The sequence below is a fragment of the Trichosurus vulpecula genome, chromosome 1 (genome assembly GCF_011100635.1).
Source record: "Trichosurus vulpecula isolate mTriVul1 chromosome 1, mTriVul1.pri, whole genome shotgun sequence".
NCBI classification, from domain to species: domain Eukaryota; kingdom Metazoa; phylum Chordata; class Mammalia; order Diprotodontia; family Phalangeridae; genus Trichosurus; species Trichosurus vulpecula.
Window position 1 is genome coordinate 2,131,114 of NC_050573.1, and position 107,246 is coordinate 2,238,359.

Here is a 107,246-nt window from a genome sequence, read left to right on the forward strand (position 1 = left end):
CTATATGGCACAGTATTCCACAAAGGGCCATCTTATTTTCTGTGACTGCGGTTATCTATGGCCTGATCCTTCTGTTTGGTTTGTGCAGATTTTTGGAAGAGGCAATCTCAAGAGCCTGGGAGAAATGGAATCAGGGCCAACTCACACCCTGGAGCTGGCTGGGTGACCTGGACCAGTTATCTTGCCTCAGGGCCCTGCTCTCAAGGGCAGCCCCCTTCTAGGCTTCAGAGAAGGTGCCAACCTGCATTGTGACCTGGAGTATCTTCATCTGACATTCCCCGGTCAATGAAATCACAGGTTTAGGCCCCTCTATTTCTTTAAATGTTCCTCTGTTTCTTTTTATTCTTTCATTTGTTGGCAAGTAACTGTGTTATAGTGGGAACAAGACACCGAGAAGGTGAGCTATGGCCTCACAGTCACCCCCATGGGAAATGTAACATGTGCCCCCCATGAGACCACGGGCCATCACTGGCACTGTGACTTCTTGGTTCTGTTTCTCTATAGTATCTGGCCTGGCCTGAGTGTGGCATGGAGATCTACCACTGTCCTGCTGCTCAGGATGGGCCTCGAGAATGAGTCCCCCCCGTAAAACCTATTCTCTACCAAGCTTGTATCTGTAACCTTTCTCATGACAGTGGGACTGTCCCTCTGCATGGTCTGCCCCCATACAGCCTTATGTACTCCCTTTAGGCTTGGTCTCCGGTTAGCCTCCTGTCTTCCCCAGCTGGAAGAAATGCAATTCCTAGCATCTTTGTGGCCAGCCCAAGCCTTACTGGAGGGATGTTACATAACAATACACTCATTTGTGTTATGATTTAAGGTTTGCAAAGCCCTTTGTATCAATTATCTAATTGGATCAGCGGCTGAATCCGTGGGAGCCAAAGAGGTTGCCAGAAGAGAGCCCAGAGAGAGAAGATGAGGGTGCCCACAGACAGGGCCTGAGCTCCATTCACAGTAATGGCAGGTCATTCATGATGAGCCTGCAGAGGACACTGGGACAGACCATGTAAGAACCAGGCAGCGAACCATGACTGAGCATGAAATGCCATGTGCAGAGAGCCTCCAGAGGAAGGATGGTCCACACTGTGAAGAGGATGACTAAGGAAAGACCATGTGGATCCCGTAGTGGAGACATGATTGGCACTACTCTTTCCTGAAGACAATTATTTAGAAGGTTTTAAAATGATAGACATCTCCTTCTTTTTCCTTAAAGCAAATTAACCCATAAACGCTGGAATTCATTAACTAAGTTGGTGGAAAATGTCCTCATTCTCAAAGTATTTATTCAGAATTCTTAGATATCACAAAGTTCATTAGTCAAAAAGGTGTTGTAATGGGGAGGACACTTGGTTTCTATAAATTACATATCCAATTAAATTAACCTTATCACAATAACAAAGTTTACCACGACTTTAAAAACTTACTTCATAGGAATTCCTCTACACAGAAAACTTTACACAAGATGGATAAGAATTCATGCTTGATGGTTCCAAAGGTCCTTGTTTCAGTTAACAACCTCAGTTTCTTAATTAGGCACAATTCTTAATCTAACAACATCTAGATTATAAGAGGAATTATTTTTCTAACAGCATAGGTAATGCAATGTTAACCAAGTTGCATAATATAACAAATTTAGAAATGTAAGTACACCACAAGCAATTATCATGTATTTAAAACTTGAAACAGAATCAATTAACTATCAGGTGACTATAACTTAGTTGGATGAGCAAATCAAATCTGGATTCATAATTACTAGTGGTAACATTTTAATTTCTAAGGCCCAATACTCTTAGCATTATAAAAGATTATTATTTATAAAATCACATTTTTTCTTCAATATTGCTGATACATCTGTTTGTCAAATTACACAATTTAGAAATGTAACAGCGCCCTAAACATAATTAAGCATTTTAAAACTTGAAACAACCCATTTATCAGTTTAGGTGAACACATTTCTAAATCTCCATGCACAGAGAGTCTTTCATCTCATCATTTGAAACTATAACTTTAAACCACCAGATATATTCTCATAATAGAAAAGTTTTCACATGGAAAGTCTGTTCTCATGGTTAAATATCAGTATTATTAATTATTTACTTGTTATAACCACATATAACAGTTCCAGGTTTTATCACATCCCTTTGAAAACCCAATTCACATATATCAAAATCAGATTAAAATCGCTATAATATCATTTCTTACCACACGATGGTCTTCTCAAAGTTCACAATCTAAGAGAATTTTAGAAGAACAATGCAATTTTAGAAATACAGAAACAATAATTTTCAGATGATATCAATTGCATTTCCAGATTGCCACATATAGAAATTATTCAACTTATTACTTTTCATATTTAAAAACCACTTCAAAAGTTAACAATTACATTAAATCAGAGAGAGATAATAATAATGTTGTATCTAACATATACCAGACTTTATGTTAAGCATCTTACAATCATGATCATTTTGATCCCATAACAACCATCATTATTATTTTTCCCTTTACAAATCAGGAAACAGGTCAAACAGATTAAAATACAGTTTTGCGATTGGAGCAAAGAAGTGTGAAGTTACCTAGAGCAGAAGCTAGTATCCCAGTGGTGACAATTCTGGGAGGCAGAAAATCCAAATCCATCTACCTCGCCCTTCCCCCACAACTGCAGAAGTTACTGAGCCTAGGGCGGTTTGCAGCTGCTGGGGACAGAGTGGGCAGAATGCATAGGACCTGGGTGACATTTCCAAGCTTTGCCAAATAGGATGGGCTACAAAGGTTCCCAGGGGCACAGGACTGTCAGGATACTGTCAGTCTGTGAATTTCTGTCCTTCTCCTCCTTTTGCCAGGTGGGGAAGGGTGATTTAAGTTTTCCCTACAGTTCTCCTGCATTATCTTCTCCTAATCTGATCTGGGAGGAAAGGAGTTTGTTTTAGCTGCTTTGACTTTTACTGCAGCCCTGGCTTGGTCAGAGACAAGACAATGGTGAAAGATCTCAATGATTGTAACTCAAGTAAACTTCACCTTTTGCTCACTTCTTAAAAACCTTTTTGCACTGTGAACCTGGATGTTGGTTAAAGGAAACAACAGACTAGATAATAGAAAGATTGTATTACTTATATTATTTCCCATAAGTATAGCAGACAGACATACATGTATGAGATTGAGCCAGAGAATGTCTGATCGACTTGTACAGAAACATGAACAGGTTTTATATTCTTTAGAACAATCAAATTCAGCATGTTACTTAAATTTATGATTCTCAGGTATGTTTGACCATAAGACAAGGATTTCCCTTAATGGAATAGAGTTGTAAAGGATGTTGACAAAAGTCAGTTGAAACTACAGCCCAGCGTCTCTGTCTCTCATTACATTCCATGACATAGTATATACCTGTAGAATATTAAGCAAGGTGATCTCTCTCGGGATTAGGGTCTCATCCTTGATGACTAACGAGGGTCAAGCCTAGTCTGGCTTTGTTGACAGAGATAAAGGTATTTCCTGAGCAAACTTTTAGAGAGAACAAAGAAGCCCAGGTCCTGGATCTTCATCCAGTTACTCATTCATTCAGGCTCTGGGTCTACTTGAAATTAAAAATGATATAAAATAGTATAATATTTTTCCACAGCACTTAAATCTAAGGGAAAAGATTCCCTCTTAATTTTGGGGAGGGAGTGGGGAATTGTTGGGGTGCCTTCCACCCCAAATCTTGTTGGGGTCCCTCTCACCCTAAATCCCAGCCTTTGTCCAGCAAAGGCCTGATCTCCCGGGCAATGAATGAAGCAGGAGGCAAGATGGTGAGCAACTCCGTTTATTCAGATTATTAGCAAAACCGTTATAGCCTCAGTTATGTAGGCACTAGGGCTGCCCTGGTTCCTCCTACTCTCCTCCCCTTTCCTTCTGGTGCTCTCTCCATGATTCCCTTGTGCTCAGGGAAGTCCAGACAAAGACCTGGAACTGCCAAGTTGCCAACAAGGGCGAGACCCTTCCTCCTGTCACCATCTTGTTCCACCCTTACCTCAGAGCCCTGAGTTTATCTCAGCAGGCCCTGGGTGCAGAGGTCCAAAGAGGGCGGGGTCGGCTCTAACTCACCCCGCTACAGGGAATGATAAGTTATCAGCATTGGGAGGAGGTGTTTCAGCAAGAGTGAGCTCCTGGAGTGATTTTACAATCTCAGGAGTTCTTTCTCCCCAAATTCAACTAACCAGTTTCCAAATTTTTAATGAATAATCCCAGAATCTGTTAAAATGTTTCAGCTCTATTTTTTCCCGCAAGTCCAGTTGGCCAGAACAGACATTACAAAAAAAAAGAGTCTCTGTTTCCCTAACTGCAGCCTTAGAATTCTCTGGCTGCCTGTGTTTTAGATTTTACACGGTATAGAGATAGAGCACATGCTCTCACACAGACAATTCACAAAACAAATACAGAACAAATACAGACTGAGCTCAGAGTTTAAACAACAGAGAATTAGAAGCTTTCAGGAGTTGGCTATTAGTACCCCTATGGTCTTTGGGGAAGTCTTGGCGTTCCTGATTTTTCTGACTCTCCATATCCTATCCCTTAGGAAGGGGGAAAGGGGAGATGGAGGAGGACTAGGGCAGGTAAGGGAAGACTAGGAGTAAGGATAAAATGCATTTATCCTCCCCATAATCAGAGCCTTTAAGGGAAGGAAGAAGGAATAGGGCAGAAGGCAAAAACAGAGCCCTTAAGGGAAGGGGAAAAGGAAGGGAGGAGAAGAGAGAGGAGGCAATGGTAGCAGAACAGTTACCCCTCTCCGGTTAGAGTAGGTACTGGGAGGCAGAGGGGGAGGGGGTAACAGCAAAGGGCAGTTTTTTTCCCCCGGATCCGGGCCTCAAAGGGAAGGAAGGGAGGGAGTGGAGGAATGGCTGGGCTTCTAATTCTAGTTTTTGATTGATCCATAGCTAATTTTCTAGATCAATCAGTGTTTCCAGGGGATCTATGTGTGTTTGACTACAGATCTGTGTTTTACCACAGATTTGATCCCTGCCCCCAGAGCTAGCTTAAAGGGAATTTTCAGACTTCAACCAACTTTGTGGGAGTCCTTTTTGGAAGCTGGGAAGAGAGACAACTTACTCCCACCTTGTCAAGGCCAAAATTCCAGGAAAAATTAATCCTGTGGTGCCTGAAGCGTTGGCAAGGTTGGGCTGCTTTGTCCTGTTTCCATAATTTCCATCCAAAGTTCACGGCACCATAACTGTTAAACCTCAAAGTTTGGTTGAAGGAGGCAAATAAGCTAGATGATAGAAAAATCCATGTTGTTTATTATTTTCCCTTAGAGCATAGCTAAGCTAGTTTACTTGTATGTACAAGGAGTCAGAGCATAAGCTCTGGATGTCTGAACAAAGCAATGAGAAAACTTATATATGTTATTTTAGCAGAGCTAGCAAGCCTGTATTACCTCATTTTTTATGACCCCCATGTATGTTTAACCATGATACAAGAAGAGGATTTTCCTTAATGGAAAAGGTTTGTAAAGACAAGAGTGTTGACAAAGGTCAGTTGAAGTATATACCCGTAGAATATTAAGCGAGGTGGTCTTCTTAATTAGTGTCTCATCCCTTAATGGCTAACAGGGGTGAGAATGTCCTTAGGTCAGTCTGATCTGGCCTTGTTAACAGAGGTAAGGGTATTTCCTGAGCAAACTCTAGAGAACAAAGAAGCCCAGGTCCTGGATCTTCTTCCAGTTACTCATGAATTCAGGCTCTGGGTCTGGTTGAAATTAAAAATGATATAAAATGGTATAAAATGTTGCACAGATCCTAACTTTACAGATGAGGAAACTGAGCCCACAGAGGTTAAGTGACTTGCCCTGGGTCACAAAGAGCTAGAAGGCATCTGAGTCAGGATTTGAATTCAGGTCTTCCTGGTTCCAGGTCCAGTCCTTACTGCACCACCGGCTCCTCCTAAGTGGGGATCATTCCATTGTGTACCTGTATTCCCAGTGCCTAGCATGGTGCCTGACACACAGTAGGCACTTGTTTAATCCTCTGCATTCTCTCTGGCCACGGCTTCTCCCACAACCTCCTCACTAGCACGGCCTCTCCATGCACATTGGAGACTGTACTTTCCTTCCCAAGCCGTTCTCCAATCCTGGAGCCACAAACCACTAGGAACTCAACTTTACCATTACCCTTGGCTGAGGTGTGTTCACGCGCTCCTCTCTGGCCCCACCCACCGCCCCATAACTGTCCAGACCAAAGCACCCCATGCCGCCACTCCCTACCTGTGTCTGCACCACAGCAGACTGTGCTCCGGACCTCCCAGTGAAGGCCAGCGAGGCCCTCGGGTCAGTGATGAGCCACGCCAGGACGGAGCACTTCGCTGGTGTGTGCCCAGTGCCCAGCACAGTGTGTGTCAATGCCAGGGATCAAAATCCAGTGATGAGCAGTTCTCAGAACCATTTAAAGTCCTTGAGAGCCTCACCCCATTGACACACACACAAACACACACACACATTTGCCGCACACACGTTTGGCTGAAGGAGAGCCAGCTACTCCCTTCCCCCGCCCCCCCCCCCCACTTTCGAGTCACTGCTCTTGGATTCCAGCGGGGAGCCTGGGGGGATGGGGTGGGTAGGGAGGAACAGAAGGATGTCTGAAACCTCCAATGAAATGAAGCGCTTCCTTACTTTAACAACCCTCCTTGTGCTACTTAGCACTGTTTTCTCTGGCTTTACCTAGGGATCGAGGGCACAAGGGGCTGGCTGCCCTTGGCGAGGAGAAGATCAGAAATTGTACGATCAGAAATTGGGGCAGGGGAGGAGACCGTGAGGGAGGGTGTCAAGAGAGATTCCAGACGAGAGGCGCGAGCTCAAAGCTTTTTCAGTAAGGGGCACGGTCCTCAGCTGAGAGGGAGGGGGTAGGGAGAGGAGTAACGACCCTGAGGAGATAAGAGAAAAGATGCTGGGTCTGGGGGCGGGCGGGGAGTGACATGATGAATGACTCAGGAAGACCCAAAGCACCGCCTGGCTGCAGCGAGATGCTTGGATTTACACGAATGTACCCGGTGCCGGTTCGGGGACTTCTCCAGCGCCATTTAGCCGCACCCGAATAGGAACGTCGCGCAATAACCCCTTCTCAGTCACCTGCTACGTACCAGGCCCTGGGGGTGCAAAGGAAGCTGAAGGGCAGGCCTTGCCCTCCAGGAGCTCCCAACCGTACCGAAACACCTATGTGCAGATGGGCGAGAGAAACCAGAGGCCAGGAGGGATCCAGAGGCGAGAGGGACCCAGGGCAGAGCCGGGGCAAGGGGGAGATCCTGGGGGGCGCAGAGGAAAAACAGCAAAGTGGGAGCAGGAGCTGGCCATCAGAGGTGCCGATGGAGGCACAGACTGGGTGAGGAGGGCCAAGTGGAAGGAGAGAAGCTCGCACTCACAGAAATGGCCGTTTTTGACAGAGAAAGGAACTGTCGTGGTTAATGGTGGCCATTCCCGTGTTGCTAAGGGGCAGGGGGGAGGTAAGTGATTTTGCCGTGGAGACTGAGGAGTTGGGAGTTTTAAGGAGCCTTAGCAGCAATGGGGAAGCCCCTAGTCTAAGGGTGGGAGTTGGGGAAGAGGGCAACTAAGTGAAGCAGGTGCTGTTGGGAGAAGTGGAAGGAGACAAGCATTTATACAGTGTTTGTTCTGGGCCAGGCACTGTGCTAAGCACTTCTGCAAATACTGTCTCATCTGATCCTCACGACCCTGAAACGTAGATGCTATGATTATCCCTACCCATTTTACAGCTGAGTCAACTGAGGCAAACAAGGTTAAGCGACTTGCCAAATGTCCCCTAGTACTGAGGCTGGATTTGAATTCGGGGCTTCCTGACTCCAGACCCAGTGTTCTGTCCACCGTGCCACCTAGTTGGTGTACAGTGGGCACCATAATTTGGAATGGGTAGATGTTTTACTAGAGCAAAGTTGAGATTGCTGAGTGAAGGTGGAAGAGAGCCTAGAAGTGGCCATGGGAAACAAGAGTGTGCCAGCCAGGACCAACGTGCCTGGCGATGAGTGGAGACACTGCCGACCAGCGCACCTAACAAAGCAGCATCCTCAGGGGAAGCTGGCTCCCACTGAGGGCAGGAAGAGAGGAGGAGTAGGAGAGAGAGGGGTCTGGGATGAAGAGAAGCCTGTTCTCTGTGGGACAGGAATTCCAGGGGACACAGTGGAAGGGGTGGGTGGGGTTGGAGGGGGACGCCAGTAAGGAAAGGCTGAGTAGGATGGGTTTGATAGAATGGGAAAGTGGGGCACTAGGGATGGCTTGTAAACTTAGCCAGTGATTGAATAATACATGCATAGAGAAAGAAGCAGGTGGTGGGAGTCTGTTAGCCATAAGGGTAGGAGTGGGTAGCTGATGAATTGTAATGCTCAAGCTCTCCACAGGACGGTGTGGTCAAGCAAGAGCTAAGGGTGTAGGACCTCAGCCACCTTTCCTGCTCCCTTGGGAGGGTACTAGGCAGGGTCTGAAAGGCCCAGCTGCTACTCCTCCAGGCTGGCCAGGCTGGGGTAAAGCCTTTGATCTTGTGAATTTTAAAATGTCAGGAGGATCAGTGTTCCAGAATCTGTCTGGGTTTGTAGTCAGCCTGGCATCAACGCCTCAAGGAGCGACCACCCTCAGAACCCTAGCCCAGCAGTAACTGAAACAACTCATCTGTTAAAGATGCCACCTTTGGACATGAACTTGGTGGGGCCAGTTCTAGATAGAAGCTGAGTTTGAGTGAGCCCCTCTCCCCAGACACTGAGGTTTACTTCCTCCAAGCCGTCCCACTGTGTGACTCATCTGTGTCCCCCACAAGTTGAGGCCCTTCTTCCTTCACCTGAAGAGCAAGCCAGCCCTCACTCTCCTCCTGGGACCAACGCATTGTCTTTTTCGATCACACATTTCTTTGATGATGTGCTAACTGGTTCCTCGTGTGTTATGTGTTATAGACTGTTCACATTTACTGTGGACCTCTTCATCATCCTATGAGGGATCCTCATTTTTAATTCTTCAGAGGTTGTGGTATTCTGCGCCATATAGTACCACCCATAGAATGTTGGTATTAAAAAATATGAGGCTTTGTTCCCAGGAAAGACTTGGGATCCTTAAAAACACTGTACACTTTCCCATAGTTCGTCTAGCCTACTCTTTTCCTCTTGTTTAATTTTAAGCCCAGCTCATTGTCCATTTACACTGTCTGCCCAAAATACATATGTACAGACAGCCATCTTCAATGAGGGTGAACACGTCATCAAGGTCAGCTACCACACTGATGGTAAATTCTTCACCTTGAAAAGGCTACAAGCCAAGACCAAAGTGGAGGGTTGGTGCAAGATGTTGTTTGCAGATGATTGTGCACTCAATGCAGCCTCTGAAGCTGAGATGCAACAAAGAATGGACTCACTGTAATTTTTTTTCTTGCATTTCCTAATGAGGATTTGGTCTGGTGTTTGCTAGATCTTTGTGGAGTAATTGTATTAAGAACTCATCTGTACTTCCTGCTACTTCACTATCTTGACTTGGCCCCTGTTTGAATATTTCTTGTTGTCTCAAGGAATCATTAACTTCTATTTGGTCCATTCTCATTTTTAAGGGGCCTGGTGTTTCAGTAATGTTTTGTACCTCTTGTGTTAAGCTGGTAATTCTCTTTCCAAGTCTTTTCTCCATAACTTTATTTTCCAGTTACTTCCTCTAGCATGCTCATTTCATTTACAAAACTATTAAAAACACTCTTGCTTTTTTTTTCTAGAAATTCTAATTGGAGTTGTGCCCAAACTATTTTTCTTTAAGGTTTTGCTTGAAGATGTTTTGGGGTCATTTGCCTCTTCTGAGCTTTTGTCTTGGGCATTCCTATCACTACCAAAGCTCTTTATAATGGCTAGAACATTGATATAACACTTTGAGGTTTTCCCAGTTTATTCTCACAAGCCTGAGAGGTAAATGCTATTATCCCCATTTTACAGATGAAGAAACTGAGGCAAACAGAGGTCAAGTGACATACCAAAGGTTACACAGCTAGCCAGGTGCCTGGGGCAGAATTTGAACTCAGATTTTACTGACTCCAGGTCTGGCATTCTATCCACTGCACCACCTAGCTGCTTCTAGGGTGAGTTTCCTTTTTGTTTATTTACTTTATTTTCCTTACTTTCCAAATTTGAACTTTGTGTTAGAGCCAAGCTCTGCATACTTTGGGAGGGAATGTCTGGGCCTTAACTGTCTATTCTGTATTCTTTTAGGTCTTGCTGCTGCTTTCTCTGGGTATTAAGTACTCTGTCCTTCATGAACCTCAAGGGCAGCTGAGGCTGGAGCCCAGCAAACTTTTAGTATGCCCAGAGTGGTTGGATCTGGGCTGAAGTCTGATCACTGTGTTCTTAGTCTGAACTTTGCAAGCTCCTTACCCAGGTATGAGTCTGAGTGACACAACTGTGGGCTTGCCCCTACTTGGATCTCCAGTGAATTGTTGCAGGACCCAACCACCATCAGCTAGCTGGATGGTTGTGCAAGTTCAGAATGAAGCTGCAGGCTCCCCATTAGTCTGAGGTGCCACCCTGCCCCCAATTGTTTCACTGCAGGCCTCAGACTAGTCTGGAGACTGAAAATTAAATGCTGGGTTTCCTAACCAAGGAATCAGTCTGGTGCACTCTCTAGGACTTTGTGGAGTAGTTACAGGGGACAGCTGGACTGTACTGTCTCCTCCACCATCTTGCCTGGTCCTCTCACCAGAGGATTTTTTTTGTTTTATTTACAATTTTAAATAGTTTTATGGATGTTTTCTGTTTCTTACATCATCATCCTACCCATGTACCCCTCCTGTTCCCACTCTCCCTCCCCAAGAGTCATCTCTTATGACCAATAGTAGGTTTTTTTCCTTTGAGAGGATAAAAATTCAGCATAAATGATCAACACATTGAGAAAGTTCAAAAACATGTACAATGTGTAACATCTGTGGACCTCCCGCCTCCACCACAGGGCTGGTTGGGGTTTCTTTGCACAGCTCTTCATTCCAGTCCCACTTGATTCCATTTGCTTTGGATTTTTTGAAGCATCATTCTTTCCAATTACATTATTGTATTTACCATTTGTATTGTCTTCTTTGATCTGACTTCATTCTGCTGCAGCTCATTTAGATCTTTCCATTCTCTGTATTTATCACATGTATAACTTCCTACAGTAGTATTGTTACATTATATTCACATACCACAGTTTGGCCATTCCCCAATCACTGGATGTTTAGTCTGTTTCCAAATCTTAGTTATCAGAAAAAGCACTGCTATAAATATTTTGGAGTATATGGGGACTTTTTTCTTATCAATCATTTCTTTAGAGTAAGAGTCCAATAATAGTCTCTAGTTCAAAGAGTATGGACAAGTTAGTCACTTTGCACAGTGATTCTAACATGGTTATATCATTTCACAGCTCTATCAGTGTCTTCACTCTGAGCCTGCTGGCACAGGCAGTTGAGTCTTCAGACGCTGGCGGTTCAGAGCTTTGCAGCATTGGTGGTTCTGAAATGCAGCACCCCTACAGGTTTTTGCCCCTGAAGGGTGGTTGTCAAGCCAGCTGTGAAGGCCTGAGAAAACTTCTACAGCCTAAAGCCAGGATCGCTATGGCACCAGAAAGAGGAAGGGAAGACCAGGGTGAGGGGTGAGTTTTGATGTAAGCCTATGTCATGTCTTTGGGTCTGCTACTGCTGCCTTTCTGTCATCAGCATGGAAGGTGGGGGAAGGGTCCTGAGTGAGCTCAGGGCCAGTGAGCATCAGTTCCTGGGCTTGGATTTTTTTTTCACGTTATTTTAGATTTTTGGTGTCCTGGACCATGGAAACAGCTGAAGCTCCTTTATCTTTGATACATAAATTATTGGGGGTAGGGTGGGGTGGAGAGGTCATGGGGATCAGAAAAATTGTCTAGTCCACCATCGTGTGGCTCATATTACCCAGAAGTCTCACCAGGAATATTTTTATTCACAAACAATAAAATTTTCATTTCCAAACAATAACATTTTCTGAGTTGTCAGGTCTTAGAATGCAGATCACTGGGCCAAAGTACATGAACAGTTTTCAATTCACTTCAACAAATTAAGCACCTACTATGTGCCAGGCACTAAACTAAGCATTTAGGAGGCAAAGACCAAATGGAAAACAGTCCCTGCCCTCAGATAGCCTACATTCCACTCAATAGATACACATGCACGGATCAGTAAGTACCGAGTAACTTGAGGAAAGAGTCCTAATAATTGGTGACATTGAGGAAGCTCTGCATAGAAGATGACACCTAAGCTTAGCCACAAAGGAAGACATGTTTTTAGAGGGTGAGGTGAGCAGGGACTGCATTCCAGGAATGGGGGACAGTCTAATTAAAGGCACAGAGGTGGGAGTTCAGGCAACAGCAAGAAGGCCAGTTTGGCTGAAACAAGCCATTATGTGAAGATGATTAAAGTAAATCTGTAAAATCAGGCAGGAGACAGAAGCGCTTTAAATGCTAGGCTGAGGAGTTTGTATGGTATCCTAGAAGCAATAGGGAGCACGTGAAGCTTCCTAAATAAGGGAGGCACATAGTCAGACCTCAGCTTTAGAAGGCTCTTATGGCAGCTAGAGGGACTGGAGAAGCCCCTGAAAGCAGGGGCTGAGTAGAAAACTGCAGCATTGATACAAGCAAGAGCTGATGAGCCCCTGATGTAGCTGAGAAGGGGATGCAAGAGGCTTATGGAGGCAGAATAGGGACCACGGCTACTAACTGGATATGGCAGGGGAGGCCTAAGGGATAAGGCCATGAATATAACTCAAGGGTCTGAGGACCTGGGTAACTAGAAGGATGACAGTAACGAGGAAATCTGGAGGGGCGGGCCTTTTTGGGGGAGATGGTGAGTTTGAGATGCCCATAGAACGTATGTGATGCAAGCCTGGAGCTCAGGAAAGAGAGGTAGGCTAGGCACATAAAGAAATAATCTGCATAGACAGAATTTAATCCATGGGCAGTGACATAAACTGAAAGAGGGTAGAGAGAAGAGGGTCCAGGACAGGAGTCTTCGGGAACATAGTTAGGAGGTGGGACAAAGATGACAGAGCAGAGGAGACCAAGAAAGACAGGTTGAAGGAAAATCAGGCAAGTATACTGATACAAAAGAAGCATCCAGGAGGAAGAGGCACCAAAAGCTGCAGAAAGGACTAGAAGGAAGAGACCCCTGCAATAAGGCCATTACATTAGAACGATGAATAAATCGTTGGTAACCTTGGGGAGAACAGGTTCAGTTAAGGGATGGAGTCATAAGGCTGCTTAAAGTAAGTGGGAGATAAGGAAATGAAGGCCCCAAGGGTTGAATGGTTTAACTTTGGCCAAGGGGAACAGACTTCCAGGACTAGAGCCTGTAGGTGTAGAGAGGACAAATGAAAGCTACAGGACATCTGGTTCCATCTATATAGAGTGAGAAGGAAGTCAAGAGATAAAAGGGGGATAAAGAGTGGGGGCAAGCTATTGGTGGAAGTGGGAGAACCACTGTGGTAATCCGTATTTCTCCAATTATGAGAGGATTGAACAGTCTTCCTAGTGGGTTATTGCTAATCTGTACTTAACTTTTTCTATCTTTTGACTACTTATCTATAGAGGAGGGAACTAACAGAAATGGGTGTTTATTCCCTCTATTTGTTGTAGGGCACATTTTCTACAGAATTGAAATGAAGATGTTCTGAGGAATCTCCCCCTCCCCATCAAGAACTCAAGCAGGGGCTAAGCAGCCACTTCTCTGACAAGGTCCCCCAGCTGATGGGGACCCCACCACTTTCCCATGGGGAAGGCGGTGAAGGGAAGGCACTGGAGTCTTAGGATGGGGCAGCCTGAATCTCAGGTTCAGGTAGGAAGCTGGAGAAAGAGGAAGAAGGGGATCACTGACAAAGTCCTCCCACCATGAGGAAGAGTGATCTTCTTACTGAGATGCCATCTAGCCCAGACTTTTCCTAAAGTACCCACCTCAATCTCCCTATATCCTCTCCAGGCCCTGTTCTTCTCCTGAAGCCTCAATTCCACAGTAATATTTCAAGCAGATGTCCAAGCATCTATGAAGTTTCCTTTTTCCTTTCCCCTCTCAAAGGTGACAAGCTTAAAATGGAAAAGGCCAAATGGAATGATTTGAGATCCAGACATCCAATAAATTGCCCACCTGACCCTGGGATTTTGCTAGAGATTTTAACAGAACAAAGAGAAAAATTATTTCCCTCTTACTGCTGGTGAGTTGAAAGGACCATTTAGTCCAACCTGTACCAGAATAATAACTCCCTCTATAACATTCCTGATGTAGTCAACCAGCCTTGGCATGAAGACCTTAAATAGAGAAACAATCCATTCCATTTTTGCATAGCTCTGTAATTACTGGGACATTTTTTTCTGGACATCATCCTAGATCTGCTTCTGCAACCCAGGCAGTCCTATTTCAGGTCTTTTGAGGCCAAGCTGAGTAAGTCTTAGTCCCTCTGCTCCTTATAACCCTTGAATAGATGACAGACTGGGTAAGTAGGTGGTGCTGCTGGGAGAAATGGTGGCACTCCTCTGATGCTCTGCAGTAAAGTGATGTCTGGAAATAAACGCTAATCCGCTTCACTAGAGGTGATACTTGCAACCTCAGAGAGAGATGAGATTCCTAAGATTATGGAGAGAAGAGAATAAGATCAAAGGTACAAGTATGGGGAACACATAGCCTATGGCTATGAGAAAAGGACAAGTGGCAGCAACGATGAAAGGGAACCAACACAGTAGAGCAGAAAGACGGCTGACCTTGGAGTCAAGAGAACAAGGCTTGAATTCTACATCTCACAATAACCAGCTATAAGACCATGGGCATGTCACTCAAGTGTCTCAGGTCCCAGTAACCTTATCTATAAAATGGTGATGATGATCCTTGTTCTGCCTCTGGGACTGTCGGGAGGAAAGCATAGGATGTAGTAAAGACAATGAGAAAGGAAGGTGTGGTCAACAGTGTCATATTCTTCATAGAGGATGAGGACTTAATGAGAGGCCATTGAACTTGGCTTTTAGAAGAACACTGCTGACTTCTGAGAGAACAATTTCAGTAGAGGAGTTATGACACAAGTCACACATTGTGGAAGATCTGGCCAGTGGTGATACATTGGAGGCAGGACACTCGTGTGACCACGGGCAACTCTCAACCTCTCTAAGCTTGGTTCCTCATCTATAAAGTGGCGATAATAATACTTGTATAAGTTATGCCACAAAGTCTTTGTGAGGAAGAAATCGGATAAGTCCACTGTAAACTTTTAGAAGGTATACAATTTTAAGCTCTTATTATTATTGGATGTAGGCAGCCTTTTTGAAAGTTTGACAGTGAAGGAGAGATGGGTGAATAGTTGGATGAGGGAGTGAGTTGAGGATAGGTTTGTGAGGGGGTTGTTTTGTGTGCCTGTGTGTGAGTTTATTAAATGAGGAGATCTGAGCAGGCAGCTGGAAAAGATCCAGCAAAGGATAGATTTAAGATTCTGGAGAGGCAAAGGATGTTTGCAAGAGAAGGGCCTTGGAATGAGCAGAAGAGGCAAAACTAAGGACACAGGAAAAGGACCAAAGAGATACAAGTTGAGAATTCCAAGTTGTGGTGAGCGGAGTTGAAAGAGACAATACCCACCAGTTGCCATCCTTAGTAAATTAAGAGTTTAAATCATCATCTGTGTGAGAGTTGGAGGAAGGAGGCTGGGGACTTAAAAGAGAGAAAGTTGGAACTTCCACTGTGGGAAATTTAACGGGGATTTGCTCCATCTATTTTGGGATTTCCTTTATGTTTGAATTTTCTGATTTCTTTTTGAAAAAAATCATGAATTGCGTTTTTACATCAGTCATATCTAGATATACACCCCTACCCAAGAACTGAACTCTCTTTTATAAAAAGCAACAGATAAAGTGATCAAATACAACATATACAACATTCTTCCCCTGTAACCCTTCACCTTTCTGCCAAGGGTAGGAAGTCATGTCTCATTATCTGTTCTCTAAGACCAAGCTTAGCCACTATAATTACTCAAATTTCAACTTCCTTGTAGTGATTCCATTTGTATCACGGTATTCACAGTGTATACTGGTCTTCTGGTTCTGCCTACTTCACTCTGAATCAGTTCATACCAGTCTTCTCAAGTTTCTCTGAATTCCTCACACACACATCATTTCTTAGTGTACAACAGTTCTCCACTGTACATACCAGCCATTCCCAAACAATTCACAGATGGTATGAATTCTCTAATTTCCAGGAAAGTGCACTTTAGCTGAATGCCTTCTGATTATTACAGTTATTAGATTTTCCCTTCATAAGGCTTTTCTCCATTGTGAATTCTGTAATGCTGAGTGAGGTGCTTACTCAGACGGAAAGCCCTCCCACATTTCTTACATTTATAAGGTTTCTCTCCTGTGTGAACTGTCAGATGTTCAGTAAGTCCTGTGCTTCGGCTGAAGGCCTTTCCACATTCATTGCATTCGTAACGTTTCTCTCCAGTATGAACTCTCTGATGACGAGTAAGTTCTGTGTTCCGGCGGAAGGTTTTCCCACATTCACTACATTCATAAGGTTTTTCTCCAGTATGAATTCTCTGGTGTAGATGTAGTCCTGTGCTCAGACGGAAAGCCTTCCCACATTCATTGCATTCATAAGGTTTTTCCCCAGTATGAACTGACTGATGTCGGGTAAGTTCTATGTTTCGGCGGAAGCACTTCCCACATGCAGAACACTCATAAGATTTCTCTTCGGTATGAATGATCTGATGTCGAGTAAGCAATGCACTCTGGTGGAAAGTCTTCCCACATTCATTACATTCAAAAAGTTTTTCTCTAGTGTGAACTCTCTGATGTACAGTAAGCTGTGTGCTCCAACAGAAGGTCTTCCCACATTCATTACATTCATAAGGTTTCTCTCCAGTATGAATTCTCTGATGTATAGCAAGTTGTGTACTCCGATTAAAGGCTTTCCCACATTCATCACATCCATAAGGTTTCTCTCCAGTATGAACTTTCTGATGTTCAGAAAGCTGTGAGCTCCTTCGAAAACCCTTCCCACATTCATTACATTTATGAGCTTTATCTCGAGTATGAATTATCTCATGCTGAGTAAGTCCCTTTCTCTGGTGGAAGGTCTTCCCACATCCATTACATTCATAAGGTTTCTTTCCACTATGAATTCTCTTATGTACAGTAAGCTGTGTGCTCCGGCGGAAGGCCTTCCCACATGCATTACATCCATAAGGTTTTTCTCCAGTGTGAATTCGACGATGTTCAGCAAGCTGTGAACTTCGACAGAAGGACTTCCCACAGTCGTTACATTCATATGGTTTTTCTCCAGTGTGAATTCTCTGGTGTACAGTAAGTTGGGTGTTCCATCGGAAGGCCTTCCCACATTCAATGCACTCATAAGGTTTCTCTCCTCTGTGAATTCTCTGGTGCCCAGTAAGACCTGAGCTCCCCTGGAAGGCTTTTCCACATTGATTACATTCATAAGATTTTGCTGCAGCATTACGTCTCTGGCACCAAATGAGGTCTGAATTGTAATTAGAGCATTTTCCCTGTTCGAGATACCTATAAATGACATTCTCTGCGTAGACTTGATGACTTTTTTTTCTGTTTGTATTCAGTCTAAAGCTCTTCCTAAGTTTATCACATTTATGGAGATTATTCTGCTTACTGCTCTTCTCTCTTTCCACCCTAGGATTTCGTTCCCAGACTTTTCCTGAATTGGAGAAACAAGGACTATCTTTTGGTAATCTCTGATTGGATACTGCCTCAGAAAGGCTCAGGTGGGGAGTTGACACCCTGGTTTCAGGCTTTATCTCTGAAACTGGAAAGAAGGGGAAAAAATGTAAATATTTCCTCCTTATTCCCTTTGCCATAATCATAAAGTTTTTTGGCTCCAAGGTCAGTCCACATTCTTTAAAAATTAAATAACCATGAGAAACTTAAGTTAATGAATTTCAATACATAAATATTAGAACTTTTTTCCCCAGTTACTTCTTCTAAATGTCCATCAAGACTCTTTGACCATTTATTTTCACTTTGTACCTTCACAATCACAGTATAAGGCGTCTGGAACCATTCCCACTCCCACTCACATTGGCAGACCAGGTCCCCAGAAGCTGACTACTGCACCCCTTCAGGTTCTAGGGGTTACTCTGAGGCACTAGGATATGTAGTATCATCATTCACAAGCCTCCCCTCAGTGTGTTTCCCACTGATAAGTAGCCAGTAGGCTCAACAGCAGGCACTCAACAAATGCTTCTTGATTTGATTCATACTAGAAATCTTTTTAGAACAATTCACAACCTGGGAGATTCATGTTCTTCCTTACCTCCAAAAACATAGTATCTGTATAAAAAACAGACATCATTTTATACAATTCTCACATTACAGGCTGTCTTAAGTGCCTTTCCCAACCCAAAGCTAATAATGAAAGAAAAAAAATAGAAAATTAAGCCTCTCACCCCTGGAGAGAGTCTGATCCCTACAGAGCTCCTAGACCATGGTGGGCTTTCCTCTCCATCGCCATGGACTAAGGCTGAAAGTCACCCATCACGCTCCAGTGAGGAATAAAGTTATCAGGGCTGAAAATTCCTCAGTGATTCCCTCAGCACAAAAGGGCCATCCAACTTGATGCTCAGAAAAAATGTCTCTAGGGGTCCCCCGTATACACAAGGCAATCTCATTGGAGGTTCAGAAACACAATCTCTTTGGGTCCCTTTGCCATTGGGCATCCGACATTTCCCCAAAGATCCCTATCAATGCACAGGACATCTGGATGTATGAGATGAGGGAGAATGAGGAGTTACAACAAGGTGGAGAACCTGGGAAACTGAAAGGACGATGGCACCCTCAATAAGAACAGGTGCAGTAGCAGGTTATAAAGAGCCCTGAATGCCAAACAGAGGATTTTCTATCAGATCCTGTGGGTGATAGGGAGCCACTGGAATTTATTGTGCAGTGTAACCAAGTGAGATAATATGTGTGAAGCTCTTAGCAAACCCCAAAGTGCTATATAAATGTTAGATACTCATATTATTTTCCAAAGGGAAACAATTCTGATGAGAAAGAAAATTGGGACTTGTTTGGTGTGACCAATGCAAGTACACAAGAACTCACCACCCTGTCTGGATTTCCAGAATATCCAAAGCAGGTGGGAGAAGATGGAAGTTAAGAGTGACAACAACGAAGCTCAAGATGAGCTGGAGCCATTGAGGGAGGCCAAGGACAATGACTCTGCTGTGAGAAATAGGAGGACCCAAGGGGAACAGGACCCCCATTCAGGGTGGATGTGATGGGGAGAATAGACAGCAGAAGGAAAGCAGAGCTGCCTGATGCTTTTTGGTTTTGTTTTCCCTGCCCAGCACCTTTGCCATGGAGATGAGCGCCAGCAGGGAGGAGAGGCCCAGAATGAGCAGAGAGAGACAGCAGGGAGCACAGAGCCCGGCCCGGGGGGGGGGGGTGCCCCAAGCGTCTCCCATGGAGAATGGAAGTGTCCCTACAGCTCTCCAGAGCGGCACACTGTGCTCCCAATGCTCAATAAAGGAAAAAAAAAATGAATCTGAAAAGCACAAGCCAATGGGATTAGAGTTGGTTCTTTGTATTTTTAAAGAGATAGGCACTGGACATCTGGAAAAGGAAAAAGTCATTCCTGAGACCCAGCCTGGCCTCATCCAGAACAGCTCAGACCAGACTGCCCTAATTAACTTGCCAACAAGGGTGGTGCTGTTCATAGAGTTTACCCAGATTTTGGCAAAGTTCTTGGACAAGTCTCTCCTGGATAATGGGGCAGATCTGGCCTAGACAACAGGGCAGTGACTTGGATTTAGAGCTGGCTGGTTGGCCACACCCCCAGAAGAGCAGCCAGTCATGGTTTTAACCCACTTGGCAGGAGGTCTCCAGGGGAGGGCCCCAGGAAATGGTGTTTGGCCTTGTGTTGTGTAACATTTTTATTAATGATTCAGATAGAGGCTTGGGTGGCAGATGACACAGAATTGAGAAGAGCTAATACACTCACTGGACAACACGGCCAAGATCCAGAAAGATCTCAACATGCTGGAGCATTGGGGTGAGTCGGACACTGTGAAATGTGGTAAGGATAAATGACAATTCTGATGTGATCTAAAAATTGACTTCATGAGTACCATGTGGGAGAGGGAGAGGCATGGTCAGCCCATGGCTGGTCTGAAAAAGATCTGGGGATCTCAGTGGACTACAAGCAGTGGGATGTGAGTGCCAGTCTCGGGCTGCAAATGTTAGGAGAGGCTAAACACACAAGAGGGAGGTGAAGATCTGGCTGGACAATGAGTTTCAGTTCTTAAAGCCAGCTGAGGAAAGCCACTGTTTTGTACAATGGAAGCGACTGTATCCAGAAGGAAGACTGGGGAGGGCTGCCATTACTAATTCTGCAAGAATCTGACATTCAAAATCTATACTGAATCAATGCAAATGTGTAAGACAGAACCATCCCTCAGGAAGTGGGGCATCAAAACTCACCCGCCAGCAGGTCTCCAAAGAGGAAATGAGCCCCTAGAAGGGTGTGTCTGCAGCCCTGCCCCCCAGACTGGGAGCTGCCCACCCCATGTCGGGATAGTGACCAGCCCCCCCTCCTCACCTGGGCCATGAGTTCCTGGGCTGTCTCTCTCCAGCATCCAAGGTGCTTCCCCTCTCTCCAGATGCTCAATCACATCTTGTGTAGATATGGCCAGTCCTGCTCATTGGAAACAGGAAAGATGAGGACAGAGGGCCAGCTCAAAATTTGGTTCTGACTCATTGGAAGGAAGAGCCTGAGGGTGTGCAAAGGTCTTCAGAGGCTTTTCTATTATGGTTCTAGGGGAGTGGGGGAAACGCATCATAGAGGCTCATGGGGGTGGGCTCCCCGCTTCTCTGGGGATCAGTCCTGGGACAGCAGGGGAGGAAGGGACCATCCCACAGACAAGGGTATGGACCTGTCAGGCCAAGTCTTCCTATGTGGGAGCTCTGGATCACTGGGCACCGAGATCTTCTCAGCATTTACTAAGAAGGGAGGAAGCAGATTCTCTCGGGCAGATCCTAGAGTCCTTACCCAGGCACACCAGGTTCCGGTAGTTCTCCAGCATCACCTCCTGGTAGAGTTCCTTCTGAGAAGGGGCGAGCTGTCCCCACTCCTCTTGGGTGAAGTCTACGGCCACATCCCTGAGGGTCACGGAGCCCTGAAACACCAGATCCATGTGTAGCCACCCTGAGAAGGAGGGGGGAAGGTGGAGCAGGGGAGGGCCGCAGGGGTCTAACATGTGCAGGATTCACTGGGTAACCATGACTAACCATAGTGCTCTGTTTCAACAATCTGGCTAGCAGCTGCTGCGGGGGTTAAAAACCAACACAAGCCCAACAACAAGAACGCTGCCAGCATAGGTTCTTTTGATCTGCTTTACTAAGGAAAGCAATGTTAAGGGGTTAACAGGCTTACTTTAATTCAGTATACAAATATCATTCACTTAGTTCAGGGGAAAAAGCCAGCACCCTGAACTTTAGAACAAATACAAAGAAATTACAAACATCAACAGACAGACCTCGTCTGATTCAAATCCCAATCCATAGCTACCAGAGTTTAACAAAGTCCCAACATCCAGGTCATGAGCTGGAGGGCTGTTAGCTACAGCTGCCTGGAGTCTCTGCATCAGCGAGCCACCAAGAGTGACAGCCCTAAGCAAATGGCTCTGTCTTCCCTTTTTTATACAGTTTCAGACATTATCAAACATCATCTGAGCAACCAGAACTTAGGCTCCTATGATTGGCTCTGGAGTTAGCACCTCTCCTTAGGACCCTGGGAGCTTCATACCCACATAGGCTTAGCACCTAGTAATTAGGGGTCTGGGGCAAGCTTAGGAGCAAAGATCTAATCAGGCCTCCCTTAGTTAGCCCCACCTAGGGCCCCCACCTTAGTCACCAATTCACACCCACATAGGTTTAGCACCTAATAAGGATTTGGGCCTCTGGCTTAGCACCTAGTAAGACTCAATCAAAGACACTTAATTAATCATTTAAAAACAGTAAGAAAGTCCCAACTTTATTGATATTACAGGCTCCTTCTCAGTCTCCTCTGCCGATCACCCGGGTCATGCCGCCGGCTCCCAGCGTCCCCCGAAGCTTCCATCGGCTCTCATGTATTCAACTGGCAAGTTTGCGCTGAAAGTTCTCAGCCCTAACCTCTGCCCTCACCTCCAGTTGCACCCACATCTCCAACTGCCTATTGGACAGCCCAGGGCTTGGCATATATCAGACAGAATCCATTCTCCCTTCTTTTGGGAGCAGCACCTGGAGCCAGGAAGCTGAGTTCCAGTCCAGCCTCAGACACTTACTATCTGTGGGACCTGTTTGCTTCAGTCTCCTCCCCCAGGGCTGCTATGAGGGTCACATGAAGGAATGACTGTAAAGTGCTTGGCACAGCACCCGCACACAGTAGTGCTACAGAAATTTTAGTCACTATCGCTGTTTTCCCCAGTCTCCCTCACTGCTGAGGCTGCCCTTGTTTCAATCCCCAGGCGTCGTTCCTGCCACCTCACACTCGGCCACCGCCCCCCCCCCTCCTTTCTGCCTCCCAGCAGGCCCTCCCTCCCACCCTGGTGCAGACCCTCGTCTCCTCACGAATGGCTTATGGCAGTGGCTGTCACAGGTTCGGGGAAGGTCTGCTTCCCTCCTCCATTCAGTCTACGGAACAGATCCAATCCCGTCCCTCCCCTACTCCACAACCTCCCGTGGCTCCCTAGGGCCTTTCCACGGCCCTTCCAATGCCGGCTATTGCCATTTGCTCTAATCTGCCCACAAAGTGAGACTTTCAAATTGGTTCGGTTTGCTTCTCTCCTCTCCTCCTTCTATGAGTGACGTGGTTCAATCTCTCATAGGACGGCTAAGGGTTGGCGACCGTTTTTGTGGTGCACTGTTCCTGTCTTCTGAGATGTCCGTCACGGCTCTGGGCTCTCTCGGGCTTCAGTACCAGAGATGTTGGAAGCAAACAATTTTCCCAGCTGACGGCTTTCTTTCCCTCACTGAGCTGATTTTGTTCATCTAAAAATTGTTACTTTTTCTTTTAAAAAGTTATTTCAATGCACATTAATTATGTCTAGCTCCCACTGCCCCTTCTCTAGTGAAAAATTCCAAATAAAACTCTCATAACAATATACTAGACAAGCAAAACCAGACCCTCTGTGGCCACCCCCCTCTGGCAGGGAGCGGTGGCTCGGCAGCCCAAAGCCTTTCCATTTCCTCATTCCACGGAAAATGCCTTTGTGAAGTCACCTTCTGTCCTTCCCCTCGGTGGGCTCGGAGTTCTCCTTTGGGCCCTGAGTGTGAATCTTGGTCACGGGGGCCTCCAGCTGCCCACTGCCACTACTGCTACTAAGAATATGACATTCCAGATTTTCCCAATGTATTGGTCATTTTCTGAACTTTTTCCCACTTTGCCCCCTTTAAAAACGTTCCTTGTTATGAGGGATGGCTCTCTGGGAAGGAGAAGGGTATGAGGGTATGAGGGGAATCTGGGCAATGAAACAAAAGAAATCTATTTTTAAGAAGAACCTGACACTAAGAATCTCTAAGGAACATCCTGCTGGCAATTCTCAGTGCCAAGGTGTAACAGGTGCCCCGGCTGGAGCCCTCTGCCCGAAGCCAAGACCCCTGGAAGGTGCCTCCTAAGCCTGGCACCGAAGTGGTTACTGAGCCTCGGACAGGCTGGGGCTCCGTGCCCTAACCAGGCAAGATCCTCCTCTTCCGTGTGTTCAACCTCTCTGGGGGCACCATGCCCCCCAAGTGTCAGGACCCCCAAGGGGGGGAGAAGTCAGCGTGCAGGTGGGGACCCCCACCCTAAAGCACCAGTGCTGACCCCCCAAGCCTCTGTCTGCACCCCCAAAGGGCAGGTCCTGGCCCAGCGGCTCGGGCCTCGGGGGCTTCCTGGCATACCTGTCTGCACAGGCAGCTCAGTACTGAGCCTGGGCTGGAGAAGACAGAGGACCCCAGGGAGCCCCAGCAGACACCTGGTTGTTCTGCCCCAGTCTCCCATCTGAGGCCCCAGAGGGGGCTGCTCACCTGGGGGAGCCCGGGGGCTATTCCTGCCTCCTCTTCCTCCTCCAGATGGGGCCAGCGTGGGCAGCTCTGGAGGCTAGACATAGATCTCAGGCTGTTGGCACATTCACGCCTTCCTTCATTCATGCATTCATTCATTCTGCAGCAGGCCTGGAAGACAAAAGAAGACCAGCCCACCTTCAAACAGTTGTGTTGGTAAGCAAAATAGGCTCTTAGCACTCAGTTCAACAAGTGCCTTTGGAGAATTTGGCTTTTGTTTCCTTTGAGTGATTCAGTGTATTTATTGAGTCTTACTAGGTGCTAAGCCCCAGGCTCTAACCCCTATTTGGGGCTAAGCCAATGTGGGTGTGAAGCTCCCAGGGTACTAAGGAGAGGTGCTAAGTCAAGAGCCAATCCTAGGAGTCTAAGGTCATTCGGATGATATATAAGAAGAGAGGAGGGAGCCATTTGTTTGCTCAGGGCTCTCACTCTTGGTGGCGGTGCACTGATGCACTCCAAGCAGCTGTAACCCAGATGCTGGGGCTTTGTTAAGCTCTGGTAACTATGTATCGGGATTTGACCCAGACAAGGTCTGTCTGTCCATGTTTGTAACTTATTGGTATTTGCTCTGAGGTTCAGGGTGCTGGCTTTTCCCCCTTGAACTAAGTGAGTGATGCTTGTGTGCTGGATTAAAGTAAGCTTGTCAACCCCTTCACCTTGCTTTCCTTAGCAAAGCAGATCAAAAGAACCTGGGCTTTGGCAGCGGCTTGGGGGGGGGGGGTTGGTCTTTCACCCCCTGGACAGCTGCTAGCCGGTGGCTGAAACAGTCAACCAACACACACCCAGATGGGGGAGGGGAAGCCACCTCAGACACAGGCTGGCGGACCACCCCCCCCCCTCTGGCCCGGCAGCTCAGAGGCTGGGGGGTGGGGGGGCCCCTCAGGGAGGGGCCACCTTCCTGGGAGGAGGGTGTTTCTGTGGAATGGATTCCCTGCTCTAGTGAAATCCCAGGTCTGGCGGGGGCCCTCCCCAGCCAAAGCAGAAGGAGGGGCCAGGGGCGGGGCCAGGCGGAGGTGGCCAAGGCAGGGAAGCTCAGAGCACCTGGGGAGGGGCAGGCCTCACCGAGGGGGCGGGGCCACACGAGGTGGGGGGGGGGAGGGGGCGGGCAGCCTGGGGGGCATATCCCGCCCTTGAGCAGGTGACAGAGCCAAGACTTAAACTGCTGCTGATTGGCTCCATGGCCCGCATCACACCCCCCCCCCCCACCGTGGTCCAACCAGTGGGCGCTTCCGCTCCCACGTTCTGGCCACCTCCCACACCACACCTCCTCCTGGCCCTTCCTCCGCCCCAGGAGGATCCGAACCCCCTGCCAGGGTCCAGCCCCCACTCACCTGGGTCCAGGACACACAGGCCTCGACACTGGAGGGGGCTCCCTGCGAAGTGACGTGCACGTGATTCCGCGCCGGAACCCCGCCCTGCTGGGAGAAAAGAGATGCATTTGCACGGCCTTCTGGGAATCGTAGTCTGCAGGCCGGAGCCACACGTGCGCATGTTTGGCACTTTCTCCTGGGCCAAAGCCTCGCCCCCACCACGTGCACAGAGCTGGGCCCCTCCCACACGTGCTCCTCTCGCACTCCCGCTCTTCCCTCCTCCCTGCTGGGCAGTGGCGGTTCAGAGGCCCAAGGGGAGGGTCCAGCGTTTGAGGGGGAGGGGGAAACCTGCCATCCTCAGGAGATCAGAGAGGGGGGACAGAGCTGGGGGATGGGGGACATTTTCTAGCTCCTACTTGGGGAGGGAAACTTGATTGATTAATGAGAGGCTTTTGCATCTTGATTTATTTATTCTTAATTTAGCAAAAGTAAATAAAATCATTATTCTGATCTACGAACTTGTTACTGTTGTCGAGTCGGACTCCCCCAACCCCATTTGGGGTTCTCTTAGCAAAAATACTGGAGGGGTTTGCCCTTTCCTTCTCCAGCTCATTTTATGGGTGAAGAAACTGAGGCAAACAGGGTTAAATGACTTGCCCAGGGTCATACAGATGGCGTCTGTGGTGGCATTCGAACTGGGGTCTCCCTGACTCCAGGGCTGGCTGCTATCCACAGCACCACTTAATTGCAAATCACTGCAAAAAAGAGAATTGTCTGTGAAACTGCAAATCTCTCCTGCTCGAAGCATCGGATAATTGCAGAGCTCCTGGCTTGCTTGTCCGCATCTCCTTCTGTTCTCTTTTCTCCTGTTATGGGACAAATGGCCTTTCTTTGGGTGCATGTGGCATGTTATTTCTGCCAGAAGGAATCTGCCACAATGCAGAAATTATCCAGGTGAGCTAAGCATTTATGTAATTATGAACTGGGGCAGGCATGCCGCGTTCTTTGAGCGCTCCCTGGAAGACCAGGCCTGGCAGCACATTTTAATAAGGTGCAGAAACATGGGGGAGGAGCGAAGTGGGGATGGATGGGGAAGGGGATGAAAAAAGGTGGGAAGGGGATGGGAAGGTGTAATATCAATTAAGTTGGGACTTTTTTACAGTTTTAGAATGATAAATTAAGTCTCTTTGAGCCTTATTAGGTGCAAAGTCCCAGGCCCAAACCCCTATCTACTAGGTGCTAAGCCTATGTGGGCATGAAGCCTTGAGGGTCCTAAAGGGTGTTGCTAAGACCAGAGTCAACAGTAGGAGCTTAAGTTCTGGTCGCTCAGATGACGTTTGATGATGGCTAAAGAGTGTATAAAAGGAGAGAACAGAGCTATTTGCTTGGGGCTCTGAGCCACGGGAGGAGTGGGCCAGCCATTGTTATGAGCTCCCGGGCTCCTGAACTCAGATGTTGGTTTCTTGGTAACTATGGATTGTATGTGGTCTGTTAATAATGTGTGTTTGTAATTTGTTTGTATTTGCTCCGAAGTTCAGGGTTCTGGCTCTTTCTCCTGAACCAAGTGAATGATATTTGTATGTTGGTTTGAAATAAGATTGTTAACCCCCTAACGCTACTTTCCTTAGTAAAGCAGATCAAAAGAACCTGTGCTGGCAGCGTCCTTGATGTTGGGCTTGTGTTGGTCTTTCACCACCCCACCCCCCAGCAGCTGCTAGCCACGTTGTTGCAACAGAAAGGGGTGGGGAAGGGGATGTGGAGGAGGGAGGCACAGAAACTCTCTTAGGTGACCATGGACTAGAGTTGGGAGCACTAGGCAGCCTGGACTCCATGGAGATGTAAGAGGCCTTGGGGTAGGAACAAGAGGCTGAGTCTCATTTTTATAGGGTTGGGTTTTGAGAAACAGACCAACTCCTCTAGGGCCACCTTGGGCTAGCTCATTAACATATTTGAGTCATCTAAAAGTTATCCATAAACTTCACAGTTACCGCACCCCCCCCCCCCCACACACACCCCTGCTATCCGCACCTTCCGGATGTTCTACTGCTGTGGAGCTGCAGAAGTCTGGATTGGGTCTGGGACTTAAGGATCACAGGACCTAAGCCTGGACCAGTGATGCCTAAAATGATCCTCTCATGCAGCGTGTATTACCAGGATGTCAACTTTGGTTAACGTCTGTTGCAATTTGTAACGTTCCTTTGAGGTTTGGGAAAGTTTGTATGCAACATCCAGGTTTCCTTTTGCTATTGTATTTCCTGCTAACACTGACTGATTTACAAGGGCACAGGGTAGTCAGGGACACCAAAACAAGACACACATTTAACAGTTTTGACCTAGGTTTTATTATACTTAAGCACAAATTCAGCATTTAAAAAAAATGAACAAAGATTAGGATTCTAAAGAGGCTTTTAAAGTCAAAATTATGTCTGGCAGAAAAATCATTCATTCACATATTGCAATCCATACATTCTTTCAGGCTATAGAAGTTGAAGAAAAGACATTCATAATCCCATGCTTTCCTCAATGGCATAAAAGCTGAAAAAACTTAGCTAAACACAATCAAAATCTCATAGGCCTCCTAAGGACACGAAGCCAGTTAAACATAATCTCTAGGTAAACTAGGTCAGATTAAAAATAAAACTACATTTACGGGTTTTACAATGAAAGGAAATTCCTGGCGCCTGCGGCCTGAGGCAGGAGAATATTTCTCAGATAAGTCACATTACTTTGGGAAACCTCGACCCCGTTTTTGGCTTCTTAAATGAGATATGTTTTACACCCACAGGGTAGATTTTAGCCAATGCAGTAAACTCCTAACTAGGAGAAATGGCCCTCACTTCCCCCCAAATAACTAAAATGGCTGAAGGAAATCCAAGATGCCTTTCTTCCTTCCTGTTGCTAGGATCCCTTTCTCTTCCCACATTCACCCCTCCCCTACTGAAGAGAAACAGCAGGTAGACATTTTTAACTTCCACCAGCCATTTCTAAAATCACACCTCCTGCTTCTGAGGTGCAGAGGGCCGGTTCTGAGAAAGTCCATTCTGGCATAAGATGCGGGCCAGGTTTTCCCTGTAGGCCTGTTTTTGCCCTTGGGCTGATGACTCCCTCCCCCGCCCCAGGTGGGCACACCTGCTAAACACCACCTGTGGGCTAACAGTGTTTACAGCAAAGGGGGAACGAGTCATGCCTCCCACGTGATCTGTGGGTTCTGCTGGCCCAAAATAAGGATGTAAGCCCTGTCCCTCGCTTTAATAAACGGAGCCCTGATTTCCTGTTCCACCTGGCCCAGGTTTTCTTTTCACTCTCTGCCGCACTCTTCCCACCTCCAGGGCCCCTCCCTCTGGCCCCAGCGAAGAAAGCACCAAGCATAAAACTGCTTGGCCTTCACAGCCCTGTACAACCTGCCCCTAGCCTTACAGGCCGTCTCACCCCTTACCAACTCACACATCCTCCTGGCTGCTCCAGATGCCAGGCCTTTGCCCTGGCTGTATCCCCATGCTCATCACCTCCCCTTTGCTGATTGCTTCTACTATCCCGTCTACGCCTACTTCGTACAGAGTTTCTTGCATGTTCTTCCTCCTCCCCGTTAGAATGTGAGCTCCGCCAGGTCGGGCACACAAAAGGTGCTTAACTGATGCTTGTGGAGATCCCTAGTCTTCCCGACCTCAGTTTCCCCTGCTCTACCCGCCCATTCTTCGCACAGGCACACACAGGCTCAGGGGCGGGGCTCAGAGTGAGGCTCTGGCTGGTTGGAGCCACCTCTTTCCTGCGTGCGCGGCCGACAGCCTACGTTTCCCAGAAGCCTTTTCGCGCGACGCCGATGCTCCCTAGGTCGGGACGGAGCAAGGCGGGGCGCGTGACGTAACTTCCGGTTCCTACCTCTCGCCGCGTCCTGAACGCGAGCTCTCGCGACCATCTCCGTTCCTTCCTCAGCCGTCGCCGCTGGGGTTCGAGCCCGCGTCCCAGGCCCGGGTGAGTGGGAGCCAGGGGCCGGGGACCCGGCGGCGACAGAAGCGCGCAAGGGGACGGGACGTCCCGCGCCGGGTGTCGGAGCCTCCCGGGTAGGGAGGACGCCCTAGGAGAGGAATGGAGCGTCTGGGGGAGGGGCTACGCCTGCGCACCTCTCAGGCCACGCCCATCCGCGGTCCTACTGGCTCCGACTTTTCTCTTGCCCCGCCCCTCCGTAGCTGGGCGGGACTAGGGCTTCTACCTCCAATGGGAGGCGGCCAGGGATTTTCCGGAGGGTGGGGGTGGGAGTGGTGCGTGAACCTGAGCAGGCCTCCTGTCCCTTTCCTGCTGGGGTTCCCCACTGCCCCGCCCCTTCCTGTCATGGAGAGGAAAGAAAGGGGTGGGGCGGTCACTGTCCCCACACCCACTGTGGCTCCCCCATACCAGCCGTGTTCCCCACCCTCTTGCCCCCACACCTGCAGTGCCCCCACCCTCTGAAACCACCCCCACCTGATGTGCCCCCCCCCCAAACGGCCTTCCCCCCCCCATGTGGCCCCCCCAGCTGTCCGCTCTCCGTGGCCTCCCCCACCTGCCATGCCCCCATTCTCTGTGACCCCCCCACCTGCCATGCCCTCATCTTCTGTAACACCCCTCTTCCCCTCCCATGTGTGGGCCCCCCCACCTGCAGTGCCGCCCCCATCTCCCCTCCCCACCCCCAGCCTGGGGCCTCCCCAGGGCACAGTGGGCAGACCCTCCTTTGGGAAGCCTGCCTTGATTCCTTCCCTGGTCCTGGGGGCCAGGCCTGCTTTGTGTCCCCTTTGTCCCTCCAGGAGGCTGCAGGTTCCCGGCCGTGCTCCCTGGGACTCGGACCCTGGAGGCAGCCAGCCCGTGACCTCCATCCAACCTCTGTCTGGGCAGGAGCTGAGAATGGCCCCTGTGCTCCTGATGCCCGGCGGCCCCCAGGTGAGCAAGACAGACGAGGAGCCTGTGGTCGTGGAGGCCCGCAAGCAGGAAAGATGTCCGGCCTCCGGCCCCTTCCCGGGGTCCAGGCCAGCTCCTGCTCATGTGTAGAATCAGGGTCTGCCCTGCCTCTAGGGGCTTGCCCTATTTTGCGGGTGAGGGAACGGTCAGAGAAGGGAGGACTCACTCAGAATCACCTGAGTGGGTAACCTTGGGCCAGTGTCCCTCTGTCTGCCTCAGTTTCTTTATCTGTAAGCTAGGGATGGTTCGCTAAGCCAAGTGAAGGGCTGAACTCGACTCAAGGGCCTTAGCAGTTGGGGAGAGGCTGGGGCATTGCTTCCAGGCTCCACACTTAATCAGGGAGGCCCAGATGATCAGTGGAATCCTGTTGGCTAAGGGCTTAGTATAGTGCCTGGTATACAGTAGGTGCTTAATCAGTGCTTATTTCAGGAGAAGGGTGAAGTGTGGTCAGGAACAGAGTGGTGCTGGTAGTGAGAGGTCTGTCTTGATAGAGAGCCCTGGAGCAGGGTAAATGAAGGAGGAAGGGGCAGATGGGCCACCCCCCACCCCTATTTGTCGCTCAATAGAAGGCGCACCTGGCCCACTGGCAGCCACCAAGCCCATGAGGGTGGATTCTCCCTGCCCCCAGTGAGTGCCCAGGAAAGGCTTTTTCCTTCCTCTTTGGTCAGAATTTGGTGCCATTTCTGCCCAGTCCATCTTTGTTGTGAGAAGCCCCCTCCTTGTGGCCTTTTGCGACCCCTGGGGGCAATGCTGATTCCCCACCCCTCAGTCACACTGGCGTAGACCCTATACTGTCTATACCATCCGCTGGCCGTGGGGACCGCGGATAGGGAGAGTTGCCCTTTATGCCTCTGGATCTGTACGTGGGCAGGTACCAGCATCTGTGGTCTTGCAGGGCTCCGTGACGTTCCAGGACGTGGCCGTGGACTTTACCGTGGAGGAGTGGGGGCGCCTGGCCCCCGCCCAGAAGGAGCTGTACCGGGAGGTGATGCTGGAGAACTACGGGAACCTGGTGTGCCTGGGTGAGGACCCCCAGGATCTGCCCCTTGGGGCAGGTCTGTTCCCTTCCTCAACTGATGAGGGGGCTATTAGCAGCTCCGAGAGATGGGGTTACGCCCCTTCCCCCAGTCCTCATCCTGGGGACCCGCAAGCTCCCTGCTTAGGCAGTAGGTGCGAGTAACACATTTCTTCTGAGCCCGAGTTTCCGCTGTCACCATTAGCTTTGGGCTTCTGTGTAACCCGAGAGCGAGGCTGCCTCAGCTTTGGGAGGCTGGGGGGCTTCCTGCATTCCCAACGGTCCCCGCATCTTTTCATCCTCACGAGCAGGACTTGCCGTGTCCAGTCCCGATGTGATCGGCCAGCTGGAGCGGGGGGAAGCGCCGTGGACGGCCAGAGACCCCCAGAGGAGGGGCCGCCTCGGTGAGTGAAAGAGCCTGGCACAGAAGCGCTGTGGCTGTAGGGGCCCTGAGCTGGGCAGCTGGGCCCCCCCAGGCCTGAGCCTCCCTGTCTGCCCCACTCCTGCCCCCTTCTCCCCCCTCCCCCTCTCTCTTCCTCTTCCCTCCCCTCCTCCCCCCCTTCCCCTTCCTCTTTTTCCCTCTTCCTCTTCTCCCTCCTCCTTCCCCTCTTCCTCCCCTCCCCTCCCTCCCTCCTTTCTTCCCCCTCCCCCCTCTTTCCCCCACTTCCTCCCTCCTCCTCCTCTCCCTTCTCTTCCCCTTCCCCTCTTCCATCTCCTGCACTTTGCAGTGGGTGGGCGGCCAGGCAGCATTCCTCCCCCCACCCCAGGGCACAGTCCCAGTAACTGCATCAGAGGCCACAGACAGTCCCTTGGCAGCTGCGTTTGGGAGGGATGGGGTTCCCCCAGCTCAGCTGATGAGGTGTTAACGGAGGAACAAAATTTAGCCCCCAACAGCCTGCAGAGCAGGGAGCACCTGCATCTTGTGGGATTCGGGGTGCTCCAGAGGCCCGGGAGTTGGTTCTCACCCCTTGTCAGCTGTGGCCTCCTGCAGTGTCACCCATGACAGTCAGAGAGGGGCCAAGGCCCCCTCAGAAAACACAGGTGCAGAATGGAGGCCGTCGGTGACCCCTGCAGGCTGAGGAGAAGGTGGGCTCTGGGCTCCCTGCGTCCCCGATGGGTATATCTGCCTTCGCTACCCCGTGGCCCAGGTGCGAGGCCATTCTTCCTGCTGACACCCAAGGCTGGGGGCGGCAGGGGGAGATGTTTGGTAGCCAGCGTCCTTCCTGGACCATCTTGGTAAATGACTTGGCTGAGAGGTCTTTGTGTCCTGAGAAGGCCCAGTAGGTGCAGCCCTCAAAGCGGGGACCCGCCTGCCTGGAGGTGGACAGCGAGCGTCCTGTCCTTTCTCTGGAGCTGTGGCTGGGGAGTGTCCTTGGGCGTGTCCAGCTGGTGGTTGCTGCCTGCTGCTCCCTGGGCCACTCCCTGTCGTCAGGAAAGCCCGCTGCGTGCCTCTGCCCACCCTCTCGGGGAGGGACGCTGGGCGCCTGCGTGGCTGCTTGGGGAGCAGGCCCTCGTCAGAGCTATTTGCTGCTAAGGTTTTTCCTTACAAAGTCTTTTTCGTTCTAATTTTAGCTCCATTGGATTTGTGCAAAACCTTTAAAATGTCGTGTAATTAAAACCGTTCCTTTTTTCTTGTGCGGACTTTTCTGTCCCTTGTTTAGTCACAAACTCTTCCCTTGTCTAGAGATTTGGAAGGAAAACTCTCCCTTGTTCCTCCAGTTTGTTTATTTATTTGAATCGGGGGAAGGCAGGGCAGTTGGGGTAAAATGACTCGCCCAAGGTCACACAGCTAGTAAGTGTGTCAAGTGTGAGGCTGGATTTGAACTCAGGTCCTCCTGACTCCAGGGCTGGTGCTCTGCTCACTGCCCTACCTAGCTGCTCCCCTCCAGTTTGTTTATATTGAGACTTTCTGCGTCTGAGTCACTGTAGGTATATAGTATGAGGTACTGTAAAACCCTGATTTCTGCCAGGTGGCGGTCCAGTTTTCCCAGCATTTTGTCCAGTAGTGAGTTCTTCCTCTAGTTTCTGGAGATCTGTGGTTTATCAGTCTCTAGGTTCCTGTGTCCACTTGCTTCTGTGTATTGTAGACTTAATCTGTTCCCCTGATTGAACTCTGTTTTTTAGCCCATCTCAAATCATTTTGATGATTACTTCTTTGTAGTGGGGTTTGAGATCTGGTCCTGCCAGGCCCCCACTTCTTTCCCATTTTTTCATGAATTTTTGTTTTTCCCCCAGCTCTATAAAATAATCCTTTGATAGTTGGATTGGTATAGTGCTAAATAAGTTAACGAATTAAAGTAGTACTGTCATTTTTATTATGTTGGCTCAGCCTACCCGTTATCAGTTAATATTCTTTATTATTTAGATCTTTGTTTACATAAAATATTTTATAATTGTATTAATACAGTTTTCACGTGTGTTGGCAGGTAGATTGCCAAGTATTTTAAGCATTCTGTCATTATGTTACCTGAAATATCTCTTTCTAACTTTACCTGCTGGGATTTGAGTTTTGGTTTTTTTTGGTTTCGTTTTGGTATTATGATGATGGTTTTGGCTGATGATGATTTTATAGCCTGCAACTTCACTAGGATTATTGTTCCAATAATTTTCAGTTAACTCTAAAGGTTCTCTTAAGTAAATCTTCATATCACCTGTAAAAAGCGACAGTTTTGTTTTCTTTGCCTATGATTATCACATCATTTCCTTTTTACTGTCTTGTTGCTGTAGGCAGCAACATATCAAATAATAATACTAGGCATCTTTGCTTTAGCCTTGACCATTTAGGAAGAGTCTCCAGTTTATCCCTATTATAGATAATGCTGACCTTTGGTTTTAGATAAATATGACTTAACCTGTGAAGGAAGATCTACTTATTCCCATTTTCAATTTTTAAAAGATTTGTTTTTAATGTGGCTTATTTTATTTTACTTTGTTCAATCAACAGGCATTGATTTTCTCTTCTATCTCTTCTCCCTGTGGAAAACAAAACAAAACTCTGGTAACACATAGGCATCGTCAAGCAAAATAAATTCTCTTGTTGGCCATGTCCCAGTCTGCACTTGAATCCTGGGAGGACCTTTGGAGTTGTGCTTGGTCCCTGGGTTGATGGGAATTCTGAAGTCTTTGCTTTGGCTAAAGCACATTGGCATTTTTTTTGTTGGTTTCTTCTTTCTGACTCTTTCCTCCCTCCTCAGTGAATTCATGCCATTCACATTCACAGTTAGGATCGTTGCTCAGTCCTTATGGGCTGCAGTCTTCCTTCTCTTCGTAAAGAAGGAGGTGTTGAGAAAGGGGCTCTCAGCCCCAGTGGCCTAAATTTTGATCAGTTTTCTTAACTGTAAGATTAATGATAATAATAGTGTGTACCTCAGAGGATTGTTTTGAGGATAAAATGAGATCATGTTTGTAAAATGCTTAACGGTGCCTAACAAATAGTAGATATTAATGCTTATTCCTTCTGCCCTTCCCTTTTCCCCTTCAGTAATTGACAGGTAGGTGGTGCAGTAGTTAGCGCACCAGGCCTGGAGTCAGGAAGACTTCCCGAGTTCAAATCCGGCCTCAGACACTTCCTAGCTGTGTGACCCTGGGCAAGTCACTTCATCCTGTTTGCCTCAGTTTCCTCATCTGTAAAAAGTGAGCTGGAGAAGGAAATGGCAAACCACTCCTGTATATCTGCCAAGAAAACCCCAAATAGTGTCATGACTGAAATGACTGAATTGTCATAGATCTCCTATATCTAACTTTTCTATAATTCTACTCCGGTGCTTAACTAATTGATTTTTTTATTAGATTTGTCTGGGGCTGAAAGGGGTGAATTTACATCCTTTATCCTTAGAGTTTTAGCCTTTTAAAGCAGTATTTAGATGGTATGCCACTTGGTGCATATGTTTAGTATTGATGTCAGTTGTCTTTCAGCCAGAGGGACTTTCCCTTTGACCTCTTTTAATCATCTGTCTTTGCCGTCACCTTGTCTTGTTCGTGATTGCCAGCCCTCCTTGATTTGAGTTCAGCTGAAGTGTTATGGATTGGCCGTGGGTCCTTATTTTTGTTCCTTATGAGCCATCATCTATCAGGCATTTTTTGTTGGCTTCTGCTTTCTAATACATCCTGCTGCCCTCTTGCATTTTAGGAGTGAATGTATTGCCTCCAGATTCACAGTTGTGATTGTTAGTTGCACGTTTCCCTCCATCCTGTTTTCTTAGACTTTCCCTCTCTTTGCCCCTTGTCTCTCTCTTTATAAAGGGAACGGATGGAATAAGAAATTTATATCGTGCCTAATGTGTACCAGCCACTGGCCTGAGTGCTCTTTGCAAACATTTTCTCATTTGATCCTCACGATGGTATTGTGAGGTAGGTGATGCTGTTATCCCTGTTTTCAGGTGAGGACGCTGGGGCAAACAGGGTTGGGTGACTTGCCCAGAGTCACACAGCTAGGAGGTATCTGAGGCCAGATTGGAATTCTGGAAGATGAGTTCCTGACTCCAGACCCTGCACTCTATGCCATGTGGTGCCCCCAGCTGCTGCTGAGACAAGAGGGTGCTCAGCCTGCCCCCTGGCCCTGACTCAAACACAGTTTATAGCCTTTTCTTATTGCAGGAAGTTTGCTTGTCACTGATGTTCTCCGACCTACCTCCCCACTCCCACCCCAAACCCCTCTTGTTTTCCTATTGAGTTAACCCTCTGGGAGGGTTCAGATGCTCTGCCTCCTTCTCTGCCCTTACTTGCTTTTCTTCCCTAGTCCGTTCCTCCCTTTCTCTTCTGGAGGTTGTCAGATCCTGACTAAGCCACTCTTGGGCTCTTTTTCTGTCTGTGCCCCGATGACTTTAGGGCTTGTCATCTCTTCTCCATGGAGTGTAAACACTTCATTTTGGTAGTTCACTCACTCATTCAGCATTTATTAAGGCCTACTATGTGGCAGGCGCTGGAGCTTTTGATGTTTTTCCTTATGCTTGTATTTCAAAGTTTCTACTCAGCTATAATGCTCTTATTTTCTAGTTCTTCCCTCAAGTATTGTCATTTATAAAATCATTTTAAATCTTTTTTTTTAAACAAAATAACACTAGTTTTATTTCTTTGAGGAATTTTAGTTGACCTGGTGCCTAAGTTGTGTTCTTCTTTAATACTTTGCTTCTTAGGGATGTTTTGGAACTTTTCTCTTTCTGGGTTTGTATCTTGGGGGTCTCTGGAACAACAATAGCTCTTAATGGTGGGAACGTTTTTTGTTTGCTCACTCTTCTGGCCTCATTCCTGAAATGAGACCTTATATGAGGTCTGGGCTTTGTGCATTTCTCGGGGGAATGTTAGTACTTTGCTTGGTCCTGTTTTGTGTTCTCATTGGCATTTCCACAGCTTTCTCTAGGTGTTTGGTGTTGGATTTTTCAGGGATCTCTGGGTGTCCCAGTTTGGGGACCCACAGATTTTTATTGTGCCCTAAGCAGTTTAATCTAGGGCAAAGTCTGATTGCTGTCCTCCTAATCTGAACTTTGCCTGCTCCTGAACTCAGTTTGGGTCTGGGCATCACAACTGCAGGCTTTCCCTTGGTTGGAGCTCCAGGAGTCTGTTGATGTTGTCATCCCCACCCCCTTCCCTGTCAGCCATCTGGAAGGCACCTCAGGTTCAGAGTCCCAGAGGGCCAGCTCACACTTGCCTGATCACTCAGTTACAGGCCCAGACCAGGCTTGGGACTGAATTTGGGTTGTCCCTTTGGAGTCAGAGCCACATAGCCCTAGATTGTACTTCTGGCCTAGAATAGTTTCAGGCCAGGTCTTTGCTGGATCCATGAGCCCCACTCTTACTGCTTATGTTGGCCTACAGCCGGTCCCCGGGTCAGCCTTTCACTGAATTCTAGGTTTTTGCCCAAGTCCATGAACAGAGTCAGAACCAGACAGCTGTAGGCTAGCTTCTGAGATAGCTCCCCACATGGTGTGTGACGGCCCCTTCAGGAACATGGCAGCCACCGCCCACCCCCCAAGTCCTCCTGCTCCTCCCTGGGGATGCTCCTGGGACTGCCTGATCACCATTTTGGTTGGGGGAAAGGGGGAACTGAGCTGTCCCATCACACACACACCTACCCACCCACCCCACCCCAAGTCCTCCTGCTCCTCCCTGGGGATGCTCCTGGGACTGCCTGATCACCATTTTGGATGGGGGTGGGGAGCTGAGCTGTCCCATCTCACCCACATGCACACACACATCATGTGCACAGGCACTCCCCAGGTCCTCCTCCTCCTCCTGGTTGCTGCTCACCTGGGGGCAGGGGCAGTGTAGCTGAGCTGTCCTGGCCAGTCTCTCAAGAACTTTCTCTTCCTCTTTTAGTGTCAGCTCCTTATGGCTTTTGAGCAGTCAGAATCTGGGGAGTGTCATATACTGCACAGAGCTCTGGACCTGAAGTCAGAAAGGCCTGGGTTCAAATCCCTTCTCAGATACTCACTCTCTGGGTGACTCTGGACAAGGCACTCCCCTCTCTGAGCCTCTGTGTCCTCTTCTATAAAATGGGGCTAATCAGAGCACTGGCTTTCTCAGTTTGTGAGGATGCCATGAGATCATATTTGTACAGCCCTTTATAAACCTTGAGCACTCTATCAGTGCTATCCATTATTATTGTCAGGGTTGGTTTTTTTAACCTTGGTTTTATTTGGGCTTGATTTTAACAAACGTGTGAGGGAGAAGACCACAAGGACGGCTATAGTCTCCAGGGACTGGGGTCCCTTCCAGGTGTCTGAGGAAGAGTCACTCACTCCTCCTGGCCCTTCTCCCACTTCAGAAATGTAGGGGAAGACACAGGCAGGTGGGAGAAGTGCCTGGTCTCTTTTTAGAGGAGGGGGTGTTCTTAGGTGTGGAGAGTATGATAGCTGGACAGGCTAGGAGCGAGAGGAGGTGGTCAGTCAGTCATTGAGCATTCATTAAGTGCCTGCCCCGGACCAGGTACTGGGCTACGCTCTGTCCTCAGGGATCTCAGTCTCAACGGAGGAGCCAACAAGCAAACAGGGCAAGCTCTGTGCCGAATCAATAGAAAATAATGAACGGAGGGAAGGTACTGGCATGAAGAGGGCTGGGGAGGGCTTCCTGGAGGAGGTGGGATTTTAGTTGGGCCTTAAAGGAAGCCTGGGAGGTCAGTAATTGGAGCAGAGGCCGTTCTAGGCAGGGAGATAGAGATGGAGGGCCTGGTTTGTGGGACAGCCTGGAGGCTGAGGGCACTGGATTGAAGAGGATGGAGGGGGCAGGTTAAGGAAGGCCTTTGAATCCTAGAGCAGCAGGGAGCCATTGGAGATTATTGAGGGAGGTGACCATGGTTGGAGGGTGGCCTGGAATGAAGAGAGACTGCCAGAATCCACATCTTTCTGCCTTCAGATTAAATAATAAACAAAAGAAAACAAGGAGCTCAAGGAGCACCCCCAGCCCACTCACCCACTACGGTTTTAAGGAGGAAGAGGGGAAGGTCCCGAGGTCCTACTCAAGCTCTGGCCAAAGGTATTGGGTTGGCAAGTGGTCAGATTAAATGGGAGAGATGCCCCCATTAGGTGGAAAAATATAGTATAAAATGTCAAAGAAATAGAGTGGGCATCCACCAGGGCAGGACCCAAAGCTGGCCAGACTGGGTGGGCAGGAGGTAGAGAGGGCAGGCCTCTTGGGCGCTGAATTGCTTCTCCTGCTGTTACTGCTTCTGCTACCACCCTTTCCCCCCTCCCCCTCTGCCATGCCTGCCCCTTGGTTGGGACAAGAAGCTGCCTCCTGTCATGGTGGGCAGCACTGTGGCCTCCCTGAGGGCAGAAACTGCCGTGTTTTCTGTTTGCATCCCCAGGCTTTGGCGCTGGGCATTGTCCAAGGACTGAGTGCTTAATCAGTGCTTTCTTCATTCCCTGTTCTCAGGGTCTTCTCCACAGTGATGCCTCTGCTTAACCTTCCAAGGTCACCCACAGGCAGACATAGGTCCTCTGTCCTCTCCTTGTGACTCCAAGCAGCTGCCATCCCCAATGCCAATCATCTGGGAGTCATTTATCATGGGTCAAAGGGCAGATAGCTTTATAAAGATTCCCACCTGATGAAGCTTGGCATGACCATGATTCCTAGTCTTGAGGGTGGACATATCAGCTACCGTACAGAGCTGGCCTTTGAGCAGGGCAAGGTAGAGCATGGGTCGGGGGGAGGGGGTCTCTGTCTGCCCCTTCTCAAAGCCCAGGCCATCTGCCATTTGGAGACACTTCTTTTGCCATGGCTGAACTACTCCTGCTGCCCGAATATCAGGTTTTTAGCAGATACGTCTAAAGCCGAGGAGTATTTTCCTCATTCTATGTCTTTCCAAAGAATCTGGTATTGATGCCTGCCCCTGTGAGGCTGAGGCTGGTGATCGCTGGAGCTGGGAAGTACTGGGCTGCAGCAAGCTCGGCCAGCTGAGCCCCTATGAGGTGAGGCCGCCAGAGGAGGAACAAGTGACCCTGGGGGGAGGGTCAGAAGACTCCTCCTAGAAGGAAGGCAGGCAGGCAGCCTGGACATGGAAAGGGGAAAGTCTGTGCTTCAAGAGATAGAGAAGTGCGGAAGACATTGAGAATTGCGACTGAATTTGTAGATGACACAGACATGGGATGGCAGAGCTGGGGCCTAGATTCAGGAAGACCTGAGTTCAGGTCCAGCCTCAGACACTATTTTCTGTGACCCTGAGCAAGTCACATCACCCCCATCTGCCTCGGCGTCCCTCAGCTGTCAAGTGGGGATAAGACCCATGCCTACCTGGTAGGGTTGTTGTGAGGATCAAGTGACATATTTGTAAAGTACTTCACACGATGCCTGGCACACAGTAGGTGCTTAATAAATGCTTCCTCCCCTCCTTGTCAGTCTAGACCATTGGGCCAAATGTGAACCCAGTAGAGGGCCTGGACACATAGTAGGCATTTAAGAAATGAGGACTCAATTGACTTCTCATTAACCCAGTAAACGTTTATCAGGCACCAACTATGTGCCTGGCACTGCCAGCACTTGAAGCACAAATAGACAGTAACACCGTCCCTGCCTTCGGGGAGCTTATATTCTACCCACGCTCGGCCCATGGCTTGACATAGTTTAGCAGCCAGGATGCCCGCGGTCTTTGAGGCTGTGCTCCTCCCAGATTCCTTAGAAGAACTGTGGAGAAGAGAAGACTTTGTGCAGGGCATAACTCAAAGCAGTTGGTATTAGACTTATTAATGCTTGACCTCAGAAGACAAACCAGGAGCAATGTTTGGAAGTTTCCAGAAGGAATGTTTAGGCTTGATGTAAATCAGCAATGTCTAACTATTAAAATGATGTCAAAGTGAAATTAGGCTGCTTTCAGAGATAGTTGGTCCTGCCTCCCTGGCAGTATTGGAGATCTGCTTTCGATAGGCTGAATTTGGTGTACCTGTGGGACATCCAGTCGCAGGTACTCCCAAGCAGTTGGCAGTGTGGGTGGTATTTTTTTAATTAGTTTAAAAAATTATTAATACCTAAAAATTTTGTCATTTAATCATCATTAATTCTGGAAATACTCCCTTTTCCATACTCTTAAAAAAAATTGACTCCTCTACTGTGTGTGAGGGTCTGTGTGACATTCCCAGTGCAAGGAAGGAGGCACATATCCTTAGCTTTTCTCTAGGGCCAAGATTAGTTGTTATAATTTCACACGATTCTCTTTTATTTGGTTGTTCTTTTCATTTACTTTGTTAGAGTTTTATATATTGTTTTCCTGGTTCTGTTCATTCTTAATTTATACAAGTCTTCTCATGTTTCTTTGTTAATTCTTAAGGTGGCATTCTATTATATTCACATACCACAATGGTTTCACTACTTGCCACATCATGGGTACCAGTTCTTGGCTAAGGCATGGAAGGCATTGCAGCGTGTGTTTTGGTATATATGGAACCACTCTGTGTTTGACTTCAGTGGTGGTATATATCCTGTAATGGGATGGCTGAGTGAGGGGACAGTTTAGTCACATTTGTTTTTTGGATCATTCTCATCTTTTAATTGCACCACTTATAAATTAGTCAACAAGTGTTTGTAAAGGACTTACTATGTGCCAGGCACTATAGGTATTAAAAAAGGACAAGATTACCTTCCAGCTCTAAGTCTGTGGCCCTGATTATAATCCAGAAATGCAGTGTGGGCAGCCTTGTCATTGGAAAGACCTGGGTTCAAGTCCTGGCCTGTGGCTTATTGCCTGTGAGTCTAGGCAAATTATGTGACCTCTCAGCATGTCCAGGCTATTCTCAGACTGTTCAGTGGACTGCACTTGCTCCTCTACATTGCTAAGGGAGTTTCCTTGCCTAGAGATCTGTACACTGATGAAGCATTGACCTTGCTGGGTTTCCTCAGTTTTTCTCTCTGTAAAATGAAAGGGTTGGACTAGGTGATCTCAGGATTCTCCACTGCCTTTAAATCTTTGACCCTAATTATCAAATATGCATTCTTCACCTTGAATTCAAGTGGTCTCCCTGGAGCTTTGGCCTCTTCTCCTGGGTCAGCCATTTGCAGGTGATAAGATTAGTCTCTGAGAGATCATTGTGGTCAGTGGGGATTGACAAAAGGATAGTGCTACTGGAGTCCAAAGATGTGGTTTTCACTTTAGTTTTGAAGTGTTATCATTGTAATGACTTGAGCAAGTCATTAAATCAGTCTGAGCTTGTTTCTTCTTTTGGTAAAAAGGAATAACACAAGATATGGTCACCTTGAATGTGAAAGCTTTTATAAGATAAGTGAATGATTGTGCATAGTGGTATATGTGGCTATAATAATCATTTTTGTATTTGCAGCTTGAAGATTTGTGAGAAATTTTTCTCATAACCACCCTAAAAGTAGTGTCATATTTTTATTATTTTTGTTACCTATAAAGTTTAATAATCATTTTTCTCAATGGATGAGTGCTTTTTTTCCTAGCACTTAACACAATTTCTGGCACATAGTAAATGCTGAAAAACAATTTTGTTAACCTGAGTTGGATGAGATAGAACCTGGAGAAAGGATGGGGAATATTTATATTTTGCATTTTCTTTCAGATGGTGACATTAGGACTGGAACCAGTGGGTCAGCTCCAAAGGTGGGCCTTTCTGTGGAAGAAGCATCCTTTGAACAACTCACAAAGGATGGTCCCTGTATTTCTAGTTTCAGAAAAGCTAGAGCATGTACTTCAAGGTTAGAGGGACAGCCAGACAATGAGGAACAAAATCTTCCTAAACGTGATACCCATAGAAAGAACTTCAGGCCGCAGCCAGGACGAAGAAGATATCACCGAATCTGCTTAAAGAAGATATTTTCCAAGTATAATGAATGTGGAAAACCCTTTGATTATAATTCAGGTCTTATCGACTACCGACTCATTCATGCTGCAGAGAAACCTTTCGAATGTAATGAATGTGGCAAAGGCTTCCGCTGGAGCACCGAACTTACTGTCCATCAAAGAATTCACACTGGAGAAAAACCTTATGAATGTAATGACTGTGGGAAGGCCTTCCGCCAGAGCTCGCAACTGACTATACATAAGAGAATTCACACTGGAGAGAAGCCTTATGAATGTCATGAATGTGGGAAAGCCTTTCATCAGAGTGCAGGACTTACACAGCATCAAGCAATCCATTCTGGAGAGAAACCTTTTGAATGTAATGAATGTGGGAAAACCTTCCGCCGGAGTTCACAGCTTACGGGACATCAGAGAATTCATACTGGAGAGAAACCATATAAATGTGGTGAATGTGGGAAAGACTTCCGACAAAGCTCACAGCTGACTATACATAAGAGAATTCACACTGGAGAGAAGCCTTATGAATGTCATGGATGTGGGAAGGCCTTCCACCAGAGTGCAGGACTTATGCAACATCAGAAAATTCATACGGGGGAGAAACCTTATGAATGTAATGAGTGTGGGAAGGCCTTCCATCAGAGCTCACAGCTTACTGTACATCAGAGAATTCATACTGGAGAGAAACCATATGTATGTAAGGAATGTGGGAAGGCCTTCCACTGGAGTTCACGGCTCACACAACACCAGAGAATCCATACTGGGGAGAAACCTTATGAATGTAATGACTGTGGAAAAGCCTTCCGCCAGAGCTCACAACTCCTTGTACACCAGAGAATCCATACAGGGGAGAAACCTTATGAATGTAAAGAATGTGGGAAGGCCTTTCATCGAAGCACAGGACTAACACAACATCAGAGAAGTCACACTGGAGAGAAACCTTATGAATGTAATGAATGTGGAAAAACATTCCTGCAAAAGTCTTGGCTTACTGTCCATCAGAGAATTCATACTGGAGAGAAACCTTATGGATGTAAGGAATGTGGAAAGGCCTTCCGTCGGAGCTCACAGCTGGCTCAACATCAGATAATTCATACCAGAGAAAAACCTTTTGAATGTCATGAATGTGGGAAGACTTTCCACCAGACATCTCAGCTTATTCGGCATCAGATAATTCATACTGGAGAGAAACCTTATATATGTAATCAGTGTGGGAAGGCTTTCCGACAGAGTAAACACCTTACTCGACATGAAATAATTCATACTGGAGAGAAACCCTATGAATGCAACGAATGTGGGAAGGCTTTCCGCCGGAGCATAGAACTTACCCGACATCAGACAATTCATAGTGGAGGGAAACCTTTTGAATGTAACAAATGTGGAAAAGCCTTCCGTCTGAGAACAAGACTTACTGAACATGTGAGAATTCACACTGAAGAGAAGCCTTATGAATGTAATGAGTGTGGGAAGGCCTTCCGCCAGAGTGCAGGACTTACACAGCATCAAAGAATTCACACTGGAGAGAAGCCTTATGGATGCAGCGTGTGTGGGAAGACCTTCCGCCAGAGCTCACAGCTTATTCGACATCAGAGAATTCACACTGGAGAGAAATCTTATGAATGCACCATCTGTGAGAATGCCCTCTGCCTGAATAAACACCTTACTCCACAGTACACTACACAAGTTGGAGAAAAGCATTAGGAAGGCCAAAACCATATGAATGTAATGGACATGAAGATTTCAGCCAGAGTACATATAATATTTTGTCGTAGAGAACTTATACCAAAGGAAATCTTATAGACAAAGCAAGTCAGTATCACATTTCCCATAGTAGCCATTCCAAACCATTTCTTTGCTCCAGTCTCAAGCCTTCCATTTCTTCCATTGTCTGTACTTACAGCAGATGACTTTGCCACACTTTCCCTCCAAAATTAAGTCTTGCTAAATTGAACTGATTTCTTAAATTCCGCATTTGTATAATTCTTATAAATGTCAGTTGCTTTCTCTTATGTCTTTTTAGTGACAAAGTCACAAAACCACGTAAGTAGAGACATGGCCCTCTGGTCATTTCATCCAATCTGTATGCTTAGAAAATCCTTAGCTAGAACATATGAAACAAGATGAAAATGCTTCCGCTATCAGAGAGTGCCAATGTTAGAGTTGTAAAGGACTTCAGAGGCCTCTAGTCCAACCTGTACCTAGACAAGAACACTCTCTACAACATACTTAATGGTTGGTCATTCATACTTTGCTGGAAGACCTCTTTTGGGCCTGGGAACCGTTCTGTCTTGATGCACTGCATTGCTGCACAACTTCCTCCTATTACTCGGTTTTGTCCTCTGGGGCCAAACAGAAAAAAGTCCATGTTATGGTCTTTACAAATACATGCCTATATCTGTCATGTTCCCCCATTGCTCAAATACTTGATAATGTTGAGCTTGTTTCCCTCTCCCCCAACCTGGTGTCCAGTGACTTGCCTGTGCTCTGCACAGTCTCCTGCTTATTGATGTCTTTACACTGAGTCCCCACCATCTAAACCAAACAGAGTTCTCCAGATGGTATCTGACAAAGGCAGAGTCTAGTGCCAGACAATATCATCAGATCCCTCCTCTAATCTTCCACTCCAATCCATGATATTCTGGCCCATCCAACACTGGCCCATCTCCCTTCTTTGTATCTCATGTTATCATCCCCAGAATCCTTCTGGTATTAGTATTCCCACTTCGTAGATGAGGAAATCAAGGCTTCGAGAAGCCATGACATCCATAGTAACGACATTGATGTTGTATCATAAGTAGGTGTCCCCCCCCCACCCCCCAGTGCCTTGCAGTCTCCTTTCTTTCCCAGCCATGTTGATCTCTCAAAGCTCACTAGGGAATTTCTTTATTGCTGTTCAGTCCAAATCCTCCTTTGCTTTTAGTAGATATTTCACAATGATGGTTGCCATTTTCTTTTTGCTAATCTCTTCTCGTCTTCAGAGACCAGCAGCTTAGCTCTCTTAGTTAACCAATGTTATAAATAAAGAGCATGGCTTGTAAAATTCCTTTCTAACAAACCTGTAAGGTAGGTGGTACAAATATCCCCATTTCATACATGAGGTTGGGGGAGGCATTGAAGGATTTGCCCGTGGTCCAGCAGCTAGTCGGTGCTAATGTGGAATTCAGATCCAGGTCTCCTGACTCTCAGCCTGGCATTCTTTTCACTATATCATGCTGGTATTCCTCCTTTGTCTCCTTTCCTGGGTCCTTGATCTTTTCCCAACTCCTAGAGGGAACGCTGAGTGCTCTCCAAGGGCCTACCCTTGAGTCTCTTCTTTTTGTGGTCACCTTAGTGTCAGAGGGCCAGGGACCAAGTCACCCCTTTGCACTTACTAGCTGGGACCTTGGGCAGGTTGGAGCCTGTTTCCTCTTCTGGAGATTCGGGTGGGGTGGACTAGAAGATCCCAAGTCTGGCCTCTAAACAGACAACCCTTTAAATTCAGCCCTGACTTGGCACTGTCATTTCTACCAGAAGGACCATGATTCTTCTGGTGTCATTTCTTCCTGAGAGCTGTCTCTCTAGTGTTTGAAAGGCCAGCATTTGGAAGCTCTAGGAGATTTTTATTCGGTCTTATGCCTGCCTGCTTCTCCTTTATCAGGTACTTAGCAGTGTTGTTCACCCTTTCCTTTGTGATCCTCTCATCCCTTGCCTTTAGAAACACCACACTCTGTTCTCTTTACATACTTCTTGGAGGGCAGAAATAGCAGGGGAAGTTGCAAGGAGGCCAGTTTCAGCTGGATATCAGGGAAATGTTCTAAATTAGAGTGCAGCCCAGAGGGGAATGGGCCACCATTCAAAGCAGCAGCAGCGATGAACCCCCAAGCTTAGCCACAGAAGCACTTGTCAGGCTTCTGTAAGGGGGCACAGGGGCTGGCCCAGGAGGCTGTGTGCCAGGCCCTGGTAATAAAGCCCCTGCCCTAGAAAGCTTTACTTACTGCTGGGGGATACAACCCATTCACAGAGAAACAAATGCAAGATCTCGTGTTGGAGAGGCACTTGCAATTGGGAAATGAGCAGGAAGTAGGCAGCAGTTGAGCTGAACCTTGGAGGGAGCCAGGGTTCAATGAGACAAGAGGTGAGGGAAGGGGAGATGGGAAGGTCATGTTCAAAGAACACTGAATAAACCAGTTTAGCTGGAGCATGGGTGGAGGGGGAGTTGTCATGTCATCTACTGGAAAAGTTGAGGGGAAGCCTTCCAGTGCCAAAGGGGACCTGGCATTTTGTCCTTTTGGGGAAAGGGAGCTGTGGAAGCTCTACCAGTGAGTGGTGAGTGACGTGGTCAGATAAGTACTTTAGGACTGGCTGCTTGGCAGCTCTGTGAAGGGTAGACTGGAGAGGGAAGAGCAATGGGATATGAGTGTCCCGGGACGGAGGGGATGGTTGAGCAAGTGGTGATCTGTGAAGGTGATGGGATATGATGGGACCAACAAAAATGATAAGAGCAAGACATGAAAATGCCCGGGAAGCAACGGAGTGAGGAAAGTAAAGGTGAAAGAGCAGCATCCACAATGGCTGAAAATATGCCAACAACCACCACAAAATCCAGAGAATCCCCAGAAGAAATGAAGTAAAGAGGATATTTTTGTTATGACTTTGTTAAAACTGGTGCACACTTAAAAAAAAAAAACCACTACATGATGGAAGTGTAGAGGACATGGTAAGACTGGGTTGTGTCTATCAGCCTTGTTAGGACCTTCATATGTCTTGTGCCAGTGACACCACCCCCAACCTCAAAGCATGGACTAATGCATGATGATTCTGGATGGCACTGGGGACCTCTGTGGGGCTGCCTAAACCAGCAGACCTTTGAGAAGCCTTGAGGTTCCCAGTTACTGGTTTGTGATGAATGTCCCACAATCGCTTCGTTTCCCATTCATTTGGACACACGTCAGCCCTGGTCCCTTCCTGCAATCTTCCTGAGGACTCAGGGAGAAGACAGCACCCAGAGAGCAGATTGGCCTGAAAGGCTGTGGGGAAGAAATGGGATCTGGGGAAGTAGTAGTAGAAAGAGGCAGGTTTAGGGTTACCCTCAGGAAAAACTTTCAAATGAGGAAAACTGCCCATGTTTTAAGAGGAGCGGGGACCATTGCATTTATGTGGCATAATCTCAACTGCACTTTTGGTGCTGCAACAACTCTACATCTCCCTAATTAGCTCACTAGCCCAAGCACGGCAGCAGATCTTCCCAACCTTTTCATCCCACAAATCTGCCATAGTCCCTGTTCTCAGCTGAGAATCTTATTTCATGTTGCACTGAAAAAAAAAACTTGGGCCATTTGCCAGCCTTCCACCTCACATTGCCAAGATGCTGTCTGCCACCATCTCCTCCACCCTTGTTTAATGAGAAAGCTAATCCTTGCCAGGGTGACTTCTTCGGTATGCACCCTTAACCCCATTCCAGCCTGTCTTCTCCAGCATATTTCATCCTTTGTCATTGCTACTCTCACTAGACTTTCTCTTGTCTACTGGCTGTTTCCCTACTGCCTACAAACATTCCCAAATCTGTTCCCAAAAAACTAATTTCCTCCATTCCCACTCACCACCATCCTATAGTCTTCCTTTTGTGGCTAAACTTACAAAGGCCAAATGCAGTAGGTACCTCTGCTTCTCATTGTTTAATGCTACAGTCCAGCTTCTGACCTCACCCTTCCATCAAAGCTGCTAATGCTTTCTTTATTGCCAAGTCCAGTGGCTCAGTCTTCATCCTTAACCTCTCTGCAGCCTTTGACCCTCTTCTTGATGCTGTCTTCTCCAAGTTTTTGTGACACTCTTCTTGATTCTCCTGCCTGTCTGACCCCTCCTCAGTCTGCTTTGCTATATTTTCATCCAGATCAAAACTGTTAACTGGGCCCTGTCCTGAGCCCTCTTCTCCCTCTATACTGTTTCACTTGGTGATCTCAACTCCCATGAATTCCATTATCTCTTTCAGATGATTCTTGGATTTACTTCTCCAGTCCTAACCCTACCCTTAATCTTCAGTCTCACATCTCCAAATGCCTATCCTACATCTTGAACTGAACGTCCCATAGACATCTTAAATTCAACCTGTCCAAAACTGAATTCATCTTTTCTTCTCTTACTGACTTCCCTGTTGCTGTTGAGGCCACAACAGTCCTTCCAGTGCCCCAGGATCATAACCTAGATGTCATCCTCAACTCCTTATTCTTAGTCCCGTGTCTGATCTGTTGCCAAGGCCTGTTGATTTCACTTCTAACATCTGTCATATACTCTCTCTTCTCTCTTCTGACACTGCCCACCCTGGTGCAGACCCTCATACCTGGACTATTCTGCCTGCCTCAAGTCTGCCCCCACTCTTGTCCACACTCCAGCCTCCAAAGTGATTTTCCTAGACCATGTCATTCCACCCCCACCCCCAAAACTCCAGTGACTTTCCATTGCCTCAAGGATCCAAGATAAAACCCTCTATTTGGCTTTTAAAGCTCTACATAATTCTTTGTTTTCATTACACCTTACTCTCCTCCATGTACTAATAGATCCAGTGACTTGGCCTCCTTGCTATTTCTCCTAACTGCATATTTACTGGCTGTCCACGCCCCGCCCCACCCCCCCTGCACCTTGGAATTCTACCCATCCTCATCTCCAGCTCCTTCCCTTGCTTCCTTCAAGACCCACCTAAAATCCCACCTCTTATAAGATTTTTTTCCAATTCCTCCTTAATGCTAGTGGCTTCCCTCTCCAACAAGTGGCAAACCCCTCCAGTATCTGCCAAGAAAACCCCAAATGGGGTCATGAAGAGTTGGACACAACTGAAGTGACTGAACAATAGCAACAACCTTGTCTATATCTTGTGTATAGTTGTTTGCATGCTTTCTCCATTAGACTGTGAGCTCCGTGAGGGCAGGCATTCATGTTTTTGCCTTTGTATCCCCAGTGCTTAGCCTGGTGCATACCAGGTGCTTAATAAATGATTATTGATTGGCTGATTCATTGTCCACACTGGCCGCTGTTGTCTCCTTCCTGTGCATGGTGAGAGTAAGTGAAATATTTGGCCTCATATTCATAAGAATCATGGAATTTTGGATTTGGAAGGGATATTGTTGAATATCTAGTCCAACCGAAAGAAGACTTCATTATAACACACTGATCCTGGAAGATCACTTCTGCCCTGGAACTTGCTTGGGAAGCACCCTCTGCTCCTGGGACCCCTTCATCTGATATGAGGGTGGAGGACTTGGGAACTCAAGCCAGCATTCCCTTCATTTCTCTCCAGGCTGCCCTTTTCTGGAGGATGTCTCCATTATTCCCCTATGTTGAGTATCTTTCCCACCTCTTTACAGCTTCCTTTTATGTTGTCTTCTCCATTAGATTACAAGCGTCTTGAAGGCAGAGACTTTTGCTTGTTAATGTTTTCCCAGTGTTTTAGCATGTGCCTTGCACACAGTAGGTGCTTAATAAATATTTCTTGACTGCCTTGGCCAACTAGACCCATTGTTGTAGCCTGGGGAGTATGGGACTAGGTAGGAGAATGATTTTTGAGTGTGGAGGGTAGCAAATTGGCCAGCCTGGTGGGACTGTAGTATGCATGCAGGAGACTCATGTAAGAAGGCTAGAAATATAGGAAGGGACCAATGTGCAAAGTTTTAAGTGCCCAGCAGTGGACTTAACATATGTTTGATCCCAGGGGTAGAAGGTGCCACTGGAGTTGATTGAGGTGGAGGTGACCTCTCCTTCAGGAAAATATTTTTTGCAGCTATATGGAGGATAGGTTCAAGTAAGGAAAGATGAAGCAAGGAGACCAGTTAGGAGGCTATTGCCACAGTCCAGAACGGAGGCAGTGGGCACCATGATTAGGATGGTGGCCATGTGTAATAGCAAGCACCCTGACACACCCAGGGTGGCCTGCTAGCACAGATTCTTTGATCTGCCTTTAAAGGAAAGATAGCTTTTAAAGGGGTCAACAATCTTACTTTAATTACACATATATGTTATTTACTAGTTCATGGGAAGGGTCAGCACCCTGAATATCAGAGAAAATACAATCAGAGAAATTACCATAAAGACCAACAGAGAGGGCTCTAACTGCCTGATCAAAGCAATATTGCTATACACTTTACATACATCACTGGACTTAGCCTTTACATCTGAGCAGTCAGGGAGCTCAGGACATATGGCTACTCAGAGTCTCGATCAGGAAATCAAAAGGTCCTCATAAGCGAGCCACCAAAGCAAAAGCTCACCTCTCAGAATATATATTTTTTCAGCTAATAGTCTCAGAGCCAGAATCATCATAATCCTCATGACTCAGTGCCTAATTAGCTTAGTTCCAAAAGGTTTGAAAGCCTTCCTACAAGGAAGCCTCCCCTAAGCAAGCTCCTCGTTAAGCAAGTCCCTGTCCCAATGGCTCTATGTGACTCAGGATGTATCACAGCTGGTCCAGAGCTTAAAGCAGTAAGACATCCTTCATTGAACACATGTGGTCACACAGGCCTATTAATGGATGGGGAAGATCTTCCTATTCCATTAACATTATACCATGTGAGTAGAGAATGTTACATGCATGGGAAAGGTGGTGTCAAAATAAGAACCACAAGATTTGGAAGTGGATTGGCTATGTGGGATGAATGAGAGTGAGGAAGCCATGATGACACCGAGGTTGGGAACTTGATCATCTGTGAGGATGGTGTCGTCGTTCATGGTATGGGAAGTTTAGGAGAAGGTGGGAGATGAGGGGAATGATTAATTCTGCTTTGGATGTGCTGAGTTTGAGATGCCTAGGAGGCATGCCTCTGACAGCCAGCTTGGGGCAGGAACAGAGGGCTAGTCTCAAAGCCAGAAAAATTTGAGTTCAAGTCCCACTTTTGACACTTACTGTGTCACCATGACCAAAGCAAGGCAAATCATTTCATTTCTCAGTCTACATACATGGTGAGAAGGTGCTAACCTGACTTGACAGAAGGAATTTCCTCACCTTGGAGTTCCTTCTATCAATGCAATCACAGATTGTATTAGCAAGGCAATAACTGCAATATAGACAATAATTGTAAATATGCCTGTGTAGTTCTGTATCTCAAAGTATGAGACTCTCCATGTAGAAGGTAGAGGTAAACCATTTATTCAGACACCAGAGGACCAGATCCCAAAACCAATAAGTCCAATCCATCATAGCAGCAAAGAAATTAATACACATTATCACAGCAGAGAACGACTCCATCTCAAAACCATTCCCATGACCTGCTGGGGCTTTGCCACCAACACGCACTCACAGCATAGCTAGCACACATCTGCTCTCTCCCTCAGCTCTAACTGCTCTGATATTTCCTGTTCCACCCTTTCCTGTTCCTTTCATTCAGCAAGCTCCTGCCACCACATGTGACTTAGGCTTCCTGTGACATAAGCAGGTCACGTGGGCCTATTAATGGGTGGGAAAGACCTTCAAATTTAAATTGACTTGATAGAAGGAATTTCCTCACCTTGGAGTTCCTTCTATTAATGCAATTGCAGGTCTAGTGCTTTCCTGCTTTCCTATAGGACATCTAGTTCAAGATGTCTAAAAGGCAGTTAGTAATGTGGGATTGCAGATCAGGAGAGATGGAGAGACTGGATATATAGATTCAGGAATCTGCATAGAGATGATACAACTCACACGAGCTGGGGAGATTACCAAGTAAGGCAGTATGGAGAAAAAAGGAGAGTCCAGGACTGAGTCTTGGGGGTATCTGGGGTTAATTGGTATAACTTGGATGAAGCTCTGTTGTGGTTCATCCTTCACTCTCAAAGAGGACCAATGACATCAGGGAGGTGATGCCATGACATGTAAGGGAATTGGATTTAAGTGAGGCAGGGCTATGCAAACTCATCAGCCTCACTCTCTCCTCCAGCATCATCAGAGTCTAGTGGCAAGACAGGTCAGGATGACTGGTGATGAAGGTCTAGCAAAGGAAACTGAGGAGGAGTGGCCAGACAGGGAGAGAACAAGTCATGAAAACCCAAAGAGAAGTGGAAAGGTGACCAAAAATATTGATCTGAGAGAGATCCCAAAAGATGAGGAATGAAGAGTCCATTAGATTTGGCAGTTAAGAGACCACTGGTAACACTGGAGAGTGCAGTTATCACACAGGACCCTATGTTTGGACTCATTATCCACAGTTCTTCTAATAGCTTCCCATTCATGCCCTTCTGGTCATCCCTCTGGTGGCTTTGCAGTTTATGTGTTCTTCCTTAGGACAAATGCACCTAGAACTGGTTTGGGAGCTACATATGGTATGTGATCTGATAAAAACAAAAGTAGATGTACAGCCCGACAGTTCCAGTGCAGCTTGGGAAATGGAAGGATGGCTAGCTTGACGTCCTAAAACAGAGGTTCATTCAGAACAGGCTGGCAGACTGCTGAGGTGTGTGGCCAGGCCTGAAGTGATCTTCCAGGATGAAGAGGTTCCTGGGGCATGATCAGCAGTCCTGAGGTAGGAAATATAGAGAACGTAATGTAATGACTCTTAAGAGGTCCATTTGGTTCACTTTTCTTCAGCTTGTGACAGCTGACTTTAGATGCAAAGTTCTGAATTTGGTCACAATTGTTACAGGTTCCTAGTTTGGAAAAATTCCCAAGATCCAGGCAGAAGTGGGATTTCCTTCTTAACTTTACAATTATTTCTACGTCCAGTTAACTCCTGGCCTCCTTGTGGTAGAAGGAAAAGAGAGTTTCCCAGAAACTTTTGGATAATGAAACAGCAGAACACACATCAGAGATACCCGGTACTTAACCCAGAAAAGTCTTCTGTTTACGTAATTGTTTTACCACAGTCTCCCCGCCAGACTGTGAGTTCCCGGGGAGTGGGGACTATTTTCTCCTTTCCTCCTATCCCTAGTGCGCAGCATTCTGCAGCGGCTCAATAAAGGCTTATCGGTCGAGGGGTAGGGGAACGGGGGTTCCCTTCAGCCAGCATCCTTTCTGGAATAGCCACCCGCGGAGTCAAGGATGGTCCCGCGTCTCCTCTCGATGCCTGGTGCAGCCTTTCCCATCCACACGGTCAGGATCTCTTCTCATTCTGAGATAGCGCCTCCTCCGAGACCCCATGGTCAGGGCTGACCGGTCACCTAGGCCTTGATGGGTCCTCGGTCTGGAGAGGCCCTGATCACGGTCAGTGCTGGTTCTCAACAAAATACCTTATGGATTTAGAAAAGCATCCGGAATCATGGAGCGGCTTTTAGAATTGAGCGATTTGAAACTGGATTCCCTCTGGGTTTGACCCACGAATTTGGGGACACCTACTTCTCACGAAAGATGGTCTTTTCCCCCTGAGCACCCTGCATAGGAAAGGCCAGGGTCCCCCTCCAGGCTAGGACGTAAAAGGGCTTCCTCACCTGGCCAGGGGGGCGCCCCGCCCACGAGGGGGCGCCCCGCCCACGAGGGGGCGCCCCGCCCACGAGGGGGCGCGCCTGAAGAGACCCACATTTCCCAGAAGGCAGCGCGGCGTGAGGCGGGGCTCCAGGGCTGGCTCAGAGGCTGTGTCACTTCCGCCTTGGTCCCTTTCTTCTGTGCCCGGAGTCACCCTGCCGAGGCCTCGCCCCTCAGAGCCTGGGTGGGCAGGTTGGGGCATGGGAGGGCTGTAGCGGGTACGGGAGCTGACACCAGGTTTCTGCTCTGGGTCCGAGTGGGGTCCCTTACCTGCCGGAGGGAACCGGGCATGCGCAGTACTGACCTCCCCTGTCCCCCCCCCCCCCCTTTCTGGGGCGCGCTCCTTCCTGCTGAACTTGCTGTGGCTCTCCAAGACGCTCCCAACTCCGTCCCCGCTGTCCCGGGGTCGAGGGCGCATGGCAGCCACCCCTGGAACCTCGGGGGAGCCCCTGCGGACTGGACTCGCGGGCTCTAGGCCGGCCTCGGTTTCCTCGCCCCTAAACGGGGGGCGTGGCGAGCTCGCTGGTAGCAGGCCAGGGGCCCCTCTGACCTTCAGACCCCTGTGCACCCTCGGAGTCCTCACGCCACTCCCTGCGCCTGCAGCTAAGCCCTGCCCCTCGGTCCCCTGGACATTCCCCGGAGGGGCTGGAGAGGGAGGGTCATCGCGGGTCCTGGTCCCTCGGCAGGCAGACCCTCGCTGACCGTGCCCCCCAGAAGGGGCCAGGAGGAGGAGAAGGAGATGTCTCCCGTGTTCCCGGCGGCCAGCGCCCACCAGGTGAGGGGTCCCTGGGTCCCTGAGGGTCAGTGCCCCCTCGATGCCTCAAGCTCCGTGACCCCCCCCCCCCGTGCTGGCCCCCTTCAGGGCTGGGGTACGATCCGTGAGCCCCACGAAGGGAGCCTGGCGAGCTCCGGAGGCCTCCTTTTGGGGATGTGGTCCTTAGGGGGCCCCGATGGAGGAGCCTCAGAGACCTCCCCGCATCGATTCTGGGGAAGGACTTTCCTGGCAAACAGCACAGACGGTCCCTCTGGGCTCGGATGTTGTTGTCCCCCTTTTAAAGAGGAGGACACCGAGGCATGGGTCATACAGGGTGGGGGGAGGGGGGACACAGGCCGGGGCAGCACCCAGAACCAACCCTCAGGAGGCACCTGCCTGGGAACCCCAAGATTCCCGAGCCTCTGCAGGTGCTCTCCCTTCAGTTCTGGCCATCTGCCCTTGTCTTCCTCCGCTAAGAGTGTGGAGGATCCCAGAGGGTCAGAGGCATGCCTGGAACCCGGGTCCAAGAATCAGACCGCTCTGCGGTCCCCCGAAGCTAAGTCTGGGGGACCTTGGGAAGGGTCATCCACCCGGCCAGCTCCCTTCCTGAGCAGCCAGGTGTCCTGGGTCTTGTAGGGCCCTGTGACATTCGGGGATGTGGCCGTGGACTTCTCCCAGGATGAGTGGGGGCACCTGGACCCTAATCAGAAGGAGCTGTACCGGGAGGTGATGCTGGAGAACTATGGGAACCTGGTGTGCCTGGGTAAGGAGGCTCCCTTGGGACTCAGCCTCTGCCCTCCACAGGGCTGGGGTCCACTCTGAGTCCAGCCACGGTGGGGCAGGAGGAGAGGGCAGAGGAGCCCAGAGGTCCTTCACTCCCCGGGTGGCCTCAGGGCCTTGGACACCTGGACATCCTGGGCTCAGGTCCCCCTTCCCTGTTCACTCCCCACAGACCCAAGATTCTTCCCCCAGTTCCAGGGCAGTTGAACCACCTGAAGCTGTGAATGACTCCCAGGTTTTGAATGGGGCCCAGGCCCAGAGAATGAGATTTCTCTCTGAGCCCTGGGCCAGCCCAAGAACCTGGTACAGACCCCCTGGGCCGGACCTGCCCTCCTAGGTGCCCCCCTGCCAAGACCAGCTGTGCTGAAGCATTGAAGCCGTCAGTGTCCACCTGGCCTGGAGGGGGGCCTACGGATGGGAGGCTGAGGTCTTCTCTGGCCCCAGCCATCTTCCATTTCCCTGAACAGGACTCGCAGTTTCCAAACCTCATGTGATCCAGCAGTTGGAGCGAAGGGAAGCACCTTGGATGCCGCAGGAAGGTGTCCCAAGGAGCTGTGGTCCAGGTGAGTGAGTGCCCCCAGGCAGTGGCTTAGTGGATTATTGGATATTCAGTTGGCTAGAAGAAGCAGTTTGTATCTTATACTTTATAATTATGAAACAAGATAAATTTCAGAAACAACGAAAAGACATAAATGCCCAGTGTTCAGTGATGGTTTTCAATGACCCAACAGTGATTTCTTATAATAAATAATATTACACAGTAATAATGTAGGCATCTTCTTGAAAAAAATGTCTCCCTAGATTAATAAAGACATTCCTTTTTTCAGCTAGTTATTGGTTCTGATTTCCTGAAGGATCAATAATCCCCTCTCTTTTGATCTGGTTACCAATACCAGGGAGACTCAGACACTGTTAGGGGTCTAATCCTTAATTTCTGGAGCACATTGTAGAGCAGGTGCTGTAGGCTTTCAGGCTTCCTTAACTCCCTAATACCTCCTAGCTGAAATATAAGATCCTGGGCGTGGCATTTAAAGCTTTTCATTCTCCAGTGCCCCCCTTGAGTCGTCCTCTTCTTAGATCCTCCACAAACACTGTGACGCAACTCCATGGCCTGATTGCTGTTTCTCACACGTGAAACTTCATCTCTGGACCCAGCAGTTTTCCTGTCTCCCGTACCTAGAAAGCTCTCCCTTCTTTGAGCTATGCCCCCTGGCTTCTGTGGCATATATTTCTATTTATTTACACATTGTCTCCTTCAGTGGAATGTAAGATTTATTTCTCCATTTTTATGCCAAGTACTAGATTATTTTGATCAGAATCATTTGTGGTATGTTATAAAGTCTGGGATACAATATTAACTTCATTTTTGGGTTGATTTTTTTTGGTGCGCCTGTTACTATTCCTGCTTCATTGTTTTCACATATGAATTTCTTGGTTTTGTGTAGTTCTATGGAGAAACTTCTTGATATTGCATTAAGTAATTTATTTTTGGAGTACTGTCTTTTGTTTTTGTTTTTTTTTTTGCCGGGGGGAAGGCAGGGCAGTTGGGGTTAAGCGACTTGCCCAAGGTCACACAGCTAGTAAATGTGTCAAGGGTCTGAGGACAGATTTGAACTCAGGAACTCCTGACTCCAGGGCCAATGCTCTACTTGCTGTGCCACCTAGCTGCCCCTGGAGTACTGTCTTTTATACTCTTAATTTGTGTCATCCATGAACTTTAAAGGCCCCTCTAATTTTTTAAGGCTTTATTTCAGTCATGATTGTTTTAAATTTGACATATACAGTAACTTGTATATTTCTGGGTAGCTCAATTCCCCAATACTTTTTGGTTTTTGTAAATTATGTTGCTGTTTAAATTTTCGGGTGTGATTTTATTGCTAATGGAAATAAAAACCATAATGATTCTTGTGTCTTCCGTGTACCCCACAATCATATAAATCCTTCATTTACTACCCCTCTCCCCCAGAGCTACCACTTTCTGTTTGCAAAGTATAATAACCAGATAAACTATTATATCTAAATACAGCTTCATGATATTTAGTAGGTGGGACTACTCCTGATCTGAATTTAGGTCCATATAGCTGTCTCTTCCTTAATGGGAAGAAAATAGACTACAAAAAAAAAGGATGATAGAATAGGATTATATTTTGAAAACATATGTTCATGTGAGGAAACTTAAGAATAGGAAGAGAGAGAGATGACAAAATTTCGTTAAGGATCAAAAGAAGCATAAACAGAATGAATATGGTTGTAGTAGTATGCCATAGACCACTTGGACAGAAGAGGGGATTAGGTAGAGTTTAGTAAATTGGTTACAAAATTGGCATAACAATATAAAGGAAGGATTAAGAAAAGACATTTCTTAATATACTACTAATATGCCAGGCACTGTGTAAAGTGCTTTGCAAATGTATCAGTAAGGCAAAAACAACAATGTAGATGATAATTGTCAAAATGCCTATGTATTTCTGTATCACAAAGTATGACAGACTCTCCACATAGAAGGTAGAAGAAGTTAACCATTCAGACACCACAGAACCATATCCCATAACCAGATGTTCAGCTCACACAGCCAGTTAGCCCACTTCATCATAACAGCAAGGAACTCAAAACATTCAATACACAATATCACAGCCTAGAGCCTTGCCATCCCCAAACCTCTTTGACCCCCTGCTGCAGTCTTCCCAGAAACGAACTCACAGTACAGCTAAGTCAGCCTGTGCAGTTCTGTCACCAGGGCAGCCATTAGGAGCCATAACTGTGCACACTCTCTCTCTCCCTGCATTTTCTATGACATAACTTCCTTTTCCTGTCAGGAAGCTCCTCCCACCACATGTAACTTGGGCTTCCTGTGATGTAAGCGGGTCATATGGCTTATTAATGGGTGGGAAAGATCTTCAAATCTAAATTCCTACTGCAGCAAATAACTCATTTGATTCTCACAACAGCTCTATGAGGTAGGTGCTATTATCCCCATTTTATAGTTGAGGAAATTGAGGTAAAGAGAAGTTAAGTGACTTATCTGTTGTCACATAGCCTAAAGTAAATATCTGAGGCCAGATTTGAACTCATCTTTCTGATTCTAGGCCCAACTTTCAATCCACTGTGCCACCTATCTGCCTTCTTGAAGTGCTAGGGACCTTAAACTATTTGGGTGTCATTTTTTTTCTTCTTTGTGTTAAAACTCAGTATCTGATAAAACTCAGTATCAGTACATGTCTAATGTGGTGAAAAGAACACAAGAAAGTTAGAAGATCAAAGCTAAGTATTGCTGCTAATTAATGCTATGATCTTGAGCAAATTGGCATCTTCTTCTCAGTTGTTTCCTCTTTAAAATGAGAGAGGTGGACATTAGGTGATCATTCAGGTCTCCATTGACCCTGGCATTCCATCTGATGCTAAAGAGCCATAATTATTGACAGATTTGTTATTTATATTGAGCTCAGAGTACCTTCTATCTAGCTTCCAACTGCTTTTCCCTATTCGGCGCTTTAAAAATTAACAAAATTAGAAATACTCCAGGCACCACGGCATAGATGCAAGAAATTTGGAGTTGGGGACCAAAGACTGGGTTCAAGCCTTACATTGCAACATTTAGTGATTTGACTGAGGCAAGTTATTAAATTATTCTGATCCTCAATTTCTTCATTGCATAGTAAAATAACTTGCTTCCCTACCCCTAAATAATGTTAATAATAATTTATATCCACATGTATGAATACATTCACATATAAAAAGCTTCTGGAACTTTGTGATACAGTTTCATCACAGCTCTTTTCCCATTATAAACTTATATGACTAGTGGGTTGTTTTTTTTTTTTTTTATTTCAAGTGTACTAATCTTGATGGAAGACAAAGGTGAGAGGATATTTATATATTTTATTTCTTTCAGATTGGATGACTAGGCCTGAAATGAAGGAGTCATCTTTAAAGCTAGGCTTCTCTTTGGAAGACTCATCCCAGGAAAGATTTATAAGGGACACTGCCCATGTCTTCAGGTTGAAAGAAGCCTGTGAATTTGAGGCCAGTTCAGAAAGACAGCAGAGTAGTAAGGAAAGACTTTTCCGGCAATTAAAAATAATCCATAACCTCCCAATGAAGTGAGAGGCAGTAAATGTGATAAAAACGACAGATGCTTTATATCAAGGCTAGTACGTTTTCCCCCACAGGGTGTAAGCATGGAAGGACTCTATGAATATGATATTTATAGAAAAAGCTTAAGTCCATATTTAGACTTAAAACAATATGATAATAGAACTTTCTCCAAAAATAAGATTATTTTTAAGCATAATGAACTTAATGACTTCTTAAGTTACAATTCAGATCTTACTGAAAATGATAGGATACATTCTAGAGGGAAACCTCATGAATGTAGTGAATGTGGCAAGGTCTTTTGTCAGAGCTCAGAGCTTATTCAACAACAGAAAATTCATACTGGAGAAAAATCTTACAAGTGTCATGAATGTGGGAAATTCTGCAGAAGCAGAAATTTTATTCTCCATCAGAAAATTCACACTGGAGAGAAAATAAATGAATGTAAAGAATGTGGGAAATTCTTCTGCCAAAGTACACACCTTAGTGTACATCAGAGAAGTCACACTGGAGAGAAACCTTATGAATGTAATGAATGTGGGAAGGCCTTGACCTGGAATAGAAGCCTTATTCTCCATCAGAAAATTCACCCTGGAGAGAAACCTTATGAACGTAGAAAATGTGGGAAGGCTTTCTGCAGAAGCACAGACCTTACTCTCCGCCAGAGAATCTGCACTGGAGAAAAACCATACAAGTGTAGTAGATGTGGGAAATTCTTCTGCCCGAATTCATATCTTATTGTACATCAGAGAAGTCATATTGGAGAGAAGTGTTATGAATGTAAGGAATGTGGGAAGGCCTTCAGCTAGAGCAGAAACCTTATTCTCCACTGGAGAATTCACATGGGAGAGAAACCTTTTGACTGTAATGAATGGGGGAAAGCCTTCCACCAGAGCTCACTACTTACTCAACATCAGAGAATTCATAGTGGAGAAAAACCATACATGTGTAATCAGTGTGGAAAGGTCTCCCACAGGAGAGCAAAGCTTACTGAACATCAGTCAATTTACACTGGAGATAAGCCTCACAAATGTAATGAAAGTGGGAAATCTTTCTGACTGAGTTCACAACTTAGTATACATCAGAGAATTCATCTTGGAGAAAAACCTTATAAATGTAATGAATGTGGGAAGGTCTTTAGTCACAAAACAAACCTTAAGATACATCAGAGAATTCATACTAGAGAGAAAACATATGAAGGTCATAAATGTGAAAGGGCTTTCTGCCAGTGCTCAGACCTTACTCAGCATCAGAGAATTCATACTGGAGAGAAATCTTATGAGTGTAGTGAATGTGGGCAGTCCTTTGCCCAGAGTAGAAGTCTTACACTTCTTCAGAAGATTCATACTGAAGGGATACCACATGGCTATGGGAAGGCTTTCTGTGAAAACACAAAACTCTCCACCAGAGAACTCACACAGGAGAGAAAAAACCTTATAAATGTCATGAATGTGGGAGGTTCTTTCACAAGAGTACACATGTTGCTGCACAGCAGAAAAGTCATACTGGAAAGAAGCTGTATGAATATAAGGAAGGTGGAATGGCATTCCAGTTGACCTCACAACTTAGTATGCATCAGAGAATTCATTTTGGAGAAAAACCTTATGAATGTAATGACTGTGGGATGGTCTTTAGTCAGAAGACAAACTTTCAGGTACATCAGAGAATTCATACTGGAGAGGAACCATATAAGTGTAACAAATGTGAAAGGGCTTTCTGCCAGAGCTCAGACCTTTTTAAACATGACAGAAATAATTCTAGAAGAGAGAAATCTTATGGATGCAGTGAGTGTGGGAAAGTCTTTGTCTGGAGCAGAAGTCTTACTCTACATCAGAAGATTCACAATAGGGAAGCACAATATGAATGTCATGAATGTGGGAAGACTTTCTGCCAGAATGCAGAACTTATTCTCCATCAGAGAATTCACACTGGAGAGAGACCCTATAATTGTAATGAGTGCGGGAAATTCTTCCGCCAGACTGCACATCTTGCTGCACATCAGAGAGGTCATGCTGGAGAGAAGCCTTATGATTGTAAGGAATGTGGAAAGCCATTCAGAATGAGCTCACAACTGATTGTCCATCAGAGAATTCATCTTGGTGAAAAACCATATAAGTGTAGTGAATGTGGGAATTCTTAAGACAAAATGCACATCTTAGTTCATACCAGAGAATTCATACTGGAGAGAAACCATATAAATGTAACAAATGTGAAAGGGCCTTCTGCCAGAGCTCAGACCTTACTCAACATCAGAGAATTCATTTTGGTGGAGAGAAATCTTATGAATGCAGTGAGTGTGGGAAAGTCTGTCCTAAGCAGAAGCCTTACTCTACATCAGAAGATTCACAATAGAGAAACATGATGTGAATGTCATGAATGTGGGAAGACTTTCTGCCAAAATGCAGAACTTATTCTCCATCAGAGAATTCACACTGGAGAGAAACCCTATAAGTGTAATGAATGTGGGAAATTCTTCCGCCAGACTGCACATCTTGCTGCACATCAGAGAGGTCATACTGGAGAGAAGCCTTATGATTGTAAGGAATGTGGGAAGGCATTCAGAATGAGCTCAAACTGATTCTCCATCAGAGAATTCATCTTGGAGAAAAACCTTATAAATGTAATGAATGTGGGAAGTTTTTCCGCCAGAAGCCACATCTTATTGCACATCAGATGATTCATACTAGATGGAAACCTAATGAATGTGGAAAGGAATTTGACCAGAGCTCAAATCTTATTCAAACATCAGACTAACTCATACTTGAAAGATACTGTATAAATGTGGAAAGGCCTTTCAGAACCCAGAGCTTCTCCAACTCATTCTGGAGATAAACTTTTTAAATATGTTAAAGGTGAGTAGGCATTCCATCTGAGCTGACAACTTAGTGTACCTCATAGTATTTATGTTAGGGCAAATTCTTTAAAATGTAACAAATGTAGAAAGAGTTGCTGGAGAGAAAATCTTAATGTACAATAGAAAACTCCTTAATGTGTAGATATATGGCCTGGACCTGATGCTTCACTGATATAGAAAACTCCTAGAGCAGGAACCTACCAAATTAGCCTTGGTGTCTTCTGTGCAACTTATAACCTTAGAGAGTCGCTTGGGAAAACCAAGTGATGTCCTTAGCTTAATACAAGTATGTATTAGTGGTGGTACTTGGAACCAAGACTTCCTGACGTTGAGACAAGCTCTTTTCATAATGCCGCATTTGCCTTTTAAGAATTGATAATGGGAGGGCGGAGCCAACATGGCGGCCGGAAAGCAGGGACTTGCATGAGCTCTCTTCCAGGTCCCTCCAAAAACCTATAAAAAAAGGCTCTCAACAAATTCTAGAACTGCAGAACCCACAAAATAGCAGAGGGAGGCTGGGCTCCAGCCCAGGACAACCTGGATGGTTGCTTGGTGAGGTCTATCAGGCATGGAGCTGGGAGCAGAGTGGAGAAGAGCCTAGCAAAGCTCAGTGTGGGCGGCGGCAGGACCAACCAGACTGGGAGACAGGTGAAACAGGTCCTAGCACCCTGAATCAGTGAGCAGTGGCGGTTACCAGACTTCTCAACCCACAAACACCAAAGACAACAGAGAAGGTTAGTGGGAAAAGCTGCGGAGGACAGAGTGCAAGGGGTTTGTGGTTTGGCCACTGCCCCAGGGACAGCAGGGGTGGTGCAGCTACAGAACTACAGCTGCAGTTGCTTCTGGTGCCAGGCCCACTTGGTGGGAGTAATTAAGTGGCAGATCAGAGCAGGTGTGCAGAGCCTGCATAAGATCTGAGTCAGGTCCAGGTTGGTGGTTCTTGGGGAAGCAGAGCTGGCTGTATAGAAATTGCTCTGAAAACAACAGTGCTTCCCTTCAAGCTTCGAACAAAGTACCCTTTACAAGCAGTCATACCCCGATGAAAAACTCAAGGGTCAGGTAAGTTGGCTGGGAATGTGGCCAGTCAGCAAAAATGGACTCAGGTTCAGTCTCAGACTTTGGAATCTTTCTCTGGTGACAAAGAAGACCAAAACATATAGCCAAAAGAAGTCAACAAAGTCAAAGAGCCTACATCAAAGGCCTCCAAGAAAAACATGAACTGGTCTTAGGCCATGCAAGAGCTCAAAAAGGATTTGGAAAAGCAAGTTAGAGAAGTAGAGAAAAAATTGGGAAGAGAAATGAGAATGATGTGAGAAAACCATGACAAACAAGTCAATGACTTGCTAAAGGAGAACCAAAAAAATACTGAAAAAAACACCTTAAAAAATAGACTAAGTCAAATGGCAAAAGAGCTCCAAAAAGCCAATGAGGAGAAGAATAATTTGAAAGGCAGAATTAGCCAAATGGAAAAGGAGGTCCAAAAGACCACGGAGGAAAATACTACCTTAAAAATGAGATTGGAGCAAGTGGAAGCTAGTGACTTTATGAGAAATCAAGATATTCTAAAACAGAACCAAAGGAATGAAAAAGTGGAAGACAATGTGAAATATCTCATTGGAAAAACCACTGACCTGGAAAATAGATCCAGGAGAGATAATTTAAAAATTATTGGACTACCTGAAAGCCATGATCAAAAAAAGAGCCTAGATACCATCTTTCAAGAAATTATCAAGGACAACTGCCCTGATATTCTAGAGCCAGAGGATAAAATAGAAATTGAAAGAATCCACAGATCACCTCCTCAAAAAGATCCCAAAAAGAAAACTAGGGATAATGTTGCCAAATTGCAGAGCTCCCAAATCAAGGAGAAAATACTACAAGCAGCCAGAAAGAAACAATTTGAGTATTGTGGGAACACAAGCAGAATTACACAAGGTCTAGCAGCTTCTACATTAAGGGATCAAGGGGCTTGGAATATGATATTCTGGAGGTCAGTGGAGCTAGGATTGAAACCAAGAATCACCTACCCAGCAAAACTGAGTATCACGCTGCAAGAACATATGGACTTTCAATAAAATAGAGGACTTTCAAGCTTTCTCAGTGAAAAGACCAGAGCTAAATAGAAAATTTGACTTTCAAACACAAGAATCAAGAGAAGCATGAAAAGGTAAACAAGAAAAAGCAATCCCAAGGGACTTACTAAAGTTGAACTGTTTTGTTTGCATTCCTACTTAGAAATATGATGTGTATGATTCATGAGACCTCAGTATTAGGGTAGCTGAGGGGAATAGGCATGTGTGTGTGTATGTATGTATATATGTGTATATGTATATTATATATATATAGACAGCGCACAGGGTGAGTTGAATATGAAGGGATGATATCTAAAAAAAATCAAATTAAGGGATGAGAAAGGAATATATCGAGAGAGGGAGAAAGGGAGAGATAGAATGGGGTAAATTATCTTGCATAAATGTGGCAAGAAAAAGCAGTTCTGTAGGAAGGGAAGAGGGGGCAGGTGAGGGGGAATGAGAGAATCTTGCTCTCATCGGATTTGACCTGAGGAGGGAATACCATACACAATTGGGTATCTTACCCCACAGGAAAGAAGGAGGAAGAAGATAAAAAAGGGGGGATGACAGATAGGAGGGCAGATAGGGGGAGGAGGTAATCCAAAAGAAACCCTTTCAAGAAGGGACAGGGTCAAGGGAGAAAATTCGATAAAGGGGGATAGGTTAGGAAGGAGCAAAATATAGTTAGTCTTTCACAACATGAGTATTGTGGAAGGGTTTTACATAATGATACACTTGTGGCATATGCTGAATTGCCTGCCTTCTTAGGGAGGGTGGGTGGGGAGGAAACGGGAGAGAATTTGGAACTCAAAGTTATAAACACAGATGTTCAAAAACAAACAAAAAAAAGTTTTTGCATGCAACTAGGAAATAAGATACACAGACAATGGGGCATAGAAATTTATCTTGCCCTACAAGAAAGGAAGGGAAAAGGGGATGGGAGGGGAGTGGGGTGACAGAAGGGAGGGCTCACTGGGGAATGGGGCAACCAGAATATACGCCATCTTCGAGTGGGCTGGAGGGTAGAAATGGAGAGAAAATGTGCAATTCAAACTCTTGTGAAAGTCAATGCTAAAAACTAAATATATTAAATAAATTAAAAAAATAAAAAAAGAGAATTGATAATAGTGCTATCTGACACATGTAATGATTATGGGAAGGCATTTTGCCTAAGATTAAAATTTAGTTTATACCAGAGAATTTATCTTGAGGGAAAAAACCTTACAAATATAATGCATGTCTTCCGGTTTTTGATAAAAGAGGAAACCTTAAATATGTACTAGGTAATTCACACTACAGAAAAACATGAAGTCATTGCAGGTGAGAGTGCTTTCTGCTGGCACACAGAATTTACTCTCCAAAGAATTCACATTAGAATAACAGTTTGAGTGTGGGAAAGTCTTCAAGGCTATGCTATCGTTTATTCAACATCAAATGTTCCATACTAGATAGAAACTTTATGAATGGGCATCAGCAGTTTTTTCCTCAGAGTACATACCTTATTTTATGTCAGATAATTGTTACTAGAGAGGAGGCTAATGAATATGAGAAATCCTTTCAACTGAGAATGTTTTACTCCACATAAGAGTTCACATTGGAGAGAAACTGAATAATTATTGAGGAACGGGTTTTCTTCCAAATGCCTTACTCTTCACCCATCTATACTGGAGAGAGAAAACTTGCTTTTAATCAATATGGAAAGCCCTTCAAAGCTTAGATCTTGTTCAGCTGTTTCAGTAATGTCCAACTCTTTGGGACCCCCATTTGGAGTTTTCTTGGTAAATATACTGAAGTGGTTTGCCACTGCCTTCTCCAGATGAGGAGCCAAGGCAAACAGGGTTAAGTGACTTGCCCAGGGCTGCACAGCTACTAAGTGTCTGAGGCCAAACTTTAACTCAGGAAGATTAGTCTTCCAGATTCCAAGCCCAGTGCTCTATCCACTGCACCTGTAGATCTTACTATGAATCAAAAATTCCTACTGTAGAGAAGACTTATGAATGGGAAATGTTATGAATGTAATGAATAAAGATAAAAGGTTTAGAGGAAAAATGTACATAGTTTGATGGGCGAAGACAATACTGATGCATTATTGGGGGAACTATGAATTGCTCCAACTATTTTAGAAAACAATTTGAAAGAAGTCAAAAATTTACTAAACTGCTGATCTAGTCTTAACACTTCTAGGCATATATCCCCAAAAGATCAGAGAGATAGAGATCCTCTACGTATAAAATTATTTATATCAGCACTTTTTGTTGTGGCAAAGAGTTGTAAATGAAGCAGGTGTCCACCAATCAGGAAATGGCCAAATTGTGGTATGTGAATGAAATGGAATATTCTTGCACTGTAAGGAATAATGAGCATTATAAATTGGGAGAAAGCTAGGAAGCCTTGTATGTACTAATGGAAAGTAAAATGAAGAGAACCAGGAAATCATTTTACACAATGATCACAACAATTTAAAATCAAACAACTTTGAAAGATAGCATTTCTCAAAGCAATAACCAGTCATGACTTCAGAAAGTTGGCAATGAAGTGTGCCACCCATCCCTAGTCAGGGAGGTGATAGACAGGTGTATGATGAGAAATTCAGCTTTAGACATGGGCAGTAGGTTTATTTTGCTAAACTACATCTATTATGAAGAAAGGCTTCTCTTCAAGCTGGTGTAAGTTTGTGAGTAATAGAAGTTTTTTGAAAAAGAATTGTGAAAACATTCAAAGAGTCCTCCCCAAAAAAGATGTTTAAGGTGATTTTGTTACTACCTTGTTCAATTTTATATATGCTTTAAAGAAGCTGTGCTAACAGAAGTTAATGGTCTTTATACAATCACCTTTTTTGTTCTTTGTGTAATGAAATGTTTTGTAAAGATTATTAAATTCAAAAGAAAAGTAATTTGAGGGAAAACCAAAATGAATGTAATGAATGTAAAGATTTCAGAAAGTCAGAAAATCTGAATGAGTAAAAACCTTCTAGAGAAAGCAGATTCTTACTTGATTCCCCACAGTATTGGTTTCAGTTAACTTCCTCTCATGTTCTTTTAAAGTCCATAAACATTAAGTAGCTACTATGTACCAAACACTGGGTATACAAAGAAAGTTAATTGACAGTCCTTGCCCTTATAGAACCCATACTCTATTGGAGGCAACTTGCAAACCACTATGTGCAAACAAGATACATGTGGGATAAAGAGGAAGTAATTAGCAGAACAAGACATTCAAGAGATATTGGGAAAGGCTTCTTGTGGAAAGTGGGATTTTACCTGGGAGTAGAAGAAAGCTAGGAAATGGAGATGAGAGAATTCATTTCAGATGTAGGGGACATCCAGAGAAAATGCCGTGTGTCCATGAGGCAGATTGTCTTATTTGTGAAACAACAAGGAGGCTGTTGTCACTGGTTTGAAGAGTACAGGGGTGTGTAAGGTACAAGACTAAAGTTGGGTTGGGACCTGGGTCATAAAAAGGTCTGAACACCAGAAGATTTTGTTCTTGATCCTGGCAGCAATAGAGAGTCACTGGAGTATGAAGGTGACATGTTCAGACCTGTGCTTTAGGAAAGTTGTTGGGGGATGGGCTGGCCTGGGGAGAACTTTGTGGCAGGCAGACTCACCAGCAGGCTATTGCAACAGTCCAGGCATAAGGAAAATGAAGGCCTTCAGCACAGTCGTGTTTGAGGAGAGAATGGAAAATATTCAAGAGATGTTACAAAGGTGAAATGGACAGGCATGGGAACAGATTGGATATGGGAATGAGAGAGGGAGAAGGTGAGGGTGACACCAAGGTTGTGAGCCTGGGGTACTGGGAGAAGAGTAGTGCTCACAACAGTGATAGGGAAATCTGTAAAGGGAGATTGTTGGGAAAGAATGAGTTAAGTTGTGGACAGTTGGAGTTCATGATGTGTATGAAATCCAGTTTGAGCAGTCTCAGGCATTTGGAAGTGTGATACTGTAAGGCAGGAGAGAAGTTAGCATTGGATAAATAGATCTGAGAATCAACTACATATAAATGATATTTGAATTTTGGGGAGCTGATGAGAACAGCAGGCAAAGTAGTATTTAAAGAGAACAGAAGAGGGCCCAGGACAGAGCCCTGTGGGATACCTATAGTTAGTGGGCATGACCTAAGTGAACATCTAGCAAAAGAGGGTGAGAAAGAGGAGTCAGGAGAACCAGAGAAAGTGGTATCCTGAAAACCTAAAGAGGAGAATATCAAGGAAAAGAGATTAAAACAGCAGTGCTAAAGGCTGAGGAGAGGTCAAGAAATGGGATCAAGAAAGGGCCATTGGATCTGGCAATTCAGACACCACTGGAGGTTTTGGTGAATGCTTAGGTCAGAAGCCAGATTGTAAGGGATCCAGAAGATGAGAGAAGAAAAAGTGGAGGTACCTATTTCAGATTTTTTTTTGAGGAGTGTAACCACAAAAGACAGAAGAGACGAGGGATGATAATGGGAAAGGAAAGATCAAAGGAAGGTTTTTTTTTTCCTTTTTGAAGATAGAGAGATATAGATATGTTTGCATACAGCAGGGAAGGAACCAGTAGACAGTTTTATTCTTCTGTTCCTTTTACTTATTTTTTGATGCCTTTTTCTTCTCATAGAGGCCATGCCTTGCAGGTCTTGCTTTGGATTTTTTTTTTTTTTGCGTAGTCAAGAGGATCATAAATCATGCCAAAACCTGTTATTTTACCACTACCACAATGGGTTCTGAATCCAAAGACAAAAATGACATCTAGAGTTGTCTTGGATGTCATGGTCAGTTTTTCCCAAACTTCTGTCTTGGGTACTGTGGCCTTTCCAGGATGAAAGACATCTATAACCATCTGTTCACATTGAAAAATATGTTATGCCTATGCTTTCTAGTGTTTTTAATAGGAATGGGTGTTGTATTTTCTCAAAGGCTATTTCTGCATCTGTTGAAATGATCATATAGTTTCTGCTACTTTTTTTTGTTGATATGGTCAATTATGCTAATAGTTTTCCTAGTATTGAATCAGCCTTGCATTCCTGGAATAAATCCTACCTGGTCATAGTGCATTATTCCCATGATAAGTTGCTGCAATCTTTTTGCTAATATTTTGTTTAAAATTTTTGCATCAATATTCATTAGGGAAATTGGTTAATAATTTTCTTTCTCTGTTTTGACTCTACCTGGTTTGGGTATTACTACTATATTTGTGTCATGAAAAGAATTTGGTGGGACTCCTTCTTCACCTATTTTTCCAAATAGTCTGCAAAGTATAGGAATTAATTATTCTTCAAACGTTTGATAGAATTCACATGTAAAACCATCTGGCCCTGGAGATTTTTTCGCGGGGAGTTCATTGATGGCTTGCTCAATTTCTTTTTCTGAGATGGGGTTATTTAGGAATTTTACTTCCTCTTCTGTTAACCTGGGCAATTTATGTTTTTGTAGCTATTCATCCATATCACTAAGGTTGTCAACTTTATGGGCATACAACTGGGCAAAATAATTCCTAATTATTGTCTCGATTTCCTCTTCATTAGAGGTGAACTCACCCTTCTCATTTTTGATACTGGTAATTTGATTTTCTTCTTTCTTTTTTTTTAAATCAAATTGACCAAAGGTTCATGAATTTTATTGGTTTTTTTCATAAAACCATCTCTTTGTTTTATTTGTTAATTCAATAGTTTTCTTGGTTTCAATTTTATTAATCTCTCCTTTGACTTTCAGTATTTCTAATTTGGTATTTAATTGGGGATTTTCAATTTGTTCTTTTTCTAGCTTTTTCAGTTGCATGTCCAATTCATTGATCTCCTTTTTCCCTATTTTATTCATGTAAGCATTTAGAGATATAAAACTTCCCCTAAGAACGGCTTTTACTGCATCCCATAAGTTTTGGTATGTTGTCTCATTATTGTCATTCTCTTGAATGAAGTTATTAATTGTTTCTCTGATTTGTTCTTTGGCCCACTCATTCTCTAGAATTAGATTTGGTACTAGAAATGTTAGCTGTAGCAATAATAGAGGAAAAAGAATTTGAAGGAATTAGAATAGGTAAAGAAGAAACTAAATTATCACTTTTTGCAGATGATATGATGACTTACTTAGAGAATCCTAGAGAATCAAGTAAAAAACTACTCGAAATAATAAACAACTTTAGCAAAGTTGCAGGATATAAAATAAACCCACATAAATCCTCGGCATTCCTATACATTACTCACAAAGTCCAACAGCAAGAGATAGAAAGAGAAATTCCATTCAAAGTTACTGTAGACACTATAAAATATTTGGGAATCTGTCTGCCAAGACAAACCCAGGGACTATATGAACATAATTATGAAACACTTTTCATGTGAATAAAGTCAGATCTAAATAAATGGAAAAATATCAGTTGTTCATGGTTCGGCCAATCTAATGTAATAAAAATGACAATTTTACCTAAATTAATCTATCTATTCAGTGCCATACCAATTGAACTACCAAAAAATTATTTTACAGAGCTGGATAAAATAATAACAAAATTAATCTGGAAGAGCAAGAGGTCTAGAATATCTAGGGTATTAATGAAAAGAAATGCTAGGGAAGGTGGCCTAGCCATACCAGATATTAAACTGTACTATAAAGCAGCAGTCATCAAAACTACCTGGTACTAGCTAAGAAACAGAGTGGTGGATCAGTGGAATAGGATAGGAACACAAGATGGAGAAGTCAATGACTATAGCAATCTACCCTTTGATAAACCCAAAGAGGCCAGCTACTGGGCTATGAATTCACTGTTTCACAAAAACTGCAGGGAAAATTGGATGATAATGGACATCCTTGTTTCACCTCTGATCTTATTGGGAATGCATCTAGCTTAACCCCATTACAGATAGTGCTTGTTGATGGTTTTAGGTAGATGCTATTTATAATTTTAAAGAAGGCTCCATCTATTCCTATGCTTTCTAGTGTTTTTAATAGGAATGGGTGTTGTATTTTGTCAAAGGCTTTTTCTGCATCTATTGAGGTGATCATATGGTTTCTGCTAGTTTTGTTGTTGATATGGTCAATTATGCTAATAGTTTTCCTAATAGTGAACCAGCCTGGCATTCCTGGAATAAATCCTACCTGGTCATAGTGTATTATTCTCATGATAAGTTGCTGCAATCTTTTTGCTAATATTTTATTTAAAATTTTTGCATCAATATTCATTAGGGAAATTGGTTAATAATTTTCTTTCTCTGTTTTGACTCTACCTGGTTTGGGTATTAGTACCATATTTGTGTCATAAAAAGAATTTGGTAGGACTCCTTCTTCACCTATTTTCCCAAATAGTCTACAAAGTATAGGAAATCTATTTGACTAAGAAAGTTCCTTTCCCATGCTACAGTTAAAAACCTATGGAAGCTATACTTTTTGAGTGACACAGACAGCCTGAGTTGGGATTGCTCTAAGAAGATCTAGGTCTTCCTCATTTTGCCTAAATCAGTCAGAATTAAAACTCTAGTTCCATTTCATTACATGTTGGCTAGCCCAAGGGAATACACAATGTGAATTTACATCCCACCTAGCCTGTTTGCCTCTTTGAACCAAACTTCTAGGTCCACAGGAGTCATACCCTCACGTGTAGGAGTTCATTCCAATGCAATATAAATTTTGATTACTCAAACCTTCCAAGATATCTTGGATTTGGCAGCAAGATTTTTTTCTTCCCTACTTATTTTATGATTTTTTTTTAGCTGGGACAATTAACAATCACCTTGTTTACTCTTCATTTATAATTTCTTGGAATCTAGCTCTGACAAGCCAGGCTTTGTTAAAGCCACCAGGGACTAAAAAGGAGCTACATGATGATGCCATTATACCCAAACTACTCTGGCTCTCACTGACTGGCCAGTAATAGGTCCCGGCCCAAGCTTCACTTATTCAGTTTTGGGTGTTAATGGTTCAGAGTGAGTGAAAATTGCGATTTTTTTTTTCTGTTTTAGGCAGAAACCCTGAGGGTCTTCCCCTTCCAGACAGATTTTTTTGAGAAGGCAAACCTTTAGCCCCATTTCTTACCTAGCCTTCAGTCTCTGAATGGGCATTGCCTCAGAGAAACTGAAACCTGGGAAAGACCTTAGCTTAAAAAGACCAAGGTATCCTACTGCCTTCAGGGCCATTAACAGTTGTCCTGACCTGTGTCTTGCCTCTAGACTCTGAAGGACTCTGGAAGAGAGAGCGAAGTTGATGACTTTGTACAGCTCTGCCACACTCAAATCCAATTCACTTGCAAGTTAAGACATCACCCTCCTCAGGTCTTTGGTCCTCTTAGAGGAAGAAGAATGAAAAATGGAGACCCAAGAGGCAGAAGGGGTTTGGATGCCACGTGGGGTGACACCAGTCATAGCCTCAATGACCCATGAGTCAGAGCTCTCCCTACAACTCATCCTCTCCCCAACATATGGACACATTAACTAGACAACAGACTGACTGCTTGATCTAGGATAGAGGGAAGCTAGGGAAGATTGAGGAGGGGGAAGACTCCTGAATGGACCCAATAGGGAATGGCCAGGTGAAGCCTGAGGTTGAGAGACAAAATCCAGGCTGAGATGAAGCCCCCTGGCGTGGGACCTGAGGCAGGGGAGTAGGGGTGGGGTCTGGGAGGCAAGACAATCTAACAGCTCATGGAGGGAGAAAAGAGGCAGTGGAGTGAGAGAAGGGCTGCAGGGGGACACTGAGCCTGGGAAAGCAGGATGACTGTGTCCTGGGGGTCTAACTAGGATCTGGGGAGGACTGTTGGGATTCTCTGGGAAAGCTTAGGCTTGGAATCCCTAAAGAGCAACTGGAGACAGGGAGCCACAGGTCTGGGTGCAGATAAAGGGGAGAGAGCTTTGGTAACCGTGTCCAAGGTGGAATCATCAGGGCAGGAAGAACTGGGGGATCCTTACAGGGGCCATCTGAAGGCAGGAGCTAGAGACAGGGGGACAGGACATATAGGTCCTAATGGGAAGGCTGAAAATAAGACTTTTGTGTCCCTGTGGGCAAGACTAAAGTTGGGGAAAGTTGGGGACCCAATAGTCCATCTGGGGATGGTGACTCAGACATTTGTAAATGATCTGGCATCTGGAGAAGAGTTAGGGGCAGGGAGTTCCAACAGAAAGTCAGGCCAGGAGAGAGGCATGGTCCTGGTGGAGCTGGAGGCAATTTACCACAAGGTCAGATGAGGAGGATGAGACCTAGTGGCAAAGGCAGCCACCAGAGACCAAGACCTTTGTAGGACCCTGGCTTAGTCATAGCTGGGACCTGTACCCCCAGAGGTGGCTTCTGGAAGGCTGAGAGATCCCAGCTCTAGGGAAAACAGAAGGATCTGATCTCCAGGGAAGGCAGGGTGACCTTAGCTCCTGCTTCCAGCCAGCACACTTAGGGAGGCTTCTCCTAGTCCCAAGAGGCCCCCCAGCACCCAGCCTCAGAGGTCCCCAGGATGTGAGACCTTTCCTCCAATCTCAACCCTAGGTCAGGACCTCAGGACCCAGTCTGCCTCTCCTTTACAAGCCCTGCCTTCCAAGGGCTAGGAGCTAGTTGTTCAGTAGCTTTGGCCCTGCCCAGCTCTTCCTGACCTCATTTGGGATTTTCTTGGCAAAGACACTGGAATGATTTGCGTTTCCTTTTCCAGCTCATTTTATAAATGAGAAAGCTGAGACAAACAAGTTTGGGTGACTTGGCTAGGGTCACTCAGCTAGGAAGTACCTGAGGCCTCATCTGAACTCTGCAAGAGTTTTAGGCCCAGGACTCTCTTCACTAGGTCACCCAGCTGCCCACTAGGAGCTTAACAGGCCAATTAAATAATGGACTCAAAAAGGAGACATTGTTTTCTTGGATTTATTGCAAATACTAAACCCCATTCAGTACATTAATACTTTAAACTTTTTTTTTTAATTCAACTTTCTCTACCTTTCTCTGCCTAAGGGACTTATCTGATTATACCCAGTCTCTGGGCCAGTCCAGTACCTTGTTACATCTTGAGGAGAGAATCTACATGTATATCTATTATCTCCGTGTGTGTGTGTGTCTGTGTGTGTGCGTGTGTGTTTATGTGTACATGTGTGTTTCCACGTGCCTTATTCGGAATGTCACTAACAAGGACCCCGAGAATTCTGGCAGCAGAATCAAATGAGCTAAAATGTACAAGGTGTCTGGTGCACAATAGGTACATATAACCAGTCTCACCTCCCTTTCCAGTCTTCTTACACCTCACTCCTCTTCTTCTTCCTGCTCCAGCTCTCTGACCCAGGGACACTGGCCTCCTGGCTCGTGTTTGACCAAGACCTGATCTCCTGCCTCTGCCTTTCCAATGGCTGTCCCCCATGCTGGGACTGCTCCCCCTCTTGCTAGGGTGTCTTTAGCCCCACCCTAATTGCTTTCCAGTTATGTGGCTGTTGAAGGAGGACTAGCCTCTCTGGTGGGAGGCCTGGCTGAGCCATTTTCACATGTCTTGGGTGTCCACCTCTCACCCAACTCTTCCCTGTGGCCCCGAGAAGATGTAGCATGCCCAGCAGCCACCCTTGGTAAACTGCCTCTGGCTTAGCTAGCTTGACGGTTACTGAAAGGCCACAAACACATGGGTGAGGGAGGGGGTGCCAACCCCAAGCACAAGAACTACCCCCTCCCACCCAGGAAGGGCCAGATGAGAACAATTTCTTCCAATGGCCATGACGGTGGCTGAAGTAGGCTCTGTGGAGGGCTTGGAGCTTGGGCAGACATGGAACATGCCAAGGTCATCCACTGCATCCCCAGCCATCCCCAGTCCAAGCTGCCTAGGGACCCCAACTCTAAGCCATGGTTGGGGGACAGATGTTCTCTGCTTCTCCCCCTCCCTTCTCTTCCTCATTCTGCCTCCCTTCCCCATCCCATTCCCAGTCTGAGAGCTCTGCCCTCTTCCTCTCTGTTACTCCACACTCTTCAGAGCGTGTCTCTGTGCCTTCTTAAAAAGTGATTGCTGCCCCATTTCCTGCTGCTCATTGTGGTCTTTCCCAGTGAGGAGGCAGAAATAATGTAAACTTAACAAGAAGTTTCTTGACTTTCACCTGCAGTGGCCTGGATGGAATCTGAATACACACATGCAGGTGGCTGTGGGAGAACACAACATTCCCCCCAACTGCTCCAATTCTTATAGCCTTCATCAAACAAATCTGATTTCTTCCCTTCACCAAAGACTGTTCCCCAGTTGACAAAGGATTGGCACAAAGTCTTTTCCTTGTTATGAAAACATCCAGATGTATTCTTTCACATAGTTCTGCACTTTATCCGACAATTGCCTCCTTTTCAGGTTGTGCAACCTGGAAGGTTGGCATGAATTATTTTCATTTCTCATCATTCTGTTGTATTCAGGCAGAAAATTTCACCTTCACCTGTGACCTCCATGTTCTAGAGAAAGGCACCTCCCACTAAGCACATTCATAAGGTTTCTTTTCATTGTAAATCCTCTGATGAGAGGATACGAGATGATCTCTGGTTGCAAGCCTTCCCATAGAGAGTTCATAGATGGCTTGTACCCTGAGTGAATTTTCTGCTATGAATCTCTGTACCCCATTTTAATGCCTTTCCTCATTTAGGTCAGTTATAAGACTCCTGTGTCTCGCATGGATTCTCTGAAGGTACAAAAGGACCGACTTTAGCCTGAAAGTTTTACCACAATGATCACATTCATGTGGTTTCTCTCCAGTGTGCATGCTCTGATGTCAGGTAAGATGGTTCCTCTGTTTAAAAGCCTTTCCACACTGGGTACATTCAAAAGGTTTCTCTCAAGCGTGGATTCTCTGTTGTTGGGTAAGATGGTCCCTCTCCAGTGTGAATTTTCTGATGTTTAGTAAAAGAGGACTTCTGTTTAAAAGCTTTTCTGCACTGTGTACATTCATAAGGTTTCTCTCCAGTGTGGATTCTCTCATGTACAATAACAGAGACCTTCTGTATAAAAGTTTTTCCACATTGGTACATTCAAAAGGTTTCTCACCAGTGTGGAGTCTCTGATGAACAATAACACCACCTCTCTGTGTAAAACCCTTTCCACACTGATTACTCATAAGCTTTCTCTCCAGTGTGGATCCTCTCATGCTTAACAAGGCAATTCTTAAATGCAAAAGCCTTTCCACGTTGATTACATTTACAAGGTTTCTCTCCAGTGTGGATCCTCTCATGCTTAACAAGGCAATTCTTAAATGCAAAAGCCTTTCCACATTGATTACATTTATAAGGTTTCTCTACAGTGTGGATTCCTCTATGTCTAACAAGACTGGGCTTACATGTAAAAGTATTTCCACATTGATTACAGTCATACAATTTCTCTCCCATGTGGATTCTTTCATGTGTAACAAGACCATGTTTCCATGTAAAAGTCTTTCCACATTAATTACATTCATAAGGTTTCTCTCCAGTGTGGATTCTTCTATGCTTAACAAGACTGCGCTTATATCTAAAAGTCCTTCCACACTGATTACAGTCCTAAGGTTTCTCTCCAGTGTGGATCCTCTCATGCATAACAAGGTAATGCTTAAATGCGAAAGCCTTTCCACATTGATTACATTCATAAGGTTTCTCTCCATTGTGGATCCTCTCATGCATAACAAGGTAATGCTTAAATGCGAAAGCCTTTCCACATTGATTACATTCATAAGGTTTCTCTCTATTGTGGATCCTCTCATGCATAACAAGGCAACGCTTAAATGCAAAAGTTTTTCCACATTGCTTACATTCATAAGGTTTCTCTCCAGTGTGGATCCTCTCATGCTTAACAAGGCAATGCTTAAATGCAAAAGTCTTTCCACATTGATTACATTCATAAGGTTTCTCTCCAGTGTGGGTTCTCTGATGTGTAATAACACTAGTGCTCCTTGTAAAAGCCTTTCCACATTCTTTACATTCATAAGGTTTCTCTCCAGTGTGGGTTCTCTGATGTGTAATAAGAGTAGGTTTCCTTGCAAAAGCCTTTCCACACTGATTACATTCATAAGGTTTCTTTCCGGTGTGCATCCTCTGATGTTCACCAACAGACTTCCTACGTCTGAAAGTCTTTCCACATTGATTACATTTATAAGGTTTCTCTCCAGTGTGGATTCTCTGATGTTCAACAATACTGTCCTTCCATCTATAAGTCTTTCCACAATGATTACATTTATAAGGCTTCTCTCCAGTGTGGATTCTTTGATGTGTCGTAAGACATTTCCGCCATTTAAAAGCTTTTCCACATTGATTACATTCATAAGGTTTCACTTCACTGTGGATTCTCTGATGTAGAGTAAGACTATTAGATGATTTAAAAGCTTTTCCGCATTGATTACATTCATAAGGTTTCTCTGCAGTGTGTGTTCTCTGATGTCCAATAAGGTGACCCTTCCGTGTAAAAGCCTGTCCACATAGATTACATTCATAAGGTTTCTCTCCAGTGTGGATCCTCTGATGTCGAGTAAGCAAGCTCCTTGATTTAAAACCTTTTCCACATTGATTACATTCATAAGGTTTCTCTGCAGTGTGTGTTCTCTGATGTGCAATAAGACATCCCTTCTCTCTAAAAGCCTTCTCACGTTGATTACATTCATAAGGTTTTTCTCCAAGGCAGATTCTTCTATGCATAACAAGACTGTGCTTACATGGAAAAGTCTTTCCATATTGATTACAGTCATACGGTTTCTCTCCAGTTTGGATACTCTGAGGTGTTGTGCAGACTTCTCTCCAGTGGAAGTCAGAGGGACCATCACTCATGACTCTTTGCTTGGGAGTTTCTTCCACAGAAAGGCTTAGCTCTGTAGCAGTTTCCTTCCTTTCCAGGCCGATCTCTCCATCTTAAAAAAAACAAAACAAAACAAAACTAACACTAAAACAAATAGACATTATACTTACAAACATATATATTTATATCCCCTTTGGTTCATAGGCAGAAAAACATCTCAGTTACTCTATTTCCCAGGTAAAGAGAAACATCTCAAAAGGGAAGAAACGGTCATTTTAAAATGCCCTTAGCTCACATCTCAAAGATGATTGAATTTCCAAAGAGCTTCAAGCTTGAATTTACATTTGGATCTTACAACAACCTTGTGACACAGGTGGGGCCATCATTCTCATCACATTCACAACTCAGACCAGGAGCTCAGAATGACTGACTGACTTGACACAAATCCCAGCAGTTGGGACTAGAATGCAAACCCTGAGATTGGATCTGCTCTGTCTCTTTCTCTTTCACTGTCAGCACTTTCAATCCTTTCTTCATAGATACAGTGCCATTTCGTGCGCATATACTAAATATTCAAATTATTTCATGATCTATTCTACCAGTAACCATAACCTAAGCTCCCTGGGGATCACTTTGAATCATATATTTTTTTGATAGACTATCTCAGTTCACATACAGAATACCAACACTTTTCTGTATTTAGCTGAGGCACGAGGGGTTTTGTTCTGACTCATCCATTACTTGAGATAGCCATTACTTATATCTTTTCAATAATTATCTTTAAACGGTTCTGCTCACTAAAACAAAATTAAAGCTTCCCACAAAACACAATTTAAAAAAAATGCATGGCATTGCCCATGTCTGAAATATGTGTCTGATACAGGAATTGGAGTGTATCACCCTTTGATACAGAATTGGACAGCATGTTTCACTACTGGTCTTCTTGTACCTCTTCCTCTTTAAATGTTCATAAACCCCTTGAAAGATGGAGGCAACTGTCCAAGGGATTTGAGCTAAAAAGTTGTCAGTGGCACCTTAAGTGGTAAATAATTGTTCAATTTGGTTACAAAGATATTTATCTACTCAGACAAGAAGTATGTGCATGTTTCCACCTTAACAGGTGTGCTTTTGCAGTGATTGCAAACTATCATGATAAGGAATACATGGCTTTTGGGGATCGTGCAGCAAGTACCTCAAACTGTGACTGCTTCTGGCCAAGTACAACAGATTCTTTTGGTTTCTCAACTTGACATCAAATTGTTTCCAAACTTCCAGGAAGGTTACACATTCATGTGCAAATGGTCACTGGCATGCATCGACCCTCGGTGGCTATATATCACTGCACTGGAGTAGTTCCCTCCTTCTTATTCTAACTTGTAACCATATCTCATCAAACCCGAAATCATCAGATCAAGATCTCACTTGGGTTTGTATTCTTGCAGCAGTGAGAGCAGGCTATTGGAAAACCATCACCACCAGGCATGCACAGTAGAGTCCACCACGAAACTGTCATGGAGCACCACAAAAGGGCTACAAAAACAGACCTTAAAATGCCACTAACCCTAAGGTTGTTTTTTAATTTGAACTTCTGCTCTGCTCATATTACTCTTTAAGGACTTGGTTGGCAACATAGGTCAGTCATTCAGTAGTGTCAGTGAATGTGTAGCCACATTACCAGTGGTAGAAATAACAGAGTCATGTCTGAGGAAATCCTATCCTTCCAAAATTTGTTTTGTATATAAACACTAATAAAAACATCAAAGCAATATTTGCAACTGACCTTCCACCATATTTGTCATTTAATACAGTACTTGCCAAGAGCCCATCGGAAAACAAAATTTTAAAATAGTAATTAGCAATGACTTATGAGTGCTTAGAGGTTTAAAAAAATGAATTTCCAAGGCCTGGAAGGAGCTTGTCAAAGTCACCTTCCATTTTGCACCTCATCCATGAGTGAGCATTTTCAACATATTCTGTTTAAAAAATGAGAATACAAGTGGTGGTACAGTGGACATAATGCTGGGCCTTGAATCAGGAAGACCTGAATTCCAATGCCACCTCAGAAACTTGCCAGTCGGGTGACCCTAGGGAAGTCAGAAGACCTCTGTTTGTCTCAGATTTTTTTATCTGTAAAATGGGCATAATTATACCATCTATTCCCTAGGGTTCTTATGAGCATAAAAAGAGACAAGATTTATACAGTGCAGGACACATAGTAGCTGCTGTATAAATGCTAGCTAGTACTTTCATTTGATTTTGACTGTTTCCTTCCCAATTCTGCTCTCCTTTTCTTTTCTTTTTTTTTTTGGAAGAGGGATGGCAGGGCAATTGGAGGTAAGTGACTTGCTAAGGTCTCATAGCTAGTAAATGTTGGAGTAAATGTCAAGTGTCTGAGGCTGGATTTGAACTCAGGTCCTGCTGACTCCAGGACTGGTGCTCTACTCACTATGCCATCTAGCTGCCCTCCTTCCTAAACCTGTATTCTTGTCACTCGCTTTATTCTCCTATGTCCTTGTGGAACTAAATGTATTTCCATTCCAAAACACTCACTTTCCCTTGTATCAGCATTAGTTTGTAAACTACATTCTGAGCTCTGTGACAGCAGACACTGTCTTTTGCCTTGCTTTGTAACCTCATGGCTTAGCATAGTGCCTAAAAGAGAAAGCTTTTAATCTGTGTTCATTGATTCCCTGCCTGGGGCCAGGGCTGATAGCAGTCCCTCACCTCTACCTCTACCTCCCTGCATTCTGGTCTCTCCCCTAGTTGTTGAATGTATGTTCAGGCCTCAGCCCAGTTTCTGTCCCTTTCTTGTACTCTATCACCTCCAAGTAGTTTCTTTAGTCAGGTTCTAACCCTGCCTAATCAGACCAGAGCCAATATTGAAAATTACAGAGGCTTCTTTCTAGGCTCCTGAAGGGTCTCCTGCTATAGGACACCTCTGGGTCTCTAACTCCCAGCTCCCTCAAGTGATATGGTGGTCACCTACGTGAACCTGGGCAATGATTCTCCAAGAATGGAGACAGAGATTATCCACAGAGATTAGCAAAGGGACTTGGGCTGATGATTTATGGAAAGTTTAGCCTTGGAAGACTCCTGAATAAGGCAGCAGCCATCTCTCCGCCTCAGGTGCTGCTAATGTACAGAGAGAAAATCATGAAACCAGGCTGCCAGATCCACCACCAATTTAGGCTATGCAATCTCAGCTGGGCCCTCACTGGGGAAGGGCAATGCTTTGCCATCTCCCTCACTGACTCCCTGTGCTGCTCACCACAGCAGCTCTTCCAAATCTTTTCATTCATCCCCAACCCTCCATCATGTCTTGCTATCACTCCCCTCCCAACCACTGGAAAAAAAAAAGTCATTTATCAAGGGCTTTCTTATCCTCCTCATCTCATATAAATCAGATGTCTTCTTTTCCTTTTTGACTCGCGGTATCATATGGAAAGATTATTCTTCTGCTTGCTAAAGAAAATCCCCTTACACGTGGAAATGATCTTACTCTGCCCCCTCATCTCCCTCCATATATTCCTCCTCTAGGATCTCCTTTTTTTCACCAATTTTCACTCTCTCCCACACTAATGCCTCTTTCCCTATAACCACAAATAAAATCATTTCTCTCTAATCCTTAAAACACTCTCACTTGACCCATGCGCCCCCATGAGATGGTGTCCAATATCCTTGCTCCATTTTCTGACTAAACAGTTAGTCATCTACATTTCCATTTCGTGTCTCCAACTCCTTTCCCTGGCTTTCTTTGGAACTCTCGCTCTTTTCTTTTTTTCTACCTTGCCACACCACCCAAGATATCGTCACAATTAGACACAAATAATTATATCCATGTATAATTATTCTAGGTGTATTTCTATTTATCAGGTCTTCCTCTGTCTATGCATGGCATCTTTCTTCATTTCTCCTTTATAGGTAATTTGGGTATTTATAATAGTAAAAAAGAAAGAAAGAAACGAAACTTTCTGCAAGCTCCCTACCTCTGAAATGTGTTGTTCAAGTGAAACCCATTTCCCAAAGTTACCAGTAATCTAAAATTGCTAAAATTCAGTGGCCATTTCTTAATCCTAATCCTTCTTGACTTCTCTGTAAACTCTGACACCCTCAGTCTCTCCCTTCTTTCTGATCTTCCCCTCCCTAGACTTTAGCAACATTACTGTCTCCTGGTTCACCTTCTACCGTATCCAAAAGGAAACTCATTCTCTTTCCTCCAGCCCTCCCATCTTCTTCCATTCCTAATGCTATCCAAGGCATCCTCCCAACAGTCCAGGCTCAGAAATGAAATATCATGTCCTCCACATCAACTCCCACACACTCACACTCCTGACACCCATGTTCAATCTCTTATAGAGTCCTCTTGATTCCACCTTTGTGACATCACTCCATAGACCCCTTTCTATCTCCATATTGTCACTTGGTTCAAACCCCTGTCACCCCATACTTCAGAGACTGTCAGAGCCTGCTGGTTGGTCCATCTGCCTCAATTCTCCCCTCAGTCCCATCCAATCCTCCATCCAGTTATCAAGTTCATCTTCCTTCACCTCTCACCTGACCAGGTCACCAGGTATTCAACAACCTCCAGTGGCTCCCCAGCAAAATATGAAATATAAAACCCTCTCTAGGGCTGTGGAAGCACTTCATTTCCTAATGTTCACCTACATTTCCAGTCTTCTTTCTCCCACCCTCCTATATTAGGAAGGCAGAATTTATGATTTCAAAGAGAATCTCACATGTGCCTAAAAGGTCCGGAACCGCAGGATATAAGGAATTCTCTGGGCAGAAGGCAGGAGAACTAAAGCATGTATTTACACTCCACAATAACAAGCCCACAAACCAGCGTCCCCATTTTGATATTTTCATCAAAAGCTTCCAGGCCCAATAAGTCCGCCTTACAAGGGTAACCAGGAGGCCACAGAGAAGCGAGATAGTATAAGGCAAAATCGTATACATGTTTCCCCTCTACGGTAAGAAGATTACCCACTAGCCTCTAGTCAGCTCTGCTACCGGCAGCTCAGCTTCGGCTGTAGGTGTCTCTGGCTCCAAGCGGAAAAGGAAAGGAGGATCTTCAAGCTGTCCTCTCCCCTCTTATAGAGTTTTTGACATCATCAAGCGCCCCCTGAACGACCAGGGCCGATTGGTTCTTGACTTGGCCCCTCCCCCTAGCGTAGACCACGTTAACACACTTCCCCTCAGCCAGCCCCACGACTCATCACACAGGAAGCTCTCCTATCCCTGGCATGGTCACTGGGCCTCCTGCCCCGGAAGAGCAAGCCCCAGCATCCAGGGAAGCTCAACGAGGCAAGCTGAGTCATTCAAAGAAAACAAAGTCCATTCTGGCTACACCTCCCCTTCTCCACATATGCTATAATCCATTTGTTTGGGGCTCTTTTCTGTTCCAGAGACAAGTCATTCCTCCCTCAGACTCTGTGGGTTTTTCTTGCCATCCTTTTTGCCTAGAATGTTCTTGCTGGCTTCCCTGAATCCCCAGCTAGAGCCCAACTCCCACAATAAGCCTTTCCCTTAAATTAAGGGCCTTCCCTCTCCTGACTACCTCCAATTTATCCTGTCCATAGTGGTTTTCTACATAGTCGTTGGCATACTCTTTGGCCCACAAGACTGTGAGCTCCACGGGAGTAGGGGACATCTCTTGCATTGATTTATGTGCTCAGTCCTTTGTACAGGGTCTGGAACAGAGCAGGCACTTAGAAGTTGGTTGACTTGAAGAAGGGCTAGGAAAGAACTAAATGGGAGAGCCTAATTCCCTTTACTACTCTCAGGAGAATTCCATGCCCCCAAATTCCAAACAATGACCTTTTTTAGATCACATATTTATCCCTGGAAGGAAGGTCAAAGGCCATGGAGTCCAAATCCCTCTTACTATGGATGAACTGAGGCTCAATGACTCAGTGACTGATCCATGAAGCCACTGCTGAGAAACAGCTGAGGAAGAATTCCAAGTCAGGCCTTCCTGCCCCCAGATCTACCACTTGCTTCACCACAAGAACAAACAGCAGCCTCTTGTAATCCCACCTCTCATATATCTGCCTTCACTCACTCACCTGGACAGCAGCTCCTCAGGCCTTCTTGCTCCAGCATCCATGGGCCTTCCCTTTGCTCAAAGTAAGAGATCACGTCTTCTCTGGGAACTGGCAGCCCTGGGCATGGGGAGTCAGATAGAGATGAGCATGGAGACAAACTTGTCCTTTAGTTCTCTTTAGTGAAAGGTGTTCAGACCCACAGCTGCTCCACTGTGACATTTACACACATGAGCCTGTTCTCACCCATTAGTGATTATAATGCAGGTAACCCAAAGCAGGGTGTGCCCCATTATCCTTTGGTACAACTTGCTGTGCAAAAGAGCCAAACCTTGGCCCCCAATCCTGTTGAGTCCCATTCTGATAAAAACTCCTAATTCCATAGCAGGCTAAAAAGGCTTATTATGCAAGACCGGCCTCAAGCCCCAGAAACAGGATCCTTGACCACCCACCTACTACACTGTCCCCTTGCCCTGTTCCTCACTCCCTGAAACCTAAAAAATCTTGTGTACTGCTCATTTGGGGCATCTTTGCCTCTTCAGGTGAGGGTCTCCTGCTGTCAAACTCAAGAAACCCTAGTTGGTCCAAATTCCATTTCTTGGCCAATCTGCTATTCCTGGCAATGCCAGACTCACGTAAGCAAAAACCCCAGGGTGGTTCCTAGGACTCCTGAAGGACAGTCTGATAGCATTTCTTCTCTGATCATGGGGTAGAAGATCAGGGTACCAGGTTGGAATCAGAAAATCTGGTCTTGGTGCACCTTCTTCATAGAAGGATGGACTCATTGTACACTTTCCATTCTCTAGAAATTAGAGGCAGCTGATGCTGCAGTGGAGAGAGCCCTGGGCCTAGAGTGAGGTATTCCAGAATCTGAATCCAATGTCAGACAGTAAATAGCTGTTTGTCTCTGGACAAGTCACATAAACTCTATTTCCTCAGTTTCCTCAACTGTCAAATAGGGAGAATAATATCCCCTAACTTGGAAGGTTACTGTGAGGGTAGAGGGACATAATATTGTAAAGAAAGCCCCAGGCCCAGCACTGGGCAAATACTAAGTGAGAATAAATGCTTCTTCCCTTCTCTTCCTTTCCTACCATTTGTGCTGGAATTTCAGGGCAACAGGAAGGAATATTAAGGACAAACTCATTATACAAGGGACAAGTGGACGCTGGGAGCTACAGATTGATGTTTGTTAAAAAGAAGAATATTCCAGTTCCCAGACCCATCCCAGAGAGGAAAAGCCTCCTGAGCAGCTTTCAGAGCCTTGGCAGACAGATTTCATGGCCAGGTGGGGGTTAGGCCAAATGACCCCTGACATTAGTTCCAGGTCTGAGATTCTTCCACACTAATTTGAAACTGCCTAGAAGAGGTGAGAGACAGCCTCAGGAGCAACAAGGAAACCCTCAGGTTCCTGTCACACAATGCACAGACTTTCTATAGGAAACTCCAGGAAGCAGGACAGGAGACCAGTGCTTTTCTCTCTCTAATAACTGGTCAGTGCTCCAAACCCTGCACACCAGGGCATGAAGATATTCCTTTGACTGCAAACTCAGCGTTACCATTGGAGGTGTCCTTACCCAGGGAGAGCAGGTTCCGGGCATTCTCCAACATGACCCCCTTGTACAACTCCTTCTGAGCATGGTCCAAGAGGCCCCACTCCTCCTGGGTGAAGTCCACAGCCACATCTTTGAATGTCACCAATCCCTAAATCATTAAAAGTCATGGAATGTAGAGCTGAAGGACACTTCAGATTTTAATTGTCCAACCATCATTAAACTTACAGAACAAAACTGAAGCCCAGAGAAGTGATTTGCCCAAAGGCCATAACCCTTATGAGAGCCAGAGTCACCTTCTAAAACCACAGTGGTTAAGAGCCCAACTGAATTTCGAGAAAAGCATTTTCAATGATCAGTTAGAATAAAACCGAGGAGTATTTTCTTCTGAAATGCATCTTCCTGTGGACTCAGGGAGAAAGTTTGTGTTTGATCAGTGAGGGAGGTGGATGTGTGGGGGAGCATGAGACAGGGTGATGGGTAATATCTTCCTCATCAGAACTGACATGTGATTTATGATTTTTTAAAACATTACTTTTTTAATCTCTTATATGCATATCCATGGTAAACTCTAGGATTTATTTCATTTCATGTGGAATGGAGATGTAGGAAGATTTACTTAAATCCAAAGGACACAGAGACCAAAGCAGAGAACTTGTGGATCAGAGGAAGGGGAAGCCCAGACCAAATTAATATATTATATGTATATACATATGACTATCAGCACACATGCATATGAATGTATGACAACACTTCATATAACAAATAAATCTTATGTGTACAAACTAATTTGCATTTTATCTCCTCCATAAGAATGTGAGCTCCTCAGCGTTAGCAACTGGATTTTCCTCTTTCTTTTAAAAAAAAATTTATTTAAAATTCAGGGAAAAGAAGAAGCACTTCTGTAAGAGTACAATAAAAAAAGATGATTGCTCATGAAACTGCAAATCTCCCATTTATGACTTGGTATTCCTTGAAATGCACAAAAATTATCGTGGAAAATTCTTTTCTTTCTCTCTGCCCTTACCCCAACCCTAGGGATGGCTACAATGTGTATGCACATACACGAACATATATACATGGAACATTATTCCATACATACCACTGTGTGTCTGTTCTTTCTCTGGATGCAGATAGCATCACTCTTTACACGTCCTTTATTTTTCATTTGTGTCCTTAGAATAGTCAAAACGACTCATGTGCTCAGACCCTTCTGAACACAATATTGCTGTTACTGTATACAATGTTCTCTTGGTTCTGCTCACTTTGCTCTTAGACACTTTGTGCAAGTCTTTCCAGGCCGTTCTAAGACCACTGAGCTCATCCTTTCTTACAGCACAGTAGCATTCCATCACAACCACACACCACAACCCATTCAGCCTTTCCACTAATGATGGGGATCCCTGCACTTTCCAGGTCTTTGTCACCACCAAGCAAGTCGCTGTCAACATCTCAATCACATTCAAAGTCATAATTGCTGTCTGTGAATTTCTTTCCATCTCATTTTTACTCATGATTTTCCTTTCTGCCCTCTCTTTTTACCCTATTGCTTTTACTTTATCTTCTCCCCCCACTTTCCTACCCCCCAATTCACCCAAACCTCCAAGATTCACCCATTTCCATCCCCCCAATTTCAGCCCACAAGGTCTCCAAAAGTCCTCCACCTCTCCCTGACCCTCCTAAATCCCAGTCCACACACCCCTCAGAAAAGTCCCTCCCCCATCCTGTTCCCCAATTTTCTCACCTCTCTACATGTTCAGAAGATTTGTACACCCTTTCCCATGTACATGAGGCTTCTTTTTCAACCCAGATGAGAGTAAGGTCCCAACCTTAGCAGCCCTCCACCCCTACTTGCTTCCTCTCTATGACGTCTTTTTTTCACTCTCCTTTTTTCCAATATCATTTTTCCCTTTCGACTTTCCCTACCCAGGTTTGTTTTTTGTCATCACCCCATCATACACAACTCAGTCTTTCAAACTACCTCAGGAATGATGACAGTTATAATACTGATAACTTTTTCGTATATAAATGATACTAAAACAGTTTGACCTTTGTGGGGGCCTAATAGTCAGGCTTTAATGATTTCCTGATATTTCTTCTGGATATTTTATATCGAATTTTCCAATGAGTTTTGCTCTTCTTGTTCCAAACCTGACAGTCTCTCAATTCATCAAACAGTCATTTTTTTCCCATTCAGGATCATACTCACTTTGCTGGCTAAGTTATTCTTGAGTGCAAGCATAGCTCCTTTGTTCTTTGAAATCTAATGTCCCCAAGCCTGCAGTCTTTGAGAGTGGAATCTGCCAGTTCTTGGGAAATCCTAACTAGATTTCCACTTTATTGAAATGCTTTCTTTTTCTTGTTGTTTACAAGATTTTCTCCTTACCCTGGGAGTTTTGAAACTTGGCTATGACATTCATGTAAGTTTTCCTCTTGGCATCTCTTTCAGGTGGTGAACAGTAGAAGTTTTTCTATTCTGCTTTCCCTCTTGTTCTAGAACTGAAAGGGCATTTTTCCTTAACAATTTCTAATTAATAAGTGATATGTTCTAAAGGAAATTCTGTGAAAAGTCTGTGTCAGCCTGGCAGTTGCACGGCATTCTGGGGGAAAGCATTTAATGTGATCACTTGAGAGAGAACAAAGTTAAAGAAAAGATCTACTTTGTTTCCTGAATGGCTGAAATAAATAAAGTCTGATCTGGAAGAGGATTCTAAAGACCTATTCACTAGAATCACTGATTTGTAAGAGCCAGCCCCCAGCCAATGTTGTAACACTGAGGGCTGCAGGTTGCTCCACAGATGATGTGTCATAGCCAAGACAGCTCATGCCTTTCCTTTCTGAGTGCTTTCATTTGTCTATGATGTACACTCCTTAATTATAAAATTAATTACCTAGAAATAAAAGTAACTATGATGGAGAAGGGCAAGCTAGGTGGCAGAGTGGACAGAGCACTGGTCTTGGCATCAGGAAGATACCATGTTCATAAGTTGAAATCTGGCCCCAGAAATTACCAGCTGTGTGACCCTGGACAAGTCACTGAACCCTGCTTGCCTCAGTTTCCTCATTTGCAAAATAAACTGGAGAAGGAAAAGGCAAACCACTCCAGTATCTTCATCAAGAAAAATCCCAAACGGTTCATAAAGTTCTGAACATGAGTGAACAAGAATAATGGAGTGAGGGGGTTCCTTCAATGGTTAAAAATAAAGGCAATATTCAATTAACCTGAGATTTGTTTGAGGTATTTCATCAGAAAAATGTTGCCAGTTTCTTTATGAGAAATAAATAACCTAAACACCCAGGGAGAATTATAGAAACTTGGCAGAACAAGAGTCAAGAGGAGGAGTAAGAGGCCTACTGATGGGCCATATAAAGGAGAGGCTGGCCAGGTTTGAGAATATAGAGAAACCATTCACTGAGGACCCCTACTCAAACAGCATTAGTCAGTTCATTAGGATTTTATAAGGGGTAATGATTGTTGTAATGCTTTTAGTATATTCAGGTAGTCAGTCCCCAAATACCAGGTGTAAGAATAAGCAATGTATTAATGCATACTTTGTACAAGTCACAGAGGAATATGGATTCCAATAGAAGGGCCCCAGAATAGGCCTCCAAATTTAATGCGGTAATAGGGGGAGCAGAAGTGTGTGAGCGTGTGTGTGTGTTTGTGTGTGTCTGTGTGCACGTGTGTGTATGTGTGTGTGCGTCTGTATGTGAGTATGTGTGTGCGTGCATATATGTTTGTATGTATGTGTGCATGCATGTGTGTCTGTATGTGTGTTCTTGGGCACATGTGTATGTATATGTTTGGGGTAAAAATCACAAGCTCTGTTTATGATACATTGAATTTCGGATGTCTATTGATCATCCAGTTTGAGATATCTCTTAGGAAATTAGACATACAGGACTGCAGGTCAGCAGAGAGACTGAGGCAGGAAGGGTCCATTTGAGAAACATCAGCACCAAGATAGTGATGACACAGGTGGGAGCTGATGAAATAACCAAGAAAAGTAATGTAGAGGGAAAAGGGAAGAGGACCAAGGACACCTATGGTCAGAAGGTTTGATCTCAGGAAAATCTAGAAAAGACCGACAAGTAGTCAGACAGGTCAGAGGAAAACCAGGAGAGAGTGGGGTCCTAAAAGCCTAGAGGAAAGAGAGTATCATGGAGGAGTGATCACCAGGGTCAGAGTCTGGAGAGAGGTCAAGGAGAATGAGGATGGAGGTCACCTCTGTGGTCTCAAAAAGAAGAGCACAGAAGAGTAGGTGAGGGGGAGGGGGCTGTGAAGGTGAGAGGGGGAAAGGTGTGTCACACCTGGGCAAGAGGGGAATGTAGTCCACCACAGGCTGCACCAGTCCAGACTGGGCCTCAGAAAGAAATCAGCAGTGGCTGAGGCAGCTTGTGGCCCTATCAGCCCACACATGGTAAAGGGTCAGATAACTGGTTAGAAGGAGATTACAGGGTCCCTGTTCTGGCACTGGGGGCACTGGTGCTTTGACCAGACTTGGCTCTGGGTCCCAGTCCCGGATGGCTATCCCAGTGTGAGGAGGAGCACACCAGAACTTGGAACTGCTAGGGAGTGGGACCCCTCCTCATAGCTCCAGGGCAGAAAAGAATGCTTGTGGTCACTCACAGGCCAGGAGAGAAGTCAACACACCCCTCCTTAGCTCCTACCACCTTGGCAGAACTGCAAACTTACAGTGAGCCCTCCACCCTGAAAGCAGAGCCCCACTTCAGTAAAGAGTTTACAGTCAAGGAATAGGCTGGAAAAATGAGCAAAGAACAGAAAAAAACATTCTGACTAGAGAAAGTTACTATGGTGACAAGGAAGATCAAAACACACACTGAGAGGATGCCATCTATGTCAAGACTCCAAATCCTCAAAAACAAATTGGAATTAATCTCAAGACATGGAAGAGCTGAACAAGGATTTTAAAACTATTACGAGAGGTAGAGAAGAAATTGGGAAAAGAAATGAGAGGGATGCAAGAAAATCATAAAAGAGAGTCAAAGGCGTAGCAAAGGAGGCACCAAAAATGCTGAAGAAAAAAACTTCTTAGAATGTAGAATTGGCCAAATGGAAAAGGGGGCACAAAATTTCAGTGAAGAATATAATTCCTTGAAAGATAGAATCAAGCAAGACGAAGCTACTGACTGTAGGAAACAGGAGGAAACAGTCGAACAAAATGGAAAAAACAAAGGAAGGCAATGAGAAAGGCCCTTCCAACAGCGCTCTCCCATGACTGGAACATTCTCAATCCTAACTCTAACCAGACCCTAAATGCCTGCTTTGGGCTTCCTGCAAGTCTCAGCTAAAATTTCACTTTGTGAGAAAATTATTTTCCTGGTCCCCAAAATTGGTAGAGCTTTTCCTCTCAGAGTCAACACCATTTTATACTAGGCAAAACTTGTTTGTACAGTGCTGCTGAGTTGTTGGGGAAGCTAAGTGGCACTGGTCTCAGGAGGACCTGAGCTCAATTCTTGACTTGGACACTGGGTGTATGACCCTGGAGAAGTCACTGAACCCTGCTTGCCTCAGTTTCTTCATCTGTAAAATAAGGTGGAGAAAGAAATGGCAAACAACTCCACCGGCCTTGCTAAGAATACTGTGCATGAGGACTTAGTGCTTCACATACCAAAGAGCCAGGGAATCAGTTTAAGGCAGAGGAGCAGAGAGCAGGGCAGTGTTGTTACTACCTGATTCAATTGCATGCCTGTTTTTGTAAAGAAATGCTCCAGGAGGACCACACTGGCAGCTTCACAGACCACCCTCTATGTCTGTGTCAATGGCCTCATTGGCTGATGTCTGTGCACAGACTGCACTCACCTGGGGAGGGGGGCTGCTGCTCCCAGGGGCCATTCCCTCTGGCTCCAGGCTCCCTGCTGGGGCCAGGCCCTGGTCCTCTGCAGACTGAGCTGGGCAGGGAGAAGGATCCCAGAGGGGGAGAGGTCTTGCTCTTCTCTTCCCAGGCAGAAGGCTGGCCTACAGGGATGTACAGGGTGAAGCCCCACAGGAGTCACAAAGGCCCTGGCCCTGCCCTCAGGGGAGAGACTGCACCCTAGAGAGGAAGGGAGGAAGCAGGGAGGGTCAGGTTGAAATGAAAAAAGTCTAAACACTAAGACTACTTCCTCCCCTTCTTATTCCTTCTCTTCCCTCCCCTCCCCCCATTCTCCCACAGAGACACAAGAGGCAGAGGGGGCTTGGGATCCCAGATGGGACGACACCATTCAGAGCCTCAAGGACTCTTCAGTCAGATCTCTCCCTCCAAGTGGTCTTCTGCCCTCCCTGCATCCCCTCTCCCTGACTCACATACACATTGTACAGACTACAGACTGACTCCTGGATCAAGAGGGAAGCTAGAGAAGGTTGAGGAGGGAGAGGACTCCTGAATGCAGCCACCAGGGAATGATCTGGGGAAGCCTGAGGCTGGAAGACAAAATCCAGTCTCGCATGAAGCCCCCTGGCAGGGGGCCTGAGGCAGGGGAGCAGGAGGCATGGGGAAGGTGAGCAGGGGTGGGGTCCGGGAGGCAGGACAGTCTAACATAGCTCATGGAGGGAGGTCAGCGACACTGGAGTGACAGAAGGGCTCCAGAGGCACCCTGAGCCTGGGGAAGCAGGATGACTGTGTCCTGAGGTCTAACTAGGGGCTGGGCAGGACTGCTGGGACCCTCTGGGAGCTTGGAATCCCTAAAGGGAAAGTGGAGACAGGGAGCCACATGCCTGGGATCTGACAGGGAACTAGCCCCAAAGCCCTGGGTGCAGATAAGGGGGACCAGGAGAGAACCTTGGGAACTGTCTAAGCCTGGGTAGGCAGGTAGAATGGTAGGATTCCGGAATCTCCAAAGCACCTGGGGCTGAAGGCAGGATGAGGGAATTTCTAACCAGGAGGTTAGAGATTAGGGGACTGGGGTGGGGGTGCGTGGGCTGGCCTCAGAGGATGGCTGAAATCAGGACTCCAGGAACCCTAGGGGCAAAGTCTGAAGTCTGGAAAAGTGTTATCCAGTGATAAATCTGAGGAAGGTAAGCCAGGAATTTAGGGAGTGGTTGGGGTACGTGGAAAAGATCTAGGGGCAGGGAGCTCATCTGGCAGCCAGGCTGGGGAGGAAGGTGTGCTCCTGGCAGACCTGGCGGACACTCACCATGTGGTCAGAGGAGGAGAAGGAGACTGAATTGCCCGGGCAGCCAGCAGAACCAGGAAATGGGGGGATGGGAAGTGCTTCGACTCAGACCTCCCAGGGACCTGCAAACACAGAGCTGGTGTCCAGACGGTGGAGCGATCCCAGATCTAGGGGAACAAAGAAGAGATTTGAGGTGGATGGAAGCCAGAGCAGTCTGGACTCAAAGACTTCCTGCTTCTTGTCCTGCCCACTCTGGGAAGGTCTTCCTTTTCCCAACAGCAATGCCCTGTCCAGCCCCTGAGGCCCCCAGGAGGGCGGGCCTCTTTCCTCCAATCACACCCAGGGCTAGGATTCAGAGACCCCCGCTCTCCTCTCCTCCACACTCCACCCCCCAACCCCCAACCCCTGCCCTCCATCACATGGAATGCCTTCTCCATTGCTAGGATCTCCTCCTCAGCCCTAAACTCCTCCCAGACCTCAAACTCCACCTGGGCCACCACCCACCAGGCTGCCCATCTCTGAGAGCTCCTCCTCTCCAGTGTCTCCACCTCCTGCCCTGCTCCTTCCCCCCTCCTCCTGAGCAGAAAGACTGGCAGGATGTTGAGACTTTGTTAAACTCTGGTAACTATGTATTGGGATTTGAATCAGACAAGGTCTGTCTGTTTGTATTTTATTCTGAAGTTCAGGGTGCTGGCTTTTCCCCCCTGAACTAAGTGAATGATATTTGTATGCTGAATTAAAGTAAGCTTGTCAACCCCTTAACCTTGCTTTCCTTAGATAAGCAGATCAAAGGAACCTGTGCTTTCACAGCGTGCTGGTAGTGTTCTTGTTGTTGGGCTTACGTTGGTCTTTCACCCCCATGACAGCTACTAGCCGGATTGTTGAAACAGTAAGGTCAGTAAGTGGTAAATACTGTTATGTCCCAGTGCACAGCCAATTAGCACTACACAGAGAGTAAAATTCTAGAGGTGCAGCTGGCTGCAGTATCAGGAGGAGAGAGGAGTGTTCTGCTAAGGCATGCTGCCCTTGAACTGGACAGGGACTGCTAGGGCCAATTCTTTGAAGCTAGGGAGAGATGTGATTTTAGAACTCGATGTGATTTTGGAATTGGGGTCCAGGCACAGGCACCCATGCAGAGGCAGAGGAGAAATGTTAGAACTGGGGTTCAAGCACAAGCACAGAAGGACACCATCATTCTCTCCCATTCGTTATAAATCTTCTATGCAACATGACTAATGTGAAAATGTGTTTAATAGAAATGTACAAGTAGTCATACTACATTGCATTCTGTCTTTGGGAGGGACGGGGGAGGGAGCGGGGTAATTTAAAACTTATGGCAGTGAATGTTGAAAACTCAAAATCAATTGATGAATTGAGAAAAGTGTGATTGCTGCCCCATTTCCTGTTCCTCATTGTGGTCTTTCCCAGTGAATACACAAAGAGCAAGGTGTGCCTGTAACCCTGCCCCCCTTTCATAAACCATTCATTCACCGGGGGGCCTGGGTTAAAGGCAGAACAAAGGAACCTCTTGCCTTGAGCTGGGAGCAGGGGTTGAACACACCTGGGGTCCTATAGGAGAAGTCTGAAGATTGAGACAGTGGGAGCCAATGATAAAGTTGAAGGTGGTGTCCTGGGGCATGTGGGTTGTGGTTGGGAGTCTGGTCAAGATTCAGGGACATGGACCCCAGACGATAGCTAGGACTAGGAGGGATGCATGTTTCTGTCATCCATGGAGAATGGTTAGCAGGTTGTAAGAAGAGGGAAATGAGGCCCAAAGGAAGGGGAGCCAGGAGGAACCTGGCACCTTGTAGGATCCTGGCCCAGACCAACCTGGGATCTGCTCCTGAAGAGCCGGCTTCCAGAAGGCAGAGTGACCTCAGCTCCCAGGTTTCCTGTTTATAACCAGCCTGCTCAGGATGGGTCCTCCAAGTGCGAAAGAGTACAGTCCTGTCTAGTCTCTGAACCCCAAGATCAGCCCTTTCTTCCAGTGGCTCACTGGGTCCTCAGGACCTCAGGACCCTGCCTGCCTCTCCTCCCCAAGCCCTACCCTGCACCCCAGGGAATGTCCCAACCCCTTTCCCATCTTCTCATACTTCACTCCTCTCCACCTACTCTCTGACCCAGGGCCACTGGCCTCCTGGCTCATCCTTGGTCAAGAACCTCCATCTTCTGAAACTGTGTCCTTCCAATGGCAGCTTCCTACACTTAGAATGTTCTCTCTCATCACCTCAGCCTCCTGGATTCAGTCTTCTCAGCCAACAGCTCACCTTCTGAAAAAAGTTTTTTTGTGCCACCTAAAACTATTACAGCTTTCTCTCTGAAAACCATAGACTTCTTCCTGCACAGACTCCTCCTGGGCCTCCAAACCCCATCCCAGAGATTTAATTTCACTTGAGCCATGTAATATCAATTAAGTTGGGACTTTTTTACTTTTTTGAATGATAAATTAGTTAAGTGTCTTTGAGCCTTACTAGGTGCAAAGCCCCAGGCCCAAACCCCTAATTACTAGGTGCTAAGCCTATGTGGGCATGAAGCCCTCAGGGTCCTAAGGGGAGTTGCTAAGACCAGAGCCAATAGTAGGAGCCTAAGTTCTGGTCCCTCAGATGACATTTGATGAAGGCTAAAGAGTATATAAAAAGAGAGAAGAAAGCTATTTGCTTGGGGTTCTGAGTCACAGGTGGAGTGGCACATGGCTCTGGGCTCATCAACCCACATGTTGATGGTTTCTTGGTAACTATGAATTGCATTTGGTCTATTTATAATGTATTTATGTAATTTGTTTGTATTTGCTGTGCAGTTCAGGGTGCTGGCTTTTCCCCCTGAACTAAGTGAGTTTATATGTGTGTGATGGATTAAAGTAAGATTGTTAACTGCTTAACGTTGCTTTCCTTAGTAAAGCAGATCAAAAGAACAGGGCACTACCCCCAACCTGGGCATCCTGGAAAACTCTGCCTCTCCTATCCTTGCACCATCTCCCTTACCCCTTCCGCTTTAAGGCTTGGACCCTCCTCCTTCTTGCTGAAAGACAGCCAGGATAAAACTTGGGCAGCCCCTAAATGAAATCAATGGGCTCCATTATTGAAAGTGCTGACAGCAAATGACGCTTAGGCAATTCTGTATGGTACTGTTTATAAGTTTAAGTCCAGATTTCATGGGACTGAGTTTGTCCCAAACTATGTGGTACCATTTAAAGTTACAGTGTGTGGGGCAGCTAGGTGGCTCAGTGAGTAGAGCATTGACCCTGGAGTCAGGAGGACCTGGGTTCAAATCCAGCCTCAGACACTGGACCCATTTACTAGCTCTGTGACCTTGGGAAGTCACTTAACCCCAATTGCCCTGCATTGCCCCCTCAAAAAAGTTACATGCGTGTTGCCATTAGGATAATTTTGATTTTTGACCTTGTAAAAGGTAGGACAGACCTGAATGCAAATTAAATTATGAATAAAATTTCATGAGGGTGATCTATTTAGACATGTCAGCATAAGAAATACAAGTGAAATTGGACCTCAAGTCTGCTACACTGGTCAATGAATGCAATTATTCCACAGTGGTAAATCGGTAGATGCATAAAGTGATTTTATGTGGAGCATAATTTGGAAACACATTCAACTGAATCAATGTCATTTGACTGTCAAAAAGTCTATGTCATATTTGAAATCCACATTATCATCTATTCCTTCTTCTTTGGGACTTTGGGGAAAGCACTGTGCACGGCATGTTGCTAATAAAAAAGTAAGTTCTAGAGGGTGATGCAACTATACTCTTACCCAATTAACTTTTATTGAGAAATACTGAATTAAGTTATTCCACAGTTGGTTAACAATGCTTAACAACTCAAGTATTTAATTGGGCCTGCTTTGTTTTAAAGCAAATAATGATAAATTACTATTTGGGAAAAGTACAGAAGACCTTGTGAATTCCCCTTTTCTGGGTAGTCCTTTGGGGCCTTAACTGGGTCTTGGGGACCCTCTCTATTGAAAAGATTATTAAATCTTATCAGGTCTGGGAGAAGAACTTGCTAAAAGAAGGTTATCCAATTGTGACTCAGTAGCCAAGGAGGTGGTATTGTTTAGAAGCTTATTTCTAAGAAAGAATTGATCTTTATCTGATAGATTGACTACTGATGATGAAAATTATCATTATACTTGTCAATATAATTAAAAAATTATTTAAAAAAGTATAAAAGCATCACTCTGATGAGTGTGCTGTCATCAGGACCAGAGCCCTTCATTGATTTGTACAAAGCAGGTGACAAGCAGCCCAGATGCCTCTGATATGGAACTGACTTCCCTTAGCTTTCCTTTCCAGGCTGGCAGAGCAGCTACAACCATGGGAGGCTTTGCAGATAGAGATTGCAAGGCCTCTTGCCTGCCTAGGAGCAGCTGCTTTGTTCATATGATGGTTCTGCTCTGCCTCAAGTCCATCAGGGGAATCCCTGCTGCATCATCATGATCGTTGGGTCACCAAAATCAGGAGGCAGCCACGATCTCAAATTAATGAGAAGTTTCTTGACTGTCACATGAAGTAGCCTGGACACAGTCTGAATACATGCATGTAGGTGGCCTGTGGGAGAACACAAAATTCCCTAAAGTGCCCTAATTTTGATACCTTTGATTAAACAAATCTGAATCCTTCCCTTCACCAAAGACTGTTCCCGAGTCGCCATGATACTGACACAAGGGCTTTCCTTTATTCTGAAGACATCCTATTTCTGACAACATCCAGATGGATTCTCTCCCACAGTTCTACTGATTATCAGCCTATGGACTTCTTTTCTGCTTTTTAAACCCGGAGGGGCAGGACGAATTATTTTCCTTATCTCCCCTTTCTGTCATAGTCAGACACAAAATTTAACCTTCACCCCTGACCTCCATGTTCTAGAGAAAGACGTGTACCCACTGAGCACATTCATAAGGTTTCTTTTCATTATAAATCCTCTGGTGAGAGGATAAGAGATGATCCGTGGCTGAAAGTCTTCCCACAGGGAGTCCACAGATGGCTTGTACTCAGAGTGAATTTTCTGGTAAGAAGCTCTGCACTCCATTTCAATACCTTTCTTCATTCAGATCAGTTAGAAGATTCATATATCTGCAATGAATTCTCTGATGGTAAACGAGGATTAAATTTAGCCAGTAGGCTTTTCCACAATGATCACATTTTTAAGTTTTCTCTACAGTTTGTATTCTCTGATGTTGGGTGAGATAGTTCCTCTGTTTGAAAGAATTTCTACACTGGGTACATTCATAAGGTTTCTCTCCTGTGTGTCCTCTCTGATGTACAATAAGATAAGCCCTATGTATAAAACCTTTTCCACATTGATTACATTCATAAGGTTTCTCTGCAGTGTGGATACTCTGATGTTGAGTAAGATGGTTCCTTTGTTTAAAAGCCTTTCCACACTGGGTGCATTCATAAAGTTTCTCTCCAGTGTGGATTCTCTGATTTTGAGTAAGATTAGTCCTGTATATAAAAGCATTTCCAAACTGATTACATTCATAAGGTTTCTCACCAGTATGAATTCTCTGATATGCAATAAGATATCTCCTTGCTGTAAAGGTCTTTCCACATTGATTACATTCATAAGGTTTCTCTCCAGTGTGTGCTCTCTGATGTTGAGTAAGATTAGCTTTCTGTATAAAACCTTTTCCACGCTGATTACATTCTTAAGATTTATCTATCACCAGTATGTACTTTCTGATGTTCAATAAGACATCGCTTCTCTCTAAAAATTTTTCCACATTGATTACATTCATAAGGTTTCTCTCCAGTGTGTGCTCTCTGATGTACAGTAAGATGAGCCCTCTGTATAGAATCCTTTCTACATTCATTCCATTTATAAAGTTTCTCTCCAGTGTGGATCCTCTGATGGTGAAGAAGACCATCCTTCCATGCAAAAGACTTTCTACATTGATAACATTTACAAGGTTTCTCTGCAGTGTGGATTCTCTGATATTGTAAGCAGAATGGCCTTTGTTTTCTTTGAGTGACTCAGTTTATCTCATTGAGCCTTGCTGGGTGCTGTGCCCCAGGCCCAGAGCCCTGTTAGGTGTGGAACCTTGGTGGGGTAGGGCTAACTCCAGGGAGGGCATATGTTGGAATAAAGTAAGCTTGTCAACCCCTTCACCTTGCTTCCCTTGGTTAAGCAGATTGAAAGAACCTGTGCTTTCCCGGCATGCCGGCAGAAGCTGTGGGTGGATCTTACACCCCCACAGAAGCTGCTAGCCGGATTGTTAAAACAGCTTCCGTTGGAGCCAGAGACAGCTACAGCTGAAGCTGAAGCAGGAGCTGCCAGTAGCAGAGCGGACCTATGTGTGGACCGAGGAGTGCTGAGCAAGGACTTGAGGCCAGTAGGTAATCTTTTTACCGTAGAGGGGAAGCATGTATAAGATTTTGCTTTATACCATCATGCTTCTCTGTGGCCTCCTGGTTACTCTTGTGAGGCAGACTTATTGGGCCTGGAAGCTTTTGATCAAAATATCAAAATGGGGAAGTTGGTTTGTGGGTCTTGTTACTTTGGAGCTTAAATTCATGCTTTGATTCTTCTTCCTCCTACCTAGAGAATTCCTTATACCCTGCGGTTCTGAACCTTTCAGACATATATATGATTCTCTTTGAAATCATAAATTCTGCCTTCATAATACAGATATCCAATAAGATACTTCCTCTCTGTAAAACCCTTTCCACACTGTTTACATTCATAATATTTCTCTGGGTTGTGGATGCTTTCAGGTGTTGTGCACATTTCTGTCCAGCTGAAGTCATAGGGACCATCACTCATGAATCTTTGCCTGTGACTTTCTTCAACAGAAATGATTAGATCTGTAGCACATTCCTCCATTTCCAGTCTGATTTCTCCTTCTGAAAAAAAAAAGCCAACAATAAAACAAATATATACTTACAAACATATATATTTATATCCCCTTTGGTCCACAGGCAGAACAAAATCTCAGTTACTCTCTATTTCCCATGTAAAGAGAACATCTCAAAAGGGAAGAAACAGTCATTTTAAAATGCCCTTAGCTCACATCTCAAAGATGATTGAATTTCCAAAGAGCTTCAAGCATGAATTTACATTAGATCCTTAAAACAAACTTGTGACACAGGCAGGGCCATCATTCTCATCACATTCACAATTCAGACCATGAGCTCAGAATAGCTGAGTGACTGTATTAGGAGGGCAGAGTTTATAATCTCAAAGAGGATCATAAACATGTCTGAAACGTTCGGAATCGCCGGATATAAGAAACTCTCAAAGTAGAAGGCAGAAGAATCAAAACATTTATTTAGGCTCCACAGTAACCAACCCATGAACCAGCAACCCCATTTTGATATATTGATCAAAAGCTTCCAGGCCCAATAAGTACGCCTTGAAAGAGTAACCAGGAGGCTACAGAGAAGCATGATTGCGTAAAGCAAAATCATGTTTCCCCCTCTATGGTAATAAGATTACCCACTGGCCTGAAGTCTTTGTTCAGCTTTCTCCCGTAGGTCAGCTCTGCTACTGGCAGCTCCTGCTTCAGCTGTGTCTGTGGCTGTGGCTGTAACTGACGTAACTGTCGTAACTGCCTCTGTAACTGCCTCTGGCTCCAACTGTCGCTGTAACTGTCGCTGTAATGGCCTGAAGTCTTTGTTCAGCTTTCTCCCGTAGGTTAGCTCTGCTACTGGCAGCTCCTGCTTCAGCTGTGTCTGTGGCTGTGGCTGTAACTGACGTAACTGTCGTAACTGTCGCTGGCTCCAACCGGAAAAGGAAAAGAGGATCTTCAAGCTGTCCTCTCCCCTCTTATAGAGTTTTTGACATCATCAAGCACCGCCTGAACGACCAAGGCCGATTGGTTCTTGACTTGGCCCCTCCCCCTAGCATAGCCGTTAACACCTCCCCTCAGCCAGCCCCATGACTCCTCACACAGGAAGTTGTCTGGTCCTGCCCCGGAAGAGCAAGCCCCAGCATCCAGGGAAGCTCAATGAGGTAAGCTGAGTCATTCAAAGAAAACAAAGGCCATTCTGACTACACTCCACCCCTTGTTATAGGATACATAATCTAATCAGCCATGTATCCTAGAACATACATTGTGATCCAATTACAAAGGAAACTAAAACATATCATTCATTATAAAGCAAAACATATCATTTGGTGACATTCCTAAATATTGGTTTACGATTCAAATGTGATCCACCCCTAGGTCCCAGCAAGATAATCTCTTCAATCAATCATCCCCAAAATAATTATTAATAATTCAAATGTCCACCCCTAAATCCTTGTATCCATTACATAGGATCAATAATATCATAACAATAAAACAACACAGCAAGGATAACACAAAATAAGTAAACAGAACACTATCATCATTTCCACCCCCCTTGAACGATTGGGGCTCAAAATCTTGGGGTGAGGGGTGAAGGTCTCATTTTCCATAGCTTCTTCATGCTGAAATTGGATGTAGAGATGGCCCTGCCCCCAAAAAGTCCCATTCCAGAGGTCATTTCTTTAACGAGCTGGCAGGAATTCCAAGAATGCTACATGCTTAGGCAGTCACTGGAAAGTGCAGGGTGCTTAAGCCTGAAGGAAACAAAACTAGCAACAAGGTTAGCCAAAACAAAGGACAAAAAGAATAGACAAGTATGGACTATAATTCTTCAAATAAAATCATCTCAAGTTTGGTTGAGATTTCAGTTATGCAAAGATCCAACATCAGAGCCAAACTCAGGTGGGAAATGTTTCTTTTCAAAAGGAACATAATGAGGAAGCCAAGAGGATCCCATCCTAGACAGAGACTAGGATTGTCCTCCCAGCCTTTCCCCAAATGTACAAGTTTTCATCCGTTAATCACACAAGGTCACCTTCAGTCTGAGTGGCTTGTGGGCTTGCAGGAGCAGTTCTTATTTCCCTATTTCTCGTGTTATCAAGTCCTCTATACATTCTGTATAATTCATTGGTTGGAATTCCATCTATCATTTCAAAACCTACCCCTGCTCTCAATAAAGCAGTAAACATTTCTTTCCTTGTTACTCTCCTTTGGCGCCAAGTTTGCTGGTTATTCACCCTTCTCTCTCGAGGAGATCTATCCCTTCCCCAGTCACCTAAGTCATGTAACTGTAAAATCTTATTTATCACTGTTGTAAGACGGCTCCCTACTTCTCCAAGTAATAAATTCAAAATTAGTTGTTTATAAGCAGGGGGAGCTGTCCTAATTATTAAATTCCTATGAGGCAGTCCCATTGGATCATTGTAATATTTGTCTGTAGTTCCTATCATAATGGCAGTCTTCATTACCTCCTCCTTTAGTCTCATGATACAATCTCTAAGTGAATACCAGGGTCTGTGCTCAGTGGGCCACATAGAATCAGTAGCATATCTCTTATTGCATCCCACAGCGGCTAATGCCAACAGAGTAGTCCTGCTATCACCATCTCCTTGCTGATGATGTTCCCTAAAAGCTTGTTGAACTAGAGGATCATGGCTGATACCTATGAATCTCATGCAGTCTGTCCTATCTACTGATATTCCACTGGCCCCTTGATCACTGAGTCTTACCATCCAAGATATCAATGGTTCTCCTATTCTTTGGCTGAATCTACTCAAAATATCTGTGACCTCTTGCGGTGAGAAATCTTCCTGAATTTCCCTTGTAACTGAATCTTCACCTCGGGTTTCTGTCTTCCTCCTTTGTATGGGTCGAGCCCTTGTCTGATCATTTAACCATCTCCTATTCTCTGTGTGAGGCACATCCTGAACCCCAGTAGTGTTTTGTGCCTCAGCCCCTAACATTGTCTCATTCTCTCCCCACTCACTTCCTCTGCCACCATGGCTAGGACGAAGCAGGCAGTCAGGCTCTTTCTGGGCTGGGTTGAAATGCACTCTGGGCTTTTTTGGTCTCCTGTTGCTCTTAGCCACATTAATAGAAAAGTTCTCATTTGAGTCAGTTTGGTCTCCTGCTATCTGAGATTCCCCTTCTTCCTGTGGGGTAGGAGTGCCCCCATGTCTTTCACTTAATCTCAATCTTTCGTATACTAGCCGGTAGGCTGATAACACTATCCAGCTTTGCCTAGATAGTGATGCCCCTGACTGAATCCCAACTTCTCGTAAACACTTTTCCAAATCCCTAGGATCTCCTCTCCGTAGCCTTGGTTCCCAGTTTTCACAGGGTCCAGCTTTTTTAGCCAATTCTTTTGCTAGGGAGGAATAAAATGGATCCTCCCATCCTGGGATATTCATCTCTTCCTCTGTAATTGTTCTGCTTCTAAATAGAGATCTTATACCTAGCGATCCCATCCTGGTCGCCAAATGTATTAGGAGGGCAGAGTTTATAATCTCAAAGAGGATCATAAACATGTCTGAAACGTTCGGAATCGCCGGATATAAGAAACTCTCAAAGTAGAAGGCAGAAGAATCAAAACATTTATTTAGGCTCCACAGTAACCAACCCATGAACCAGCAACCCCATTTTGATATATTGATCAAAAGCTTCCAGGCCCAATAAGTACGCCTTGAAAGAGTAACCAGGAGGCTACAGAGAAGCATGATTGCGTAAAGCAAAATCATGTTTCCCCCTCTATGGTAATAAGATTACCCACTGGCCTGAAGTCTTTGTTCAGCTTTCTCCCGTAGGTCAGCTCTGCTACTGGCAGCTCCTGCTTCAGCTGTGTCTGTGGCTGTGGCTGTAACTGACGTAACTGTCGTAACTGCCTCTGTAACTGCCTCTGGCTCCAACTGTCGCTGTAACTGTCGCTGTAATGGCCTGAAGTCTTTGTTCAGCTTTCTCCCGTAGGTTAGCTCTGCTACTGGCAGCTCCTGCTTCAGCTGTGTCTGTGGCTGTGGCTGTAACTGACGTAACTGTCGTAACTGTCGCTGGCTCCAACCGGAAAAGGAAAAGAGGATCTTCAAGCTGTCCTCTCCCCTCTTATAGAGTTTTTGACATCATCAAGCACCGCCTGAACGACCAAGGCCGATTGGTTCTTGACTTGGCCCCTCCCCCTAGCATAGCCGTTAACACCTCCCCTCAGCCAGCCCCATGACTCCTCACACAGGAAGTTGTCTGGTCCTGCCCCGGAAGAGCAAGCCCCAGCATCCAGGGAAGCTCAATGAGGTAAGCTGAGTCATTCAAAGAAAACAAAGGCCATTCTGACTACACTCCACCCCTTGTTATAGGATACATAATCTAATCAGCCATGTATCCTAGAACATACATTGTGATCCAATTACAAAGGAAACTAAAACATATCATTCATTATAAAGCAAAACATATCATTTGGTGACATTCCTAAATATTGGTTTACGATTCAAATGTGATCCACCCCTAGGTCCCAGCAAGATAATCTCTTCAATCAATCATCCCCAAAATAATTATTAATAATTCAAATGTCCACCCCTAAATCCTTGTATCCATTACATAGGATCAATAATATCATAACAATAAAACAACACAGCAAGGATAACACAAAATAAGTAAACAGAACACTATCATCATTTCCACCCCCCTTGAACGATTGGGGCTCAAAATCTTGGGGTGAGGGGTGAAGGTCTCATTTTCCATAGCTTCTTCATGCTGAAATTGGATGTAGAGATGGCCCTGCCCCCAAAAAGTCCCATTCCAGAGGTCATTTCTTTAACGAGCTGGCAGGAATTCCAAGAATGCTACATGCTTAGGCAGTCACTGGAAAGTGCAGGGTGCTTAAGCCTGAAGGAAACAAAACTAGCAACAAGGTTAGCCAAAACAAAGGACAAAAAGAATAGACAAGTATGGACTATAATTCTTCAAATAAAATCATCTCAAGTTTGGTTGAGATTTCAGTTATGCAAAGATCCAACATCAGAGCCAAACTCAGGTGGGAAATGTTTCTTTTCAAAAGGAACATAATGAGGAAGCCAAGAGGATCCCATCCTAGACAGAGACTAGGATTGTCCTCCCAGCCTTTCCCCAAATGTACAAGTTTTCATCCGTTAATCACACAAGGTCACCTTCAGTCTGAGTGGCTTGTGGGCTTGCAGGAGCAGTTCTTATTTCCCTATTTCTCGTGTTATCAAGTCCTCTATACATTCTGTATAATTCATTGGTTGGAATTCCATCTATCATTTCAAAACCTACCCCTGCTCTCAATAAAGCAGTAAACATTTCTTTCCTTGTTACTCTCCTTTGGCGCCAAGTTTGCTGGTTATTCACCCTTCTCTCTCGAGGAGATCTATCCCTTCCCCAGTCACCTAAGTCATGTAACTGTAAAATCTTATTTATCACTGTTGTAAGACGGCTCCCTACTTCTCCAAGTAATAAATTCAAAATTAGTTGTTTATAAGCAGGGGGAGCTGTCCTAATTATTAAATTCCTATGAGGCAGTCCCATTGGATCATTGTAATATTTGTCTGTAGTTCCTATCATAATGGCAGTCTTCATTACCTCCTCCTTTAGTCTCATGATACAATCTCTAAGTGAATACCAGGGTCTGTGCTCAGTGGGCCACATAGAATCAGTAGCATATCTCTTATTGCATCCCACAGCGGCTAATGCCAACAGAGTAGTCCTGCTATCACCATCTCCTTGCTGATGATGTTCCCTAAAAGCTTGTTGAACTAGAGGATCATGGCTGATACCTATGAATCTCATGCAGTCTGTCCTATCTACTGATATTCCACTGGCCCCTTGATCACTGAGTCTTACCATCCAAGATATCAATGGTTCTCCTATTCTTTGGCTGAATCTACTCAAAATATCTGTGACCTCTTGCGGTGAGAAATCTTCCTGAATTTCCCTTGTAACTGAATCTTCACCTCGGGTTTCTGTCTTCCTCCTTTGTATGGGTCGAGCCCTTGTCTGATCATTTAACCATCTCCTATTCTCTGTGTGAGGCACATCCTGAACCCCAGTAGTGTTTTGTGCCTCAGCCCCTAACATTGTCTCATTCTCTCCCCACTCACTTCCTCTGCCACCATGGCTAGGACGAAGCAGGCAGTCAGGCTCTTTCTGGGCTGGGTTGAAATGCACTCTGGGCTTTTTTGGTCTCCTGTTGCTCTTAGCCACATTAATAGAAAAGTTCTCATTTGAGTCAGTTTGGTCTCCTGCTATCTGAGATTCCCCTTCTTCCTGTGGGGTAGGAGTGCCCCCATGTCTTTCACTTAATCTCAATCTTTCGTATACTAGCCGGTAGGCTGATAACACTATCCAGCTTTGCCTAGATAGTGATGCCCCTGACTGAATCCCAACTTCTCGTAAACACTTTTCCAAATCCCTAGGATCTCCTCTCCGTAGCCTTGGTTCCCAGTTTTCACAGGGTCCAGCTTTTTTAGCCAATTCTTTTGCTAGGGAGGAATAAAATGGATCCTCCCATCCTGGGATATTCATCTCTTCCTCTGTAATTGTTCTGCTTCTAAATAGAGATCTTATACCTAGCGATCCCATCCTGGTCGCCAAATGTATTAGGAGGGCAGAGTTTATAATCTCAAAGAGGATCATAAACATGTCTGAAACGTTCGGAATCGCCGGATATAAGAAACTCTCAAAGTAGAAGGCAGAAGAATCAAAACATTTATTTAGGCTCCACAGTAACCAACCCATGAACCAGCAACCCCATTTTGATATATTGATCAAAAGCTTCCAGGCCCAATAAGTACGCCTTGAAAGAGTAACCAGGAGGCTACAGAGAAGCATGATTGCGTAAAGCAAAATCATGTTTCCCCCTCTATGGTAATAAGATTACCCACTGGCCTGAAGTCTTTGTTCAGCTTTCTCCCGTAGGTCAGCTCTGCTACTGGCAGCTCCTGCTTCAGCTGTGTCTGTGGCTGTGGCTGTAACTGACGTAACTGTCGTAACTGCCTCTGTAACTGCCTCTGGCTCCAACTGTCGCTGTAACTGTCGCTGTAATGGCCTGAAGTCTTTGTTCAGCTTTCTCCCGTAGGTTAGCTCTGCTACTGGCAGCTCCTGCTTCAGCTGTGTCTGTGGCTGTGGCTGTAACTGACGTAACTGTCGTAACTGTCGCTGGCTCCAACCGGAAAAGGAAAAGAGGATCTTCAAGCTGTCCTCTCCCCTCTTATAGAGTTTTTGACATCATCAAGCACCGCCTGAACGACCAAGGCCGATTGGTTCTTGACTTGGCCCCTCCCCCTAGCATAGCCGTTAACACCTCCCCTCAGCCAGCCCCATGACTCCTCACACAGGAAGTTGTCTGGTCCTGCCCCGGAAGAGCAAGCCCCAGCATCCAGGGAAGCTCAATGAGGTAAGCTGAGTCATTCAAAGAAAACAAAGGCCATTCTGACTACACTCCACCCCTTGTTATAGGATACATAATCTAATCAGCCATGTATCCTAGAACATACATTGTGATCCAATTACAAAGGAAACTAAAACATATCATTCATTATAAAGCAAAACATATCATTTGGTGACATTCCTAAATATTG

The 107,246-nt window shown here is 45.4% G+C and overlaps 5 protein-coding genes across 7 annotated transcripts; 3 read left to right on the forward strand and 2 right to left on the reverse strand.

Annotated features, from left to right (window-relative positions):
* Positions 1 to 11,910: 11,910 nt before the first annotated feature.
* On the reverse strand, positions 11,911 to 25,460 carry LOC118845793 (zinc finger protein 883-like). The gene is made up of 5 exons (XM_036753825.1): positions 25,393 to 25,460; positions 24,026 to 24,172; positions 21,027 to 21,153; positions 20,577 to 20,672; positions 11,911 to 17,786 (listed from the first exon to the last, which is right to left on the reverse strand). The coding sequence occupies exons 2-5, from the start codon at positions 24,158 to 24,160 to the stop codon at positions 16,255 to 16,257; spliced, it is 1,890 nt and encodes a 629-aa protein (XP_036609720.1). The 5' UTR covers positions 24,161 to 24,172; positions 25,393 to 25,460; the 3' UTR covers positions 11,911 to 16,254.
* A 3,767-nt stretch (positions 25,461 to 29,227) lies between these two features.
* LOC118845779 (zinc finger protein 420-like) lies at positions 29,228 to 49,546 on the forward strand. Of its 2 annotated transcripts, XM_036753805.1 has the most exons (5): positions 29,228 to 29,343; positions 30,120 to 30,282; positions 31,196 to 31,322; positions 31,627 to 31,719; positions 42,322 to 49,546. In XM_036753805.1, exons 2-5 carry the CDS (start codon positions 30,247 to 30,249, stop codon positions 44,259 to 44,261), a joined length of 2,196 nt encoding a protein of 731 aa, XP_036609700.1. In that variant the 5' UTR covers positions 29,228 to 29,343; positions 30,120 to 30,246; the 3' UTR covers positions 44,262 to 49,546. The 2 variants fall into 2 exon arrangements, with proteins under 2 accessions (XP_036609700.1, XP_036609708.1); XM_036753813.1 differs by lacking the exon at positions 29,228 to 29,343 and having other exon boundaries at positions 30,092 to 30,282; positions 42,322 to 46,673.
* Positions 49,547 to 54,371: 4,825 nt separating this feature from the next.
* Positions 54,372 to 57,005, forward strand: LOC118834131 (putative protein ZNF720). 2 transcript variants are annotated; one of them, XM_036741567.1, is made up of 4 exons: positions 54,372 to 54,730; positions 55,346 to 55,472; positions 55,957 to 56,052; positions 56,539 to 57,005. In XM_036741567.1, the coding sequence occupies exons 1-4, from the start codon at positions 54,695 to 54,697 to the stop codon at positions 56,622 to 56,624; spliced, it is 345 nt and encodes a 114-aa protein (XP_036597462.1). In that variant the 5' UTR covers positions 54,372 to 54,694; the 3' UTR covers positions 56,625 to 57,005. The 2 variants fall into 2 exon arrangements, with proteins under 2 accessions (XP_036597462.1, XP_036597463.1); XM_036741568.1 differs by having other exon boundaries at positions 56,567 to 57,005.
* Positions 57,006 to 60,423: 3,418 nt separating this feature from the next.
* On the forward strand, positions 60,424 to 61,721 carry LOC118833841 (zinc finger protein 2 homolog). Its single transcript, XM_036741253.1, has 2 exons — positions 60,424 to 60,622; positions 61,177 to 61,721. Exons 1-2 carry the CDS (start codon positions 60,424 to 60,426, stop codon positions 61,719 to 61,721), a joined length of 744 nt encoding a protein of 247 aa, XP_036597148.1.
* Positions 61,722 to 75,429: 13,708 nt separating this feature from the next.
* Positions 75,430 to 92,908, reverse strand: LOC118842716 (zinc finger protein OZF-like). The gene is made up of 5 exons (XM_036750095.1): positions 92,882 to 92,908; positions 91,569 to 91,800; positions 85,769 to 85,895; positions 84,216 to 84,311; positions 75,430 to 78,262 (listed from the first exon to the last, which is right to left on the reverse strand). Exons 2-5 carry the CDS (start codon positions 91,599 to 91,601, stop codon positions 76,926 to 76,928), a joined length of 1,593 nt encoding a protein of 530 aa, XP_036605990.1. The 5' UTR covers positions 91,602 to 91,800; positions 92,882 to 92,908; the 3' UTR covers positions 75,430 to 76,925.
* Positions 92,909 to 107,246: the final 14,338 nt, after the last annotated feature.

Coding starts and splice junctions, on each gene's coding strand:
- LOC118845793 (XM_036753825.1), bottom strand. CDS start 24,160: ATGAATGAATGCATGAATGAAGGAAGGCGTGAATGTGCCAACAGCCTG. Junction 21,154..24,025: donor TAGCCCCCGGGCTCCCCCAG/GTGAGCAGCCCC, acceptor CTGGTGTTTCAG/GGCTCCGTGACCCTCAGGGA. Junction 17,787..20,576: donor CCCAGGAACTCATGGCCCAG/GTGAGGAGGGGG, acceptor CCTTCTTTCCAG/TTTCAGAGATAAAGCCTGAA.
- LOC118845779 (XM_036753805.1), top strand. CDS start 30,247: ATGGCCCCTGTGCTCCTGATGCCCGGCGGCCCCCAG. Junction 30,283..31,195: donor TGATGCCCGGCGGCCCCCAG/GTGAGCAAGACA, acceptor GTGGTCTTGCAG/GGCTCCGTGACGTTCCAGGA. Junction 31,720..42,321: donor CCAGAGGAGGGGCCGCCTCG/GTGAGTGAAAGA, acceptor ATTTTCTTTCAG/ATGGTGACATTAGGACTGGA.
- LOC118834131 (XM_036741567.1), top strand. CDS start 54,695: ATGTCTCCCGTGTTCCCGGCGGCCAGCGCCCACCAG. Junction 55,473..55,956: donor TGGGAACCTGGTGTGCCTGG/GTAAGGAGGCTC, acceptor TTCCCTGAACAG/GACTCGCAGTTTCCAAACCT. Junction 56,053..56,538: donor CCCAAGGAGCTGTGGTCCAG/GTGAGTGAGTGC, acceptor TTCATTCTCCAG/TGCCCCCCTTGAGTCGTCCT.
- LOC118833841 (XM_036741253.1), top strand. CDS start 60,424: ATGGGAGAGAAACCTTTTGACTGTAATGAATGGGGGAAAGCCTTCCAC. Junction 60,623..61,176: donor GCCTCACAAATGTAATGAAA/GTGGGAAATCTT, acceptor TTCATTTTGGAG/AAAAACCTTATGAATGTAAT.
- LOC118842716 (XM_036750095.1), bottom strand. CDS start 91,601: ATGGCCCCTGGGAGCAGCAGCCCCCCTCCCCAG. Junction 84,312..85,768: donor CCGGAACCTGCTCTCCCTGG/GTAAGGACACCT, acceptor CCCCATGCCCAG/GGCTGCCAGTTCCCAGAGAA. Junction 78,263..84,215: donor CCTGAGGAGCTGCTGTCCAG/GTGAGTGAGTGA, acceptor GTTTTTTTTAAG/ATGGAGAGATCGGCCTGGAA.